Source organism: Convolutriloba macropyga, chromosome 6, assembly GCF_964194025.1.
Source record: "Convolutriloba macropyga chromosome 6, txConMacr16.3, whole genome shotgun sequence".
Classification (NCBI taxonomy): domain Eukaryota; kingdom Metazoa; phylum Xenacoelomorpha; order Acoela; family Convolutidae; genus Convolutriloba; species Convolutriloba macropyga.
The window spans coordinates 13,479,373-13,623,551 of NC_134473.1; the positions used below are offsets into that span (position 1 = coordinate 13,479,373).

The 144,179-nt window shown below is 36.8% G+C and overlaps 4 protein-coding genes across 7 annotated transcripts in view; 3 read left to right on the plus strand and 1 right to left on the minus strand.

Annotated features, from left to right (window-relative positions):
* The first annotated feature begins 27,960 nt into the window (after positions 1-27,960).
* On the plus strand, positions 27,961-68,212 carry LOC142341493 (E3 ubiquitin-protein ligase TRAF7-like). Its single transcript, XM_075392462.1, has 7 exons — positions 27,961-28,639; positions 28,773-29,104; positions 33,753-34,055; positions 34,390-34,545; positions 34,692-34,928; positions 67,102-67,284; positions 67,882-68,212. Exons 1-7 carry the CDS (start codon positions 28,012-28,014, stop codon positions 68,062-68,064), a joined length of 2,022 nt encoding a protein of 673 aa, XP_075248577.1. The 5' UTR covers positions 27,961-28,011; the 3' UTR covers positions 68,065-68,212.
* On the minus strand, positions 42,028-58,931 carry LOC142341494 (uncharacterized). 4 transcript variants are annotated; one of them, XM_075392467.1, is made up of 4 exons: positions 58,691-58,929; positions 58,182-58,498; positions 57,672-57,865; positions 42,028-42,960 (listed from the first exon to the last, which is right to left on the minus strand). In XM_075392467.1, the coding sequence occupies exons 2-4, from the start codon at positions 58,453-58,455 to the stop codon at positions 42,574-42,576; spliced, it is 855 nt and encodes a 284-aa protein (XP_075248582.1). In that variant the 5' UTR covers positions 58,456-58,498; positions 58,691-58,929; the 3' UTR covers positions 42,028-42,573. The 4 variants fall into 4 exon arrangements, with proteins under 4 accessions (XP_075248582.1, XP_075248580.1, XP_075248578.1 ...); XM_075392465.1 differs by lacking the exon at positions 42,028-42,960 and adding an exon at positions 55,727-56,494 and having other exon boundaries at positions 58,182-58,490; positions 58,766-58,931; XM_075392463.1 differs by lacking the exon at positions 42,028-42,960 and adding an exon at positions 55,727-56,494 and having other exon boundaries at positions 58,691-58,931.
* Positions 68,213-80,527: 12,315 nt separating the features above from the next.
* Positions 80,528-103,613, plus strand: LOC142340800 (uncharacterized). Its single transcript, XM_075391521.1, has 5 exons — positions 80,528-80,552; positions 87,048-87,223; positions 90,016-90,143; positions 94,485-94,858; positions 103,554-103,613. The coding sequence occupies exons 1-4, from the start codon at positions 80,548-80,550 to the stop codon at positions 94,770-94,772; spliced, it is 597 nt and encodes a 198-aa protein (XP_075247636.1). The 5' UTR covers positions 80,528-80,547; the 3' UTR covers positions 94,773-94,858; positions 103,554-103,613.
* Positions 103,614-131,976: 28,363 nt separating this feature from the next.
* The window catches only part of LOC142340801 (uncharacterized), a 36,758-nt gene continuing 24,555 nt past the window's right edge, over positions 131,977-144,179 (plus strand). The window contains exons 1-2 of the mRNA XM_075391522.1: positions 131,977-132,116; positions 132,184-132,548. Of these exons, the coding sequence (XP_075247637.1) occupies positions 132,021-132,116; positions 132,184-132,548 (461 nt within the window). The 5' untranslated portion in view covers positions 131,977-132,020. The remainder of the gene's footprint in view (positions 132,117-132,183; positions 132,549-144,179) is intronic.

The following is a 144,179-nucleotide window of genomic DNA, read 5'->3' on the forward strand; positions in this document are numbered from 1 at the left end:
TATCAGGCGTTCTACCATGCTTGATTCTCGGCGGTCGTGGGTGGGGGAGAATATTAGTTTTATATTTTTTTTGCAGAAGATTTCAAATGCTCTAGATTTAAATGTCAGTGCTTGATCACAGCGGATGCTACGTGGTATTCCAAGAAACTTGCAGTATTGGTTGAGAAACTCTATTGCTATTTGTGTGTCGCAGTTTGTGTGTACTACTGCTGATGGATATCGGGAGAACCTATCTACCGCGGCTAGGATATAGTGTTCGTTATTATTATTTTTCATGTCTAATATCGGTCCAGCGAAGTCTAATTGTAGTTGTTCGTTGGGTTCGCTTAGCTTAGGTAGTTCCCCTAGTCCTGATTCAGGTATTATTGGTTTCAAATTCTTACCTTGGTCCAGGCATTGTTTGCAGTTTTCCGCCCTAAGGACGATAGTTCGATGTATCTGGGGAAACCAGATAAGATTCGCCCATCTGATCATTTCCACTTGGCCCGGGTGGGTTCGGTGTACTGCATTAATGACCAAAATCTGCAGCTGATATGGTATAACTAATTTGTCATCGTATATAAGGCATCCCGATCGGGCCACTGATAAATCATTTCGCAAATTATAATAATACTTGGAGACCAGCTTTAGTTCTTCCCAATTGTGGAATTTTACCAAGCGAATGATTGCCTGTAGGTTTCTGTCCTTTAGTGTGGCCTCGGCCAGAAATCTTTCGCCGAATACACGGGATAAGTTCAGTCGGTAGTTGGGGGGGTTTCGTTTTCAAATTCGAATAAGGGTGTGTGCTTTGTTTCGTCTATTGGCTCTCGGCCTTGTCCGATGTTAGAGAATGTGGGGATTGTTTCCGTTTGGGTGGTTACCGAAATGGGGGTTTTGGAGGTGGAAGGGTTGTCTGAATTGTGTAAAGGCATTGTTCTTTTGTTGGGTTTCCTAGCGCGTTTAACGATTTTTCTGTCGAAGGTGGTAAGATTAGGGTTGTTTCTCGTAACTACGTTTTTTTTTGAAGCGGGGATTTGAGTAATAGTTGTGGGGGTTACTTGGTGGGGATATCTTCTGACTGTTCGATGAATTGGATTGTTTTAAGTTGTATAAATTGGAGGAATTTTCAATGTTGTTAAGATTTTGAATGTTCTTGTGAGAGAAATTTTGATTTTTGAAAGTTGGATTTAATAGCGAGAAAGAGTGCAACTGATTGTGAAGAGAGAAATTGCAGAAAGCGTTCGCTTTTTTTGTACGCGTTGGCTATTGTTTATTACGTCATGTGATTTGTGTGTTTGTCCGAATGGAGCGTTTTGATTGGTTGAAATATTGTGTTTTCTTTCTTCGTTTAATAATGTGATAGTAAATTCTCTGATTCTATTAATGACAAAGAGTTCATCATCTGGGCTTATTGGGGGGGGGGGGGCTTTTGGTGTGGGTTTCTGCTTAAGTAGTCGGTGAAACCCATATCTTTCCCTGGTAGATGTTTGATTGTAAAAGTGTAGGGTAATAGTTTGTCTACCCAGCGTATTAGTCTGCTTTGTCGTGATTTATTGGCACGATTGGGTTTTAGTGCTGAAAGTAGTGCAGTATGATCTGTGATAAGTTCGAATTCTGATCCTAGTAAATAGTATTTGAAGTGATTTGTCGCCCATACTACGGATAATAATTCTAATTCATTCGTACTGTATTTTATTTCTGCTTCGTTAAGAAACCGGCTAGCATAAGCGATGGGGAACCAACCTTCTGGGTATTGTTGTTCTAGTACTGCCCCGAGTCCTGTGTGGCTTGCATCGCATTTTAGGCGTGTATTCCGTTGTCTATCAAAATGTTTTTTTTTTCTGTAATTTTTGATATCTCCGCTTTTATTTTGTCTACGGCTGTGGTATGTGAGTCTTCCCAGCGTATTTTGTTGTTTGTCATGTTCTCTTTTTTCAATAGGGGCCTTATAGGATTGAGCAGGTTGGCTAGGTTGTGAATAAATTTTATGAGTTGGTGTATTGAGCCCATAAGGGAGCGTAATTGTTTAAGTGTGTTTGGAGGTTTTAAGTTCAGTATCGAGTCAGTCTTTTTTACGGTTGGGGATATTCCTGATTGGGAAATTTTGTACCCTAGCCAAATGATTGAAGATTTTTCGAATTTGCATTTTTCTAATTTGATAGCTAAATGTTCTTTGTCGAGTCTTGATAGGACTTTGTATATGTCTAATTCGTGGTCGTGGGGGGGCGCCCTTTGTTATGATAAGTATGTCGTCTAAGAAATTAAATTTATTATCGATGTTTTCGAGGGTTTTGTCCAAAGTTTTTTGGAAGGTTGCGGTCATATCACTGAGGCCGTAAAATCCGTTTATGAATTGGGATATTCCCGTTGATTTGCCCCCGAGGATATTGAAATTGCAATGTTTTCTAATTTCGGGATGTAGTGGGATTTGACTATATGCGTATTTAAGGTCTATTTTTGAGAATAGGAAGTTGCCTTGTTCGTTTTTGTTGTCAGAGATGTTTTTGGCAACTGAGTCCTTAGGTTGTCGATGGATTGCATTTGGTATTTGTTTTTATCAATTACGTCGTTTAGTAATTTTGAATCTGGTGCTAGTTTGATTGATTGATCGTGTTTCACTGTTATCACTACTGGACTTATAAAGACTTGGTCGGAGCATTTTTCTTGTTTTATTATTTGATTTGTATCAACTAAATGTTGTATTTCTTTGTCGACTTTATCCGTGAGATGTAATGGGACTCTCCGGCCTTTGTGTTGGTACGGGTAAATGTTTTGTGTTAGTGTAGATTTGGCAATGTGATTTTTGGATTTTCCCAAGCGGGAACATAGGTGGGGAAATTTGTTTATGATTTTGATTTGTAATGTGTTGTCCAAATTAATATTGTTAATGTGTGTACCTTTGTTTTGGGATATTGTGAACCCAAGTTTCCCCATGACGTATCTCCCCAATAGGTTTACAGTGTTTGCATCAACGACTAGTATTTCGTTGTTCGTTGCTTCTCGGTGTCCCGAACGGAAGTTCATCTGGATTATTCATGTGATTGGTATCTCGATGTTGTTGAAGAATCGGTATTGTGTTTGGCATCCGGTCGGGTGTTTCCTTTTGGCAGATTTGCAGTGTTGGAGTATTCTCTCCGCTTCAGTTTTTGCAGACAAAGCTTCTTGGACTGCCTGTATCTGCTAGCCAGTCAATTTCGGTTGTATCCCAGGAAGTCTTGATCCAGATTTCGTCTGTGATTCTTGGGGATAATTTGTGTGTTTGGGCACTGTGAAATGATTTCGGGTTTATCAGGTTGACTGTGTTCCAACTGTCGAATACTTCCTGAATATAGAATGTATTTTCCAGATCGACTGTTTCCTCCATGGTGTCCGATTGGGTATCCTGGATTTGGGTTGGGCTTGGTTGTTGTTCCTGTGAGTGTCTGATGTTTCGTACTCGTCGTGCTTGTGGGATGTTTTGTTGGGACATGCTTGGTTGGTGTTATATTTGTTCGGTTTGACACAATAGTTTTGCCGAGCGGCACACTGCGCTGTAATGTCCAACTTTTTTGCAAAGATTGCACTGGACTTTTTTAGTGGGGCAAATTTGTAAGTGTTCGGGCGAGAATTGTACTCCGCAGCGTCGGCAGGGGTTTGGGATACTGTTGAAGCGTTGTGTTTGGATGTTCCGTGTGGGTAGTCGTGGTCTGGGGACGAATGAAGGCATTCTTGTGTTGGGTGTTATGTTGGAGATTTTTCGAACGTATGGGGGGATAACGGTTTAGTTGGGAGGCTATTGCTTTTTGGTTGTCTTTGCCTTGCTCACGACTGAGTGCAAATTGTAGAACTTGTTGGGCAGTTCGCGTTTCCATGAGTAATTCTCGTTGGCTGTCCGTGTTTGTCATGAAAGCTATAAAGATGTCTTTTATGAGATCTTCTTCTGCAGACCCTAGACGGCACTTTGCGCCTAGGGCTTTGAGGCGACAGTGGAAACTTTCTAGTTTTTCATTCTGCTTTTGCTTGCAAGTGAAGAGGAGGAAACGATCATAGGTGATGTTGCGGGGTTGTGTTAAGGAAAGAGCGAGTTCGTGAACAAGCTTGAACACTGTTATTCGTTCATTAGATCCGTTGGCCTTCGGTTCCCAGGCTGAGGTAGATGAGGCTCCTTACTTTTAGGTCCGCCTCATCCCAAGGTATACCGTCCACAATTGGGGCTTTGAATGCGATCTGTTTGCAATCATTGTCCCAGTCTACCTTTCGCTTGTTGTTCCTTAAGTCTCTTTCTCTGTGTTGTGCCTGAGCTTCGTTTTCCGTTGGGGGTTCGTAGGTCGGTTCTGTGGGATAGATGAGGTCTTTTATGTCTGGTTTATGTTTTAATAGGGAGTCAACGTTTAACGAATTTTTGGCTATTATAGCCAATTTGAGTGTTGCTGCCCATGTGGACCATTCTACTGGGGGTTCCATACCGCTTTGCCAGAAGAAGGGGATGCCCACTGGGGATCGTGCTATAGGTACAGCTGCTGACTGCGCCATGTTGTGTGCACTAAGTTCCTTTGTGCAGAATATCGACTTGCTAGGCTCACGACAGTAAAAAGGCTAGCGCAATAAGATTGAACTTTCTCGATCACTTCTTACTTTCTCTCTTTTAGACACCATCTCCGATCGGAGTATGCGAATGATGGCTGGTACAACCAGCTAACATGTGAACAAAGCGTTTAAAATATTTACAACTACGAACGATGATATATAATAACAAATGGAGTTTTATACGAGTTTATATTAATACATTTAATTTCTTGGTTGCAGAGTGAGTTGGCGGCTCACCACAATTATTATTATTATTATTATTATTATTATTATTATTATTATTATTATTATTATTATTATTATTATTATTATTATTTTTATAATTATTATTATTATTATTCCTATTATTATTATTAGAATAATCATTATTATTACTATTATTATTATTATTATTATTATTATTATTATTTTTATTATTACTATTATTATTATTATTATTATTATTATTATTATTATCATTATTATTATTATTATTATTATTATTATTATTATTATTATTATTATTATTATTATTATTATTATTATTATTATTATTACTATTATTATTATTATTATTATTATTATTATTATTATTATTATTATTATTATTATTATTATTATTATTATTATTATTATTATTATTATTATTATTATTATTATTATTATTATTATTATTATTATTACTATTATTATTATTATTATTATTATTATTATTATTATTATTATTATTATTATCATTATTATTATTATTATTACTGTTGTGTGCACAAAATTCCTTTGTGCAGAATATCGACTTGCTAGGCTCACGACAGTAAAAAGGCTAGCGCAATAAGATTGAACTTTCTCGATCACTTCTTACTTTCTCTCTTTTAGACACCATCTCCGATCGGAGTATGCGAATGATGGCTGGTACAACAAGCTAACATGTGAACAAAGCGTTTAATATATTTACAACTACGAACGATGATATATAATAACAAATGGAGTTTTATACGAGTTTATATTAAAACATTTAATTTCTTGGTTGCAGAGTGAGTTGGCGGCTCACCACAATTATTATTATTATTATTATTATTATTATTATTATTATTATTATTATTATTATTATTATTATTATTATTATTTTTATTATTATTATTATTACTATTATTATTATTAGAATAATCATTATTATTACTATTATTATTATTATTATTATTATTATTATTATTATTATTATTATTATTATTATTATTATTATTATTATTATTATTATTACTATTTTTATTATTACTATTATTATTATTATTAATATTATTATTATTATTATTATTATTATTATTATTATTACTATTATTATTATTATTATTATTATTATTATTATTATTATTTTTATTATTATTATTTTTATTATTATTATTACTATTATTATTATTTTTATTATTATTACTATTATTATTATTATTATTATTATTTTCATTATTATTATTATTATTATTATTATTATTATTATTATTATTTTTATTTTTATTAATATTATTATTATTATTATTATTATTTTATTATTATTACTATTATTATTAGTATTATTATTATAGGTTTAAGCACCATTTAAAATCTCAACAGTGCAGGAAAATTAAAACAGATCAGTTGAGTTTTCGCCTGAATGTAATTTCAGATGGTATAAATTTTAGCTCAAAAGAGAGTATATTCCACTCAACAGCGACGGCATGCGAAAACGAACGTCTTCCAAATTTAGAGCGAAATTTGGGAACAATTAAATTATCAAAAATTTTGAGACCTTGTAACCATCGTGTTTCCTTTCATTAAATCTGATAAGAATAAAGGGAGTTTGCCAGGTTGATGAACAAAGCGATGCACATACAACAGGATTTTTAACACAATGCGTTGCCTAAATGGCAACCAGTGTATCTGCTTCAGGTCAGACGAGGTTGGTGTTGAAAGTAACAATCGAAAAATCAAACGCGAAGCATAGTTCATTATTCGCGGAAATTTTGCTAACAAAAATTTGGCAGACCGTAATAAAGCAAATTACAGTAGCCAACACGTGGTAACACTAAAACTCCAATTAACACAATTGGGACTAATGTTTTAACTTGATCTCGAATTGACCACACTTTACGGAGATGAAATGAATTTGAACAAAGAACGTTTATCTGTCGTTGCAGAGAAAGTTGACAGTCAATATAACTATAAAGAGTTTTTACCTGTTCATTGTAGTCACCATATTCTGGCAGACGTAAAAATCCATGTTTAACAATTTTAAGTTTCCGAATAATCATATAATGTTATACGCATTTCACCAACGTTGAATCGAGGTCAAAATATTATCAAACGTGCATTGACTGAGTGTCACACCGAATACAAAATAAAGAACGGTATCATCTGCATGGAAATGATAGTTTATTTCAAATTGTTTAAGCTTATCTTCTAAAGTCACCACGTAACAGGAAATAAGTATAGGACCAAGAGCCAACCTTTTTAGAACTCCACTCTGAAGTTTAACATCACCAGAGAGACATCAATTTATGATAACTTTGCTAACGATCTGAGAGATAATTTTTAACAAACAGTAACACAACAGATTGTAAACAAATCCTTTTGGCTAATATCTCAAATAAAAACTGATGGTCAATTATATCAAACGCTGCGAACAAGTCTAACCCAAAATAGCTCACGGAACGCGACTCGCCCAGATAACAATGAATTCATTAAGGACTTTCAGTAAAGCCATTTTCGTTGAATGCGAGCAACGAAAAATACTCTGATACCTGCTCCTTGATTATTAGATTCCAGATAAAAATTAATTTCCTCCAAAACAACTCGTTCAACGCCTTTTGATAGGAATCTTGTCACAGGGTGATAACAGGATAGCAATTCAGGATCAAAATTAGACTTCTGTATGAGTGGCCTCATGACGCCATGTTTGAATTGATTTGGAAAGTATCTTGTCTGGAGAGTTAAATTAATTAATGCAATGGAGTAATCCGGAGAGTTTGTCAAATCCACTTAGCATAACATAGTTGGTATTACATCACTCGGTGCCGTACTGTTCGAAATTTTCTGTAGAAGTAACCTCAAATTGATCAGTGTAAAAACTTGAAATGTGTCCAGTGTAGTTGTTTGTGAATTGTTCAATTTCAAAGCGTTTGCTAGAGGTATTAAAACCAATACGTTTCTATTTTTTTACAAAGAAAGCATTAAACTTCTTTGCCAGGCATTCAGGCTGCCCTAGTGGCTGTGGCAGGACAACATTATTTTTTCTGAGATTAGCGGCAGCATAGAATACCTAACAGGTTTATTTTCACTAGCGACACATTTGTCGAGGTATTCAATTTTCTTTTTGGTAAATAGCTCACAATTCTCCAGAACTGAATAAAGAATCCGGATTTTGTCCTGGGAATTTCGATACTTTCGATAAATTTTTTGTGAGCAGGCACAGAAACTTTTTGTTGCAAACCAAATTCATCCAAAAAGAAATCCAATTTCTACAGGAATCATTGGATAGCAGCATAGAAATAATGATATAGCCTACAATGAGAAATTTTTTGAATAACAGCGCTTTCTCCTTATAAAGAAACTGGAAAAAGACAAGAGCACTAACTCACTTATAAAGACAAGAGCATTGTTATTTGTTCGTCTGTATATAAAAACCAAAAGATACACTGACCTGCCCAGCGTAAACTCAAAAAAACCACATCCGCATTTGTTAAACACTTGTTTGAAAGTTTATCGACACGTTCCATCATAGAAAACCGCTAATGCTCCGTCATTTCTTTCTTTTCTGTTCGCAATCAAGTAAAAATATCTATTTGGGCAACACTGCTGTGGAAAAAACTCACCATTTGTTAACTTTGATCCAAGTTTCTGTTGAAACTAAGATTAAAATCTTTAGCTTTAGTAAGATTTCTTATTTGCGAGGTCTTGTTGCGAAACGATCTTGCATTATGTAAACAAACATTTACAAGGTCACAGAAAAATTTAAATTTATATAGACATGTATCAAAGGATGCAAGCCACTCCCTCGCTCTTCGGTTGAAATAAATTCATGAAAATGAAACGTCCTCTAGGCAGAAATTGGGAGATTCAACTTGATCATTATCGAATTTGAAAACACAGTGGAAAGATTTCAGAAGGGGGATAAGAAAGAAAAACATGAAAATCGCAAACCAGGTAGCGGAGTTTTGTCCTCGAAATCAAGCATTGCACGCACGAGGTCGCATTCCTAAATTGCCAAACGCTGTCATGAGGAATCAAAATGTAGAAGTGAACGAGGACTCGCCGGTTTTTTGACCATCCCCACGACAAATGCATCGTCCACAGCTCTTCAACAAGTCTCATCTGCAAAAACTGATGCAACTACAGATAAAAGATCCAGTTGTAGAACCAGACAAAGTCCCAATTATTATAGTTTTGGACTCTTTAATCACCGCCCCACCAAACGTCCACACAGAGCAGGTGAAGCCAAAAGTTTTCGACCCCAAAATATCTCTGTTATTGAAACTGTCCAATCAACAGCAGAACAAGTCCCAGAAGAGACAAACATCTCATCTGTAATTGGAAATGAATCTCTTCGCGACCTGCGACTGAGGTCTTTGGCCAAATACAGGAGCCCGACTCCTAAAAAAGATACAAATTCATTGACCGTCTACGAGGTGGAAATGAATACAAATATAGAATAGATCTTTTCAAAAGGACAAATCTAACAATATATCTTAAAAAATATCACTAGCTATGGTAACCAGTATATATATTTTTATTACGTATTTAACCGGCGATCACGTATTAATATTGTAAAAATCATTAAATTAAACCTTTTTGTTAAAATTAAACAATTATTTAAAAAAATTGTTTCAATGTACAATTTCTATTGAAGTTCAAGTAATATGCGATACTTCACCGTCTTTAATCAATTTAGTGCTGTAAATCTTCAAACGATGCAAAAAATTACTTCCTATCTATTTGCCTTTCATTACTTTATTTTATTCAGATCGTACTGCATGTTTCCTGCTCGTTAGTTGTCTCCTCTTCATAGATTTTCACATCGCTTCGTATGACCAGAAATTTCTGTTCATTCTAGCTATTTTGCTGACAACCACTTTAGTTTCAAAATCTTGTCTTTTCAGTTCAAATTCAGTTCTAAAAATCTCTTTTGATTTTGCTCCGAAAAACTGGGCTCAAAATAAATTAAACTTTTCTCCTGTTGAAATCCAAGACTGATTTTGAAAGCGTATCATCGGGCTGCACAGCCGACATTAAAATAATAAATTACGACTGATCCAAAGGATAGAATATAATAAAACACCGTTGTACTGTGTTGAACAGCAACAATTTCTAAAAATCCTTCAATAGGAAAACCCAGTAGACCGATATTACCACCAAACGAAAGCATGAACCGTAAATACTTGTTAAATTTGACTTTATTGTTTTAAAAATGTCAATGATATCTTGATAATCTCATTATCAAGTATATCTTTTTAAATTTGAGGCAAACAATTAGGATCTTTTACAAAAAATTTAACTTAAAAGTAGGCGGTTTACTATAAAGTTTTGCTATTTGGAAGATTAACTTTGTCAATGAGTGTGTACAGCGTGCCATGTTAGAGCACCAAGCGACAAAATTTGTGTTTCAGGAAGTTTTTAGGCAACAAAACTAAATCGACAAAAAAAAGAAAAAAGTATTTGGTTGGAAAAGAAGTATTAGCATGACAAAGAAAATTAGGTACAATTAACAAAATCCTTCTCTTTCCATTCTCCATAAGTTTATTGATGAAAATTAACTTTTTATGGTGAAAACAACCCACTTCAGAAAAAAACAAATAGATCCAATTAACATTTGTCTTCTTTCTTCAATTCTATATAACTCCTCAATAAGAGAAACGCATTCACTCGTTATGTATTCCCAGTTATTAGCTTTGTATCTTGACTCTAGAAGGTCAAAAAGTCTTGTCTCAATGTTTTCAAAAGCTTTCAACTCAAAGCAGATAGATTACTTGTTGGCACCAATAGTCTTAGTTACAAAAATGCTCTGTTAAAGTTGTGACTACTATAATTATCACTTTAGCAAGAACATTATGTGATACTTCTATTTGCCAAAGTATTGCATGCTAGCGTCGACATAAACAAAAGGGACTATATCACAATCGTGGACGTGGTTTGCACTGGTGCCCAATCAACACGAAACTTCAGATGTTAGTTTTGGACTGGAAAATTGCGAATATGATATCTGGACAAAAGCAATTCAACTAGCAATTTTCAAATTTTACCTACTCTTTGACAAACAAAGGCTTCTACACCTCTAGCAGGAACATTTCAATTTGAAGTATGATGAGATTGAGTCCTCTATATGAAGAATTTTTTTTGGATGTTCAAACTGCAATGAAGTGAATAAACTGAGCTTGATGAACTTAGACACAACCTGACAAATCTATGTAACGTTTTTATCCACCGGATGGACCTGTTGTTTGTCCAGAAGCCTTATTATATATTATTCCGAAATATGTTGACTTTAACCAACCTGTCATGGCAAGTCTATACAAGGAGCAATCATTAGTATCATTTTAAATTTGATTTCACGCTACAGCCCAAGTTCCAACAATTTGTCCTTAATTTTTTTTGTTAGCTCAATTGACAATTCGTTGAACAAATTAATCAGATTAAACAATAAAAGGTTTTCCTAAAAACTTCTGAAGTTTGAAAAGAAGTTTAAAAGAATTCAGAAGTTCGGCTACTTCTTAGATCATCGCTAGAACTCTGTCAAGGCTTGACTGGTTCGCCTACTAAAAACATTTTTCTGTTCAAGTTTTTAATTTTCGGCCATCCGCAGAAAGTATCCGGTTAACTTATTTTTTGAAAAACTACAAAGTTTATTGAATTTTCGAAATTTACAATTATATGAAAAAAAGAACACTGAATTCAATCCATTATTGGTGTGCAAAAACAATTAAGTAGATTGCGCAAAAAAATGGCAGTGAAAAGTATCAATAATAATAGCAATGTTATTACTGAAAAAAAAAATTATTTATTCGAATTGGAACCCAAGAAAAGTTAGTTTTTAAACCTTACATGTTTCCAAGAAAAACAATCCAATAACTGCATGCAAGGGTCTCCTTTAAATTCTTCAAAATTACGATTCTTCAAAAAGATTTGTTTCTTGATTTTTTTTTATTTTTGTTTTTTCTTAAGAGACAAGGTAAAAAATTCCAGTCCTGTAAAGCTTTTCTAACGAATGAATTTTCTAGTTTTAAGCTCTTGAATTTATAGCATCAGTACCCGAGTCCAGTTCTTTCATTTTTGTTAATTTTCCAGGTTTTAAGTTCACGGCCCCTGCTTTTATCAAATGCTGGCAGTTGGTTGGTTTTAATCTTCCAGATGTAATTAATTCGCTTTAATTTCAAAAAATAATGCATAGGTAGAATTTTATGCTTTAGTTTCAGATCTCTAGATGAATCAAACTTTTTCCTAAAGAAGCTAGCCTTAACTGCCCAAGTAAGTTATCTGCCCAGTGTTAGAAGAAGATTTTGGTTGATAGACTGAATGATTTCTGCTGGATAATGTATGTGACTCAACATAATGCGCTGAAAATGAGTTTTTTCATATTGTCGGGAATTGTTCTTCTTATTGTATAAATAGTCTTAATACCGGCAGCCATTTTTTAGTATATGTTTTATTTCTTCTTGGAAAGTTAATAATCTATCAATGTGGAGTACTTATCCTAAGTATTTCATCGCCTCTTTTTCATCAATGACTACATTGTCAACAACCATTTGTGTATTGGCAGTTCGTTTTGCTAAAGACTATGAACTGTGTTTTAGAGGCATCGAGACTTAACTCATTTGATTGGAAAAAGGTAATTAACTTTTTTGTTTCCATTTCTAAAATTTTTTTGCCATCTTCGATTGAGGTATTGGATGTGAGAACGATTGTGTCATCTGCATATTGAATAAGCTCTGTTTCGTTGTCAAGGTATTTTTGCATGTCATTTATGTATAAATTGAACAGCAGTGGACCAAGGACCGTTCCTTGAGGAACCCCTCTTGTGAGTTCAACCGGATCCGATAGAATGTTTCGTATTTTTACCTGCTGCTCGCGATGAGACAGAAAACTTTTGATTAATAGCCTAGACAATGTATTAAAACCTAACATACCTAATTTTTCATCAGGAATTTTGTGGTTTATAGAGTCAAAAGCCTTGGATAAATCCAGTAGGGCAGCAGATACCTATTTTTTTTTATCAGTTTCTGATCGTATAATCTCAGTACAGTACGTGATTGCATCTGTGGTTGAAAATCTTTTTCTAAATCCATATTGCGTTTTTGTGATCAGCTTTTCACTCCATAAGTAATCTACAATTTGGTCACTGAGAAGAGTTTCAAAAATTTTTTTGATTTACATGGTGTGATTGAAATTGATCTATAGTTGTCTGGATCCTCTGTGTCTACTTTTTTGAAAATTGGTATTACAATGGCTTTCTTTAAATATCTTGGAAAACTTAGTTCTTTGATGGATTGATTTATTATTAACGACAGATATGGAACACGTTCCGACCCTGCTTCTTTAAGTGCCCGTGCTGGTATCCATGAAGGGCGTTGTTGTTTACTTACCTTGAGATGACGTAAGGCGTCGTGACATTCCTTATCTGTGACAAAAAGGAAACGGAATATTCGTTTTGAAGGGTTGTTTTTCTCTCTAAGGCCCCTGTAAACTTTTGGTCCTTTGTATTGGTCAAGTTGAGAAAATTGAGAATTAAGAAGGTTTGCCATTTTTATAATCTCCGTTATGTAGTCTCCGAAAACGTTTCTCAAACATTTAATGTCCGTTTGCGTTTTTCTCTGATTCCGTATTTCATTTATCAGTTGCCACTTTTGCCTGCCCAGTGTTAGAACAAGATTTTGGTTGATAGACTGAATGATTGTTTCTGAATAATGTATGTGACTCAACATAATGCTCTGAGAATGAGTTTTTTCATATTGTCTGGAATTGTTCTTCTTATTGTATAAATAGTCTTAATACCGGCAGCCATTTTTTAGTATGTGTTTTGCTTCATCTTGGAAAGTTAATAATCTATCACAGTGGAGTACTTATCCTTAGTATTTGATCGCCTCTTTTTCATCAATGACTACATTGTCAACAACCATTTGTGTATTGGCAGTTCGTTTTGTTTTGCTAAAGACTATGAACTCTGTTTTAGAGGCATTGATACTTAACTCATTTGATTGGAAAAAGGTAATTAACTTTTTTGTTTCCATTTCTAAATTTTTTTTTGCCATCATCGATTGAGGTATTGGATGTGAGAACGATTGTGTCATCTGCATATTGAATAAGCTCTGTTTCGTTGTCAAGGTATTTATGCATGTCATTTATGTATAAATTGAACAGCAGTGGACCAAGGACCGTTCCTTGAGGAACCCCTCTTGTGAGTTCAACCGGATCCGATAGAATGTTTCGTGTTTTTACCTGCTGCTCGCGATGAGACAGAAAACTTTTGATTAATAGCCTAGACAATGTATTAAAACCTAACATATCTAATTTTTCATCAGGAATTTTGTGGTTTAAAGAGTCAAAAGCCTTGGATAAATCCAATAGGGCAGCAGATACCTAATTATTTTTATCAGTTTCTGATCGTATAAACTCAGTACAGTACGTGATTTCATTTGTGGTTGAAAATCTTTTTCTAAATCCATATTGCGTTTTTGTGATCAGCTTTTCACTCCATAAGTAATCTACAATTTGGTCACTGAGAAGTGTTTCAAAAATTTTTTGATATACATGGTGTGATTGAAATTGATCTATAGTTGTCTGGATCCTCTGTGTCTCCTTTTTCGAAAAGTGGTATTACAACGGCTTTCTTTAACGATTTTGGAAAACTTAGTTCTTTGATGGATTGACTTATTATTAACGACAGATATGGAACACCTTCCGACGCTGCTTCTTTAAGTGCCCGTGCTGGTATCCATGAAGGGCGTTGTTGTTTACTTACCTTGAGATGACGTAAGGCGTCGTGACATTCCTTATCTGTGACAAAAAGGAAACGGAATATTCGTTTTGAAGGGTTGTTTTTCTCTCTAAGGCCCCTGTAAACTTTTGGTCCTTTGTATTGGTCAAGTTGAGAAAATTGAGAATTAAGAAGGTTTGCCATTTTTATAATCTCCGTTATGTAGTCTCCGAAAACGTTTCTCAAACATTTAATGTCCGTTTGCGTTTTTCTCTGATTCCGTATTTCATTTATCAGTTGCCACTTTTGCCTGTCCGTTGCCGCAGCTTCAATGAGATCTGCTTAAAATTTGTTGAAATCCTTTATTTCTGATTTTAAAACATCTTGCTTTAGTTTTAAAAATGTTTTGTAGTTTTCGTCGGTTCAAAATTTGTCTCTGGAAATATTAAGAGACTCAGTTTTTCTAGTTTATCAGCCATTTCTCAGCCAACTGAAAACTATTTTTATTTTTTCGAATATAGCATTTTTTGAGAGGCGCATGGTGATTTAGTACTTGCGCCAGAAGATAATCAAAAATTTCAACCAATTGAGATGGGTTCAAGTTGTTTTTATATAAAAGTGACCAATTTAAGTCCATTACAGTTTTTTAGTGGCTTGATTTTTTTTTATAGTTTCTCTTGTCATGAATATATTTATTCAATCGGGGTTGTTTTCTTTCTGCATAGCAGATAAAAATTCCTAAAACACCAGAATGGTCACTTTTTAGGTTAGTATCACAAGCGAAAACTTTTTCGAATAAGCTGGTTTCACATATGAGATAATCAATTAAGGTTTGAGTTTTTGATTCGTTGGAGATTCTTGTGTGTTATTTGTTTTTCAGAACCTGTAGTCCATAAGGTGTAGTTACTGTACACAGTTTTTCTCGTTCTCCCTTTTTAAAAAATCAATGTTGAAATCGCCTGTCACAATTATCTGCTTATTTTCAGTGGTAGCATAGTCATGGTTTAAAACTAATTCATTTAAAAATAAGCTAGATTGTTTTTTATTCGGGCAGTAAGAAATATTTAGTAATACTTGTTTTTTATTTGCGATGGTGAGATTTATCCAGATCGATTCAAACTGTGGGCTAAATTTGTTTAGATCATGCCTTATTTTTGGCGACAGATGTTTTGGAAATAGTGCCATAACTCCTCCCCCCTTTTCTTATCGTCAGGCATCGTTGCTAACCTGTCGTTGCGCAAACATACATAATCGTCTAAGAGAGGATTGCAGAAATTTTCCTCCTAAAATTTCGTTAACCAGGTCTCCGTGAAGCAAAAAAATACAGTTGGTATATACTATCATCTCTTTCTAAAGTTTTTTTAGAGATGCTCTGGTAATTCAAGCAAAGAAGTTTCAATTTTTTTGCGCCTTTTGAAGTATATTTTGGGCCTGAGTTTGAGAAAAAAACTGGCCCTGGGTTTGTTTCAATGTCGTCAGATCAAAGGAGATTGAATAATATGAAAAGAAAAGAAGTAAAATTCAGAGTAATTAAAAAAGTTGCAGTTAGTTTTACTGTTAAAGTAAACTTAAAAGAGAGGCCCTTGCATACAGTTTTTTTATAACACAATTTTTTTGAATTCTCTTTCTCTATTGACGCGGGAAAGTTTGAGGTCAATAGAAAAAAGAGGGCCAAAAACTTTTGTTGGGCTAGTTACAGCGTAAGTATGATCACAAGAAATTGTTATAACTACGCTTCCGTAAACACTGTTTTCAATTCCATAGTGTCATCAATAGTTGTAGTAGTTACGGGCAGTCAATAGTTGTAGTAGTTACGGGCAGTAGTTGTAGTAGTTACGGGCAGAAATAAAGAGCAAAAATAACGAGAAACCAACGGGTGCAACGTTTGCAATTGCCAATTATGAAGACATCACTGTTACGCAAAATCGTCTCTTATAAAATTATACATCAAAGGAATAAAACCCTTTTGGCTGGAAACTGACACCTCATAGACTTGTCTTTTGGAAAAATAATTTAATTTCATCGAATTTGAGATTTTAATTGGTGCGTAAAAATATGCACTTATTAAACTCGTTATTTTTATTGTTATAATCCACGCACAACAAACGTAATATCTTTCCCCTAGTAAGGTCAAAGTTCCCACAACCATAAGATAATAATCTGATCATTAAATTAGTAAGATGTCACATAAAAAATAAATTTCCCCAAAAATATATAAACAGGTCTTATATGATTTCGGTCCAACTTTTAACTTTCAAACAGGTCGTATCACACCAACCAAAGATTTTTGTAGTAATCTTGGCCATCTTTTACTGTTGCTAGATCATGTAACTCACTATTTTCTGAGCATGTTTCTGACCATTAGCATGAGTCGGAATGATGGCGATTTGAAACTGATTTTGAAACATTTTAAAGACCGTTAGTAAACCGTGAGAAGTACAGTTTACTAACGGGGAGGGGGGAGGGGGTGCACAAACGGAAAAGATCCCGGCCTCTTTGTACAACTTCTTTAGTAGAACAACAGGTTGACGAATAAGTCAAAAAGGAAAGAACGGATAACAAAGATCTACACGCAATTCTTTAGGAAGGAATTTATGGAGAGCGACCCATGCAGGAGGAAAGATTGCTGATTATGTACTAAGTGTAACACATCGGAGCTACTATTTGGCTACCTTTTAAACGAATGCGTCAATATAAGGACGACTGGAGCGTTTCCCTTTGTCCCCCTTCTTGTTGCATATTAATCTGCAATCGAAGTTCTCGCGCCCTATTTTATGTAATGAAATACTGTGTTATGCCATGTGCTATGAAAAAGGGTTGCATAACTTCTTTCGTCCCTCTTTTTTGGCAAGACCGCAACAGAGATGTGCAAAACACTGAACACTATGTTCAAAGCAGTCAAGCGGAACAGGAAGCTACGCAAAGCCTGGAAAATAGCAGCTGTTTAGCCCACCCACAAGAAGGGTGAAAGGAAACTTGTCGAAAACTACAGACCAGTGTCGTTGCTTAACATTGAAAGCAAGATATTTGAGAAATGCATCTACGAAGAACTGTCCGCGCACTTCACCAAGTTTCTTTCCTCGAAACAACACGTACAATGTTTGCTTATAAGATCGATTTGACAATAGTGAATTCACAAACTTTGGTTTCAGCGGTAATTTAACATGGAAACATATGAACAAAAGTTAGAAATCAAATCATGCAAAAGTCAAATTAAGAAATGTTGTAAGATTGAAGCTTGAGCTTCAACACTCCGCGACGAGAGGAGGGCGCGCTTTAAAATTAGGGCTAAACCTGAATACTCTGGTAATAATTTAAAAACTATTATAAAATACATTGAGTTTGTGACTTGTAATCTCTTTCGTAAGTGTTGATCTTCTCTTTGCATTGTAAGCTGTGTTGTTTGTAAGGCAATCTTGTGAGCTGCTGGTTACTTGATTTGGAATGGATCGGTTTGATCTATTTGGCTTCTAATGTTGATCTGAGTTGCAATTCGCCATCTCGTTCGCGGTGGCTTGACAGCTAAAAGTTAATTGGACTGTTTTGACAAAATGCGCTATCCTCCCACACAACGAGAGAAAAGGGTTAACAATATTATTGAATGTTGGATGACTGGTTGTCAGGAGACGAATAAGTGAAACATTTGGTCATAATGCTAATAAAGTTTGGAATTATGTTGGGTTTGTTGCTACGCTCCTTGAGTTGATCAGTTCTTCTTCATATTTGACTCTTGACAGTCTTACTACAGGGCGAGTTAGTGTACCTGTTGCGGTGTGAATGTCAAATGATCTTGGTGTTCCGTCGGCTCCGTAATGACATTTTGTTATCCGTCCGAGGGACCAAATACCTCTTGGCGTGAATTCGTTCAGACTCCAGACTAAATCGCCCTTTTCGAGTTGTTTCGACTGTTTTCTCTATTTAGCTCTGCTTATTAGGTCTGATGTGTACTCTCTTTGAAGTCTTTCCCGGAAGTGGTCCAAAAGCGTTTGAGTATAGTTGAAATCTTTCTTCCTGATAGTTTTCAATTTCGCTGTGAGGGGGGGCTAAGGCTAGATGTGGTCGTCTAAGAATGAAGTGGTTGGGTGTTAGGGCTTCTTCGTCGTTGTTATCAGAAGAAACGTAAGTTATGGGGCGGGAGTTTAGGATGCCTTCCGTTTCTGTCACAATTGTTTGGAAAGTTTCCGCCTTCAGTTGCTGACTTCCTAAGATTATTAGAAGAGTTCTCTTCGCTGTTTGAATTATTCTTTCCCATACACCTCCGAAGTGTGGATCAAGTGGTAAATTCATTTTCTAAACTATGTTTTGCTGCGATAATTGTTGAGCAATATAGGAGTTGTCAATGCTGATGTTTTCCAAATTCATTACTTTTTTCGATGCTGTAAAATTTGTTCCGTTGTCGGAGAAAATTTTTTTTGGATATCCTCTCCTTGATACAAAACGTCTAACTGCAAGTAAACAACTGTCGCTGTCTAGACTATGGCGAACTTCCAAGTGCACTGCACGGGTTACTAAACACGTGAAAAAGCAGATGTACTGTTTTTCAAGCTTGCGAGAATTATCCTCAATATATCAATATAGAAAGGTCCAAAGTAATCTAATCCTACATTTATGAATGAGTATTGTTCTTCGGCGTCAGCAAAGCGAAAGGGCGGAAGATCAGACATCATTGGTGTAATATTCTGAGCTCTCTATCGGCGGCATATGAAACATGTCCGGCTGAGTCTTCTCAGGAACCTTCGAAGACCAATGATTAAAAACGTCTGTTGCAGTTGCGCTCTGATAACGCTAGTAGTATGAGCGTCTTGAACAATTAACTGAGTGACATGGTGTTTGATGTCCAGTATTACAGGGTATTTTTGATTCCAAGGTAATGGCGCATGTCTCAGCCTTCCTTTGGCTCGCAAAACTCCATCCAAAACTCCAAAAAATCGATTGAATTGAAGAACTGCATCCCTTGGTTGCAGTTGCTGTTCAATTTGCTTTCGATTAATTGCTTTTCTAAAAGTGTTTTGTTGTGAAATCTTTATCAGGTAATTTTGAGCTTCATTCTGACTGTTTAGTGTATCTCTTCTCCGCAAAATGTTTGTTGCTTTGTACACTGTTGTTGTCCGTCTGAGCAATCGTTTCCAATATGAAAATAATGTTGGTTCTATGACAGGGTTCAAACACTTAGGTGATACTAAATTTGTCGTTGTTAAAAACTTTGTTTGATAAAAGTTCCAGTGTTCAGGGTCCTGAAAGAGAAATTTTGGTCCTTGTAGCCACTTCTCTTCGAGCTCTCTTGGTATCAAACCTCTGGTTCCATGGTCGGCAGTGTTGAATTTTCCGGGTATATGTTTCCATTCCTGCGCTTTAGAATGCTCCAAAATTTTCTTGACACGGTTAGCTACGAAAACTTTTTGCCGTTTGTCTGAGATTATCCATCCTAATATTGCAGTACTATCCGTCCAGAAGTGAACTGAGGAAAAATTTAATGTCATTTCTGTGACCACAAAAGTAACTAGTTCGGTTCCCATTGTGGCTGCCTCCAATTGAAATTTAGGTATACTTGTGTGCTTTATGGGGGCTACTCGGGATTTGCTAATGACATAGTTCACAATGACATTCCCTTCAGTAGTTGTAGACCTCATAAAAATAAACGCTGAAGTTGCTATATTTGAGTTTGCTATAGTTGCTTTTTTTAAGACATGAAGTTGTTGACTGGTTGTTGGTACTGTTACAAGGCATTTCTTAGTTGTAATATCTGGTATGCTGTTGAATTCGCAAAACCATTTCTGCAGGTCACTATGAAATTCGGCTGGTACTTCTTCGTCCCATTTCTTGCGTTGTTTATTAACTGCCTGAAGAAGACTTCGAATGCGTATCGCAAATGGCGTTATCATCCCCAAGGGATCGAAAAGCGAAGCTGTTATTGACAAGAGTTGTCTTTGTTGTAATCGTTCAATTTTGATGTCTAAAATGGGTTTCCTAAATATGAAGGTGTTGTTTTTGACATCCCACTTCTGTCTCAAAACTCGTTGCGTTAATTCTGTATCTCTTTCAGTGTTGTCAATTAAAGGAAAACTCGATTCGTTGCTGAAGAATTTCGTTAGGTTGAACCCTCTTTTTTAATGTTTCTTTGATGCATGTTGTCTGTTCGATTGCTTCTTCTGTTGTCTGGAAACTCTGTAAAAAGGTCGTCCATGTAAAAATTATTCAATATTGATTGACTGGCTTCGGATGATACGTGGTGATTATCGATGGCGAAGTACATAGATAGCACACGAAGGCGAGCAAGTTGCACCAAATATGAGTCGCTTGTATTTGTATATTGTTTCGGTGTTGTTTTTGTACCATAGAAACCTTAATGCGTCTTGATCTTCTTTCCTTACTGCTATCTGCATAAACATGGCTTCTATATCACCTGTAACTGCTATGGCAAACTGTCGAAAGCGCAGTAGGAGTCCAACTAAACAGCAGAGAAGATCTGGTCCAGTTAGAAGCGCTTTATTCAATGAATGTCCTTTGTAAATAGATGCTGCGTTTGTTACACGACGAAATTTTTTCTTCTGTTTGTGCTATACTGGATGATGAGGAGGATACCACAATTCATTGCATGTTGGGGAAGGTCCTCGGTTTGTCTCCTCAACGTAACCTTTTACAATGTCGTTCTGAAATAAGCTGTTGTAGTTGTCGACTAACTGTCTGTCTTCATTGAGGCGCTTTTCCAATGATCGTAGTTGGGCTTTTGCTAGAAAGTAATTGTTAGGCAATTGTATGTTTTGTTTCCAGGGCAGTCCAATCTCATACATCTCTCCGTTATATTTTACTGTATCCTCCAAAATTTGTAGGGCTTTCTTGTCTTCTTGGTTTATTGTATTAGGTGAAGCTTTTGTTGTGCTTGTTCCTTCACATGTCCACAATCAATGAAGCATGTCTTCGTCCAATATCGTCTCTTTTGATTTAACCCTATTGAACAAGATTAAATTACGATTGCATTTGTTCTTCTCTGTAAGTTGTCTATACTTGTTTGGGAATGGTCCTGTTATTGTCCATCCTAATTGTGTGAGAACTCTGTACGGTGTTCCCGATGGTTCTATTGTGTACTTGAGTGGAACTGTTGCTGTATGAGCATCGGTTCCTATCAGAATACCTATTCTATTGTCTCTGATTTGAGGAAAATTGATACCGCTTAAACGACCGAAATCCTTACAAACGCTGTTGAGCATCTGAATTGGCAACGTCGGCATTTGAAAGTCTGTGGTAGAAGTCGCAAACACTAGTAAGTTAATGATAGGTCTACTGCTGTCGATGGCTCTGATTCCAATAAAAGTTTCTGTTGTTTCTATCGTGTGTTCTTGGTATAGTGATGCTACGGGGATTGTAACAGATTTCCTATCACTAATTCCTAAAGCATCTGCAATTGTTCTGGTAATTTGCGTATTGTCACTCCCACTGTTAAGGAGAGCGTTAGTTTCAATGGAGACTGTTTCCGAAAACACTGTTATAGGTATAGCTTGGAGCTGAACATGTGGGCGGATCCAACTGCTCGGCTGATTATTACTGCAAGTTTAGTTCTGGTGTCGGCTATTGCTGCCTGAGAAACTTTTCGAATTTTGGTCTGTTGAGTGCTGATATTGTTGGTTAAAGTTTACCAAAGTTGGCTGCTGTTGCTGCAAATTGGATGTATTGGCACTTGATGTGATTGTCCGTAATAGAAGTTTATGTCTGTTGTAGCTGTTATTATTGTTGTAATTACCATTTGCGTTATTGTTGTTGTTGCTGTTGATGCTGTTGTTGTAGTTGTTGTTGTTGTTGTTTTTGTTGCTGCTGTTGTACCAGCTACTGATGCGTTGCCATTTTTGTCTAGTTTGGTGATTGTAGTTGGGGTTAGTGCTGCTCAAACTTTTGTTCCACGAAGATTTGTTGTTTGTGAAATAGAACTGGTTTCTGTTCAAGTTATCTCCATTGTGTCGATATTCAGATGTTGATTGTTTTTGTCCTTGATTACTAGGCTGTTTTGTATTGAAATTGTTACGGTGTATTGTTGAGTGATGAAAACCGTTACAATTGTCTATCTGGCATCTGTATTTACTGTTGCAATGTCCTTTTGGATGTTCAGAAAACAATTAGGGCGTAAGTGCAGTTGTCGCACTGTCTGCTGTCTGTCTTATAATTTTTCACTTAAAATTTTTTTGACATTTTCCTAAATTGTGGCTTTGTGAACAAAGCGGACAAATCTTTCTATCGTTGGTCCTTTGTTCAGATTTTCCACGTTGGTGTGTTCTCTCTTAGAATCAATTATGAGTGTGTGGCATATCTTCTCACGCTTCGGCATAATTGTCTATCCAATCTTTGAAGTGAATCAAATTTGGGTTAACAAGTTCTTTGTGGATGATATTTTTGTTCCACTTTATTATCATTGCAGGAGATAGTTTTTCTTTGGCTACTCTGAGAACGGCGGATGATTGCAGGTCCGGCGTAAACTCGTGAAGAAAAAAAGTTTGTACTAAATGTCTGAGAAAAGCTGCAAATGAAATGAAGCTGTCTGGGTTGTCTGTAGAAGGCTTGGGCCAGCGTTCCAGTTTGTCAAGATATGCTGCAACAACAGTTTGTGGTCTTCCAAATCTTCTCTTGAGTTCGGTTATTGCATCGTTGTAAAATTCTCCATTATAGGACTATCAAAAACGCTTTCCTTTGCGCAATCAGTGAGAGCGTTTCGCAGATAGGTGATTTTCTGTGTATCCGAAGTGGAGACATTATCATGTATTTTTGATTTGAAATAACAATACCACTCGTGCCATTTGAGGGGGTCTCCATTGTATGTCTTCAGTTGTGTCTTTGGCAAACTGATGTTTATGTGCGGGTTTCTCTGATTTGGTGTAAAATGCAGATTGTTAAAATGTTCGTTGTTTGAACTGTTAGTGTGATTTTCAGGTGGTTGTGTAGCAGATTCGAAGTGAACTGTTGGTTGTCTGACAATTGAGCTGTCTTCGTATCTCTCCATACTGTTCTCTCTGATTTCGTGTATTGCATGACACTGGTTGCGGCAAGACCTTGTTTGGTATTTCCATGTCAGATGTGTCTACTGATACCGTTGGACGGCTGCAGGATGTCTGTGTTAATATGGTATTCTCATCGTAACTAGGTTGATTTCGATTCTCGGGTGAGAAAATGTTCCTATCCCTTATTTGTTTTTTGTTTATTCGAAGCAAGAGTTTGTGAATTTGTTAGGCAGTTCTCCTGTCGTGTTCTTTGTTGGTGAGTTGTGTTTCCCCCAATAATTTGTAGTTTGAATGCTTGATTCTTTGAAGAAACCTTTGCACGCGAATCGTTTCGTTGGTTTGTGCCTTCATTGCTTTCACTGTCACTGTTGTCACAGCTGTCCTCTGAGGGCCAATTGGTAATACTTTTTTGTGCTACGAGCGCTTTTGGATTTCTGAGTTGTTTATCTGGAAGCTGATGGCTTTTAAATTTTGCTGAGTTATTTACTGTTGATGTTGTTTGGGGGTTCTGATTGTTTTTGTTGGATTTCACAAACTGAAGTGTTTCGGTAGATTGATTATACCAATTCGTTCCAATGCGCTCGTTATTTTGATTGCTCTGGGTGTGCTCGGAAAGTTCAGGTTGTCTTTTGTTTCCTTCGTTTGAATCTTTAGGTACACTATTGGAGGTCTGTTCAACAAATGTTCGAGAAGACCCCTGTTGTAAACTGTTCTGGTCCCAATCTATTCGTTGATTTCTAATTCCTGTGCTGTTGTTTGCTGTGTTTTCTACAGTTTGTCCAACCTTACGCTTGCAAGATTTATTCGACACAACTGCATCTCTGCCGTTTTTTCGCTGACTGTCAGGTGAAGAACTGTCGGTTTCATTTCGAAAATTCAATTATTGATATCTATCAATGCTGAGTCCGATTTCGATTGAGACAGAACAACTGGTATTGTTTCGTTCGGTCAATGTCGGGCATGAGTCTTGTGGCTGTAATATAGATATTACATTGCGCAGACTTCTATCTGATGATGATTCTCTCGAGTTGTTAGAGGAATTATGTTTGTTGCGTAGGTTGTATCTCTTTGTGATTTTGGGCTGCAATTTCGTTGTGCCTTGTGTATCTGTTTGATATGAAGGCGCATACAGTGTTGCTTTTGTAATAGGATTGTCTCCTGAAGCATCAACTGTGTCCATCTTTGATTTAGACAGACCGTTTATAATTTTCTTGCATTTCAGCAATGTCGTTGTGCGTTCACCTGAGCGTTCGACCTGAGAGTGTGGTGTTCTTGTTAGTTGTAAAGATATACTCGGATATATCATCCAGACGCTTGTCCAAGCATGTGATATGTTCCAGAAGGTTGTCATACGTGAGTTGAAGAACGTCAAAGTCATCGATCTGATACTGTTCCTCAAGAAAGTTTACTGCTGAGCCCCACTCAACCTCACGTCTCATGGTTTGTTGGATCAACGTCTCTTTCCTTTTATTTGTATTTGGTGCCATTTGTTCGTGTCTATCTGCTGTTCGGAATTGTTCAGGTTATTCTTGCTTAGTGTTTAATTAGTTTGCAGTTTTCAACAGTTTCAGTTGCTGAGCAAATTTAAAAAGCACTATCAAAGAGAGCCCCTCTATTGTTGCTCGCAAGAGTATTCAGTGTTATTTGAGGTTGGTAAAACAGCTGCTCTTTCTACTTCCGTTGTGTAATTTTTGTTTAGTTTTCTCCAATCTGTATGCAGCGTAATGGGTGTGAGTTCTTTTAATTGTCATCCTGTTTGCTGATAAAGGACTATTTTTACTTTTTTCGAAAGAAAATTCCTTTGTTAAGGTGATATGTTAAAGGAGCAACAATTATCTCGGACCCGAGTGTGCTTTTATGGTGTGGTGATATTAGTGAAAATATGGTCTGAGTTTTCTTATCCTAAACTTGGTTGGGTCTGTTGGACTTTGCATATAGTCAGAGAACGTCAATTTTTTTAAGGAAAATTAATGTCAAAAAAAATTTATACCGACCTTTGATACGTTGGGTTGCTACTTGACGTTTAAATCTTCTCTGCAACGATCAACCTAATTCCGAAGCTCTGTCTACTCTTTAACGTGCCCTCTGATGTAGAAAGTGTTTGACTGTAATTATCGTGTTCTTTCTTGCTTTACATTTGGTAGAGATTGAAAATTCCGAAACTTCGACATCTATCTACAAAAAAACAAATTTTTTTGTGTTGTTATTTTCTTTATGTGTGTGTACGTGATTGAACACTATCTACTTCAAAGCAAAGAACGATGTACTCGCATCTACAGCTATTAAACTGTTTTCTAAAAAAAGGCAGTGGTTTTTTTGCAATATGTTGTGATGCTGTTTAGGCCTATTTGCACAATAAAACTTTTTCAATGATAACAAAGACGCGTGGACAAAGTCTTTTTGTTCATAAATATGATATAAGGTATATAAATATATATAGGTAAATAGGCTTATATAGATATAGATTACTTCGGATTGAGACCCTTTTACTTTTCTTACTTCGTTCATTGTTAGAAAGATAGAACTTAGAAAAAAATTAGTTGCTAGCAAACAATGTTTCACTTGTCATTCTTAATCCATTTGCCTTCTCCTTTCGAACTTGTATTTGGTTATGATATTTCTGCATTTTTTCTGTTCTCCTTCCTTTTTGTGAATTTTGATTGCTTCCTCTCTTTCTTATTCGGTGATGGGTTGTAGTTGTAATTCTAAATTGTTCTGAAATAAAGAAAACATTGAGTTATGTGAATACAGAAATTCGGTATTGAAAAGAATTCAAAGGTACTCCCTGTGTTTACGTCAATGTTTTTTTTTTCAATGGCTTTAATTTTACTTTTATGTCAGAAATTTTAGTTACAATTCGTTGTTTCGGGGTCACCAATGTTGACCAATTGCTTATAAGATCGATTTGACAATAATGAACTCACAGATTTTGGTTTCAGCGGTAAATTAGCATGGAAACATAAGAACTAAAGTTAGAAATCAAATCTTGCAAAAGTCAAATTAAGAAATTTTGAAATATTGAGGCTTGAGCTTCATCAACACGGGTTTGTACCACAGAGATCAGTGTACACCAACATGCTGCTATTCGTGAAGAAAATACACGAAGCGCTGGACAAAAACGTGCTGAGTGAAATTGTCGTATTCTATACTGATTTTGCGAAGGCATTCGATCGTGTACCCCACTACGAACTTCGATTAAATGCAGGGCAAATTGGCATTGGAGGTTGTCTCCTTGAAGTCTTATATGACTATCTCAACGGACGAGAACAATTTGTCCGAGTGGACAACATCAAATCGAAACCTTTACCACTGACAAGTGGGGTCCCACAGGGATCACTGCTCGGGCCGATCTTATTTTGCATATACATCAACGACCTGCCAGATGCCCTCAGATTTGGCGAACCCTTTGTTCGCGGATGACCTAAAAATACTCCACACTGGAACACCGGCAGACCATGTACAGAGTAACTTCGGCGCACTGGAAGACTGGGCCACCCGAAACAAAATGGGTCCAGCTATTGAAAAATGCGCCAAAGTTCTCTTCAAAGGACCAGAAAGCTGCTTCTACCTGTGTGGAAGTCTCCTCTAAACCTCAGCTGGTTTAATGGACTTAGGGATTCGGATACAATCCGATTTGACTTGGAAAATCTACTCAGAAGAAAGAATAAAGAAAACTAACCGAGTCTTCTATTCCCTGAGAAGAAATGTAGCCTTTAAAGTTGATATGCGCATCAAACTGGGACTTTACAAATCGATGATCTGCCAGTTCTAATGTACGGATCCTCGTGCTGTTACTTAAACCGAGGAGATATGCGAAACTTGGAACGGTTTCAACGAAAGGTTGTGTCTTGGATAACAAATAGCAACAACCGTTGTTGTTCGAGTTACATCGAACAACAACGGTTGTTAAATCTACTACCCTTGACAATGTACTATCAGCTCAATGATCTACTACTATCAAGTCTTCAACAAATTCAACCGACAAATACAAAACAGCCGGTGCTGCCGGGAATCAGACCAATGAGAAGAGACGATTACTTTGACTTAACGAAAAAACGACTCGAAAAATCTCGCGGTGAATTCTTTCGCACCCAAAGGATAGCCAACAGACTTCATCACAGCATTGACTTCGGAAATCAACACGGCCTAAAACACAGAATTCTAAAGCAAATTTGGAATGATATCATGATGCGGTACAAACCAGAAAACGTCTGCACGTGGCAGATCTGTTGTGACTGTCAACACTGCAGAGAGACATGGACTAATTTTCTATAACTGTTTTGATCGGGAGAAATCCCCTCTGTAAAGAAAATCCCCAACAACAACAATAACATGATGAGAGACAATAACGGAAATTACCCAGCTACTGTTTTCAGTAGCAAAATCCCGTTGGGGAACCAGGAATCAGAAGCAAAATCCCGTTGGGGAACCAGGAATTCTCAACAGAAACCACATTTTTTTATACATATCTTTGATCTCTATTTTTCTTATGAACTTCGGGTAAAATGTCAGATTCATAATTTTTCATTTATGAGTAATGTTTGGTTATAGTTTTTATGACAGTGTGGGATGATTCGAAGAATCAGCTCAGCTAACAGTGTCCCGGAGCCCATAAATATTTCTTCAAGCAGTCAGCGTCAAACAATGGCTTTTCTATTGTCAGATCATCCCTTGGTAGATGAAATTCCATCCGATGCCCCAAGAAATTCCCAACGAGTACCAGCTACGAGCAGCTCAAATCATTCTCGGAACCCCAGTATTACTACCCAAAATCATTCAATATCATCAGGCCTTAATGTATATCTGGAGTCTAATCTATCAAATAGCAGCGGGGATCTTGAAAATGGCGGAAATATTAAGAATTCGAGTCCCTCAAATGTCTCTGTACCAAGCTACATGTCGACAAGCCCCCAATTAAACAGTTTAATAGATCTGCCTTGCGTTTTTCTCCGTCCTCCTAGTGATCAACTAGTCTGCGCATTATGTTCTAAAGTGTTTTTTGATCCTGTAATCTCACAATGTGGGCACACATTTTGCAGGAGATGCATAGAAGATAGTTGTGAAACTCTATCATGCCCCAATGATGGCAGTACACTGGCGGTCGTGACAAGCAATTTGGCAGTTAGTGAGCAAGTATCAGAGCTGGAAATCCATTGTCGCTATGGATTGACCGAGTCAGAAGTCGTCGATCCCGATGGTAAGTTTTTCAAAATAGAATGAGACCTATTTCTACCTGGATCATTAACGGAGAATCTCAAATTTTCTTCAGCAATCAGTTAAAATTTTTTGCTAGCTGTATTTTAATTTTAGCAGCTTCACTGTTGTTTCAGGCTGCAAGGAAGTAATTAAGCTTCGCAACCGACTGAGCCATGAGAGGAACTGCGAGTTCGAGATGGTTCCCTGCACTAACAACCCCAATTGTCCACGTATCCGTAAAATGAACCTCGATGCACATCTGGCTCAGTGCCTGAACAGACAATGTCCAAACTCTGTATACACCTGCAGTTTTGTTGGTACACTTGACATGATTCACCATCATCTCGAGACTGAATGCAAATTCCAACCCCTCAAGGATTACCTTGCGCAAAACTGCAAAGAAACCGAACAAATCCGGGAAATTATACAAGAGAAAGATAACGAGATATGTTCTCTAAAATCAGAAGTAAGTTTTCTAGACTGGTCTTGTACCTTTTACAGGCCATCTTATTCTGGAGGCGGATCAGTGAATTGTCAATGTCGCTTTATTTAAAAATACCGAACAATTCGCTACCTTATTGTTGTGGCAAATTATATCATCCAAAGAAGCGACGTTTGCGTTGAGAATAAGAAACGAGGCTGTTGCTTGGTTAATTGCTCTCAAACGGAGTTTGTAGCAATTATATTAGTCCTGTCGGTCTTTAATGCGAGTTTTCGCTTGACCGATTTTTCGTCTGACCCATTTAACTTTTCGTCCTCAAACGGGATGAACAGGTAGCGCCCAGCGGGCATTAAATGCTCTTAGAGCCTTTCAGCCCACTACTCTCCAAGTATGCTATTCGCAGACAATTTTTAGAGACATACTTATGGTGTGAAGGGCGGTTCTCGGAGGTTGAAGACCCCCTCCCATGAGCCCCAACAGCGATAGCCGGGGCTATTCTCGGCCTTCTCTTGATTTTTACAATTAAAAAAATTCGAATTGTATTGGGGCGATGTCTTTTTGCGACTCGACGAGGAGTATTGGTGGAGCGTCTTTTTTATCGATAATTTTGAGTGTATTTAAAACAGGATGTAAAAGTCAACGCCGCACGTGAAAACTAGGCGTTTAGGTCAAAAGGCTGAACGAATGGAAGAGCAGAGAGAAGAGAGCTATTTTGAGTTCTTGCTGCGTTTCTGAAAGAAAGCGAGAAAAGTAGACGTGAAAAAAATTTTGCTCAGCGGTTTCGCGCGATTTGTTTTTACTTCATTTTTTGGGATAAAGTGGTTGTTCTAAACCACATTTACTAGTAATTGTTTGCTTGGGAGTTTTTTAGACCATCATAAATTCGATTTTTATATGCAATCTTAAGCAATTGTTGTGATGTCGCCGCTTCGGACGCTTTTTTAGCGGTTTTTGAAGTTCCTTGTCCGTGGTAATATTTTTGCTTGAAATTAGTATTCCTCTGGGTTTCCATGCCCGTTTTTGTTTTTATCACCTGAAGTCTGTTTCGGTTGCAGAAAAAGTCTAAATTTTACCAATTTTTTCCATAATTTTTCTGTTTTTTGCTTAATTACTGATTTTTCCGTCTTTCAGAATTTTTTTCAATTTCAGTTGTTTAATTAGGGTTGATTTTAGGGTTATTGTTTCTAAGTGAAAACAATTAAAGGTTTGGTAGCACATTTTTTTGAAATAAATTTAAAAAATCTGCAGTTCGTTTCTTTTGTTTGAAGTGATTTCCAGTGCGTTTGGGTGTCGTGTGTTTGTTCAGCTAAATAGCAGGCAGAAACTGCTTCTTAAAGGCTTTTAAAATATCTGTTGAGACTCTACAGTTCTAAGTGAATATTATTTAAAATTTTTTCGAATTTGTCCTTTATTTGTTTTATTGCTTTTTTTTCGAGATGTATCACTGGTTTCGTTTTTTTAATATCCTCCCTCATTTTTGCAGCCTGTTTTTTAGGCGACCTATTCTTTGTTTCATCGTAGAAAACTTTTTTCGCTTTACCTTAGATCAGAGCTTGTTCAACATTGTGTTTTCTCTGTCCAAAAAGCAAAAGTTGCTCAGAAAGATAATCTAGAATCAACAGAGTTAATATTGGGAATCCAAATCAGAAACTGGATCAACCCATAGAACTTAATTTTAGATGGCCGCTTTATTATTATTAACTTTAGTTAATATCTAATGCTGATTGGCATTTATATTAGTCTCTATATCCGCTCATCAGTAAACAGGACTTTGTCTAACTACAGAATGAAATCAACATAGTTTGCACTTTAAAATATTTTTGTACAAAAGAAATTTCGTTTTTTCTTTTCGATGCCAATCAGTTTATGGCAACCAATGGCGGTGATTTTCCAGCAATTTTCCAGGTATGTTTTCCAACATATGAATTTTTATCGAACAGGAATTTAGTATATTAGACAATCTGCTATCAAAAGTTCTAATTGGAATCGCAACTATTCTTGGAAAATTGCCACAAATGTTTTCACATTTCTTTTCCTTTCAAATTTGCTTCTGTTTTTTTTTATTGGAGTGGTATAATGACGTAAATAGTTTTCATAGTTTATTTATTAGTTGGCTGAGTCATGAGTTGAGTTGGAGTCGATTCCAGAGTATGTCGACTATGTTTTTTAAAAGATCTGTGCACACATTTTCATGAATTTTGAAGTCAAATTGAAGCGATGATTTTGGTCACGCCGAAATAGGAAGTGGAGCGAAACAGCTAGTGGGTTTGCAGCGTGAACTTTTTTCATTCTAATTTTGAAGTAGAGAGAAAACGATGTATGAACAAAAATGTGCTTTCTCGCTAGTGGCTTTTTTTTGTTCGTGCGGCATTTTCAATTTTTTACTGTGCCATTTTTACTGTTTTTGCGATTGTTTTGGTCAATTAAATTTCTTCTGAATTGTAGGTCAGGACTTGTTCTCGTTTCTTTTCTTTCGTCAAGATTTTTGTTACCACCATATGACGTCACAATCACTTAAAATCAGCTTTTTGTTTATTCGTTCATGGAACTTCAACTGAATTGCGTGCATGACGTCATTTTTCGATGTTATTGGAGCGAATTTTTTCATTGGCTTCATCAAGTTTTTGGTCACGCGTGATTTGCCTCAAAAATGACTGACTCAGAAGCTGACTTTTCCTTACATAAATACAAAGAGCTAATGTCAAGTGAGCGCGTGTCACTCTAAGTGCAGGTTGTTTGAGAGCACCTAATAGAAGCAGTAATAACTCAAACAGATTCGTAATCAAATAACATCACGGCTTTTCATAAATTTTTTTTGGTCTGTTTCTTACCATCTTTTTGAGACTGCAGAACTACGAAGCTATTGTGGCTATTTTCTGGCAATCTGACAGCTTTGTTTTTGTATAATTACATCTCTTACTTATCGGTGGCAGTTCTCTTAAAAAATTGTTATCGTATAGAAGCTATATATTCTCGAGGAATGAAAGAAAGCACGGAATTTATGCTTCATTGATGTTGTTTTACAACATAATAAAAACAAACAACAGTGTTCAAATGCGTGCAAAAATTATCAAAATTAATATATTGTCGCTGGAAACTGAATTCGGTCATTTCGAGCCGCAACACTCATCACTGCACGTGTCGACTGCGAGATTAAATGTTTTATAGAAAAAATCGGTTTTAACCTGAAACCTTTTTTCTTTGCTTTGACTGAGTAGTTGCGACAATAATTGCGTCTTTCTGCAGATTTTTTTCTCTTAACCTGTAGTTTCATGGTTAGATAACAACTGTTAAAATACGCAGACAATTTCTTATTGAAAACTTTCCAAAAATGATTGTCAGTGTATGGTCAAAGAATAGTGTAACAAAGAATAGTGTCAAAGAATAGTGTATGGTCAAAGAATAGTGTATATTTTTTCTGTAGGCATTTTGAGTGATCAATTTTTAGCGACGGAAACAAGATAAAACTGAAGATTACAGAGAAAATTAAAGCTAGCAATAACAAGTTCAAGCTATTGCAGCTCATTTTCAGCCAAAGTAATTCTGAACAGCTAAATTATGCTTACTGAGCTGCATGTGCTGATATAAAGGAAAGTTTTCATATTGTATCATAACTTTCAATTGATGAAATTTTTCATTTTTTAAAAAAATTAATCGACACTGACTATTTATCAACAACTTTCATGAAAGACTCCTTTAAATTTTACTCCCATAAAAATGATAGCATAGTATGACTCCGTTTGGCCTCAAAAACAACTGTGATTGGTCCGAACTGATCTCAGAGCCTCTTGATAGCACTGAGAGCGAAGGTGCTGATTACTCACAGGCAAGAGCAGCCGAAGAAATCAACGTCAACGGTTGCGCGCAGTGGATGAAAACTTGAACAAACCATGTCACATTTTTCTAACAAATATGGCTGCTCCATCTATGGTGTAGGAGAGAACAGTGGTTTCAGCCTGCTAACCTTAAAATGCTACAATTTGTTTTTTTTTTAAATCGAGTGCCAATTGTTGAAATGCGGATAGATGCTAAAGAATATTAGAGCAAATGAGCCCATGGTGCAGACTACACCGCATATTAAGCCTCCACTGCCGAGAAGGAAGATCCACCCGTATTTACCACAAAGTAGTCAAGACATTATTCGATCTCAAAATTGGACAGAAATTCACCCGTTACGGATCTACAACTATTGAAGTGGCTTGCCTAAACATCAAGGCTAAGAAACTATGCGAACCACGCTTCAGCAGACTTTTTGGCTTAATGTTAATTCACGCCGCATCTGGCCTTTTAAACAATCGCCTATATCCTTAATTATCAGGAATTAGTCGAGAAACTAAGACAGGATAATGAATGCCATATAGTTTGATAAGACAGCTGGAATCATCTTGTTCGCGTTCCTTTGCAGCTGTTTTCTTTCTAGAGCTTTGAGGCGGGCTTCTGAATTTCCAAACACAGCAGAAAAGATAGGAGAGGCAGAAGAACCGAGCGGATTTATGTGTATTTGATTGCAGCTCCCGTGAAATTATAGCCCCCATTATAATATATTTACCATGATTTGGGGGTGGGGGTATAGGCTATCTGGCTGGGGGTGTATAATGGGAAAGACTTGTTTGATGTCTGAATTTGTTATAAATTTTTAATGATATAATTTATTGTAATATAAATTGCCCAGGTGAGTAAGCTGAACGATTCATTGCGCCGACTTGAGACAAGATGCGGTAGCAAAGTGAAGTCCCTGGAGGAAAACCACCTTGGATCCATTCAACAGATCAACGAACTTCGCAGAAACATGAAATCACTGAATGATGAAGTGACCCTGATCAACGCCAAGCTCTCAACTGGGGTTCTGGGACCCTACGATCCTCATCATCAGTACAAGTGCCGTGGTACCTTTGTGGGTCATCAGTCCGACATTTGGTGTCTCATAACATGTGGCGACATCCTAATCACTGGGTCATCCGACAAAACCATCAAGGTCAGCCTGGGTCAAAGTCCATTTATGCTTAAATATCATTGGAGATCCAGCCCATTTTGTGTCAATATTTGTAAATAAGTTTATGGTATTTGATGGTATTCATAGAACTAATTTTGTGGTTTTCAAGATTTAATGTTGATAGTTAGGTTAGATGTTTTGATCGAAAGCTGGCAGTGATAACGGAAGGTGGTCAGATCATAAGTGCAAACTCAAAATGATTAAATTTAATCATAATTAATTGTTTTTTCGTTGTTATAAGTTGATTTGAACTGCTTGAAGCGTTTGGGATTGAAGGGCTTGTATTGCTAAAGATAGCAGGTATGTTGCTTTGCAGGTGTGGGACAAATGTTCTTCATTCAAGTGTCTGCAGAGTCTAGAAGGCCATACGAGTCAAGTGTTGTCTCTTCACAGTTGTGGAAAATTCCTCTACAGTGGGTCAGCCGATGGGCTCATAATCATTTGGGATTTGGATACCTTCGAACAGCTTAAGGTATCTTCACTCAAGTAGTCCAAAATATTAAATTTGTGTTTTATCAGGTGTTTCTTTCGTTTTTCACGTAACAGCCGCACGTTCTTTGTACCGTAACTAGAAAAACCTCGAGATGGTTAAACTGTCTCTGATCTTCAATTATTTAGGTTCTCTACTCCTCCGAATATGGAATTGGCGCCATTGCAACTGGAAATGGCATGTTATTTGTGGGGAGTCAGAACTTCATAGGAGTGTACAACTTCAGTGATCCTTGGGAGACTCGAACCAAGATCAGCATGCCTCCAATAACTGCGCAGTGGGTGAAGGCTCTCAAGACAAATGAGAAACACCTGTTCTGTGGAACAAGTGGGCAGATCAAAGTTTACGATTTAACAAAGGAAGAGGTATTGTCAATGGAAGATATCCTTAAACCAAGATTGCTTTTAATCAGTTGAAAAATTTGGGCTCTACTCGTTTTTGACGTGTTGAATTTTGAATCTGGTAGATGTGTCTGCTTTGCGAAAGGTGTGGTTCATAAAATTAAGATCAATTTGTTCTTTTCAAGCCTCACTATAGAGGCTATTATTCTTTTTTTCCAAAAAGTGAAAAGCAATTGAGTCGTAGGTGTCTTTTCTCCGGTGGTCCGAAATTAAGTGTTAGTTAAAGCTAACAGTTAGCAAATGTATAATTGTTAGCCTTTGAGTACATGATTTGCGTAAGGAAGTGAATTTTTCAATTGAAGTTGATCAGAGTTTTAAGCCAGAGGAAAGTTTTTCTGATGCAACATTTCCGAAGACAAATTCCGGGCGTTTGTATTTGCGTTTTTCAAGAAAAGAGACCACACTAATAGGTTGAATACCACGAAAATAGCTTTGCCACTACATCCTTTATGCGCAGGTTTTTTAGATTCAAATTCTTAGGCACCGCTTTTCTAGTCCTCATTACAGTTGCTATACCCCGAAGTTTGGACTTTATACTGTTTTCCTATAACTCGCGACTAAGCATAGCTATATTTAAGTTTTATCATCTCTATAATTGCTCTCAAACAAAGTTCCCGGCAAATCTCTTAGATCAGTTGGTATTTTTTATCACGACAACTTGTTCGCCTGACCAACAAATTATTGTGAACTTTGATCGGGTATTCATCGAGCTTTACTAGCTTCCAAGTATGAAATTCACCGAAACTGCTGATGAGAAAATTTCATGTGAAGGAGTCTGCTGAGTTTTCACCCCCCCCCCCACTACGCCTCCCTACTCGCTCCAACATTCCTATTCATTCTCCAACGCAGGCACCCTCTGAACTCTAATGTAGTGGTGGTAGTAGGAAATGATTTTGGAAAGTTAGTTTCAGGAGGCGTCAGTCCATTCTTTGTACAAATGGCTGTAGTTTAATACAAGTTACGATTTCCACATGAGCATAATATTCTCCATGTATACGATTCAAGTTTCTTGTAGTGTCTGTGGAAAATTCAATGTACATCTTTGTTAGTATTCGTTTTGTTATTGCTATTTCGGTTCCTATTCCAGAAATTTTTATCGGTTTTTCTTAACCAGTTTCTTTTAATTCCAGCTGCTGATTCTGACGCGTGATTCCTTCTTTTTCTCGGGGCAGCTTGATACCCGATGTATCCATTAAGCTTAATTGAGAATCTCGCTTTTTGAGAACAATTTGTGTCTAGGAGGTAGAATGATCTTCAAGCTTTCGATGTCTTACGGGATCAGTTTTCCCTCTCATGAAATATTTTGGCCTACCGATATTATTATTCACATTTAGTATTTTGCTTTACCGATGATAAGTGATATTTGATTAATTTCGCTCTAAATTTTTATCTTTCAGACTACATGTTCTGGTTTTCTCGTTTTGCAAAATAAGCTTAATCATTCGCGTATCCCTAGAATGGTCTGTCTTTGAGAGCTTCAGGCAAGTCTTTCACGTAGACAAGGAACATTAAAGGTCCCAATATGGAACCTTGTGGGACGTCACGTGATGTTTGCTTCTGATTTTGCGTTTAGCTTGTTCAGGTATAGAAATAACTGGAATACAGCTGATCGTTTCTGTCAAAAATCATGTTGGGTCTCTCTCTCTCTCTCTCTCTCTCTCTCTCTCTCTCTTCTCTCTCTCTCTCTCTCTCTCTCTCTCTCTCTCTCTCTAAGACTTTCTCGATATTTGCAAGTAGGCTTACTGGACGGTATTGCCCAATGTCAGCTTTGTATCTTTCTTTGTGCATAGGGTTGACTTGCACTTAGCTTCGACTGATTCGTAAAAATGCCCTTGTTGTTGCAAGTTTGGAAAATTATGACCGACGATTTTGAAAGCGAAGGAAGGTTCATTATGATCTTGATTATGTCATCTGGTTTGCAGGCCCTTTTCATCTCAACTTCGAGCTTTCATCGGGTAGTCCTTCGCTTTTGAAGACTTTTTATTCGAAATTAGGTCATTAAGTACCGCGGTTTTTTGATCTTCTGCAATTTCTTTTTTCATCAAATACGAGAGATTTTGCCGTTTTCTTACTTCCTCATCTGTGTCCTTAAGTTTTTCATTTGATGAGAGGTACTTTGAGTGACCCATGGTGGAAATGATGCTCTGTGTTTTGTGACGCGCGGCACATGACTTTCAGTAACTTTCAGTCGTATCACTGTTTGGCTAAGTGATCTACATTACTCTAACATTATGGCTGGAATGGATTTTGCTAGATGTTTCGAGTAATTGGTTTCCAGTCAGTTTTGTTGTATGCAAACAGAACCTTTTCCTCTGGCATATTAAAACGAAATTTTTGTTGTGAGTCTTGTTAGGATGGTGAACAGAAATCTTCTTGTTGTTCGTTGAGTATTTCTCTTCGAGCTCGTAATCGATTGAGGACGAATGGACGACTACGTATTCTATGTATTCTGAGTTGAAACACATTCAAAATCTTTTTCTTTTGGTAGTGAATAACCTGTTGAAGCTTTGTGATTTCCATTTGATTACAAATTGAGATTACAACTCATTGACGAGGCTAGTTAAGAGAGAGTTCAAGGAATAGATCCTTGAATTTTGGTGGTTTAGTGAGTAAGCGCTGTTTTGGGGTGGGTTTAAGAAACAACTGAATAAAATATTGGCTCTTGCTGTTTTGATCTTAAGGGCCAAGCATTCGGCATTTGTTTTCAGTCTGATTTTGTTATGAGAAAGTTCTCTTCTTATGAGGAAGTTCGCTTTGTGTTGTTGTTTCTGGATGTTCTGTCAACCCTATGGATAGTGTATCCAGGTAGGAAGATAGCGTCGCCAGGAATATCTTGTGTGAGCCATGTTTCGGTAGGGCTTATAGAATCAAATTTTGAGACAAACAAGGCGCTGGAGGGGGTCAAACGTCGATTTATATCTAAAATACTAACCTCGAAGGATAACATTTTCATTTTCGTGATATTTAATCTTCCTTTGAGACATCTTCGGTCTCTGTCTAGCCATTTGTTTCCTTCCTCTTTGAAACTTTAGATTCGTGATTCATGGGGTTTTGGCTGCTGATCCGATCGATATACGTACGTATCTTTCATGGTCTGGTTTTCTTGCCTTTATTCTCCGGGATTCGGTGTTTATTCAGGGAGAATCGTTTTTGATAGCTCGAGTTTTCGGGCTGATAAGAGTATTAGTCGCTTGTTATTATCATTTGCTACTTTAATTAATAGTGATCTCGTTTTCGTTTCATCGTAGGATCCAACCCATTTCAGATCGGTAATGAGACAGTCGAATTGAAGAATGTCATCATCGATTGAACATCGGTCATATCGTGCTCCAGCCTTTCCTTGGAGTTAGCCATTTTCAGTTCTGGCATGCCCTTTAAGTCGGATGTCGTGTGATTGCAGTTTTTGTTCTAAGTTTAAATTTGGGATTCTCCGTTAACTGAAGTCTTTACATTTCGTTTCCGATTGTCGATATTTTTGCCTAATGTTTGTCAATTTTGTAGCATTGAGGTTAGGTTATTACCTTTTCTCGTCGAAGCTTTTCATTCATTCCTGAACTAATATGCATTAACTGCAACTCTACTGGGATGATCTTTGGTGTTGGCAATCCTGTAAACTACTTTATCTTTCTGGTTGCTGCGTATGCGGTCGTTGTAGAAGCTCTACCGATTTCCATCAGTCCAAATATAGCTTTTTTAGGATACGAGGTACGCTGCTTTCACGTGCATTGTGGCGTTTCAGCCAAAGCAGTTAAATACACCCACTGGTGTTTGCATTTTGGGAAAATTTTGAGGGTTGATACTTGGTTACACTGAACTCTTTACTGTAGCGATTCCAAGTTTCGTCAGTAGGTGATCTTCAGATTCACTAACAGATAATCAGAAATTTCAACAGAAAAAAAAACGTGCGATTCCGAGTTTTCCTTAGGGAAAATTCAGAAAACTCCGAGAGGCAAAGCCAAGAACGATGCCGAGTTTCCTGAGAGGAAATTCCGGATTCACTTACAGAAACAACAGCTTCTCTAGGGAGAAGCCTTTCTGATGATTCCGAGTTTTCTCTCTGAAGAAGTTTTCTCTGAGTATCTTTCAAAAAAGCATCCCAAAATCCGATAGACTACTACTACTAATAGTACCACTTAATTGCGGCGCCTCCTCTGGTTGTTGTTTTGTTGCTGAGGTGTTCGCGGCTGCTTCGTCGACTATCGATGCGTTCTGTCGACTATCGTGTTTTTCTTTTTCGATCGTTTGTTTTTTGGCTTTCTGCAAATTTTGGGCGTTCCCGGTCACTGTTTGCGAGTGCGCGTAATTTTACGGAGAGATCAGTGGTGCCCTCTCGACGCATGTGCACTATGGCTTCAATTTGGCCTCTGTTGTAATGTTTGCGTACGTGACACTAGTTGATTTTGTGGGGAGGGATGCTCTAATTTTTTATCGTGTCAAATGACTAATTGCTTTAGGTTAAGATGCGCAAACCTGAGTTTTTGGACAGTCTTACGGGTTCTGTAGTTCAATGACAGTGTAGGCATTGCAATGTAGAATCTCTTTGAATTTCTTTCTGTCTTTTGTATGATTCTGGTTTAATATCAAATGAGTCAACTTGCTCCGACCAGGTGGGTCCATAGCAATTAAAGTCATTTGAAACTATTTTTTTTGTGTAAGCGTCACGACGTACAGAGGAAATTTACGGTGTCGTTTTGGAGACATGAATTTATGATGTAGGGGGAGTTTGGCCTACCCAGTTAGTCGTTGTTTTCTAATTTGTAATTTGTTTTCAGTAATGAAGTGCGAAGGGGGGTGCCATAGAAAAAAATATCAATAGCTGCGAGGCTGTAAGCTGAGAGAAGCTAACTATTTTTCTATACTGTTTGTTTCGTTTTCGTTTGTCAGCTGCCTGATTCTTCATGCCTGAAAAAGCTCAGAATTTTTGACCTCTTCACTTCGCGCTCCTTTATGGCTTTTGTGTGCGTGACGTCATTTGTTATACATTTTAGATGAATTTCGCAATTAGTTTTTCGTTCATATGCAAACTGAGGTCACGCGAGGTAAACCTAAACTCTAGGATCATGTCCGTTTGTGCCCCCGTGCGTTAGCGTTATGCTCCTCACAGTTACAGAGCACGTTTCAGTACGTAGTAGTAAATCATTGTTAAAATATAGCACGTGTGTTTTGGGGATGCAATTAATATGCACCACTAAGCTGGGGAGGGGGCACAGATGGGAAATATCCAAACTCCGAAAGTTCATAATAGAGTAAGAATAATGCTTTGAATATGAAATGAGCTATTGGAAATTTTAGATAAAAAATGGGTTTTTCTCATTATAGCCTCCGATGAAATTATAGCCTCTCATTATGTAATTTTTTTCATGATGGGGGTGTATTGGGAAAGAAAAAAATCGCTACAGACAACTTGATCCAAATCTGTTCATTATTTGTTGCCTTCTATATTCCCTGGCACGTAGGCCTGCAAAGTTGGCGTTTTGCAGGCTATTTCATTCGCATCATTTACTGCAAATTAATGGTTTTGTATTACAGCCCTTTCTGGTTGCAATTAACCTTGGAGCTGCGGCACCTCAGCTTGGGTGTGTAACTTTTTACCATAGGAGCTCGTACTTTTTGGATAGTTAAGGGCTACTACTACTAATGCTACCACTTTATTGCGCCGCCTCCTCTGGTTGGTTTTTCGTTGCTGAGGCATTCGCGGCTGCTTTATCGACTATCGATGCAGTCTGTCGACTATCGTGTTTTTCCGATCGTTTGTTTTTTTGACTTTCTGCAATTTTTGGGCGTTCCGGGTCACTTTGTTTGCGAGTGCGCGTAATTTTACGGAGAGATCAGTGGTGACCTCACGACGCATGTGCATTGTGGCTTCAATTTGGCCTCTGTTGTAATGTTTGCGTACGTGACACTAGTTGATTTTGTGGGGAGGGATGCTCTTATTTTTTATCGTGCCAAATGACTAAACGCTTTCGGTTAAGACGCGCGAAACTGTTTTTCAAGAGTTTCTGGACAGTCTGACGGGTTCTGTAATTCAATGAGAGTGTAGGCATTGCAATGCAGAATCTCTTTGAATCTCTTTCTGTCTTTTGTATGATTCTGGTTTAATATCAAATGAGTCAACTTGCTCCGTTCAGGTGGGTCCATAGCAAATAAAGTAATTTGAAACTATTTTTTTGTGTTAGCGTCACGGCGTATAGAGGAAATCCACGGTGGCGTTGCCACTTTTTGGTCCATCCTTACTTTTCCTGCCCTCTTCCAGTAGGATAGATTCCCTCATCTTAAACAAGCTGCTAGTGAATTTGGTTAATTGCTCTCAAACGAAGTTTGTAGCAATTTTATTAGTGGTCTTTTCGCTAGCCCGATTTTTCGTCTTACCCTCTGACTCGTCGTCCTCAAAAACAATAAGCAGGTAACGCCAGGAGGGCATTAAGTTCTACTAGGTACTTTCGGCTTTTTCGACTCTAATTTCTTCACCTTAACTGTTTTGGAGACATGAATTTATGATGTAAGGGGAGTTTGGCCTACCCAGTTAGTCGTTACGTTTTCTAATTTTTAATTTGTGTTCAGTAATTTCTGAAAGAAGTGCGAAAGGGGATACCATAGAAAAAAATATCAATAGGTGCGAGGCTGTAAGCTGAGAGAAGCTAACTATTTTTCTATACTGTTTGTTTTGTTTTCGTTTGTCAGCTGCCTTATTTTTCATGCCTGAAAAAGCTCAGAGAATTTTTGACCTCTTCACTTCGCGCTCCTTTATGGCTTTTGCGTGCGTGACGTCATTTGTTATACCTTTTAGATGAATTTCGCAATTAGTTTTTCGTTCATATGCAAACTAAGGTCACGCGAGATAACCCTAAACTCCAGGATCATGTCGGTTTGTGCCCCCCGTGCGTTAGCGTTATGCTCCTCACAGTTACAGAGCACTTTTCAGTACGTAGTAGTAAATCATTGTGAAAATATAGCACGTGTGTTTTGGGTATGCATTTAATACGCACCCACTAAGCTGGGGAGGGGGGCACAGATGGAAGAGATCCAAACTCCGAAAATGCATAATAGAGTAAGAATAATGCTTTGAGTATGAAATGAGCTATTGGAAATTTTAGAAAAAATTAGGTTCTTTCCCATTATAGCCTCCCATGAAATTATAGCCTCTCATTATGTAATATTTATCATGATGGGGGGTATATTGGGAAAGAAAAAAAATTGTTACAGACAACTTGATCCAAATTTGTTCCCTTCTATATTCCCTGGCACGTAGGCCTCCGAGGTTGGCATTTTGCAGGCTATATCATTCGCATCATTTACTGCAAATTAATGGTTTTGTATTATAGCTCTTTCTGGTTGCAATTAGACCTTGGAGCTGCAGCCCCTCAGCTTGGGCATGTAACTTTTTTACCGCAGGGGCTCGTACTTTTTACCTCGTTAATTGCTATATAACACAATTTGTAAACGAGGGGAGGATGCGGAATAGACACCTAAAACTCTAAAACAACATAGATCAGAAAGAACTAAGATTTTTCTGATTGTTTATTTCGGACAGCAAAGTAAAGGTGTTTACTAGTTTTCATTCTGGCTAGTCATTTTTTTCGCTATTCCAGCAGATTTCCATTTAACAGTATCAAACGATGGGTGACGGCATCTTCAATTGGCCTTTATATGCTAACGCTGTATCGTCTTCTATCAAAATAACATGAGGATCTTTTGGTAGGAAGTCCTCGTCGTCTCTACGTTCGGCATGGACACATTTCTCCATCTTTGGCAATTTCGAAAACCCGTATTTTTGGCTTGCATGCTGTTGTAGATTCAAACTATACAAATTGCTCAAACAGGCCCCTGTATTTGGTAAGCTTTGAGCCTTGTTTAAATTTCCAATATGAACTGTTGTTTCTTGTGCAGTCGAATGTTCCTCGAATTTGAGCCCATCACTATTCGAATTATTGTGCGTCGAATTGTTCTGGGCTTTCGTGTTCTCTCCCGCTTTAGTCTTGCATTTGCGCCTCTCATTCTAAAACATATGTGGGAGTTGCACACAATACCTGAAGTTAGCTGCAGCTTCAATCAACATATTTGCAGCTCTTCTCTGTAATCTCTTGGCCAAATTTTTAAATGTGCGGATCTTTTAAATTCTTTTAAATTCCTTTAACGACAATACCCCTTCACCCTCCAAAGCCCTGCACGAAATAATAGCCCCCACTCCCATTATCGTATGTTTACTATGCCTGCAGGGGCTTTACGTTATATGACAACTAAGCTGTGGACTGTATTGGGAAACACCCCCAAAAGCTGCTTGAACGGCTGTTATGGAACACGTTTCATTGTTGGGTCTTTCCCATTATAACCCCACTCCCCGTTATGGTATATTTACCGGGTCTTAGTGGTCAGATAATCTATAGCCCCCCATCATGATAAATTATACCATAATGGGGGCTATAATTTCATGGGGGGCTATAATGGGAAAGACCCTATTTACCATGATAGGGGGTGGGGGTATAGGTTATCTGATCACTAAACTAGGGAGGGCGTCTATAATATGGAGAGACCCACGTGGTTTCGATAAGCACGTGGAAATTCTCCCATCAAGTGCAGGGGAAAGGAGGCACAAGTTAAAATGATCCCAACTCGCAGTTGTGAAAAATGCAAAATGACAGTCGTTAAAAGCGAACAACCCTCCTCCCCCTCCCCGCCTGAAATTCCGTGCTACTGCCTAATATGTGAGTGCATGTTAAAATGGTACGTGTCCCTGACCTTTTTCCTTACCTGTGTGGACATAATAAAAAGGATGCATATTGGGTTAAGCAGAATAGATTGCAGAGAAGAGCCATGCTTATGTTTACCAGCGTTTGTAGGATGAAGACAATAATTACAATTGCAAATGCGAAACAGGACATGATCGGAACCAACAGTCCCATCACCACAAAAGGAACTAAGCAGAACGCCATCAGTACAATAAAAGCCATATCTGCAAAATGCCAAATCACTTTACCAATTTTAAGGGTAGTTTGGAAACTTAGCTTCTTAGAGCTAAATGTGTGCAAAGTCACGTGCTAATTTCCTGATTTTAAGTAACTTTTAAAGTGCTTCCTTTGACATAAAGTCAACATGCAGTTGAAACGGATGATATTCTTACATGTTTGACTCCTGTTTGAAGGTATAACACCCGACTTAGCTTTTTCTGCCATGACAGTTGTTTGTAACCAATTTGGTATGAGTGAATGATATCTTTTCGTGGATCTTTTCCGTTTGTGCCTCCCAGTACGTTATGCGTCCCCCAGTTACAGAGCACTGCCATTACATAGTAAATCACTGTAAAAATAGTGGGTCTGGGGGATGCAAATAATATGCGCCCACTAAGCTGGGGGGGGGGGGGGGGGCACAAACGGAAAATATCCCTTTTCGTTAATGTCATAACTTGAGAACTAGCATATTATCAAGCCTTGAGTCGTACATACTTTGTTAGAATGGATGGATCTTTTCCTTTTGCCCCCCCCCCCCCCCCCCCAGCTTAGTGGGCGCATATTAAAAATGAGTGTAGAGAGAGAAAGAAAAAGAAAGAAAGCGAGAGAGAGAGAGAGAGAGAGAGAGAGAAAGAGAGAGAGGGGGGAGAGAGAGAGAGAGAGAGAGAGAGAGAGAGGAGAGCGAGAGCGAGAGCGAGAGAGAGAGAGAGAGAGACAGAGAGAAAAGTGGTTTTATTCATAGCAGTTTTTGAAAACTAAGCGGGAAACGTGGGTGTGAAAGTTTTGGGTTTTCCCATTAGAGCCCCCTCCCAGCTTAGTGGTCGGATAACCTAGAGTCCCCGAATAATAGTAGATATACCATAAGGGGGGGGGCTGTAATTTCTTGGGAGTTATAACGGGAAAAACCCAAAAAGTTTTTGCTATAAGCCAGCAATTTTTTTCTGATCATGTGCGGCTTATTCAGAGCAGTTTGATAGTTTTAACTCTTTTTCTCCCCTGAAATAGTTTTCATCAACTGTTAAAACCTGTTATTCTATAGGAAGTTTTTTGACCAGCGAAAACGAATCGGATCTTTTCCGTTTTTGCCCCCCCCCCCCCCAGTACGTTATGTCCCTCCCCCCAATTACACAGCACGTGTCATTACATAGTAAATCATTATGTAAAAATATGGCACGTGCGTCGGGGGGGGGGGGGGGCGTGGCAATTAATATGCGTCTTCTGAGATGCGGGGCACAAACGGAAAAGATCCAAAAAATCTTGTTCTATTAATGCCTTTTTGAGCTATTTGTCATTTTGCTGTAAAACAAACAATCAAATTCATTATTTATATTTAGTTGGTTGCAAGATTTTCTGTTCCATTATCGAATGCTGGAATTTTCCAATCGCAGTCATTTTTTTATGGAACGGGCCAAGTTTGTTTCAAGAAGCATGCTTTCTGAACAAGAACCCTGCAATATATGAATCAATCATATCGCTATTAGACCCCTGCATTTTTTTTGCTTCCCTCATATATCCCCTCCACATATTACACGGTGTTAGTGTGTGCAACATTAGTCAGATCCACAAGACTTTCTGAATGTTATACATCTTAAAACACTCACGTGCACCTTTTAAAATGCCGAAAGTTTGAAGTGCCAGAAGTCAAAATGCCAGAAATTGCTACTTAGCGAGAAGTTGAATTTCGTTGACTTTCGTCATTTTATAATGTGCGCGTTTCGTGTTTTAAGCATGGTTAAGTGACTCTGCAGAAGTCACTTCGAAATTCTGACTTAATAACTCGAAGCGCTTCACGGTTATCGATAAACGCCAGAAATTCTCAGTGATTTCAAGCAGAGTCACTTAACCATTACTTCATTGTTGTAAGATGAATGCTTGTCTAGAACTTATTATCCAGACTATGAATCCCAAATTATGGTTTATCCTGGCTCAATTTAATTATTGATGCACTTCATTAGTGTATCAGATTTACTATTTTCAACTTTTACAACGAATGCTTTTTTCGTTTCACAATGGGGATCTTTTCCGTTGTGTCCCCCAGTACGATATGCGCCCCCAGTTATAGAGCACGTGCCATTACATAGTAAATCATTATGTAAAAATATGGCACGTGCGTCTGGGTGTGCAAATAGTATACGCCCACTAAGTTGGGGGGGGGGGCACAAACGGAAAAGATATGACATTTTCCCTCATATACCCAATTTTTGGGTCTACTTTGTCCCCTGTTTTGTTTAGGGTTGGAGGGGAGGCTCTCATATATTTCAACCGTGCAGTCCTTCCTACCGATTTATTTCAAATTTTCAATCATGAGGCATGTGCAAACCTCCCTTCTATTCATCTTCTGAGTCCACAGTTTTTTTCTTTGACATTTTCAGCTGTTTTTTGCAATAGTTTTTTGTGGCAACATCAATGCTCCATGCGTATTCGAGCATCAGGATTTTGTGGAGTACCATTCGAGATTCAGAAAGCCTGGTTCCTGTTCTACTACTATAATCCACTCGGCATCCCCTTTTTTACATTGCCATCTGTCCTGTCGAGCTAGTTGGTCTTATGGGCTGCTTCAAGGCATCTCACGACCGCTAGGGCAATGTTTCACTGGGGGGAATAGTCTCTCGGAATAGAGCTGTTTCACACTTATGATGAGCTTCCATGCAAAGGCTTGACCAATTATGATGGCAAGCCTTCGTGGATTTTGAAACTGAACTGTCAGCTAACTGCGGCTCGCCTACATTGATTTCTGACATCGGATATAATTGTAACAAGGATGCTCGTTAATTTGCGTTCGCACATGTCGTCCCGACCCGAGCTCATCTACACTTTTGACTTAATTATCAACCAAGTGAAGAGATAATAAAAATAGATGTTTGAATTTAAAAACGTTTAAAAACCTTACTGCTTATTGAATTACATAATGCCATGCCTCGTTACAGCTCTGACGAGGTCTTTCATTGAAAAAACTACGAGAAAAAAACAACAAAAGAAGCAAAAACAAAAATTCCACGGCAAAAACTAAATTTGAACGCACCTAGTAACAACGCCAAACTGCAATAGTATAAAACCTTAATTGCACAAATTTACTTTGTTCATTCTTTACAGCAGATGACAATTTTCCTTAATGAGACTAGGTAACAAATTCGACAAAAGGAAATAATAAGGCGAAATTGAAAAATCAATCATTATTTTTTAAACCAAATAATTTCTAAAGTCTTAAAAATCATTAGCTTCTAACTGAATAATTCTTAATAAATTTACTAAACTTTCACTATGAAACCAAAAGGACCTGTCGTTGGTTAGATTAATCCATAGGAATGGACTAGAGAAGCAGAAAAACACAAAAAATTAAACAATTTGCGAAAACACAAATTATTTAAGCCATTAAAATCATTAGCTTCTATCTGAATGCTATGTATTCTTCCTTCCATTTTCATTCAAACTAATTCAATTAAAATTTTACTGAAAGATTAAGTAACTGCATTTGGGCCAGATTTGAAAATCATTGGCTTCTGTTATTACGCGAATGTGCTAAAAGAAGAGAAGAAACACAAGTACACCACTACAACTTTATCTAAACGCATATGGTCCACAAACAAAACATCAGTTACGACATGATAGTACTGGACATTTAAATTATTCGAATACAAGAAATTGAATGAGACCTCAATGATGAGAATAAGCTGCAAGTTGACGAAAAAAAAACAAAAAAACTGAAAAATTTAAAAAATTGAAAAGGTATATCAAACTTTGAGACTAATCGCTGTAAAATGACTGCCTCGGGTAACATCAATCCTTGAATACTCAATTACAAGATTTGAGATCAGTCAGCATTTTACGCCTACCTAAAGATTTAGAAAAAATAGCAAAAACCGCTAATTCAAAAAAATGAGCGAAAATGGTCGAAGAAATTTAAAAAAAACTTTTCGGTATTGACTTTGCTATCATCCATTAATTTTTGTGACTTCAAAATATCAATAAATATGAACAAATACATTAAAACCACGAAATTTCTGAGAAAAACTTTAGTATCAACGCCAACAAACTCAATTGCTCTCAATGTAGGCTAATAAATACACAATGTTATGCCTCGATGTGACAACAAGGATTTTTGTCATTCATAAGTCTTCAATAGGACAATAAAATAAGACAATTGACTATGAAAATAACAACAAATACAGGTAAAATCCAAAACATTAGTAGAACAGTTCGAGAATAAAGCGTCGAAGCCATTTAAACCATTAGCTTTCCTTTGAAAATTTTATCTGTGATCCATTGAACGTCCTTTCTAAGCAAATTGGAACTAACACTAATAGGATAATATGATGAGATTTAAGAAGAACCAAAAACGTATCCAAGAACTTAAGTCCAAAAAGTTTATGAAACCTCGCGCATCGAACTTACCAAACCAATAGTTAGAAGATGAAGCCGCAAATAAGATTATATTTGTTGAAGTAGGTAAGAAGAAGTTCCGGCAATTACTGAGACGTTCATACAGTTCACGAAGATAAATTTACGATTGGTTAATATTCAGAAAATTTTTTCGAAAAATTATTTTTGAAGTCTTAACAGCTATTAAATTCAATAGCTTTCAACAGAAGTCAGCAAATACACTGTCGTGACTCGATAGAGAAACAAAGATGTTTTTCATGCATGGGTAATCAATAAGACATCACGATAGGTCTGATGACTATGAGAACAAAAACATACAGAAACCAATACTTCATTAGAAAAGTGCGAGAAAAAAGTGTGGCAGCCCTTTAAACCATATCCTTTTATCTGAAATTTTTATCTATGATCCATCCCTTTAAAGTCTTCTCAAAGCCAAAACCAACAGGAACCAAAAATACAAAATTATTCAAAAATTTTTTTTTGAAAGCTTGTGGCATCGAAGCCATAAAACCAGGAGTTAGAAAAAAACGGTTACCAAAATAGTTTAGATTGCTGAAGAAAAAAGGAAGGAGGTGTGGTCATTACTGAGAATTTCTTAAAAATCATGAAACTAAGTTTATAATTGGTTATTGTTAATTTTTTTTGAAAACTTATTTTTAACGTCTTAACAGACAATAAGTTCAATAGCTTTCATTAGAAGTCAATAAATAAGCTCAGTCATGACTCGATAGAAGGACAAAGATATTTGTCATGCATGGGTAATCAGTAAGATATCACAATAAGTCTTATGACTATGAACACAACAAATACAGGCAAAAACCAAAAAATCAGTAGAAAAGTGCGAGAAGAGTGTCGAAGCCATTTAAACCGTCAACTTTTCTCTGAAAATGCTTTGTCTATGATCTATTGAACGTCTTCCGAAAACCAACGGGAGCTATCCAATTTAGGATGATGTGATAAAATTTCAAAGATTCAAAAATACGAAAATTTGCAAAAATTTTGAAATTGTTTTTGAAATCTTGTGGCATCGATGTCATAAAACCAATAGTTAGAAGATAAAACCGCTAAACAGGTTTTTTTGGCTGCATTAGAAAGGAAGGGGGTCCTGTAAGTTTTGAGGCTGACTTACAATTCGCAAAAGTAATTTATGATTGGTTAATGTTTAAAAAAATTTCGAAAAATTTTATATAGTCTTAACAGCCATTAGCTGTCCAATGGAAGCACTAGATATGTTCATCTAATGCTCATCACGGAACATATTGCACTTTTAACCAAAAAACATGAGCAATCCCTTTGAAACGATCTTTTCTGGTTCATCGGGCTTCATTTGACTGTAAAGGAGTTTTGTCATTAACGGATACTCAATATGAAAAGTGACTTGTCTCTAGGTGACTTAAAAAACTAAAAAAAGAAAAGTTTCATAAAAAAGAGCACTCAAATATAATTCGATTTTTTTATAGTGAACTTCCCTATGAGACCAAAACTACTCTTTTACTCGCCTTTGGTCTTTTAGGAACACAAAATTGGTTCATTGTTGCGTGAAATGTAATTTTGAATGAAAAATTTTTAAGATAGGATCATAATTTGAGGAAAAATTCCACTAAAAGTGAACGAAATCATACCAAATATCACGTGTTAATTCAAAACTTTAATCCTCGATAACTCCTCGGAAAATACGAAATTCAAAAAAATCTTTTTTATTTCAAAATCTAGGCTGGACGAGCTTTTTAATGATACCACTCACATTTCGCTACGATGAATATATCGATCGGCCAAAATTGACTGAACAAAAAAAACCCATTTGAGTATATAGTTCCTTCGCTTACAAGTGGGGTCGGAACAACAACTGGTAATAAAATTTCAAATGGGGGGCTAAATGTTACATGCCAACTAAGCTATAATGGAATGACCCGTCTTTGTAAGCTATTTTTCGCTTGATCAATGTTTCATCTGACCCTTTTGCCTTTTCGTCCAATGAAACGGTTAGCGACCGGAGGGCATCGAGTAGCCGAGCAGCTCTCGAAGAGCTTTACGCCCACGTAGTCTCTAAGTATGCGATTGGCCGAAACTTTTTAAAGAAGTTTCCATTGTCTAAAGAGTGGTTCCTTATCTTAAAAGTTTGACCCCCTCAACCAACCCGGCACTTTCTCCAACAGTCTTCCCGTCCACCTTCTTCTAGCCTGCGATCTGAACCTCACTCGTCAGGTCCTACCCCCACTCAACTTGACCCCTATGCTAGCATGCCTCAGACCCAGCTGGCTACTACCGAAGTCAAGGTTTTAACTTACCTTTGCGCGTCGTTACTTATTTATGGGATCTATTCCGCTTATACCCCCAGCTTAGTAGGTGCATAGTTTTTGCACCCCCAGACCCACGTGCAATATTTTTGCATAATAATTTACAATGTACTGTTACATGCTCTGTAACTGGGGCGCATAACGTACTGGGGGGGGGGGGGGCACAAACGTAAAAGATCCTAGTTACGGCTGGGTTCCGAAAGTTTTCCGATTGAAGTAGTTTTTTTGAGTTTTTTATTACCTTTTCTATTGATAATAATTGAGTTGTTTTCTATAACGAAATTTGATTAAATGTTGAGAAAGTTTTTTTTTGCTTTTTTGTTTTTCGCTGTTTTTGTTTTTTGCTTTTCAAAATAATTTTTTTGGTGTTTAACTATTTATCATTCGTTTATTAGTGGTACCGTTTTTAATTTTTTTTTCATTTCTGAGTTTTTCTTGTTTAGTGGGTTGCTTTCGCAGTCTCTGATAAAACTGAGGCGTGTTACAAAATTTTCCGCGAAAAAAACTTTGGCATCTTACAATTTGCAGAAATTTTGTTTAAAAATGTAATAAGAGGTTTTGGAATTATTTGTTCATTTTTTCTCAATGTTCCCCGGATTTCGATCACAAATAGTTTTAAAGGATCTTTTGAGAATAAGCGCTTTGTAGTCTTCCAGAGATGTTTATTTTTGTTTTTTTTTTGGTTCACGTTTTTCGTTTTACATAAGCCACAACGTCCGCTTTTGACTCCTTGCGTACCTCACTCGCTGTTTCAAACAAATAGATTTGAAATTCTTTCACTCATTTAATTACGCAAAGTAGAGAATACAATACGGTCAAGGTCAAACGAGAACAATCGGAGTAAACTGGGTAAGCCCAATTATAAATGTCAGCTTCTTGAACTTGTTTTTGTATGTCTTGATTACCATCTCTAATGCTTAGTGGTGTTGATAAGACGTCCTTGATAATAAACCTGCATCGTCTCTTGCAAAACAGGATTATGGCTAACTACGGAATGAGATCAAAATAGTTCGCACTTTGAAAGTAGCAGCCGTTTGAAAAATCAACGGCGGCTATTTTTTGGCAATATGTTGGCTATGTTTCAATAATTAACTAAAGCTTTTTCGACCTGACCAGCTCACCAATTGAGCCTTACGAGCCAAACTAACAGACTATTTTTTTTTATTTTGGAGAAAAATGAAACTGTTAGCATTCAAATTTTAGATACTTTTGGTATCAGCGAGTTGAATAGCAAATTTTTCTGATTAAAAATGCAAGAAGGAGCAGAAAACTTGGTCTCTCAGAAAACTTTCACATAAAATAGAAAGAAGAGGCAGAAAAAAAGAAAAAACTTGAAATTATAAATTAAAAAAACTCAGAGGTTTGTTTTAGTTCTAAGTGCTCACGTGTTAAGAATCAAAATGTAAAACTGGAACCTATCCAAAAAATACTTTTGCAAGATCAAATTTGTTTTTATTCCGCATTTGAACTGGAAATCCACACATAACTCAATGCGATTATTTTCTGTAGCAAAAGCTGTAATTATGCTAAATTTCTTGACGGTTATATCTTCCAAAGTATTTATTGCTGCTAACATCTACACATTGGCCAACGTGCAAGCTTTGAAAGCTTCGATTGCTCTTATAAGTTGAAGAACTTATTAGTTGAAAGACTTTTTCAGAAGTTGAAAGAAATTGAACGAAAATTATAGCTAATTTGGGAAAATATTTTTTAAATCTTCAACACCAATTCAATTTTGTCACAATCTGCAGTACTACTTTTTGTAGACTGGCAGTACCTTAGTTAGACATGTAAGTGACGAAAGGTAACAGGGAGAAAATGTTTGAAGTTTTGAAAATCTTGCTAATTTCTTGAAGCTGATGTCCTCAAAACCAACTTGGTGCTTCTTAAATGAGTTCTTCAACTCACGCGCAAGGTTTCCGAACGTTTCAGTGAACCCTCAAATTTAAAAAAACTCGAAATGTGACAAATGTCAATAAACCTAATACCAGTACATACAAGTATAATACAGACCTAAAGAATTTTTGCTTGCTCTAGAACTCAATAAGCTTGACGACCAACGTCAACTTGAGCCATTTAATAAAAGGAACTCCAAAACGGCTCAAGAACTCAAGTGACCTTTTCACCTTGAATTTAGGTCTTCCCAACAGTGTTAGCACAGTTTATACTTGAAAGACCACTAAAGCCAGCTTCGGGCCTCTAATGAAGCGTAAGTTTGTAGGACTTTACTTGTCGCATTTTGAAAGCAACGTCTTTGGAAAAACGGTGTTGATTTCTTAAAAAAGGAAATCCAGACATTTTAATTGCCCTTGAACGAAGTTCGTAGCAATTATTGTAAACGTGTTGATTTTTTATGCAAATTCATTGCTTGACCGTTTTTGCGCTTTTCTTCTAGAACATTCTTTGACAAGTGACTTTTTCACGCTTTCGTTCTTCATTTTTGAGTGGCCTCTATTGCTCTCACTCCGAAGTAAAGCTTGTTGCTGATATAAACTCGGTTGCAGCATAGCAACAATAAGGGACAAATAGCCCAGTTGGAGGTGCATATGGTGATTAAGCGGGAGGTCAATTGTTCGAATCACGGTGGGGTGTTTTACCACCCGCCTGTCGTTCGAGAGCAATTCTTCCGACATTAGTCGGTTTATGTTATGAATTGTAAATAGGCGAAAAGCTCTCGGAAACGAACTTGAGATGGTGGTTTTGTTATGTTGATATTTTTGTCCAACTACGACATAGCACATGATAGATATTACAGTGAAAGAATTCATGCCCAGACAACGGCGGAGAAACGAGTCTGGAAAGCGATACAAAATATAAATATTCATTTCACCTACAAGCTGAGTAAGCCCAAGGATTATTTCTGAAAACTGTAATAACGTTTCTGTTGAAATCAGGGACTATGTCACCGAACGCTCAAAAAAGAACCAAATGAGCGTTGAAATCTAATCTATAACAAATAATGATCAATTTATTCACGTTGGAACTCGTATCAAACTGTCTGGTTTTAGAGACAAAGTCTAACTTATGGTCCTAGAATACTAAATTTAGACATAACCTGCTAACATCAGAATCTTTAAGCCTAAGGCTTCACCTGTTTGTACCATTTTTCAGGTCGAAAAGTTCTAATCAAATGGTCGGTCGAAAAAACTATCAGACAAAAACTTGATCGTACAAAAAATTGCATTAAAAAAGACCAGCAGGACTAATATAGTTGCTACAAACTTCGTTTGAGACCAAGAAAAAAACATAACCGACTAACGTCGGGCGAATTGCTCTCAAACGAATGGCGAGCGGTTGGCGTCGTCAGTAGATAGCCACAGTTTTTTGAGGCTAGCTTCCAGATTTCTCATTAAAAATGTTCAAAACTAATTTTTTGTCTATGGAGATATTTTAAGTAACCCATCTGCAAGACTTGAAAAGCTTCGCTGGCCAGTAATGATCGTTAAACTCAGAAAAGGACGAAAATATTCGAAAATTTTGAAAACAATTGCAAATTTTTAAAAATCTTGCTAGAATTCAAGATATTAAAATCTTCAAAACCATTTCATTTTCTCAAGAGACTATCCAGTATTTCTTTTTCAAGCTTTAATTAGTTTCTCTGGCTCGTAAAGATCCATAAACTTGGAACATGATAACAATTTTCCAAAAATTTGAAAAAAAATTTTACAAAAAATTGCTCAAGTTGAAGTCAATAAAATATTTATTACCATTCCATTAACTCTAGAAACTATGCGGCAGCTGATCATCACACCTTGGATCCTGGTGCCGCCGAAAAAAATGATATAAATTTCAAAAGATTCAAAAACTTGTAAAATTTGCAAATGTTTTTAAAAATTGCTGATATTAAAAATGTTCAAAACTAATTTTTTGTCTATGGAGTTATTTTAAGTAACCCATCTGCAAGACTTGAAAAGCTTCGCTGGCCAGCAATGATCGTTAAACTCAGAAAAGGACGAAAATATTCGAAAATTTTGAAAACAATTGCAAATTTTTAAAAATCTTGCTAGAATTCAAGATATTAAAATCTTCAAAACCATTTCATTTTCTCAAGAGACTATCCAGTATTCCTTTTTCAAGCTTTAATTAGTTTCTCTGGCTCGTAAAGATCCATAAACTTGGAACATGATAATAATTTTCCAAAAATTTGAAAAAAAATTTTACAAAAAATTGCTTAAGTTGAAGTCAATAAAATATTTATTACCATTCCATTAACTCTAGAAACTATGCGGCAGCTGATCATCACACCTTGGATCCTGGTGCCACCGAAAAAAATGATATAAATTTCAAAAAGATTCAAAAACTTGTAAAATTTGCAAATGTTTTTAAAAATTGCTTATATTAAAATCTAGAAAAACATTCCATTACATCTAGAAGCTATGCAGTAACCTATAATCAAACCCTAGAGGAGGTTTTGTGGCTCTTGAGGCTGGAGAAACCTAAAAAATGACAAAAAAAAATCACAAAACTAGAAAAATTCAAGTGGCATAAAAAAACTGCTAAAATTTGTGATAGTAGAAATTAAAAACTAATCCGTGACCAAAAAACATTTTCCAGTAACTTCTTATCAAGCCCTAACGAAGATTTTTTTAAGGCTGAAAGACCTGAATAATGACAATAAATGTCAAAAAAATTGCAAGTTTTTTAAAAAAAATGCTAAAATTCGTGGTGTTGAAATCTTGAAAAACCTTTCATTACATTTCGCAACTATAGAGTAACCTATTGTCAAACCCTAGAGGAGGTTCCTCGGCTCTTGGGGTTGGATAAACCTAGAAACCGACGAAAATTTTCAGAAACCTTGAAAAAATGCAAGTGGGTGGGAAACAGTGGGTTGGGGGGCAACAGCGCGGTTGGGGGGGGGGGTTGGGGTAATAGCGGGGAGGGGGTCAACAGTGGTGGTGTCTTCAACCTCTATGAACCGCCCTTCACACCATAAGTATAAGTCTTCAAAACACTTTGAGCTGAAACATAGCTGAAAAGCTCTGAGAGCACTTAATGCCGGCTGGGCGCTACCTGTTTATCCCGTTTTTGAGGACGAAAAGTCAAAAGCGTCATAAGAAAAATCGGCAAAGCAAAAAATCATAAAAAAATACCAAGAGGACTAATATAATTGCTACAAACTTCGTTTGAGAGTAATTAAGTCCTGAAAAGTAGCTGTCATTACTATTGCTAACAGTAAACAATTATGATCATTATTATTCATTAGCTTACATTTCTTTCATGATTGCTGTTTTATTACTTTTATGATGATATTCATAACTTTTGTGCACGGCAATTATGGTTTCTGAGTCTTTGAAATTTTGGTTTTTGATTTTGAAAGTGAAGTCGGGCACAGCCTTCAAGTAGCATTCTGCATTGTCAAATCTAATGAGAAGGCTTTGCTTTAAGGGTTTCGATATCTTTATATATTGATGTTTCAGTATGCTTGTTCTATTCGAATTGTAGGCAGCTCACTGCAATGCTGTTTTTCGTCTTGTCTTTTCCCTTCTGTTGACCATCTCAGCGGGCGCGTTTTTGCTTTCCCTGTTTCACAGATTGTGAATACATTTCCATCTCCGACTTTTACAGCCTTGCTGGTAAAACTGTCGCGAAGGTTTTTCCTGTAGTTTGCTTTATTGGTAGCTGACTCTTTAGATTTTGTCGACTCATTGACGAGTTGAATTTTTTTAGTTTTACGCCCCTTATTGCGAATGACTACCGTGTCATTTTTTTCCCGAGAGAATGATAAATTGCTCGAGTAGTTATTGTTCATAGCATTTGTTTTGGTGTTGCATTGCACGTCGTTCGATTCAAATTCAGATTCATAGTCGCGATCCGAGTGTCCGATTCTCTCGGTTTCGTCATCGGTAGTGCTTAAATATGATTGGCTACTGTTGTCATCTGAGTCATCGCCATCAGGGTTGTTATTGAACTGAAATTATTAGGTAAAGTTTGTAAAATATTGTGGGAAAACTGAACATTCGAGCTTTGGACCCTTTATGGGATCTATTGTTTCGGCCACAGTGTTTTTTTCTGCCCCTTAACAAATTATGTGCTGTTATTGGCAGAACAAATCCCTTTTCCGATAGTTTTGGTAGCAATTAATGGGGCGTAACTCAGTAAGCCGCTGGGGACAGTGTTTTTTCGACACTCCAATTCTGATAGCGTGATAAAATGACCGAACCTTTCGAAAATGGAGTCCTTCCCATTATAGCCCCCTCCTCCCCCCCATGAAATTATAGCCCCCATTATGGTAAAAATTAATGGGGGGGCTATATGTTATCTGACCACTAAGCTGGGGGGGGGGGGCTATAATGGATCATTACATAATAAATCATTATGTAAAAATATGGCACGTGCGTCTGATGGGTCCAAATAATATGCGCCCACTAAGCTTGGGGGGGGGGGGCACAAACGGAAAGATCCTCGTAGACTGACAAAGTTTTGAGACAGGGTGGAATTTTAATTGTTTAGTCTGTGGCACCAAACGTAGCCCCGTTTTTCCCAGTGCCCTGCCTGTTGTGTTGTCCCTTCACGTTACATGCTCATTAAACCCATTGTAATGAGAAAAAATCGGATCTTTTCCGTTCGTCCCCCCCCCCCAGAACGTTATGCGCCCCCGGTTACAGAGCACTTGCCATTACATAGTAAATCATTATGTAAAAATATGGCACGTGCGTCTGGGGATGCAAATAATATGCGCTCACTAAGCTGGGGGGGGGGGGGGGGGGGGGGGGGGAAAGATCCAAAAAATCATTTTGTTCTTGATCTCTCGCTGCGTTGAGCTACAGTTAAGCTGTTTATTACGTTGATTTCTTGACTGTTTTTGTATATTTTCGTCTTCAGTTATTCCGGAAACATTTCCTTAACTTTCGCATGTACAAAAAGGTTACCACACGTGTGATACATCAAGTGTGCCATGGACGACTCCAAAATTTACTGATAAAGTTTTGGTCAGGACTTACAATGTTGGATCTTTCCCATTATAGCCCCCCCCCCCCCCCCCACCCCACCCCACCTACTGGTCTGATAACCTATAGCCCCCATCATGGTAAATAACGCATAATAGGGGGCTATAATGAGAAAGACCCTCAATATTTATTACTCACCATGTAAGAGCACCAAAAGACCAGCCCAACAATGCTGAGTGAGAAAATGAGAGAGGCAGCCATGACAATAATGAGGAAGTAGGTCAGTCCAAACTGCTCCAGCATATCAGTCATGAGTTGAGAGACACCACTTAGCGCAAACACATTCGAGTAGTCAAATGCCCCTCCCATAAAACTAGCAGCTGCACCTACATCTGGATAGACAATTCCGGTTAATTACATACGGAACAGAACCGCAAATGTAAATTCATAGTTTAAATCATGCCTATCCGCCAGTTTCATTTTGAGCACCAAGTATGTTTTGACTATGATGGCAGGCGCGGGCTAGAATCTAAATCCTTCTCCAATACCAAGAAATATCATAAAGATGTAAAGAAAGGGTTTCAATCTACCCTAACGTATCGGAATCAGTGATTAGTTGTGGACTGTTAAAGCAAAAATCATTAGCTGTCAGTTATAAAAACGCATTATGAAAAATGATGTAAAACAAATAGGGTATTTAAATGTTACCTTTGTATGGATTTCGCCATCGGAATAGATGGCCTTCATCCTCCAGCGAACTGTTGCCTCTATAATTAAGCATTGTCTGGTTGTTGAGGGCTGAGGATATATTTCCACCTGTTAAAATTGTCATCATCAATCGCAGCAATTGATCACGCGAGCTCAACTGTTTTTGTGGCAATTTTCTGTAAGTAAACGTAGGTAAAAATATGTGACTTTTCGTGTTGATTGTAGGTAACGTGGCGTTAATAAGCAAACTTGAGTTAGCGGACACGTTCATCATCCTTCCTTTTCTTTATATAGTTCTATTGTTTACCCCTTAAATACTCATTCAAAAGGCGGTTGCCATCTTGGATCTTTTCCGTTTGTAACCCACCCCCCCCCACCCCCCAGTTACGTTATGCGCCCCTCAGTTACAGAGCACGTGCCATTACATAGTAAATCATTATGTATAAATATGGCACGTGCGTCCTGGAGGGTGCAAATAATATGCACCCAGTAAGCTGGGGGGCACAAACGGAAAAGATCAGCCTTCTTTCTGCTGATTTTTTTCCATTGTTTGTGATTAGGGCCACGTGTCAAAATAATCAGACCGCTAATCTGCGTTTTCAATTAGCATATTTCTATGCGATAAGTAATGGTTAAGTGACTGTGCTTGAAGTCCTGAGAACTTCTGAAGTTTATCGAGAACCGCGAAGCGGTTCGAGATATTAAGTCAAAATTTTGATGTGACTCCTGCAGAGTCACTTAGCCATGCACATTTTAAAATGACAAAAGTCTGCACTGCCAGAAATTTGAATGCCAGAAGTTGTTACTTAGCCAGAAGTTGATTCCGTTGACTTTCATCATTTTAAAACGTGCGCGTTTCGTGTTGTAAGCATTGTTACGTGACTCTGCAGAAGTCGCTTCGAAATTCTGACTTAATATCTCGAACGGCTTCGCTGTTATCGATAAACGCCAGAAGTTCTCAGTGACTTCAAGCAGAGTCACTTAACCATTACTTCATTGTTGTAAGATGAATGGGGTCTTTCATCCCCCCAGCTTAGTGGTCAGATAACCTATAGCCCCCCAATCATGGTAATTATACCATAATGGGGGGCTGTAATTTCATTGGGGAGCTATAATGGGAAAGACCCGATGAATGCTTGTCTGGAACTTAATATTCACACTATGAATCCGAAATTATGGCTTATCCTGGCTCCATTTAATTATTGATGCACTGCATTAGCGTATCAGATTTACTATTTTCAAATTTCACAACGAATGGTTTTTTCGTTTCACAATGAGGATCTTTTGCGTTGTGTCCCCCAGTACGTTATGCGCCCCCAGTTATAGAGCACGTGCCATTACATAGTAAATGACATGTAAAAATATGGCACGTGCGTCTGGGTGTGCAAATAATATAAGCCCACTAACCTGGGGGGCTCAAACGGAAAAGATCTGACATTTTCCTTCATATACCCAAATTTTTGGGTCTACTTCGGCCACTGTTTTGTTTATGTATGGAGAGGAGGCTCTCATATATTTCAACCGTGCAGTCCTTCCTACCCATTTTTTTTAAATTGTCAATCATGAGCCATGTGCAAACTTTTTTGCTATAAGCTAGCAATTTTTTTCTGATCACGTGCGGCTTATTTAGAGCAGTTTGATAGTTTTAACTCGTTTTTCCACCGAAATAGTTTTCATCAACTATTAAAACCTGTTATTCTATAGGAAACCTTTTGACCAGCGAAAACAAATCGGATGTTTTCCGTTTGTGCCCCCCAGTACGTTATGCGCCCCCCAGTTACACAGCACGTGCCATTACATAGTAATCATTATGTAAAAATATGGCACGTGCGTCTGGGGGGAGGGGTGGCAAATAATATGCGCTCTCTTAGCTGCGGGGCACAAACGGAAAAGATCCAAAAAAATTTGTTCCATTGATGCAATTTTGAGCTATTCCTGTCATTTTGCTGTAAAACAAACAATCAAATTCATTATTCATATTCAGTTGGTTGCAAGATTTTTTGTTCCATTATCGAATGCTGGAATTTTCCAATCGCAGTCACTTTTTTATGGAACGGGCCAAGTTTGTTTCGAGAAACATGCTTTCTGAAAAAGAACTCTGCAATAAATGAATCAATCATATCGCTATTAGACCCCTGTATTTTTTTTGCTTCCCTCCTCATATATCCCCTCCACATATTCAACGCTGTTAGTGTATGCAAGAGCAGTCAGATCCGCAAGATTTTCTGAATGTTATACGATTTAAAACACTCACGTGCACTTTTTAAAATGCAGAAAGTCTGCAGTGCCAGAAGTCAAAATACCAGAAGTTGCTACTTAGCGAGGAGTTGAATTTTGTTGACTTTCGTCATTTTAAAACGTGCGCGTTTCGTGTTTTAAGCGGGGTTAAGTGACTCTGCAAAAGTCACTTCAAAATTCTGACTTAATATCTCGAACCGCTGCGCGGTTCTCAATAAACGCAAGAACTTCGCAGTAACTTCAAGCAGAGTCACGTAAACATTACTCAAAACACGAAACACGCCCATTTTAAGTCGACGAAAATCAACGGAAATCAACTTCTGGCTAAGTAGCAACTTCTGGCATTTTAACTTTTGGCACTGCAGACTTTCGGCATTTTAAAATGTGCACGTGAGTGTTTTAACAAGTATGTGTTAAAACTTTCACGTGCACATTTTAAAATGCCGAAAGTCTGCGGTGCCAGAATTTCCTACTTAGCCAGAATTTCGTCATTTTAAAGCGTGCGCGTTTCGTGTTTTAAGTACTTTAACAAAACAGTAGATAGCTCTAAAGTTGCTCCAATTACTTTACCGTCCTCTAAAAAGAGTTTTATCACGCAATTCCCTTCGCTATTTTGTTGATTTTTTTGTTTAATATTTCTGATCTAAGTACGCTTATTCACTTCGCTTTTTTGTTGTTTATTTTTTGTTTGATAGTTTTGATCTAAATACGCTTATTTATGATTGTAATTCAAGACTTCGATTGGTTTCTGGTATTCGACCAATTTTTGGGCAAAATTTGTGTCTTTCCCATTATAGCCCCCCCCCCAGCTTAGTGGTCAAATAAGGTATAACCCCATCAAGGTTAATATGCAATAATGAGGGCTATAAGGGGAAAGGCGCCAAAATTTTTTTGCCTGATCGTTTTTGGGCTTTGCTCTAGAACATTTTTTCGATTTCACTTCTCGGGTGACTTTTTCATGCTTGACTTTATCATACGTAATCTAAATTGCTCTTATTCACAATACTATGTCTGTTTCTAATATAAAAGCCTTTGTAAGTCTAAAGATACAAGGCCCTGATGACTGCGTTGTTAATGCGTCTGTCTAAAACGCCGGAGGTCCTGGGTGCGAGATTCTCCTAGTTGGATCTCCGAGTTTCTGAACCCAAAAAAAGTTATTAAGGCTACAGCACTATCTGAATTAATTTATCCCGACTGTCTTTTGACAGCAGTTTGTCCGAATTTAGTGGGTTTATGTTGCAAATTGCTCACCATTTGATTCTTTTCCGTTGATGAGATTTTGAAATCAGTTTCCGTTGAACTGCTTAGTTTTAAAAATTCTGTGTTTAGCTGAGCAGTTTTCATCTGTTTAATACGCAGTGATTTCTCAACAAGCTATTTTCTATTAAACAGGTGAAAACTGCTCTGCTAAACAGAGAATTTTAAAAACCAAGCAGTTCAACATAAGCAGATTTCAAAATCTCATCAAAGGAAAAGAATATAGTGAGCAATTTGCAACATAAACCCACCAAGGTCGGTTTGGCGCTACCCACTACTTTTGATGCTTATTAATTAGTGCCGGGCTCGGTTTGATTGGAGGAAAATTTTGTGTCACTTTGTGATCTATGGTGTTATACAAGTGGCGTCTATGGAAAAACGCTGCAGGCATAATCTACCCACCTTTATACTCCTAGTTTGCTAGAGCTTGAAACTTTGCGACCTGAAGTGCTTAGTGCCCTGACACGAGGGTGCGTGCGCCTTGTTTTGGGTACAAGCAATTTAAACATTGATTTGGCGCCTGAAGTTGAGCATGTTATCTATAGCATGTGCTGCTTCACGTGTGTTTTTACCAAATAGCTCTGAATAGTTGGCTAATTAAGAGCCGCGAAGCGATAGTGCTATTATTATTATTGGGGACATCGTTGTTTTTTTTTTTAATTCGTCGTCTCCATCGATGATTCTTGCGACCTGAATTCTTGGAATTGACCTTCAATTTCAGTGACTTCTGCTGCTTTGCGTGACTTAACTCACTCAAAAAATTGACTTCCGAAATCACTTAATGAACTTTAAATTTTATGAACAGTTACTAGTTGAAGATCAATAGTGTGCATCCAAGTAGTGCCAAACGTGTATTCCCTAATCCTTGAGTATTAGAGTCTTGAGTTTTTGATTTCAAATATTAATTTTGAAAAAAAATCTATATTAGGACTTTTTCCTTATAGAGCGTATGTGTCTCATAAAAATGACAGTCCGAATCTAACCCAAAACTCTAGTGGGATCTTTTCCGTTTGTGCCCCCCAGCTTAGTGGGCGCATATTATTTGCACCCCCCAGACGCACGTGCAATATTTTTACATAATGATTTACTATGTAATGGCACGTGCTCTGTAACTGGGGGGCTCATAACGTACTGGGGGGGGGGGGGCACAAACGGAAAAGATCCCTCTAGTGGTTTATTAAAGGACTGGTGGTCAATCTGTATCTTATTTCATTAGTTGTGTCAATTCCATGGAAGGCCACAAGCGTCTATCGCGGCTATTTTCCGGCAATCTTCCGGCTATGTTTCAGTTCGACCTGCCCTGTATTTTAACCGCTTAATCATTTTTAACCTGAGTTCTCTAACAGTTGTATAACAAATACAATAAATGCGCCCGAGGAGTAATTAACAAATATCAGATGAGTATTCACAGTGACTTGCCTCCTTTAACTTAGACCACTTTTTGGACCTCCGTTACCCCCCTCCCCATCTTAGTGAATGCTTAGTGGACATATCTGCACCTCCCCAAGATCACGTACCATATTTATACTATAGTTTAAATTAAATTTGCAATTATGTAATGGTGCGTGTTTGTAACGGGGGTGGATAACGTACTGGGGGGCTCAAACTAGAACTTCCGTTTTCTCTGCCTCCATTCTTAAATGAGTAAAATGAATGCAATGAAGTAAACAGTTGCGTACATTATTAATTTCTCTCGAACGAAGCAATTATTTTAAAAGTGTTGGCTCAACCGTTTTGACTTGACTTTAAAGAACTTAGTTACCCAACCCAAGCAGGCTACAATTGATTCGAGCTCCCACTGGTCGTCGTTCGAGAGCAATTCTTCCGACGTTAGTCGGTTGTTTAAACTGTTGTAAAAGCAGAGTTGATTTAAAACATGACCACGACCTCTTTTTTAACACTTGCTGCTATATGGGGTAAGCTAATTAACTACTCTGTGGAGTAGGTTATACAATTGTTGTATCGCAACGAGAGTTATTAAAGTATTACCACACGGTTGTTTTCGCCCCCCTGGTTGTTATTCAACCACTTGGCTTCGACTTGGGAGTTCGATGGCGATAACGATTGTATGGTAACTTCCATTAAGCAACTCTCGTTGAGATAAAACAGTTGCATGAACTATTGATAAAATAACTTATTAGTGCCCGCTTTGTACTTCAGAAATTTGTATCAACATTTTCTTTGGGATTAGACTAATTTCTTCAGCCATTGTTGCTATATAAAATTTGGCGGAAATAGATAGTGTAATCAGCGAAAAAGAATTAATGTCATTGTAGCTTAATGCCATTGTAAGTTTGTTTGGCATCATGGAGTTCTCGGGTTCGAATCGTTATCACTAATAAAACATTATAAGGTTACACATCCTTTTAAATTAGTTTGCCCCGTCTGCGGTTCGAGAGCAATCATCCGACGTTAATCGATTCATGTTTCTGTAATGATTATTAATTTCTTCAGCCATTGTTGCTATATAAAGAGTGGCGGAAAAAGATAGTGTAATCAGGTATCGTGTGGTTTAAATTATGCCACTGTTGTAATAGCAACAAAAGCTGATTTGGAAACATTGCCACACATTTTTATCGCACACTCGAAGTTATTCAACAACTCGGCTTTGCCCCGAAGATTGATAACTTCACGATAGCGATGACAACCGTGTATTAGTATTAATCAGCGTTTGTTGTTGGAATCGACAAGTTATAAAACTCCGAAGTGAAACCGAGTTGGGATCTTTTCTGTTTTTGCCCCCCCCCCCCCCCCCCCCCCCACGTCCATTTGCACCCCCCACTTACGCATGTTATAGCATATTGTTTGGATTTTATACAATTACATACAATTATGCACAAACGGCATTTACAATTTAATTATGCAGCGAAGTTCTGAAATTAAGACGTATACGGTAATTGAACTTTGCTTATAATGTAAGCAGACAAAGAATAATGCGTCATTTTTACTATTTTTGCGCTTATATTCCATAGGATTGGCTTTATGACACTATTTTTTTGATAACCGGAAACAAAAATCCATCCAATCTTGTGCTGGTGCCGGCACGTTATTGTGCCTAAATTGAAGGATCTCTAAGGACAAAAAAGTACATATTTGGGGGGTGCAAACAGCCTGGTTATATAGGACTGGGGGGCAAAAACAGAAAAGATCCCCGAGTTGTCGGATAACTTCGAGAGTGCTATAACTGCTGTGTAATAATGGTTCTACAGAAACTTTTGTTGCGAGTACGTCTACTACGCGTACTATGCATAGATTGAGCCACTTTATAGCTTACATTAGACTCCTTTCCGCTTTTATTCTCAGCTCTCTTTTATAGCAACCGAGGCGACATAATAGTGGAGGTTTTAAATCGTCGGATGTTCTCTGTTTGTGCCCCTAGCTCAGTGTTTCGTCTTATTTGCTAACCCCTGCTTCGACAGCATAGTGCTGTTTTGCATAATTATTTGCTTTGTAATAGCACGTGCTTTGGAACTGGGGTTGCAAAACATACTGGAGGCAGAAACGGAAATGATATATTGTCTAATCATAACGCACTTAGCCACTTGTGAGCCAAAAAGAATTAACGGCATTGTGTTTTAGTGCCATTGTAAGTTTGATTGGCATCATGGAGTTCTTGGGTTCGAATCGTTGTCTTTAGTAAAACATTTCTAGGTTACACAGCCTTTTAAATTAGTTTGCCCCGCCTGCGGTTCGAGAGCAATCGTCCGACGTTAATTGATTTATGTTTAATAGCCGCCCTCATCTTCTCAGCCGGCTATTATAGCGCTCCTTTTTTTTACTTCGTCGAACTTTTTTCGCTTTACCATTTTGCCGCTTTTTCAGCAGTTTGCGTGAAATCTTGTTGACTTCTCTAGGCTAGTTTCTCTCTTCTCTCATTCTGCTAAAAGTGAATTTGATCATCAGTTGCTCAGCAAAGCAATTCAAAATGAACAGAGTCAGAATAAAAAATTGAAGTTCGAAATAGAAACGGGATAAACCCATAAAGCCCAATTTTAGATGACCGCTATTTGAACGTCTTTCCTATAAGTCTTAGTTACAATCTCCTATGCTTATTGGTATTGACCTCTCTCTAAGAAACAGAAGTATGTTCAACTACGAAATGCCATCAAAATAAATCGGACTTAATAACGTTTTTGTACAAAAATCTTTCGATATCTTCTATTCTTTCAATCCCAATCATGCTTATTGGAATCAACGGCGGCTATTTTCCGGCAATCTGCCGGGTATGTTTCTGTAATGATTATTAATTGCTTTCGAACAAAGTTTGTTGCAATTATATCAGTTCTTTTTGTAATTTGCGGTTTTACCAACTTTTCCCCCCATAGTTGTTTTCCGTTGAGTATTTGACTTTTCGTCCCCAAAAACGGGATAAACATGTTCAGTCTGGAAGGCATTAATTCGCTGAGCAATTTTCTTAGAGCTTTAGTTGTATAAGTGTACAAATCACCAAAGCTGCTGAGACCTTAAATCATGATTTAAAAGGCAGTTTGGCGTTTCAAGAAACCTCACTCCTTGTAATTTTTTGTAGTTCATTATCTTCTAAAAAGGCAAACCCCTTTACGTCGAGCAGATCGCATTCGTATGAATCTATCAGAAATATGTATCATGAAGAGGGCTGTATAGGAGGGTTTTTCCTGCTTTGTTTCCTCATCCCTTGTTTTTCTCTTCTATTTCACTGAGATAGAGAGGTTATTGGCTGTCTTGATTGTTACTTTTGAGATGATTGAAAGTTGCTTGAGTTGTCGTCCTTCAGGACTTGTGCTGTTGCGATCTTCATCTTTCTTTTTGCAGTCTGTGACGTCACGTCACGCTCCGTTGAAACCATGTTTGATTCATTCATAATTTTTGCGTCGAAATGATGGCTTCACATTTTTCTCTCTTATTGGAGTGAATTTTTGGCTCGTCCGTATTAATAGTTATTTTTGTGACTTACTTTACTCTCAAATTGACATTTCTTCTCTCAAATCGACTTTTACTAACTTTAATGAGATGAGTTGGTCAAACAAAGATATCTCACTCTTATAGAAGGTGTACTTGGGGCAGCTGAGCAGTGCACTAGCCTAAAGTAGTTGAAGACATCACAAAATTAGAAAAATTTAATTTTTTCCGTTAGTTTGTCAGCTCTTAATCTTTTAGCGGTATTTTAGACTACAGTTCTACAAAGATGTAGCAGTTGTTTTCCTAGCAAGCAGTACGCCATATTTTTGTAATTTTACAGTAATGTTAACGCAAATAACGCACTCTGACTGTAAACCTATTGTAGTCTGATCTTGTTTGCTTCTTCGAAACTCAGCAAGTTTTGATTGACTGGGGTCCCTATAAGTCACCTAAAATAGGTCAAGAAACTAAGACACTCTCGCAAGCAGAGTTTTGGGCGAGCGATGTTTTTCACCACTAGTGCCCTCAATACTGTTCTGTACTACAGGTTCCCTGTGTGCGCACACTGAGTACTCAATTTGGCTACATCTACAGTCTGGATCTGTCGAGTGAGTTGCTAGTGGCTGGCTGTCAGAATGGCAAAGTGCTTATCTATGATCCGACAACCTTCGAGGCCAAGGGTACTCTAGAAGGACACGTATCAACTGTGCACTCAGTCGCCATTCTGCAGGTCAGTTTGTGTCAGCTTGAATGTTACGACTGAACAATTGACTACAATAAGCTCGGTGATGTGGTCTTACACTTTGATCTGTGTGGTTCCGTACATACTCATTGTACACTCATAAGAAATTGCCTAACGACTTAGTAACATTCTAAAATTGTTAAGTAATCTTAAATTGTTAAGTAACATTTTAAAATTGATATTCTACATATCTAACAAGCAAAATTATCCTTATAATCATTACTAAAGGAGCTTTGTTATCCTCCAATGGCATTTTAGATATTACCATACATGTTTGTTATATTTACATATTTTGCAATTTGATCTGATACAGCTAGTTTCAATCACATTTCAGACTAGAAAGATAAGTCCTTTTAGTGAGTCGATGAGATCTATTTGGATCAAACTGATTTTTTGAATATAAGTTTAGCTTTTCCTATTAAATTTGCAGAAGTGTAGTTTCCTTAATTTTAATAGGAACTCAGTTGAGATTCTTAGGCGTATTTGCTTTACTCGCAGATTCCATCTAGCGCGATCGAAAATGCTTAGACCAGAAATTGGCGAGTGGCATCTTGTTCAAGGTAATATGTCGCCATCAATATTTAGGTGCCTGGAAACACTCGTGTATTCAGTGCCTCCCAGGACAGGAGTATCAGAGTGTGGTCTCTGGAGAGGATGATTTGTGTCCAGAATCTCATCAGACACATTGGGGCCGTTACTTGTATCACCGTATCCAGGGGTCTTATCTTCTCTGGCTCCTGTGACGCATCCGTCAAAGTTTGGCAGTAATTGTACCAGCTGCAAATGAAGCATACAGTGAAATGAGCACATGGAGCTCAAATAACTTTATCAAATTTATCTTTTGAAAGCAATTCAGAACTTTAGAACTGTTTCATACCCCCCCCCCCCCCCACCGTGAATATTGTAATCCCATTTGTACTCCTTTAACATTAATGCTTGTTTTTTAACCTGATAATGGTTTTGATATCCTGATAAGAGTTGGGATTAACCACACAATCAATACAAACCATTGGAAATGTGTCAATAATAGATGGTTATATTCCTTAGTCCATCGGGGGAAGGGGGTACTTTTTATACGAAATTTCAAAATCTGTTCTGATACTTATATAACATAATTAATAGCCGCACAGCGATAGCTGGGGCTATTATTGGCCTTCTCTTGGTTTTTTTTTTATTTCGTCGTCATGATTTTTGTTACGACCATATGACGTCACAGCCACTTTTTGTTCATTCGTTTATGCAATTTCAACTGAATTGCATGTGTGACGTCATTTTTCGCTCTTAGTGGAGCGAGTTTTTTTGTTCATGCGCGTGATTAAATTTTTGGTCACACTTGACTTACCTCACTCTCAAAAATGACTTCCTCACTTTGAAATTGACTTTTATTTACTTTAATTCAAAGAGATAAGGTCAAATGGGTGTGTGTCACTCTAAATGAAGGTTATTTGAGATCAGCTAATAGAGGCAGCAATAACTTATACAGATTTTTAATCAAAATATAACAGATCAGCCTTCAATGAAAAGACGAATTTTTTTGGTCTGTCTTTTTTACTGTTTTTTTAAACTGCCGGTCTACAAATCTATTGCGGCTATTTTCTGGCAATCTGCCAGCTATGTTTATTTATGTATAAATAATTCTATCTTTGCCGCATATTTTTGTTATTGAAGGTAGCAATATTTTTAAAGTAAAACATACGAAGGAAAGTGACTAATTGTTTTGGTTGACCAGAAATTTTAAGAACGGTAACAGCTATTTGAGAAACCTGGTGTTGTTTAAGAGTTTTAAGAAAGTTAGCTGAGCCTAGTAACCAGTGGAAGCAAAATAAAGTGATTGAAATTTTTAGTCAACCTTCTGAAATTTAATACGGAAAACTTATCCTCTTCTGAGTAGTTTTGTAGTTATTTCCACATTGAACAATTGTCAGTTGTTATCGACTGTTAAATTGAAATTTTAGAAATAAATTGGATGCAATCATCTATATTCTGTTGATTATTTGCTTTTAATTGTTCATTATTTCATTGTTTTATGTGGTTTCCTTGAATTTTATCTTTGTCTGCAAGTAGTGTTTAACTATTTCACCCGAAAATTTATTTTGGAAATTTTCGAAAAATTTATTTTGGTTAGTTAATGCATTCTTGAATTCAAATTGTTTTGATTGGTTTTTAGCTTGCGTTTTCAGATATTGCAAACAATGTTGTAACAAGTTAGGGTTTAGAAAGCAGAATGTAACCTTGACATCAAAATCTGAAAAATTTTGAAAGTAGTCATAATTTACCTAATTTATAATTATATAAATTATATAGCAGTCATTCCAAATCTTCCCAGCGTGAATTATATCCCAGCAGTCACCCCGAATGTACTTTATGCGCCGGGTTACTTCATACTTGTCTGAAGAGTGCAAGGAACTGAGGAGCGCAATAAAGATGGAAAGACACAGCAGCGCTTTAAGTTTAACGGTAGCAAGCTTAATCATGGACCATGCGAGAGTGGTGATCCCTTTATGCGCTGATTGCATTGGTATAAAGGAGTAAAAATCGCCATTAGCAATTATCTGTTTTGAGATTTAAATTGCTCTCAGACGTTGTTTGTAGCAATTATTCTGAACTTCACAAATAAATTAGCACCCCCTTAAATTATAAAGTAAAAATTCAATTTTTGACATATTACTCCATCTTGCAGTCAAATCTCCGAAAATTTTTTTACACCATTGATCCCCCACACTAGCGATCTTGCCTACGCACCGGAAACTTTCCAGATACCCAAATGTAAAGTTGACAAACGCCATCTGATTGTGACATTTTTTAGTTGGATGGATTTCGTCAACTTTACAATGGGGTAGCTGGTAAGTTACGGTTGCGTATTATGTGAATTTCATGAGAAGGTGAGACCAGTATGCAGGGGATTTTGAAATTTGATTGCAAGTTGGATAACATTTGCGCCAATAATTAAAATTTTACTTGTAAAAATACGAAATGCTAACTTACTTTTGGCGTTGTAACATTTAGGACCGGTATGTCTTGAAAACAACTTTCCTGCCAGCTGCGCAACTGGCCGGATTTAACCAGAAAAAGATGAAGGCCAGATTTAACCATAAACTCAAACATTTGAAACAGGAACGAGAGACATTTTTTTAGACAAATCTCAAACGAACAAATTTACGAAGGAGTAATGAGAAAAACGGAAATCTTATGATGATGACCTGAAGTTCGCTGAAAAAATTCCCCATATTCATAAAAAAGACGGTCTTTTACTTGCTCTTTTAAAAAATCTTTTAATTGTTCTGGAACGAAGTTTGAAGCATTTATTGTAACCGTGGTGCTCTTTTCATTTGTAAAAGTTTTGCCCGACTGTTTCTCAAGTGGCGGCAGTTCACTGCGAAAAGTCAAATACAAAGTTCGACAAAATTGGGGTGTTTGTTTTCACATTAAATTTTAGTGGTTTTGGTGGTATATAAAAGCCTCTAATGACGTCATTTGAAGCCCCCGATTAGTTAATTAAATTACAACCCCTCTGCTCCCTGATCGAAGCCATTTGCAATAGATTTGAACTCCCATTAGATGTTTGAGATCCACTCTTCTTATGTTAGTTGGTACTATTCATTTTCGAACTATCAGCTAAGGTAAATGCGCAATTGGCTGATTTATTGATTTAGAAAACTGATCATCTCTTACAATGAACCTTCATTTTACTTACAAAAATTGGATCTATTCTGCTTCGCCCCCCCCCCCCCCCCCCCCACGGTGTTTTTTATGACCCCCAGTTACCAATTCCATGTTCTTATATAGCACGCTACTATGTAAAAAAAAATAGCACGTGCGTCTGGGGGTCATAAAAAATTATGTTCACTAAGCTGGGGGGGGGGGGGGGGAACAGAATTAATCACAAAAGGAACAGAAGGCGATCACATAAGCGTATTAGCCGAGTTGTTAAAATTTCTGTCAAGCACTAGGGAGGTTGGAGTCAGAGCAATTTCTCCAACGTTATTCAGTTTGATGACCAAAAGCTGCAGGAAAATGTTAAACAACAGTAATATATTGTAGTACACAAATTAAAAAATCAAATTCTTCCACCAGCTATTTTCAGCAATTAGTTTGTTTCGAACAGAACATTAGGATTAAAAATTTTAAAAAAATTTAAAACTCAAACTCTGTGTGAAGTTGAGGTTTTAGTTTGAAAATAACCGAAGGTTAGAAAATAAAATTGCTGTAATTTGATTTTTGTTAGGGGGTCTATTCAGGTGCAACTACTGTGAAAATGGAACAGTACTGGATTCGAACCAGCATCTCTTACTTGCAAGCCTAGTGTGCTACCCAATTACACCAACTGGTCTTAAGCACTCGAACTTGGGAATCTCTTATAACCCGTTCTCACGTTCTTTCTTGTTCCTCAAGGCTTCATTTCTCTAGCCAAGTATACGTTGAACAAGTAGAGCTTCTTGTCAAGCTATGTCAAGCTTATCTTATGCACAATTTACATTAGGTTGTTCTCTTTCAACCTTCTAACACTCCCCCTTAAATTGCGCATCCTCTCTTTCACAGTTTCTAACTATATTGTCTCTCTTTTGCGGTTAAGCTCAGAGACTAGGGTCTGGGCCCATAACCTGTTAGGGGGTCTATTCAGGTGCAACTACTGTGAAAATCGACCAGTAGTGGATTCGAACCAGCATCTCTTACTTGCAAGCCTAGTGTGCTACCCAATTACACCAACTGGTCTTAAGCTTTCGAACTTGGGCATCTCTTATAACCCGTTCTCACGTTCTTTCTTGTTCCTCAAGGCTTCATTTCTCTAGCCAAGTATACGTTGAACAAGTAGAGCTTCTTGTCAAGCTATGTCAAGCTTATCTTATGCACAATTTACATTAGGTTGTTCTCTTTCAGTCTTCTAACACTCCCCTGTTAGAATATCGATCAAACTATAGTCTTAAACTTAGTGAGAATTAGAAAGAAAGTTTGACTTACCAGATTAGAAAGACAAGCAATATGACTTCGATCAAAGAAATTATATAAATGAATCGTCAAGAAATGTTGCTTAGAATCAATATTCGGTTCAAATTGGTGAATCTAGATAACTATTATTAGAGTTAGATTAAGTGATGTAAAATCTTCCCAGCATGTATTAAATGATGATGATATCTCCGGAAGTGTGAATGAATTCTTAGAAAAGTGCAAATGCATTCCATTTATGGTTCCCTTTGCGACTGATTTGCAGAAGCAAACCATATTGGGTAACCCTTGCGACCCCCACTATAAATCACGGTGCTAAGATTAGTTTTGTATCTTGTCTTTTTCACACTGATAATGGGTATATATACAGCTGATTTTTGAGTCCTTTTTCACCCCCAAATTCAAATCACCATCTTGATCTAATAATCAGATCTCTCCTGTAAATCTCTAAATTCTTCTGTAAAATATCATTTTTTATTCTCTCATTTTTTGAGAAATTAATTTTTTTACTTAGTTAAAAACGCTTTTTATTCTGCTTGCGAAAGTCCATGACCCAACAGGTTATGGGCCCAGCAATTTTCTAGGTCATAAAATTAATTTCCAAAACAAAACTAATTTGTTGCTGACAGTCATAATCCTTTTCTGCTTAGTACCTTTTCTTTTCACAACTGTTTTGCCTGCTAAAACTTCAATGGATCAACAGACAGTGAAGCTGCTGACCTACACAGGAAAGGCATAGGACTTTCCAATCTGGAGCACAAGATTTGTGGCGATGATGCAGACGAAGGGACTCTACAAATCACTACTGGGGGCAAAGGAGCAACCCAATGAGCCTGCGCTACTGGCCAATGGGGCAACCAATGATGAGAAGAAGAACCACAAGGTGCTGAAGGATGCATATGAGAGGGAAGTTGCAGACATCAAGGAGAAACGGAACAATGTGTGGTGCCATTTGGCACTGACTCTAGATGCAACAATCCTCATGCTGATGAGACATGACTTTGTGGGGGATGACGGCATTGGAGATGGAGCAAAGGCTTGGAAGCTTTTGCAAGAGAGATTTCTGAGTGTGGAGACGCCGAAAGTGGTGACTTTAGTGGCACAGCTTGCTCGACTGCAGCTCGAGGATTCTGAGGATTTGGACAGCTTCTTCATCAGAGAACAGGAGTTGCTCAAAAGGCTACAAAAAGCAGGGGAAGCAGTCTCAGAGACCCTCTTCAACGCCTTGGTCCTCAATGGTCTGCCAATGAGGTATGAAAATTTCGTTATACAGGAAAGCTTCAACCCGGCAACGAACTTCACAGAGTTGAGGAAAAGGCTGCAGAACATTCATGAGAGCACGGTGCAGAGACACAAGGGACAAAGTGGTTCAGTGGCACTGGCAGTGAAGCGTGACTTCAAGAAGGGACCCAAGAAAGGAAACTGCTTTGTGTGTGGGATCCCCGGACACTTTGCCAAGGACTGCAGGAAGAAGGAGACAGCACAATGCAGCAAGTGTGGTGAGAAGGGTCACCTAGACAGAGCATGCAAGAGACAAAGAGATGGAGGCAAACATGAGTCAGTGGCAATGGGTCAAACATTGGCTACACCAGACGAGGAATGCTGGGCAGCTCTTACCCAGTGGAAGACAGCAGGCATGCTAGTGGACAGTGGTTGTACAGATTACATAGTGACGAACATCGATGCGTTCCTGGACTTTGTGCCCATTCAATCAGTGGTCAGAAATCCCAACGGAGAGGCTTCCAGAGTGGTGGGCAGAGTTTGTGTGAGGATCAGCATACCCTCAAACAAAGGGGAACTCCAATGCGAACTCAAAAATGTTCTCTGTGTGCCGGACTATTCTTCAAACCTCCTATCAGTCTCAAGATGCACGGAGTGGGGACATAGCTTCACTTTCGAGAGAGGAAACAGCTGCATGCAACTCCAGAAGGGAACTCGGGTAAAACTAACACAAGAAAATAATTTGTTTTACTTACCCTGCAGCGTTCTAGAATTCAATCTGAGTTCCAACAGCGTGAAACTTGACAGTGCAAGGAAGTGGCACAGACGATTGGGTCATTTGAATCAAGCGGATGTGGTCAGGAATGCACCAGAGACAGTGGGGGGACTCGATGATGTATGCAATGTGTGTGCATTGGCCAAGATCACAAAGACTCCAGTACCAACAGTGGCAGAGACCCAAGCAGAAGAGAAGCTGGAGAGGGTGTTCACAGACGTGATGGGACCTTTCAGAGTAGAGTCACTGTCAGGGTTCCGGTTCTGCATAGTGTTTGCAGACCAGTACACGAAGTTTGTTTGTGGACTTGCTTAAGGCAAAGAGTGAAGCACTGGCCAGCCTGAAGAAATTTGTTCTCAGTGTGGGGACGCCCAAGAAGCTGAGGCAAGACAATACGAAGGAGTTTCTCTCAGAGCAGTTCAAGACGTACTGCTTAGATGCAGGCATTCTACTGGAAAAGACCATACCAGAGACGCCACAACAGAATGGGTTAGCTGAGAGGTGCAACAGGACACTGCTGGAGATGGCAAGATGTTTGCTCATTGACTCAGGACTTCCCAAGGTGATGTGGGGAGCAGCAATTCTTCACGCAGCAAGGATCAAAAACTTGGTTGTGAGACGAGGAGAAGAAAAATGCCCAGCAGAGCTGATGAGAGGTATAAAACTTGAGCTTCCAATTAGTAAATTATCTATTTTTGGTTGCACAGTCTTCATGAGGAAGAGGGACAGAGAAGTCAGCAAACTTGAACCCAAGGCACTGGAAGAAAAGTTTGTGGGTTACACTGAAGGAGAAAACGGATACCTGGTGTACATACACAACACACGCAAGGTGATGGCAGTTCGAGATGTGATCATCAAGGAGTCTGAAGTGGGCTCAATCCCTGACAACAAAGAAAGGGCTGACCTACAAGATGATGGGTCGGAACTGGGAATCTGGCACCCAGATGATGGTCATCAAGATGATGACAACAGAGAACGACAGGACACATCTACTGCAATAAAGGAGTAGTGGCATGACGCAGGGAGCGTGAATACTCAAGAAACAACACTGAGACCAGAGGCCTCAGATGTTGGAGAAACAGCACTAGATGTAGGATCTACTGCAACAAGAGGGAGTTACAGAGACTCAGAGTCACTGGAAGACAGTGACACAGAAGACTTCTCACAGTTAGAGACAGTTGGCTTCAATGAAGATGCACTGGAACACGCGGACAGAGCAGAGCCCAGACGAGGGACACGAGCAAGGAATGTTCCGCAATTTTTGGAGAAGTCAGGACCCATCTTGCTGTGACTGAGGGCGACTATGTGGAACCCAAAACAGTCTATGAAGCCAAGCAAAGTGATGATTGGGACCAGTGGCACCGGGAAATGAACGACGAGGTCAAGGCACTCCAAGACAACGAGACTTGGAACCTAGTGAGACCACCCACAGACAGGGACGTCATACCGGGCAAATGGGTCTACAAAGTGAAATTGGGACCCAGTGGTCAAGTGGACAAATACAAAGCGCGCTATGTGGCGAAAGGCTTCAAACAAGTGGAAGGACTGGACTACTTTGAGACTTTTGCGCCTACCTGTGAGCCAGAGACATTCAGGATTCTACTTCAGCTATCAGCGAAGCAGGGCTATGTGATGCACCAATTTGATGTCAAGACTGCTTTCCTGCACTCACCAATCGAGGAAGAAGTGTATCTGGAACAGCCACAGGAGTTTGTAAAACGCGGATCAGATCGGGAGCAGTTAGTATGTCGACTAAATAAATCAATTTATGGTTTGAAACAGGCTGCTAACAACTGGTACAAAGAGCTGGCAAACTTCCTACTGAGACAGGGGTTCACCAGAAGCAGGAACGATCACTGCTTGTTCGCAAGATCAGAGGCAGAGGATCACACCTTCATCTTGGTCTTGGTTGACGACATCATAGTAGCATCAAGAAGTATGACAGTGGTCTCTGATGTCAAGAAGGCACTAGAAGCAACCTTTCTCATGGAAGACAGAGGGAGACTACACTGGTTTCTGGGTCTAAGAATCAGACGAGAAGACGGCAAAGTCACAGTCGACCAAGAACGCTACATAGAAACAATGCTTGAGTGGTTTCAAATGGATCAATGCAAACCCTCAAGAACTCCAGCTGATTTGAATTTGAAACTTCAGACAGCACAGAACGGAGACGAAGAAGTGGACCAGAGGATCTACAGAAGCTTGGTTGGATCATTTCTGTATCTGGCCAGACAGACGAGGCCAGACATCATGTTCACAGTCAACATTCTGTCCAGACACATGAATGCACCTACCAATCAACACTGGATGTGCGGAAAACGACTTCTGCGATATCTTCAAGGTTCAAAAGGTTTAAAACTTACTTACACAAAAGAGGCTAGTTATGATTTAGTGGGGGAAAGTGATGCAGACTGGTCTGGAGACGTGAACAACAGAAAATCAACAACGGGCTTTTATTTCAAGCTCAACGGACGTGGCGCAGCACTCAGCTGGGGTGTCAAGAAGCAGGCCACAGTTGCTCTTTCTTCATCAGAAGCAGAATATCAGGGCATGGCAGCAGCAGTTCACGAAGCACTCTACCTGAAACAACTTTTAGAGGATTTTGGCATCCAACAGAAACGTCCAATAGCAATTGGAGAGGACAACCAAAGTTGTATCAGACTTTGCCAAAACCCAGTCATGCACAAGAGGAGCAAGCACATCGAGACAAAGTTCCAATTCATTCGTGACAAGACTGAAGATGGGACTATTTCAATTCATTACGTCCCTACAGACAAAATGTCAGCGGACATCTTCACAAAGTCCTTACCCGTTTCGAAAGTGGAAACATTCAGAGCAGTTTTGATGGGAGCAGACTCTACGCAATCAGCTCAAGTCTGAGTGGGGGTGTTAGAATATCGATCAAACTATAGTCTTAAACTTAGTGAGAATCGGAAAGAAAGTTTGACTTACCAGATTAGAAAGACAAGCAATATGACTTCGATCAAAGAAATTATATAAATGAATCGTCAAGAAATGGTGCTGAGAATCAATATTCGGTTCAAATTGGTGAATCTAGATAACTATTATTAGATTTAGATTAAGTGATGTAAAATCTTCCCAGCATGTTTTGAATGATGATGAGATCTCCGGAAGTGTGAATGATTTCTTATAAAAGTGCAAATGCATTCCATTTATGGTTCCCTTTGCGACTGATTTGCAGAAGCAAACCATATTGGGTAACCCTTGCGACCCCCACTATAAATCATGGTGCTAAGATTAGTTTTGTATCTTGACTTTTTCACACTGATAATGGGTATATATACAGCTGATTTTTGAGTCCTTTTTCATCCCCAAATTGAAATCACCATCTTGATCTAATAATCAGATCTGTCCTGTAAATCTCTAAATTCTTCTGTAAAATATCATTTTGTTATTCTCTCATTTTTTGAGAAATTAATTCTTTTACTTAGTTAAAAACGCCTTTTATTCCGCTTGCGAAAGTCCATAACCCAACAATTTTCTTTTCTGTATAATTAGTGGTCAAAAGAACGTAGACTTAAACAAATGTGACTTGAAACAATATCTAAATCTAAAAATGTGTCTCTAAAACGGTTTACATTCAAAATGTATGTAAAATGGGAGTTCATATTTTGGAAATATTTGAGTAAGAGACAATGATAATTATTGCAATTGTTCTTCCTTTTTTGTGATTGAGTTGCGAGTGAAAAAAAACTTGCCTAAATATGAGTTACTCATTTTAAATATTTTTACTCAAGTCGTGATTGAATAGAATAACTAAAATTTTTGTATCATTTGATTTTCTAAATCATTTTTGATTGAATATTGAAATTGGTTCCACATTTAACAGAAGTTTCATCAAGAAGCTGAGCAAAAATGACAGAAATACTTAATGTTGAAATTAAGAACGCAAAACAACAATTGTATTTTGAATAAAAAAAATTGTTCAAAAAAAAATCAAAAGACTTAACACGCCCTGTTCAAACACAAAATCTTTAATTGTGTAATTTTGTCTTCCATCCGCTTTTTGATGAATGGTTTTAACATTTGGCCAAAGTCGAGAGTCAAGGAAAATTTATTTTGGCGTAGCTGACTGAGAAGAAACTAACTGAAATATACAGGACAATATATGTAACCAAAAATATATGGGGACTTGTTTCATTCTTTTTTCTAAACAATTGTATAGGATCGCTTTTTGTTAGATAATTGTTTGCTTGTGTTAAACTTGTTTGGTTATTGTTATTTTTAAGCTTAATCATCAAATGTATTATCAAAATCTGTTTCAAATCAGATCAAAAGGAACTAAAAAATTTTCAATTGTGATAACCGTTTTCCCTAATTTTAGCAAATTATTATTTTTTTGATAGCTTCCTATACATCCTTTCTTACCATATGTTTGTTGACAGCACAAACGAACCTAACAATAATGTTTTCCTGATGGCAATTCAAAAATTGCGCAACGTTAATGCCCAACATTAGTTATGGAAAATGATGACTGCGCAAAGACACAATTTTTTTTCAAATACAGATTGGATAAAATGAAATTAAGAGTTAAAAATTGAAGATTACTTTTTGCGATGAATTTTTACCTAAAATTGTAGTTGAACAAAATTTATTTTTTGAGTTTGCGTTTCAGTTTTTTTGCTTATAAAAAGCAGTTTCACACAATTTTGAGTTTTCGTCAATGCTAACTCTCAGAATTGCAATTATCAAATTATATTGATAAGCGCACAACTAGACAATTATGGAACATTCATTAAAGAATCGTAAACATAAACCATTAAAATTCTGGCATTTTAATCGAAAATGATTGATTCATTTTTTCAACCAGAATAAAAACTATTCACATATTTTATTTCGGATATTTTGAATAAAATTGCTTAAGTTTACTTTTCAAATAAGATGTGATTAATTATACACAAAACGATACGTCATGGGTATAGAAAGTTATGTTTTTTTTTAAATTCATGCTGTCTTTAACTTTTTCGAGTGTCATGAAAATTATAAAAAAGAAAGCCGAGTGAAATCGATGGTTTTCATCCACTATGCGTAAACAAAAGAATGAAAATTAAGGTTGCTTGCTCCCTTGCCTAAATTTTCCTCAATTTTTGTAAATGTTTATGAACACAACAAATTTGTCCACATGTTGAAAACTTTGGTTGCCCAATTTAGTTTTCATGCGTTTTTTCCATGCAACTTGTTTCCATACAACCAAGGCATCAGGTTAGTTTACACATTTCTTATTGCTATGACATGACCCTACTTTCTAACTGCCATTAATAGTCAACTTTTTTAATACAGCAGTGTATTGATGCTATTGACAAAAATTACCTTTAGCGAAAAGAACTCAAAATTAACTGTTTTACAACTTTCGACCTTGTTAATTTTGTCATAGGAGTGTTGCCAAGTTGTTTACTAAACAATCAAACCAGAATTAGTTCCAGAAAAGCAACCAGAACAACTAAAATTTGTTTGTTTGAGACATCAGTCTTATATGTCATTTAAATCACACCTTTCAGTAGCAAAATTACCTTGAGTGTTTCATTCTAGCTTAAGTTAAATCGTTTGTTGAAATGTTTATGTGGATTTTTGTGATCGCCTGCAAGTGAAACCGAATGCTCCTTTATTTTAGGATAAGTTAATAAACCACATACATTTTTTAAGATAAAAATAGAGATTCTTAATGATTAGGTAAATATGAGCAGAAGACCTAAAGGAAACCCAAAGTTGCTGAAAATCTTGTGTGGGTGGCAGAAAGATGCCAGACCACGAAGCATGAAGGAAAAATAATTACTAAAATTTTTTTAACGACCTTGGCGAGTGGCCAAGGTCGTTAAAGCCCACCGCCGTCTTCTAGTGAACTTCTAGTGTCAGATAGCTCCTACTCGACTATGCTTTCACAATAATCTGCCATTCATCTATATCATTAAATTTCTGTTCTAAACAGTTTTTCTCGTCTCCAGATCGGGTCTCCAAATCGTATCAGAAATCGGCGATAAAAATTCTTATTATAAAATTTTTACGTTATATAGAAAAATAAAAATGTCAGGAGCTTACCAATGTTGAGCATGATAAACTTTCCCTAAAAAGTTAAACTTTTTATTGCGACAAAGATGTTCATAGTAAAATCTAGAATTTTATTGTGCGAAGTCACATATCAAAAAACGATGAGCTATTCAGGAGCATTCACCGCAGTCATTGGCATCTACTCTGTGGGCAGTTCAGAAGACCCAGATAATATTAGCTGGTCATCGCTTGTCTTTATAATCCCAGATCAATATGGACCAGATATGAACAGCAGATGCTTTCGCATGAGGTATTGGGATCTATTCTGTTTTGCCACCCCCTCCCCCCAGCTTAGTGTGCTTATATCTCTTACGCCCCCCCCCCCCTGCCGCACGTGCTTTTTTCTACATAATAACTATATAACAGCATACCATTTGCAACTTGGCGTAAAAACACGGGAGGGGGGGCGTAAAAACACGGCGGGGGGAGGGAGGGAGGGGGCGTAAAAACACTGGGGGGGGGCAGAATAGATCCAGGTATTGATTTCTACCTGGCTGTTGTTTCGAAACAACCCTATGTGTGATGCCGGGACACCCAAACTTGGAAGTGACTTAGTCACTTCTATTCATTAACTTACTCTGAAACAGGGTATATAAGTTTTTACGCAATTTATTTTTTAAACGTTTTCTCAGCAAAAACGTTGTAAACATTCTGGCGCATGAAGATAACGAATTAGTGTATCATTACAAATTAGTAGCTATAGAGTGTTTGGCGAGATGTTGCTAGGACAAGCTAGGAGACTTCAGCTATCGTCATGTTGCTTCTAATACTACTGTACTCATTGAATCAGCAAGGAAATTGTCATCTTGGCTTTGGGATTGCCTTTTCCATTTTTTCAGTTTTTGGGAATTTTTTTATAAAAGAAAATTTACAATTATGAAATCTTGGTTCATAAACGATCATTGTTATTATGAATAGTTCAGCCCGAATCACCAATGGAATCACACTCGCTTCCTTCTTGAAAAAAGTTGTTTGAGGTAATACTTTCAGCACCTGCATTCAAATTTTCCTCGCCAATAAAATACAACTCGTATGATAGAGCATAATATTGTGAGTTCCCCCTCATGGGGTCAGTCGTCAAAAACTTATCAGTATAGATTGTCCCCGCTCATGGGAGACACACTTCTCAAAACCGACTCGCCTCTTAACTGCTGGGATAAGGTTTCAAAGATTTGCTCGCGTTTCATTTGTGTCTACAATCTCGCTTGCAAGGAGCATGATCACGGACCCCCGAACTGCTGTAGCAGACACTGATTGAGATAACCTACTGAAAACTAACGCCAACCCTGCCAGTTGAAAACTTCTGTTATCAGCCAGAGTAGCGATTCCTTTGAGGGTTTTACGAACTGTCTCTGAAAGTCCCCAAAACGACTCAAAAGCCAGAGGGATGAATTGAAATCCAACTTTAAAACATTTCTGAGAGTACTGTTCGTACTTCCTTTCCTCGGTAGCTGACAGGGCGGAACCACTCTTCTCCGACGCATTTATAATAAAGCTTGACTGCAAGGGAGAAGTGAAAATAACGTCCAAAGCGGCTGGTTGACCGGAATTTCATACAGGTAAGAGAATGTCGCGCAATCTGGAGTTATTGTCGGGCAGTGAGTTCTTGTGTTCACAGATGGGAGATAAAAGAGCTCCCGAGCATTTTGATATAATTTTTTCTCATATGCGACCATGACGAGAGATCATATCACCACGACCATGGCATGACACGACATGACTGCCCATTACATCTAGAGTCCGGGAATCCCAAAAGGGACATTTTCTCTCGTTCTCAAGTAATTTAACATTCAGTCGGTTTTTAAGAGCCAAATGAAACGCATTGAGAGATAAGTGGGATAACCAAAAATGGAGTGGGTGCTGCGAATAACCAGGCACTAAAACTGCGGTAGAGAAGGAGATTTTAAACGAGCTTTTTCTCTAATGGAATTTTGCTTTGCTAAGAAGTTGTTTTAAGCTGAGTTATGAAATTCCTCCCAAGTTTTTTTAAAGGGGTGTTGCGCAATTTTGCCTAATTCTTCAATTGCCTTTACATATGAGATGTCTTTAGATGGATCATGGCCTACAAGAACAGGCAATTGAAGAACGGACCCAACGTATGCAGCCTGAACCTGAAATGCTGATCGTCTTATTCCTACAAAGGTTTTTGTTGATTGGGGGCTTGCTTGGTATTTGACCTCACAACTCCCAGGATTCCTCCAAAGGTTGCACCCTGAACCAAATCGAATTATTTTTCGTTCGAAGGAGAATTTTATCGCAAAGAGTCGACCAGTTTGGGGGCACCCAGGCAAAAACGCAAAATACCACGGGCAGATTGTGGATCGGTCACATATGCTAAATTGCCTAGAGGTCGGGTAATTTGCTTTCAACTTCATCAATGAAAAACCAGATGGCCAGTGAAAACAAAAGTTGACCCAGTGGATCGCCTGTTGCACTCCTGACTGACTGTCAACAGTCGAGCTATTGACGAACAAATCACTATGCTTCAAGTAACAAAACAATGCTAAGGACATTATACTAGGCATCGAAAATTTTGTTCAGCCGAGGAAATGACTTCACTGATTTAAATGAGTTTCTGAAATCAATTTGGAGTATGCTTCCACTTTTTCGCTTCACTTTTCGAAGGTTACTTTTGTGGCATGCATTGTGCTCTCGGCTCCTCCCCTAACTGCAACTTGGAAAAAATTTGAAAAAAATTTGTTTTTTAATCGAAGAGTTTGAGTTAAAGTTAGCTGGCTCCCTTTTTCACAAAAATGGATCTAATTAATCCTTCAAAAAATTTCCGCTCCTTGTTCTATTGATTTTGCACAACCTTATGGTATGATATCAAAATTTTGCATAACAAGTAAGAGAACTCAAGAAGCAAATACAACGAGAAGTTCCAAATACTTGAAAAGGAACAATACGGCTTGTGCTAAAGGTTCTCGGTGCTCATTTCTTCAGAAGCAACATTTATTTGCTAAAACATGAGCATTAAAACAATGGCTGGTTCGAAAACATTTTGATAAGTACCATAGCCCTAAACAAGGAAAAATGAAAACTTTTTTTCAAAAAAAAACATTAAAATAATTGCTATACAAGTTATACTATTTGCCATTAAATTTTCTGATCCTTAAATGTTCAGAACAATTTTTTTTTGCCAAGATCAGCAAAATAACTAAATTGAAAGCGACAAACGTTTTCGAACCCTTTTTTCTCCTGCGAAAATCCACATAATATCCCTGCTGCGGAAATTTTTAAAAACTTAAGAAAACCGGAAAGTTTTACTTTGTTTATGTTGTACGTATAAGATATACAATGCTGCGCCGCACTTTGAAGAAATAAGAGTGATCACAGTCTTCAAAGTTATATATATCAGTACAAGTCTTGAGTTAGATTTCAAGGAGTTGAACAAATTAGCAACCTGGTCATCAGTCTCAGTTAAAGAGTTGCCTTCGGTAACAAAATTATACGAAAATTCAGAACTTGAAAAACTTGTTATAGTTTTTTTAAGAACTGGCGTTGTCAACGCCACAAAATTCAATAACATTATCCCCGACAAACGGTCACACAAAAAGACTTTAAATAACTCACACGAATTCTCTTGAAAAGCAATGAGGGACAAACCACCGAAAAGACAACCGATGCGAATTTCCGCAAAATTTGAAGTCTTCTACGGTCTTTGAAAAAAACGCCATTGTTTGTTTAACAAAATTTGGGTTGGTATAAAGTTAAACTTTAAAGATTGGAACAATAAACATAACCGACTAACGTCAGGCGAATTGCTCTCAAACGACCGGCGAGCGGTCGGCTCCGTCAGTACCTGGCCACTGTTTAGTGAGGTTAGCTTTAGCTTGATTGAAGGGGCCTGAGATTAGAGTAATAGACGATGACATCATGCCACATAACAGCCGCTGAAGTGCGGCATCAACAAAAGAGTTAAGAAGAGAGAGAGAGAGAGAGAGAGAGAGAGAGAGCGAGATTAAATATGAGTGAGAAAGAGAAGGAAAGAAACGCCAGCCAACACAAAGAGAGACAGAGAGCTAGGAATTTTTTCCATGATGTTTTCTAGCTTTGTTAGTAACTAAATCATATAGAAAAAAACTGAAAGCGCAAAATTCAAAAAAAAAGTTTCCACAATTCGCAGTAAAGAAAATGTTCAAAAACAGTTTTTGTCTCTGGATTTTTGTCAAGTAACCCATCTGCAAGACTTAAAAAGCTTCGTTGGCCAGTAATGATCGTTAAACTCAGAAAAGAACGAAAATATTCAAATATTTTGAAAACAATTGAAAATTTTATTAAAATATCTTGCTAAAATTCAAGATATTAAAATCTTCAAAAGCATTTCATTTTCTCAAGAGACCATCCAGTATTCCAATTTCAAGCTTTAAATAGTTTCTCTGGCTCATAAAAATATGATAATATGATTTGTAACATGATAACTTGTAACATGATATTAATTTTCCAAGAATTTTAAAAAAAAATATTACAAATCTTGCTAAAGTTGGCGTCAAGAAAATATTGATAACCATTCCATTTTCTCAAGAGACTATTCAGTATCCTCATTTCAAGTCTTTAACAATCTCACTGGCTCATAAGTATCCATACACTTGGAATATGATAACAATTTTTCAAAAACTTTTCAAACTAAATTTCATCAACAAATTGCAACTCGAGTCATTAAAATAATTATATTCATTCAATTAACTCTAGAAAACAAGCAACAGCTTACTATCAAACCTCGAAGGAGGTTTTTTGGCTCTTGAGGCTGGAAAAACCTTTAAAAAATTTAAAAAAAAGGATGATTGTCAAAAATTTTTCAAAAAAATGCTCGTTAAAAGTGATAATCTTCAAAAAGACTCCATTGCATTTAGCAACTATACAATAACATATTATCAAACTCGAGATGAGGTTCCTTGGCTGTTGAGTCTCGATAAACCTATGGAATGATAAAAAAATTTCAAAAAGTTTCAAAAAATTGCAAATTTTATTGAAAAAATTGTTAAATTTGTAATATTAAAAAGTTGAAAACTTTTTTATGGCAAATTAAAAGTTTTCAGTAACCTATCATCAAGGCCTAGAGGACGTTTCTTGGTTCCTGAGGCTGGAAAACTTAGATAATGACAATAATTTTCGAAAAATTTGAAAAAAAAATTTAAGTTTTATCAAACAATTGCTAAAATTTGTGATGCTAAATGTTGAAAACCATTCCAATACCACTAAAAACTAAGCAGCAAACCCTATTATTAAACCCTTAAGGAGGTTTTCAGAACCCTGAGGCTGAAAAACCATAAATAATGACAATAAATGTTAATTTTTTTGAAAAAATGCAATTGCTGTCAAAAAAAATGTTAAAGTTCGTGATGTTAAAATCTTGAAAAAGTCCATTACGCATAGAAACTATACAGTAACCTATTATCAAACCCCATAGGAGGCTCCTTGGCTCTTGAGATTGGATAAACCAAAAAAACGACAAAAATTTTCAAAAAACTTAAAAATTTTGCAACTTTTGTCAAAAAAAAATGCAACAATTCGCGATGTTGAAACCACTCTATTACCACTAGAAATTATGCCGTAACCAATTATCAAACCATCGAGTGGGTTTTTTGACATTTAATGCTGATAAAACTCAAAAAATGACAAAAATTTTCAAAAAGCTTGAGAAAATTCTGATAATTTGTATAAATTTGCGTGTTTTAGCGAGCGGTTGTTCGTCAGGGGGGGGGGGGGGGGATTCACTGGGGTGGTGATGAGGGTGGCAACAGTCGGGTGTGGTGTCAACAGTGCGTTGGGGGGCAAATTTGGGGGGGGGGTTCAACAGTGGGGGGGTCTTCAACCTCTCAGAACCGCTCTTCACACCATAAGTATAAGTCTCCAAAACAGTTTGGGCTAAAACAGAGCTGAAAGGCTCTAAGAGCAGTTAATGCCCGCTGGGCGCTACCTGTTTATCCCGTTTTTGAGGACGAAAATTCAAAATCGTCAGACGAAAAATCGGTGAAGCGAAAAATCGCATAAAAAACATAGCCGGTAGAATACCGGAAACGACTCGAGTCGTCGGGCAAAATAATCTCTACACTATTTTGGACGCGGGGGTTAGGTATGTTGGGGTTGAGGGGGTAGGTACGTTTGGGGGGGGGGGGGGGGTAGGTACGTTTTTTTTTGGGGGGGGGTTGGTACGTGGGGGGTAGGTACGTGGGGGGGGGGGGTAAATTTTTTGGGGGCGGGGCGGGGTAGGTAGTTAAATCGGATCAAATTTTCTCAAATTGACCTCTTCACCTTGAATTACAGGCTGTTACCAATTGCTATACATTACAAACTAAGCTATTGTTAAAGTCCAATGTTCGAAAACAGAAGACAACAATCAAAAACGGATGTAAAAGCTCGAAAACAAAGAAGTCAAAATTCAAGTCATGAACAAACTTGCTTTCTGCTAAAAAAAAACCTGTAGAATCTCAATACTCCTCTTCGAGTCGTAAAAAGACCGACAGGACTATTATAATTGCTACAAACTTCATTTGAGAGCAATTAATAATAATAATACAATGAAATGTGGGGAACTAAAGCAAGCTTGCTTACAACCATTTTGAACAGAACTAAAGAACAGCGTTCTTTGCGGTGAACTTCATATTTCAGTGATCATGGATTAGGTACAATTTTAAACTACTATATTTTATCAGATTAATATTAATCGTTAGACATGATTTGTAGCGATTGCTTCTGATCAAAAATCTACTTTACAGTTTATGTTTTTTGGTATTTTTGGCAGGAAGATGTTTTGTATGTACGGGTACTTGACAGAAAGAGATGAAGATCCTAGTGGGGAGGGAACCAGTGACAGACATCGTCCAAATTGGGATTCTAGGTATGACCTGGTATTCGAACGAATGATTGAGAGGTCATACAAAGAGATTAACTTCTTCTCCATGGACGAAGGCGAACGAGGTACAGGTTTATAACATACAACAACCCATACCTAGTTTACCTTAATACCTAGATTTAACCGTGTTGCCATGCACAATGTTAATTCACTATTCAATCAGACTAAGCACAGTCGTTGTTCTGTACAAATCTTGGTGGGAAACCTTCTTGCTAATTTTTTTTCCATTAAATATGTCGGTCTACAAAATCTTAATATTCTGACTTATTCTGAATTAGTGTTGGTCAAAATATAAAGAAAATAAATTCACGCGTAATTTATAGATTCTCTAGATATAGACCTTGACATATGAAAAGAATGTAAAAATCTAAGTAGTGTCAATAATGACTATGAGTACACAGTCCAGCATGAGAGTTAAAGTCCCACTAAAATCTTTTAGCTAATTAACATCAGTAATTTAAATGAATTGATCACACTGATCAGATAGTTAAGGTCGATAACGGTCTTCCCGGGTTGACCACCTAAGCCTTTCTTTTCAAAACCAGGGTTGCAACTCGGGATATAGTTACTCTGTAACTTACCTCTGTCCCTCGGCTTCCTCTCCAGGAGTCTTTCCCCATGCATTTATAATATGAGCACGTGTTGCCATCTTGTGCAGGCGAGAGGATCTCTCATCTAGTTTAGAAGACATTACTATTATCCGCCTATTAATTTCTATTTCGGTTTCAGTAATTATTAACCAATTATTTATCTAATCAATGTTTGTCTTTTAGTCAACCAGTGGTTTTGTACCAGTGTGGCATGTATTAAACAATTATGTGGAAGAATACACAAAATGATCTCTGCTTGATTTGCTGTCATTGGTCAAGAGCTATTCACTTTATCAAGCACAGTATACACATTGTTTGATTGTATGTTTGAATAAATTTAGACAGCTTTCCATATAAAACATCGTATACTACAGTTAAACACAATTTCCTTAAGGGGACTGACATGTTCAATCAGTTGGACCCCTTTGGTTCTGATCAAAGACATCAGACTCTAGATCTGTCTGTGATCAGAATGCTGCTTTTTGTTGCTTCTTGACATCAGAGCTGACATCTCTCTGAAAAAAACAGAAAATCAAAAAAATTTCCGCTCGAAATGGTCTCTGATCAGACTAATGTGCACTTGAATCCAACTCTGATCAGACCATTCCCATCCCGAAGTGACTTCTGATCATACCATCCCCAGACCAAAGTGACCTCTGATCAGACCATTCCCATCCTGAAGTGACTTCTGATCATACCATCCCCAGACCAAAGTGACCTCTGATCAGACCATTCCCATCCTGAAGTGACTTCTGATCATACCATCCCCAGACCAAAGTGACATCTGATCATACCATCCCCAGACCGAAGTGACCTCTGATCATACCATCCCCAGACCGAAGTGACCTCTGATCATACTATTGTGCGCTGGAACCAAATCCCAGACCCTGTAATTTTGGTCTGGGAACATACCGTGTGCGTTGGACTTGGTCTGATCAGAGGTCACTTCCGGATGGCACCTCAACCTGGGTTGTTTAAAATAATTGTTTTAAAGGCAGTTGATTGTACATTATTCAAATTGGTCTTTCGAGTTAAGTTCTGAACAGACTTTCGTTTGCGTATGATCAGTTAATGGTGCCTTTAATTTGACTGCTGATCAGATTTTAGTTCCCTTCTGATTAAGCCTTTATGTTGATTGTTTACTCTCCCGCCTGAAAACAACATTTCAAGAACAAAAAATTTCCATCAATTTGGTGTGCTTTTACTTCATTGATTAGTGAGTGTCCCAAACCCCTTTTTATGTTAACCATATATTTTGGTGAAGCTGATGTTGGGTGTATATTAGACTAACGCTTTTGCGTGGTAACGATAGATGAGAAACAGTAATCTATTTACATGCTAGATCATCAATCTTAAGATCAGAGTTTTTTGCACGCTGCGAAGGTCACATCTGAAAGGCAATAAGACTCCTAACCAGCAGTCAATTGAAAAGCTTGATTCAACGATTATAAGAGCACGGAAATCTGGTCAGAATTGTTCTCGAATGGAAAATTTAAATAATTACCTAAGTAAATTAATACACGCCACATCATGCAAGTACAGTAGTAAAAAAATAGCCGAGATAATCTGTTAAATTTTCTATGTATAATATTTCTTTGGAGAAATATATTCATTCAACCATTCAAAATAGAGTATTCATTTCAAGTTCTTCAATTTCATATACTGTATGGGAATTAAAATCGAGAAGTACAAAATTTTTTTGAGTGTTTTAAAGAAGTTCAGAGATAATTTTCCCCTGAACTTCTTATTATGTTTTTTTTTCGCTTGATGTAATTGCGTTATTTTTTTTTGCTACTGTACTTGCATGATATGGCGTGCTCTAATTTACCTTAGGTCATTGTTTAAATTTTCCATTCGAGAACAGTTCTGACAGATTGGATAAAATTTGTTTTAAGAGGTCAATTTTAGTCTGGACGGTCTAGATCGGACCTAAGATGAGATCTGAGAGGTCAGAAGAGGTCCATTAACTTTGCGTACTGTATTCGGTCAAATGGAAGTTTCTCGATTCATGTTTTGCTTATGACTCGACCCAAATTTATCGATCGGACAGAGTTTTGGGATATTACTGGGTCAAGCTAAAGTCCTGGGTTTGAGTTCCAGAAACTGAAGTCCAAGTCAGGCTAAAGTCAATTTGCGCTTTTACATTTGTCAGGGTCAGGGTCTTAACCTGGGGGGGGGGGGGGGGGGGGTGGCAAAAAAAAGATATCTTTGTACAGTCTGATGAAACATTTTGGTATTGAAAACTAAGTCATGCAAATCTGCTTCAGGTGGCTGTTGTGACTTCCAAACCCGCATGTACGCAGACTATGGCCGAGAGAGTGCTATGTCCCCAATGGAATACTTTGCACGTCTCTTTGACTTCTCCAGTGGCGAAAAACGTCTCAACTATCTAAGTGTAAGCTAATGTTAACTTGAGAGTTGAGAGCTGTTTCTTTTATTCCTCAGAGATCAAGGTCATCTTAATATTTAAAAACAGTTGACATCTTTAATACAAATTATTAGTATCAATTATTTGGTTCGTTGAAGCCAAACGCTTCTACATTTTTTCAACCTAAGAAAAAGGAGGTCAGTGATGCGATCTTTTCATATTATTGATCAAATTTCTTGATCTCAGTATATTTTGTTAAAGTTGTTGAAATTTTCCAATCATTTTATAAAGGCGTTATTCATTGTTCTGTGTAATCTTGACAACTTGCTCAAATCTTTGATGTGCATTGATCTATAGATACTGATTAATCAGCCCACGATCCTAGGAGCCATTAACTATCCTAATATATTCCATAGTTCATTGCCCGGTAATTAAGAGTACTCTCTGGTTGCACTATTTAGTTTAATGCCCTCATTCAAGTCAACAAGTGAACGCGTTTCGGTGACATATTGGGTAAACCTTATGAGAGGGAGAAATCTTTCAGTGGAGCGTTTTTCTTAAAATTAAAAGAAATCTTTTTTCTTTTTATTTGTTAAAGAGAAAAGTTTTCAACAAAACTTCTCTTCTACTTTCTTGCTCAAATGCTCAACCAAACAAAAACATAATTGCATGGCACTGAAATTTCAATTCAAAATATAGTCCTCAACGATGGCTGAACAAGAAAACAACTACTTTGACGGAAACTGCACAAATGTTTTTACCAATGCCTTTCAATGGTACGGGTGATATACCAGCATACATATAAATTTTGTCAGTATTTTATAGAATTGTCTTTTAAAACCTTCTAATGCAAATGAAAGAAAGGTGGGTGGATGGGAAACAGCTATACGTTGATGAAAGACATCCAATATTACCTGTGCAATTTGCTTGAGAACAGTATTTAAAATCTTTGAATTTTTCTATTAAGCACTTAGGAAACTCCAAGCAAATCCTTAAAACGTGCTGAGTTCTTGGAAGATATAAAATTCTCACAGAGAAAGCACATCTTGACCACTTTGAGGAATTTTGAGGACATATTGCATTGAAAGTTTTCTTGACTACATAATTAATCAAAGAGTGTCGACGGGAACTCAGAAAACAAAAAATGGTTTTTTGGGTGCTGCTTTGAAAACAGACATATAAATGAACGGATTGTACAATTTAGTGATTGGATAAACTATATCAATTAAACGAATTGATTTGATGAGGGAAATCATTATTATTAAAAGTCAACTGAATTTTAGCTCTTAGAAAAACTCAGTCAAATAAATAGAACCAACCAATCAACAACAGCCTTAGCTTTCTTTTCTTTGGCTGGGTTCCTTTCCCAAACAATCTTATAAATCTCATATTGAAAAAAATTAAAAGCTCTAACCTTAGGGATCAAGTTTTCAAATAAAAAAGTTGTTTTAATGCAAGCATATTTCGTGTGCCGCAGTAGTTCTGACGTTTTTCTCACCAAAATGACGAACAGTACCCTTTATCGTCTCTAACCTTGAAGTTCTCGTAAGTTCTCGTACTGATTTAATAGATTCGGTTTTCAGGGAATTGTAAAAAATATAAGGAAAACAAATAGTCTCACATTTAAACAAAGCATAGGAAGTCCCATTTCAGAACAATTCAGTTTCGATTCTGAGTGATTTGAAACTTTCCACAACTGACTTAAAGATAAAATTTGATTGTGCCAAACAAAATTTGTGAAATTTGAGAAAATATTGAACAGGGACAAAAAAGTGGTTCGCAGAAAGAAAAGCAAAACTTTCAATCAAAACAAGAAAGCTTAGATAACCACAACAAACCTAAAAAACAGTTACAATTGAATTCGGTGAGGCTTAGCTATCAAATATAATCAGAAAAGAAGTAAACAAATTAGTAGATGAGCAAATTTTTCCTCAAAAACAATTTTAATCTGAAAGAAACTTACTTTGAATAACTTTTATTGATAAAAATGCGACCAACGGGAACCACGCAAGTTCCATTAGTTGTATTCAATTCCCACTAATTGAATTAGTTGAATTAGTTCCATTAGTTGAATACAATTTCCATACAATTGCTCGCATTACATTTTGAATAACTATATTGAACGTTATTAAAGTAGTAAAAGTAGTAAAAGCTGAAACTCAGGTCCAGATTTCAATACTTAAAACAGATAAAATTGAAATAATGTCAGTGCATGCCATTTTGGTAAGCAATGCATAGAATTCGGTGGTTCTTTAATATCTTAAGTGTTGGAAAAAATCAACGCAGTCCTCTGCGTTTCTCTTCGCCTATTGTTTTTCTTTGAGAATGTGCTGAGTTGCGATGAGATATTTTCCTGTTCCGACCAAGCTGTAAAAAAAACAATTTGTCTTTCACAAATATAGCGTGGAACAATTTTTCACTACTACTTGATAAACGGTGAAAAAAGTCACTGCTAAGTTAAATAGTTTCATACACAAAATGAGCATAAAATAAAGAGAAAACGTAGGGCTGATTGGGTTAAAACTAATTGCTTCAACGCTTAAAATGGCATTTTAAAAAAGTCTTTGCAATAAGCAATCGAGATGCCAGATTCTTGCAGCAAAAATAATGTATGTTTATCTCAATGCTTACAAGATGTTTTGCCGAATATTTGGCAAAATCGAAAACTTTCCACATTTTTTCCTTGATGGCTGAATTCCTTTTTCCTTGCACTTAAATGGGTAATTTTTGTGCGACAGGCAACTCCTCGCACGCCGTCTTGCTTGACAACAAATTCAACCACGAAATTTATAAAATAGTTTTTAAGCCGCTTAGTTTACTTACATTCTGTTTTTTTGAATAAACTAAATGTTCTCGAAAATAATTTTCCCTAACAATAATGAAACTGGAAACTGCCAAGCAGAAAATTTTTTGTGTCCGACGGGAAAAGTATGAATCAGAGCTGAATCATAGTACTTCTCAGTCTGTATCATTTTTATTGCCGACTCGAATGTGTTACTCATTCTGAGCAGTGAAAAACTCGGAACAAAAATTGGAGAGAAAAGGGGGAAGTCCAGCCTCTTTTAGAAAAAAATGAACGTTCTACAACAAATCATTCTTCATTTTAAACAAAGTTTGAATAAAAATCAAACGAAAAGGCTCAAGTTTTGCATTAAAAAATATATCTTTACTCCTTGAACGCAGTTTAAGTGACTTAGTCAATTTTCTAGCTAGTCATGTTTGTAGCAGCAACTTTTCAAAGTGGTAAATTTTCCAGTCAGACCTTTTCGAAAGTTCTGAAGAAGATCGGGTCTCAGGAGAGTTGACCTGTTCGCAGCATCTGCGACAAGAAGGGGACATTTCAAGAATACTTCTTAAGCATTTTTGTGGTTGGAACGCAAGATGCAAAACGAAAGGGTTTTGATAAAAATTAGATATAGAATACTGATATGAAAGTGTAAAATATCGTCGAGGGGGAGGATTTGCGTGTTCCATTTAAAAGGGTAGAGTAGTTGGGTCGTGAATAGGGGCTGGGGTTGGAGTTGAGGTCTGGGGGGGGGGGGGGGTGTCAGCGAAACAAGCTGAATGGGATTGGGGCTTGGTGGAGGGAGAAGGAGGGGAGGGAGAACGATCGGAGGGGTGACAGGGCAGGGTTAACTCAAAATAATTAATTTCATCTAACAGGAATGTAAAAAATTTAACCTAAAGTACACCATAACTAAAGCACCTCTTAAGAGAAAATCAGAAACATCTGAAACAGAACACGTTTCTACCATCGAAAGGTATTTTAAACGTGATTTAGTCGCGTTTAAGTGATTTTTCACTGGCACAACGCTCAAATAACCCGTTGTTCAGTGCAAACAACTCTTTATAGTTATTTGCAAACAAGTCTTTTTCATAAAGTCGAGGTCTCGACTGCGGGCTATTTGAAAAATTTGGGGGATTTTACGCCATTTTGAGATCTGTTTTTTGTTCACTCGTGTTCTACTGACAGAAGTGTTTCAATCACAGCAAATGAGCCCTCCCGGCTTAGTGCATAATTTATTTCCATCCACTCAACAATGGTTAGAAAAAACTTAAGAACCTATTGCTCTAGAAAGGGGCTTTGCATTTAAAATTGTTACCAACTATAGTTACTATTGATAACTTTCGAAGCCCATGTGTTGTTTCAAACCATTACCAGTTCCGGCTTCCAGAACGAAGTGACCTCTGATCTGACTTTTTTATACTAATGTCTGTTGCTAGATAAACACAACTTTCATGGTAAAAAGTTACTTGATCATAGTAAAAATAGAAACTGAGAAATCCTGTGATTCAGCGCTGAGTTACTATATTACTGTGATCCAGGCATCTGCAAGACTTCAAAATTGAGTCTTCTTTGTGTATTAGGTTAGGTACGATGAATGTTTGGGTAACGTGGTGACGGCTGTTGGTTTTGGAGTGGGTAAACTCAAGTACATAGCCGAGGACACCCGAGTGAGACGACACGACATCCACCGACTTGCAGTCTACAGACCCATCACATCTGTCGTTGCATACTCGGATTTCATCATGACCAGTGATAGGATAGAAACGGGTCTCACTTTCGAGTTGTTCAAACGAAGGGTGTTATGTACGGAACAGCCCTGGATTTGTGCCAAATACGGTCCAAGAACAGCTTGGCCATTTGACTTTTGATTCAAAATTGACATCGAAAACAAAAAATGATTGCACAGATCAATCAGAAACAAAGATAAAACTTTGCCTTTCATGCCTGTCACTAAGTTAATACACCCGAATGAAAACATTATCCTGTTGTGGTGACTGACTTGAAACTGCGCCTTTTCCTCCCTGGGGAGTATAATAATCTATGATTGACATGTTTCTCGTCTGTGTTCTTTACAAGCGTCTACTGATACCGAAAGAAACCTTTCGCTTGCTTTTCAACCGGGCCGAGGATTTTACCCAAAAATAACGGGAGAAAAGAGTGTAGAGAGTGTAAAAATAATATTTTTACAGCGTTAAAGCCCCGCTTATTAAGGGTGGACATGTTATTTAAAGAGGTAATTTTAAGGTTTAAAGGTGGAATAAGAGTGAATAAACTTATTTTTACACATTTTGGACACCATTACAACTTCCTTTTACACTCTTTTGATTACACCACTAAAACTAATTAATAATTGATCTCAAACGAAGTTTGTAGCAATTATATTAGTCCTGTCGGTCTTTTCGTTATGCGATTTTTCGCTTGACCAATTTTTCGTCTGACGCTTTTGACTTTTCGTCCTCAAAAACGGGATAAACAGGTAGCACCCAGCGGGCATTAAGTGGTCTTCGAGTCTTTCAGCTCTATTTCAGCTCAAATTGTTTTGGAGACTTATACTTATGATGTGAAGGGCGAATCGTAGAGGTTGAAGACACCCCCACTGTTGACCCCCCCTATTGCCCCCCACCGCGCTGTTGCCCCACGCCCTGTTGCACCCCCCCCCCCCATCAGACTCCCCGGTGCAGCCCCCCCCCCCCCCGGTGGCTTGCTACGGACAAACAGCAGCTCTTTAAAAAACGCAAATTTATACAAATTTTTACAATTTTTTTTCAATCTTTTTGAAAATGCTTGTATTTGTTTTTGAGTTTTATCAGCCCTGGGTGTCAGGGAACATCTTCTAAGGTTTCATAGAAGGTTACTGCATAGTTTCTAGTGGTAGTGGAATGGTTTCAACTTTTTAACATTATAGCATATTTTTGACATAACGTGCAATTGACATTTAAATTTATAATTCACGTCTTTCCAGACGCAAGGTCCACAAAACCTCCTTAAGGGTATGAAAATAACTTTCTGAAAAATTTATATTGGCAATGGAATAGTTTTCAACTTTTTAATATCATAAATTTAGGATGTTCCAATTTGATGGATCTTTATTAGCCAATGAAACTATTTAAAACTTGAAAAAAGGAAACCCAAAAGTCTCTTGAGAAAATAAAAAGGTTTCAAAAATGAAGATTTTAATATCTTTAAATTTAGCAAAATTTCGTTTTAGTAAAAACTTGTGATTGCTTTCAAAATTTTTGAATATTTTTGTCTTTTTCTGAGTTTAATGATCATTACTGGCCAATGAAAAATTTTAAGTCTGTCAGATGGCTACTTGGCAGATCTGCAGAGACAAAAAATGGTTATGAAAATTTTTTCACTGCAAAATCTGGAAACTTTTCTTTAAAATTTTGCAACATTTTGCAAATTTTTAAAATATCAGTTTTTTTTCAACTTGATTTATTTACTAACAAGGCTAGCATCAAAGCTAATCTCACTAAAACATGGCTAGCTACTGACGAAGCCAAACGCTGACCGGTCGTTTGAGAGCACTTCGCCCGAAGTTAATCGGTTATGTTTACACTCTTTTGATTACACCATTAAAACTTATTATTACATTCTTTTTTACGCTCTTTTTCTATCATTTACACCAGTAAATTACACTTTAAAACGAAACTCCAGGCGTATTACAGGCGTAAAATGGAACTAAAGGCGTACTGAAGGACGAGCACTGATTGAAGAAATATATATAAAAAAGAAAAAGTCTCTAGTTGAATTTTTAATCAACTTTTCGAGATCTTTCCAGTTTGCTTTGCAATGCCGTGGTTGTAACAATATTGCAAACAATACAGAAAAATAGTGTCATCGGGAATTGCAATTTTTTTACAGCTTGACCCAGGAAGCTTGCACCCAAAGAAGGTAAAAAATTGTCTATTAGTGGACTACAAAACAGTGTAATTGTAGTGTACTTCTACGAGTATAATTTCTAGAAGATTGTAGTGTACTCTTAAGAGTGTACTCTTGGAGTTACACTCTTCCTCTCTTCTCCCTACAAAAAATTCGACTAAAGAGTAATCTTAAGTAACTTTGTAGAGTTTATATACATAAGAGTGTAGTAAAGAGTGTAAAGAGTGGAGTAAAGAGTTAAAGAGTGTAAAAAGTGTAATATCCTCAAAAATACACTCTTACATCCGGTCTCGGCACAGGCGTTATGAGAAAGTAGCAGCGATTAGGAGACCAAATTGAAGGATTAAATATTAGTTTCTATAGTCTACTTTTATAATGTAATAGGATACAATCTTGAAGACCAGCTGTGAAAGTGAGAAAAAATTAGCACCAGTGGACGGTTGCTAATGATGTCACACCTGATAGTTTGTATAATAAATGAAATGGCTATTCCCATGTCTCATTAGGCTATGCAAATTTTTATGTGCAAAAACGAACGGCAGTTTAATAACACATAATACTGTAATCAAAAAAATTGTTTCACGGGGGGCAGGGGTAGTTCTAATGATTTTATGAAGCGTAGTGTTCCATAGTTTCTGAAGTTTAGTGGTTTTGTTAGCTATAAAGTGATTTGTTAGTTCATTGCTAGGTGAGGCCAAAACACATACTGTATCGTTTTTAGAATAGAAGAGAATAGTTATTTCAATTAGGGGATATTGGACAACATTTCAAATAATTATATCCAAATACAATCTAAATAGGACACAAAATGAGCATAACTACTCTTGAATTATGTGCCCATATATGAAAAATAGTAACAAAACCAAAAAAAAAGATGTCCTTTTGCTCAAAAATTTTAAATTTTACCAATACAGGATAAAAACAGCCTTCTTATCTTTAATGTAAAGCTAACTGATTTTTATTATATGTGCTTTCATTTGCTGATAACTAAGGCTCTGAAAGTTTGTGGGTAATAAATTCAGTTTTTCAGCCAATTATACGTTTTTTCAACAAGTTAGGTAATGACTTTTTCTGTATAAAAGTGGTGGGGAAATCGTGCTCTTAAACTGCATCTCGTTTGTTTCTTAATGACTGCCAAACTTTGCAAAGTTATATTAAATTTCAGCGGAGATTCGGATCTTAATTGTTTGAAACTTCTTTAACAAGTTCAATCATGTAAAGTCTGTATGCAGGATAAATCTATTAGTGTAAGACCGATTTCTATTTTTCCTGAAAAAAAACTGCTTGAAATATTTTTTTTAGGAATCTATCATTTTATTCTAAATAATTTTGGCTATGTTTCCATAGACTAAAGAACCATAAGTTAAGATCGATTTGGCAAAAAATTTAGAAAAGATTAGATGACCTTTTCTTGGATAAAAAATGTTGTACCCTTGATCACGGAAATGTTAACTTTTTATATCAATGTAGATTCCAAAATACTTTCTTGATGTTTTGTAATTCAGAGCATTATCCTTGGGTTTTAACTTTTTTGTAGGTTTCCCAAAATTGGTGCCTTTGCATTTGTCCTAATAAATTGTGGCCCAGATTAGAGCCCTGTGGTACGCCACAAACTGTTTGTTTTTCTGTCGTTCTTTTTGCGACTTGCAATTGCTAACTGGGTGCGCCCAATTAAATAACTTTTTAACACCGTTAAAATTGCACCGTTAAAATTTATATATACCATTAAAAATGAAAAAATGTACTTGTAGTTTTAGTAACAACTCATCATAGTCTTTTGTATGGAAAGCTTTGCTTAAGACATTAAAACTTGCCCACTTAGCTTTTTGTTAGCAATTACGGTTCTGCTATCAGGGTAACGGTTTGCACACATGACATTTAAGGCCTAAAGACAAACTGTTTATTAGCTAGCAAACTGATTTTTACTTAAAATTTGAACAACCTCATCAGTGAGATCAGTAAGACCAGTAAATGGATATGTCTGTAATTACCAGGATCACTTTCCCTACTTTTCATATCAGTGTAGTACTTTGGCTATTTTTAACGAATCTTGGAAAATTACGCACCAGCAAACAACTATTTATGGCTTTTGCAAGATGGAATTCATTAATGGGAGAGCAACACTTCAAACTTTGATTTGATATTCTATCATGACAAGTATTTTCCTTGTTTTTCAGTTTCCTCTAGATATTTTTAACCTCTGATTTATATGTTTGATGATAAGCCATCGTTTATTTAATATTTTAGATATCATAGCTGTTTTTTTGTTATGAAATTCGTCCGATAATTGTGGAATAATTGAATCATAGTAAAAGTTGAAGTCAGCAAGATTTGGTAAATCGATGATTTTGTCCTTTCTTCTGCGAGTTTTTTGTGTCCTGTAAACTGTTTTTGGGTTTAATTTTTTGCCTAGTTTTTTGAAATTATTGTCTCTTTTTTTGTCAATTTGGTTACCTTTTTTGTAATTGTTTATAGTTAGTATTAATTTCAATATTAAGCTCTGCCATCTATTTTTGAAACATTTTGTTTCCCTTTACAATTGCCTTTCTGATTTTATTTGTTATCAAACTTGCATATTTAGGAGTATCAAGCGTAGCGAAAGCCTTTTCCGGCGCAAATTTGTTCAATTTTTCATTTTTTCTTAATATCTTTTTTCTGATTTTATCATTAGCATATAAATTCTCTGGAACTTTTGTGTTATTCTGTTCTGAGACAAAAACAAATTTCAGCGCTTTGTCTGATTTGGTTGTTTTCAAATTTTGCATGAGTACTGATGATTGAATGTTTCCAATGTTTGTGCTTTATACAATAATTTCAGCAGTTTATATAAAATGATTGCTTGTTGTGTTCGAAAGCGTTTCGGTTTTGATGTTTGTTTTTGGGATTATCAGTGCAGCTCTTTGAATTTTTGGAAATTTTTGTTGGAAACAATTTCTTTTACTGGGAAATCGAAAAATTTCAAAGATTATCATATTCTTTTCTATTTTTTTCTCTTTTCGAAGATTAAACTTCCCTCTTTTTGAAATTTCAAAAAAGCAGAACGCTTCCCAGTTTTGCTTTAAAACCAATCAACTTCAAGGACGGAGGTCTTTAAATTACACAGAAAGTAAGCAAATCTTCTTCTTTTTATCGAATTTCACTTGTAAAATCAACTTTTCAGTTTTGTGTTTGTATCTTGTGTTTTTCATTGAAGATTATCCGTAATGTCAAAAACTACTCAGCCTTCGATCCTCGCTTAGTATTTTTTCTCGGTTTTGATACTAATGCCTGATAATTTGGTAGTTCATTATCGTCAGGTTCTTCACTGTCTTTTATATCTTTTAACCGTGTCTCATTTAAAGCAATAACATCAGATTTTTATTCGAAAGTATCAAGGAAAATACTAAGTAAGGGTGATGGAATTTTAAAGACTGAATATTTAAACCCAAAGAAGTTTGATTTATGTTATTAGTGTGACGATCAGCGATTTATGCAGTTTATGACGAATTCTCTTCACTGCTCAAAAAACTTGAGAAGCTAAGTCATTCATCGTTCCAATTTGTACTCTTTTCAACGTTGGAGACACTTCCCAACGAATAAATTGATAATTTCTCAGTCAGGCAGCACATTTTTTTTAGTTTTTCAATTTGTTTTGTACTAGAATGTCTTTGAAAAATTCGTCGAGGTGATTCAAAAGCCGTCTGCGGAACTCTTTTTGATGGAATTTTTTTGAAATTTCATAATGTTTTACTACCGGCGTCTTTACTGTTTCCATACCCCATTCTATATCAGTATTTCCATAAGTTTCAACAAATAAATCAACTTGATGTCGACAGCTTACTGGATACCAAGTTGTATCGTTTTCTGAGAAGTTGACCACGTACTTGGTTTTTTTCGTGGTTGCGAGAAGATTTTTTTTATTTTATGCAATAATTATACATGTCTCTATCATTTTCCGCTAGATGCTTGTTTTTGTGAATGTTTGCCCCCAAACTGGATCAGGAAACAATTTTTTTACCATATCGAATAACTCTGATGGTTAGAAAAGAATTTAACGATTATTGGCTTTCTTTTAACTTTCTTAGGTACGTAATGGCTGGCCGCAATATCATGCGTTTTAGTTGAAGTTTTTACTGACCTGATTATTTCCACATTTTTGTAAACCGGGTGTTCGCCACCGTTCTCTACCCCCATGAAAGATGATTAACGTTCCATATTGGTACTTCTCTTTGCAAGCTCTTGCTTTTTGGTCCTGCTCCCTTCCTGATCCCTTCCTTAGTTGATCTCATCCTTTACGTAGTTGGTTGATTTCTTCCTTCTGGTCGTTATTTTCTTTCACGCAATCCAGAAATAATGAACGCTTTAAATTTGTATCGCTAAGATTGAGTTCATTTTCTATGCAGCGTCATAGTTAAAAGGAATCCAATTGATTTTTTTAACTTAATGCAGTGACAAAGAAGCGACTGTTTGCTAGCTTTTCAATTGCTTCTCTCTATTTGTATTGAGATCGTCAATCGCTTTTGTGGACGTCAATCACTTACACTCAAAAAAATCAAGTGAAACTAGGTGTCTCCAGAAACTTCACTTTAGAAATTTAGAACATGCTGCAAACTGGATGGAGAATTTTCGTTAAGTGAGAAGTGCGCTGAAATTCGTTGACTTTTGAAAAAAATGAAAACCCAACAATAATGCGCTCAAATGCGCTGAACTTCGTTGATTCTTTGCAGAAGTTGCGCAGAAAACCCCTCAGTTTTCAAAAAATTAGGTTGGCTGAGACTTGGACTCTGCGCATTTCCCGTAAAAACGTGAATTCTTAATGTGAGATCAATTTGCTAAGGAGCCAAGACAAGTAACAGAGCACAAGGTAAGAATAGGAAACTTAGCAACCTCTGCTGGGAAATAACCGTAAAAGCTCTTTTTTTCAATTAACAATCTTACAGTTAATAGATAACCTTCCTTATCATATATTCCAGATTTCTTTCCTAACCGTTTTTGAGCTTGGAGAGAGGATTAGCTGCAAACTAAAAGCAGAGAATGACGGATGACCGGACAACAATCGAAAGAACAACAGATCGAAAATAGAAAAATTGAGACAAGAGATCGAAAATTAATCTCCATTCTTATTGGTTATGTTGAGCATTATTTGAGCGCTGCAATAAAATAACCACATTATGGCAATACCTATCGAGGCACGGCCATGCCTTATCGGCCCGTAGAACTCGATATGGATCTATCACAACCGAGCAAAATATCACTATAGAACATGTTAAATGCTGTATAATAAATGGGCGCGCAATTCTGATTGGTCAATGCACAACTTTGATAATTTAATTTTCGATCTTTTGTCTCAAATTTGCTTCCGATCTGTTATTGTCTTCCGATCTATTGTCCTGGCACCGGAAGATAGGTTTCTGCTAGAAGATGGTATTTCTCAATGGCAGCCATTTGTATTTGATGTGGCAAGACACACAAACCTTCCATTAGAGAAATACATAAAAAAATACGTAGATATAGTAGAAAAAACGTGGTATGTATAATGATTTGCAATCTAATGTGCCCAATATTTCTGTAAGAAAAACCCCATGATGATGAAAAATTCATTTATGTTTTGTGTTAAGAACGGCAAACAGTAAATCAACGTTTGTTTTAGTTTTCCATCCGAATCTCTGCTTATCATCTACATTTTACCTAACAAGGTTACTCGTTCCTTCTAATAGTTTTAATTGTAATCACTTTTTTCTCAGCAGCGCTGAGAACCTTTCATAGATATCCCCCGATAGCGGTTGTTTCTATAATAGAACTGAGACATACCGATGAGTACAATTTCCACCTAGAGCTTGCCCTCTTTCCTAGAGAACTACTTTAGGTCGTGAAATCATTAGTGCTTTGGTTATTTGTGTTCCCAAGCTATACAGGCTGCTCTTTATAACTCCCAGGGATCAAAAGCCCGTTTTTGCAAATACAAGTTTTTTAAATTTTCAAATTAGCTTACGTCACCGTTTGACCCGGTTGTATTTTTGCGATTTACAGATCACTTCCGATTATAACATAACAAAACTCTCAAGTTTTTGGTACTCAAATATTCTTTCAACACGTCGTCTTTGCGCATTGCTTCACTCATATTTAACCAATAGAGAATAGGTCAATCAGAATTGACGACCACTTCTCAAATCACAAAGAATCAAAGGGGTGGAGTACCACAATGTGGATAACGAAGTGCCCTAAGCAGACCAAAATTTTGGAGGAGCATAGTTATCAAGAGCATAGACTTGATTCGCAACCTGCACGTGATGTTCCTGGGTGACTACTGCCAGCTCAAGTGGCGGTGGTTAGCTCAGCGGATAGTCTGAGGAAGACTCGAAACAAATTTCAAAAAGAAATCTCTGCCAGTGGTTGTGGTTAGGGACCAATTCAAAAATGGCTATCGCAGTCATGTATTACAAACTTCTAATGATAGAAATGTCTCCGATAAGCAAAAAGATGCCTTAATGGTTCAAAAGTCAACAATTAAACAAAAGTGAAATCGAGACAAGCAGATGAAAGTATCTGTTTAGTAGCAACTTTGATCGACTCCTATTAAAGACGTTTGTGAACTCCCATAAAATTGAATCTCACTGTTTCAAGGCAACTAACGCAAAATTATTGTGAATGAGATATGCGGGAGCGTGATGGTTGCTAAAATATCTGTCTGAAGGCTGATTAAGAGCGTAATATATAACTGTGTTCGTTCCCTGAGCACAGTTAATATCTGAACTGAAAAACATGTAATAAGAAACACTGTGTAGGAACCAGATATTATATACAATGTGAAAGTCACCTAAAAAACCACAGAATGTTGCAAATGGGGATGGCATTTTGGTGTGGACACATGCTCAGCATATGATCTGTTGCGAATCCAAACATTGGGGCTCCAAAGAGAAATGAAGCTCACGGTACACGACTCCTCAACAATGAACTTTTACGTTGAATGCACATTATCTTGGAACTACTTGTTCTGTCAGCAATTGTCGTCATCCCAAACTGACTTAAAACTGAAGCATCCGATATCACGCGACCGTTAGGGACACGGTAGCGAAGTCATGAAGTCATGTGCAATTAACGTGAAAGCACCTCTTCCGGCGCGTTTTGCTGAGAAAACTTTGCAGGTACTGATTGCGAGTCTTTTTAAATGCGATTTTCTTGAGTTAATTTGATCCTATTCTTTCTGATTTGATCCCATTGTCCTCTTGAACGCTGAACTACTTTCTTTTGTGATACGGATAGTTTTTCAGACCACACAGCTATGTCCTTCCAGATTTCTGATACTCTAAAATTAGCCAAAGATAGCTTTGGTTGTTCATGCTCTCAAATTTTTGGCCGAAAAATCCCTTTTACTCCGACAAGTGGTTGAATTTATTAAAATAATTGATTTTTTATACAATGAGGCGCAAACCTTGTATGCATCAATGTACCCCAGTTTCTCATTAATAAACGAGAGCGGAATCTAAAAAATGTAAAAACCTCTAAGTCTTGAGCTCAAAAGTAAGTAATTTGTATTCGAGCTGAGTTAAAGAAAATAGATGGAAAGAATCTCTCAGTTTAGAGGATTGATCTCTTAAATTTTCAGCACTGCTATCATATACTGCAATCCTTCAGGAGCGTAAAAGTGTACCCACAAATTATTTTCTGTTTTCGGACATTCGGAAGGGGTAAGTCTCGACTTTCTTGCTGGAACCTGATTCTGGGATTACCTTAGAAATAACACGTCAGAAAATGTAGAGAAATTGATGATGAATTGTGATGACAGCTATATGAGCGCTGACAAAACTCCAACTTTTACCTTGAAAAAAACTATTTGGTGCCAACTGCCGCAAAGTTTTTCAAAATTATAATTGGTTTTTGCGACTAGTCAAAAGTATAGCAGTCTTCAGCTTAGCAGGTTACAAAAATTAACGAAAAGTGAAAGCTTCAGAAGCAAAAAATTAGCGATAGTCACAAAAAAAGAGCAGCTGTGCTCATCAAAAGATCATTGTCAAATGTGGGGAAAATAGGAAAAAGGACAACTGGGAACAGGCCGCTGTGGCATAATGCTGTTCCGCTGGGATAACGCAGGAACTGCAATTTTTATAACTATCATTAAAATATCTCCATGTCAAATACTAAAAGTTATCGTCACACAAAAAATTATCAAAATTTCTGATTATTTTTGATTATTTTCATCCAGGGGTGAAAAATTCGTTCTGGCGCGGATTACATTGTTCTATAAGGCTTAGAAATAATGTTACAAAAATGTTGAAATGTTTAGAAAAAAATTGTGAAGTAAATTAACATATTGATGACTGCTGGATAGTTTATTTTGATGTAATGAAGGCGTTCGATTCTGCACTCAGTCTACTGTTCAGTAAATTGGAACCATTTTACTTTGACGATAAATTGTTGACTTAAATGCGTTCTTACTTTAACCGTCGAATGTAGATTGCCAAAGTGATTAAGGTTTTTTCTTTTCTTTCAATGGCTACGTCTGTTGTGCCACATAGAAGTGTCTTTAGACCCTTGCATTTTTTTTTATTTAGCTAAAAGACAAGCCCCAAGCTAATAATCAAAAAACATTTTGGAAGCTTTTATTTACTCTTTGAGGAGTCAAATAATGAATTTAATCTCAGCTACTACAACAATTAATTTTTCCTAGGGAATTTTAACATGCCTGTTTTTGACTGTAAACTATTGCCAAATTCCCAACAGTTCGAATCTAGTTTCTTGATTTAATGAACGATTATGGACCCAGTCAGTTTATTGATCGCAAGAGGCCTAATAGAGGGAACATTTAAGAATTGATCCTATGAAAGTTTGAATGACATTCTTTAGAAAAAACGATAGTGCTTCATACCATAAAGCCATAAAGCAAAAAATCTCTCAGTTTAGAAACTTGCCAAAGCTTGACCTAACAAATAGTCAGCACTGCTATCGTGTACTGCAACCCTTCAAGAGCCTAAGTTTGCCCAAAAACCATTTTCTGTTATTGGAAATTCGGAAGAGTTGAATTTCGACCACATGTTTGCTGGAAGATGATTCTGAGATGACATTAGAACTAAGATGTCAGAAAACGAAAAAACTTGTGAATTGTAATGACAGCTATATGAGCGCTGACAACAATCCACCTTTTATCTTGAAAAAACGCCTTGGTGCCAATTGCCGCAATGTTTTTCAATATTAAAATTGGACGTTGCGAATGGTCTTCAAAGGTTACACAAATTAACAAAAAGTGAAAGTCAAAAAATATAGCTAAAGTCAACAAAAATAGCAATTCTGCTCATCAAAAAGATTTGTCTCAAATGTGGGGAAAAAAAGGAAAAAGGACAACTTAGAAGAGGCCGCTGCGGCCTAATGCTGTTCCGCTGGGATTACGCAGGAACTACAGTTATTATAACTATCATTAAAATATCTCCTTGTCAAATACTAAAATTTATCGTCTCACTAAAAAATTAGTAAACCTTTTAGTTGTTTTTGAAAAAAAACTATATATTTTTACTTATCCAAGTTTGAAAATTTCATTCTGGCGCGGATTACACGGTTTTATGAGGCACAGAAACACTGCTACAAAATTGCTGAAAATTTTAGAAAACGTTTGCGAAGCAAAACAACATAACGTTGACTGCTGGGACTTATTATTCTAGAACTGATCGAAAGGTGAATGATATTTTTTTAAAAAGCAACGAAAGTGTTTCTTACCACAAAGCCATATCCTTTCAGATTTTTTATACTCTTAAATCAACCAATGATAACTTTGATTTTCAGTTTTTTTTGATTATTTATTTTTTGATAAGAATTTGTCTCATTTTACAATTTTGGCCGTAAGATGCTTGACAAGTGGCTAAAATAAATGAAGTAATTGATTTTTTACTCAATGAGGTGAAAACGTCGTATGCATCAATATACCCCATTCTCTCATTAAAAAACGAGAGATCTTTGATCGGAATCTAAAAAAAATAAACATAAGTCTTGAGCCCAAAAAGAGGTAATCTGAAGACGAGCTTAGTTAATGAATTTAGATGTAAAAAAATCACGCAGTTTAGAAGCTGGACCTCGCAAATAGTGTGCACTGCTATCGCATACTGCAATCGTTCAGGAGCGTAAAAATGTACCCACAAATGTTTTTTGTTTTGGAAAGTTCGGAATGGTTTGGTTTAGACCGCTTTTTTGCTGAAAAGTGATTCTGGGATGACACTGGAATTAAGACGTCAAAAATGAAAAAAAATGATAGTGGTTTGTAGTAAAAGCTCTATGAGCGCTGACATCATTCCAACCTCTATCTTGAAAAAAACCATTTGGTTCCGATTGCCGTGAAATTTTTAAACATGAAAACTGGCCGTTGTGACCGGTCAAATGTACAGCAGTCACCAACGGTTACACAAATTAACAAAAAGTAAAAGTCAAAAAAAGGTAGCTAAAGTCAACAAAAAAAGCAATTCTGCTGATCAAATATTTGTCTCAAATGTGGGGAAAAATACGAAAAAGGACTACTGAGAAGAGGCCGCTGTGGCCTAATGCTGTTCCGCTGGGATTACGCAGGAACCACAGTTATTATAACGATCATTAAATTATCTCCTTGTCAAAAACTAAAAATTATCGTCTCATTAAAAAATTATTAAAAGTTTTAGTTGTTTTTGAAACAAATACTATTTATTTTTACTTATCCAAGGGTAAAAAATTCATTCTGGCGTGGATTACACGGTTAGAAAACGTTTGCAAAGCAAAACAACATAACGTGGACTGCTGGGACTTATTATTCTAGAACTGATCGAAAAGTGAATGATATTCTTTAAAAAGAAACAATAGTGTTTCAAACCACAAAGCCATATCCTTTCAGATTTTTTATACTCTTAAATTAACCAATGATAACTTTGATTTTCAGGTTCTTTTTGATTATTTATTTTTTGATAAGAAGTTGTTTCATTTTACAATTTTGGCCGTAAGATGCTTTTCAAATCGACAAGTGGCTAAAATAAATGAAGTAATTGATTTTTTAATCAATTAGGTGAAAACGTCTTATGCATCAATATACCCCTTTCTCTCATTAAAAACGAGAGATCTTTGATCGGAATCTAAATAAAAATAAACATAAGTCTTGAGCCCAAAAAAAGGTAATCTGAAGACAAGCTTAGTTAATGAATTTAGATGTAAAAAAATTACTCAGTTCAGAAGCTTGACCTTGCAAATTGTCTGCACTGCTATCGCATACTGCAATCCTTCAGGAGCGTAAAAATGTACCTACAAATATTTTCTGTTTTGAAAAATTTGGAATGGTTAAGTTCAGACCGCTTCTTTGCTGAAACGTAATTCTGGGATGACACTAGAATTAAGACGTCAAAAAATGAAAAAAAAATTGATAGTGTTTTGTAGTGGAAGCTCTATGAGCGCTGACATCATTCCAACCTCTATCTTGAAAAAACTGTTTGGTTGCGATTGCCAAGAAATTTTTAAACATTAAAATTGGTCGTTGTGACCGGTCAAATGTATAGCAGTCTCCAACGGTTACACAAATTAACAAAAAGTAAAAGTCAAAAAAGGTAGCTAAAGTCAAATAATAACAAGACAAGCCCCAAGCTAACAATCAAAAAAACATTTTGAAATCTTTTATTTACTCTTTGAGGAGTCAAAAAATGAATTTAATCTCAGCTACTACAACGATTAATTTTTCGTAGGGAATTTTCACATGCTTGTTTTTGACTGTAAACTATTGCCAAATTCCCAACAGTTCGAATCGAGTTTCTTGATTTAATCAACGATTATGGACCCAGTCAGTTTATTGATCGCAAGAGGCCTAATAGAGGAAACATTTAAGAATTGATCCTATGAAAGTTTGAATGACATTCATTAGAAAAAAGCGATAGTGCTTCATACCATAAAGCCATTAAGCAAAAAATCTCTCAGTTTAGAAACTTGCCGAAGCTTGACCTAACAAATAGTCACCACTGCTATCGTGTACTGCAACCCATCAGGTGCCTAAGTTTGCCCAAAAACCATTTTCTGTTTTTGGAAATTCGAAAGAGTTGAGTTTCGATCACATGTTTGCTGGAAGATGATTCTGAGATGATATTAGAACTAAGATGTCAGAAAACGAAAAAAATTGTGACTTGTAATGACAGCTATATGAGCGCTGACAACAATCCACCTTTTATCTTGAAAAAACGCCTTGGTGCCAATTGCCGCAATGTTTTTCAATATTAAAATTGGACGTTGCGAATGGTCAAAGGTATAGCAGTCTTCAAAGGTTACACAAATTAACAAAAAGTGAAAGTCAAAAATTATAGCTAAAGTCAACAAAAATAGCAATTCTGCTCATCAAAAGATTTGTCTCAAATGTGGGGAAAAAAGGAAAAAGGACAACTGAGAAGAGGCCGCTGTGGCCTAATGCTGTTCCGCTGGGATTACGCAGGAACCACAGTTATTATGACTATCATTAAAATATCTCCCTGTCAAATACTAAAATTTATCGTCTCACTAAAAAATTAGTAAAACTTTTACTTGTTTTTGAAAAAAACTATATATTTTTACTTATCCAAGTTTGAAAATTTCATTCTGGCGCGGATTACACGGTTTTATGAGGCACAGAAACACTGCTACAAAATTGCTGAAAAATTTAGAAAACGTTTGCAAAGCAAAACAACGTAACGTTGACTGCTGGGACTTATTATTCTAGAACTGATCGAAAGGTGAATGATATTTTTTAAAAAGCAACGATAGTGTTTCATACCACAAAGCCATATCCTTTCAGATTTTTTTTGTACTCTTAAATCAACCAATGATAACTTTGATTTTCTTTTCCTTTTTGATTATTTATTTTTTGATAAGAAATTGTCTCATTTTACAATTTTGGCCGTAAGATGCTTTTCAAATCGACAAGTGGCTAAAATAAATGAAGTAATTGATTTTTTACTCAATGAGGTGAAAACATCGTATGCATCAATATACCCCATTCTCTCATTAAAAAACAAGAGGTCTTTGCGCAGAATCTAAAAAAAACAAAATTAAGTCTTGATCCCAAAAAGAGGTAACTGAATACGAGCTTAGTTAATGAATTTAGATGTAAAAAAATCACTCGGTTTAGAAGCTTCACATACTGCAATCTCTCAGGAGCGTAAAAACGTACCCACAAATGTTTTTTGTTTTGGGAAGTTCGGAATGGTTAAGTTTAGACCGCTTTTTTGCTGAAAAGTGATTCTGGGGTGACACTGGAATTAAGACGTCAAATATGAAAGAAAATGATAGTGGTTTGTAGTATAAGCTCTATGAGCGCTGACATCATTCCAACCTCTATCTTGAAAAAACTGTTTGGTTGCGATTGCCGTGAAATTTTTAAACATTAAAATTGGTCGTTATGACCGGTCAAATGTATAGCAGTCTCCAACGGTTACACAAATTAACAAAAAGTAAAAGTCAAAAAAGGTAGCTAAAGTCAAATAATAACGAGACAAGCCCCAAGCTAACAATCAAAAAAACATTTTGAAATCTTTTATTTACTCTTTGAGGATTCAAATAATGAATTTAATCTCAGCTACTACAACGATTAATTTTTCCTAGGGAATTTTAACATAACTGTTTTTGACTGTAAACTATTGCCAAATTCCCAACAGTTCAATTCGAGTTTCTTGATTTAATCAACGATTATGGACCCAGACAGTTTATTGATAGCAAGAGGCCTAATAGAGGAAACATTTAAGAATTGATCCTATGAAAGTTTGAATGACATTCTTTAGAAAAAAACGATAGTGCTTCATACCATAAAGCCATTAAGCAAAAAATCTCTCACTTTAGAAACTTGCCGAAGCTTGACCTAACAAATAGTCAGCACTGCTATCGTGTACTGCAACCCATCAGGTGCCTAAGTTTGCCCAAAAACCATTTTCTGTTTTTGGAAATTCGAAAGAGTTGAGTTTCGATCACATGTTTGCTGGAAGATGATTCTGAGATGACATTAGAACTAAGATGTCAGAAAACGAAAAAAATTGTGACTTGTAATGACAGCTATATGAGCGCTGACAACAATCCACCTTTATCTTGAAAAAACGCCTTGGTGCCAATTGCCGCAATGTTTTTCAATATTAAAATTGGACGTTGCGAATGGTCAAAGGTGTAGCAGTCTTCAAAGGTTACACAAATTAACAAAATGTGAAAGTCAAAAATTATAGCTAAAGTCAACAAAAATAGCAATTCTGCTCATCAAAAGATTTGTCTCAAATGTGGGGAAAAAAGGAAAAAAGACAACTGAGAAGAGGCCGCTGTGGCCTAATGCTGTTCCGCTGGGATTACGCAGGAACCACAGTTATTATAACTATCATTAAAATATCTCCTTGTCAAATACTAAAATTTATCGTCTCACTAAAAAATTAGTAAAACTTTTAGTTGTTTTTGAAAAAAAACTATACATTTTTACTTATCCAAGTTTGAAAATTTCATTCTGGCGCGGATCACACGGTTTTATGAGGCACAGAAACACTGCTACAAAATTGCTGAAAAATTTAGAAAACGTTTGCAAAGCAAAACAACGTAACGTTGACTGCTGGGACTTATTATTCTAGAACTGATCGAAAGGTGAATGATATTTTTTAAAAAGCAACGATAGTGTTTCATACCACACAGCCATATCCTTTCAGATTTTTTATACTCTTAAATCAACCAATGATAACTTTGATTTTCTTTTCCTTTTTGATTATTTATTTTTTGATAAGAAATTGTCTCATTTTACAATTTTGGCCGTAAGATGCTTTTCAATTCGACAAGTGGCTAAAATAAATGAAGTAATTGATTTTTTACTCAATGAGGTGAAAACGTCGTATGCATCAATATACCCCATTCTCTCATTAAAAAACAAGAGGTCTTTGCGCAGAATCTAAAAAAAAATAAGCCTTGATCCCAAAAAGAGGTAATCTGAATACGAGCTTAGTTAATGAATTTAGATGTAAAAAAATTACTCAGTTCAGAAGCTTGACCTTGCAAATTGTCTGCACTGCTATCGCATACTGCAATCCTTCAGGAGCGTAAAAATGTACCTACAAATATTTTCTGTTTTGAAAAATTTGGAATGGTTAAGTTCAGACCGCTTCTTTGCTGAAACGTGATTCTGGGATGACACTGGAATTAAGACATCAAATATGAAAGAAAATGATAGTGGTTTGTAGTATAAGCTCTATGAGCGCTGACATCATTCTAACCTCTATCTTGAAAAAACCATTTGGTTCCAATTGCCATGAAATTTTTAAACATGAAAATTGGTCGTTGTGACCGGTCAAATGTATAGCAGTCTCCAACGGTTATACATATTAACAAAAAGTAAAAGTCAAAAAAAGGTAGCTAAAGTCAACAAAAAAAGCAATTCGGCTGATCAAATATTTGTCTCAAATGTGGGGAAAAATAGGAAAAAGGACTACTGAGAAGAGGCCGCTGTGGCCTAATGCTGTTCCGCTGGGATTACGCAGGAACCACAGTTATTATAACGATCATTAAATTATCTCCTTGTCAAAAACTAAAAAATATCGTCTCATTAAAAAGTTATTGAAAGTTTTAGTTGTTTTTGAAAAAAATACTATTTATTTTTACTTATCCAAGGGTAAAAAATTCATTCAGGCGTGGATTACACGGTTAGAAAACGTTTGCAAAGCAAAACAACATAACGTTGACTGCTGGGACTTATTATTCTAGAACTGATCGAAAAGTGAATGATATTCTTTAAAAGGAAACAATAGTGTTTCATACCACAAAGCCATATCCTTTCAGATTTTTTATACTCTTAAATCAACCAATGATAACTTTGGTTTTCAGGTTCTTTTTGATCATTTATTTTTTGATAAGAAGTTGTTTCATTTTACAATTTTGGCCGTAAGATGCTTTTCAAATCGACAAGTGTCTAAAATAAATGAAGTAATTGATTTTTTACTCAATGAGGTGAAACCGTCGTATGCATCAATATACCCAATTCGAGAGATCTTTGCGCGAATCTAAAAAAAAACAAAAATAAGACTTGAGCCCAAAAAGAGGTATTCTGAAGACAAGCTTAGTTATTGAATTTAAATGTAAAAAAATCACTCAGTTTAGAAATTTGACCTCGCAAAAAGTCAGCACTGCTATCGTATACTGCAATCCTTCAGGAGCGTAAAATTGTACCCACAAATATTTTCTTTTTTGGGAAATTCGGAATGGTTAAGTTTAGACCGCTTTTTTGCTGAAACGTGACTCTGGGATGACACTAGAATTAAGACGTCAAAAAATGAAAAAAAATTGATAGTTGTTTGTAGTGAGAGCTCCATGAGCGCGGACATCATTCCATTCTTTATCTTGAACAAACCATTTGATTGCAATTACCGTGAAATTTTAAACAATAATTTGGTCATTGCGACCGGTCAAATATCTAGCAGTCTTCAAAGGTTACACGAATTAACAAAAAGTGAATGTTTCAGACGCTAAAAAGTATCTATAGTCACCAAAAAGAGCAATTCTGTTCATCAAAAAATCAGTCTCAAATGTGGGGAAAAGTAGGACAACAAAAGCTGACAACAATCCGCCTTTTATCTTGAAAAAACGCCTTGGTGCCAATTGCCGCAATGTTTTTCAATATTAAAATTGGACGTTGCGAATGGTCAAAGGTATAGCAGTCTTCAAAGTTTACACAAATTAACAAAAAGTGAAAGTCAAAAAATATAGCTAAAGTCAACAAAAATAGCAATTCTGCTCATCAAAAGATTTGTCTCAAATGTGGGGAAAAAAAGGATAAATGACAACTGAGAACATGCCGCTGTGGCCTAATGCTCTTCCGCTGCGATTACGCAGGAACCACAATTTTTTTACTATTATTAAACTAACTCCCTGTCGAATACTAAAAGATTTTGTCTCATTAAACAAGTGTTACAAGTCTCAGTTGTATTTGAAAACTTACTGTTTAATTTTAACTTAACCTTGACTGCTGTGCACTTTATTTTGATGTAAAGAAGGCGCGCAATTCTGCGCGCATTCTGCTGCTCAGAAAATTGGTATCTTTTGACTTTGACCATAAATTTTTGACTTTTATGCCTTCTTACCTTAACCATCGAACGTAGATTGTCAAGGTGAACAATGTTTTCTCCTCTCTTTCAATGGTTACGTCTGTTGTGCCTCATAGAAATGTCCTTAGACCCTTGCCTTTTTTTATTTAGCTAATCGACAAGCCCCAAGCTAATAATCAAAATAATGCTTTGAAAGCTTTTATTTACTGTTTGAGGAAACAGATAATGAATTTACTCTAAGATATTACGATAGATTTTCATAGGGAATTTTAACATGCTTGTTTTTGACAGTAAAATATTGCAAAATACCCAACAATTTGAATCTGGTTTCTTGATTTAATCAACGATTATGAACCAGTCAGTTTATTGATCGCAAGAGGCCTAATAGAGGGAACATTTAAGAATTGATCCTATGAAAGTTTGAATGACATTCTTTAGAAAAAAAAACGATAGTGCTTCATACCATAAAGCCATAAAGTTTCTCAGTTTAGAAACTTGCCGAAGCTTGACCTATCAAATAATCAGCACTGCTATCGTGTACTGCAACCCTTCAGGAGCCTAAGTTTGCCCAAAAACAATTTTTTGTTTTTGGAAATTCGGAAGAGTTGAATTTCGACCACATGTTTGCTGGAAGATGATTCTGAGATGACATTAGAACTAAGATGTCAGAAAACGAAAAAAATTGTGACTTGTAATGACAGCTATACGATCGCTGACAACAATCCACCTTTTATCTTGAAAAAACGCCTTGGTGCCAATTGCCGCAATGTTTTTCAATATTAAAAATGGACGTTGCGAATGGTCAAAGGTATAGCAGTCTTCAAAGGTTACACAAATTAACAAAAAGTGAAAGTCAAAAAAAGTAGCTAAAATCAAATAATAACAAGACAAGCCCCAAGCTAATAATCAAAAAAGCATTTTGAAAGCTTTTATTTACTCTTTGAGGAGTCAAATAATAAATTTAATCTCAGCTACTACAACGATTAATTTTTCCTAGGGAATTTTAACATGCCTGTTTTTGACTGTGAACTATTGCCAAATTCCCAACAGTTCGAATCGGGTTTCTTGATTTAATCAATGATTATGCATCCAGTCAGTTAATCGATCGCAAGAGGCCTAATAGATGTAATATTCTAGAGTTAATCTTATCGAAGTTTGAATGACATTTTTTGGAATTAAAAGATACTGCTTCATACCACAAAGCCATACCCTTTAACATTTTTGATGCTCTTAAATCGGCCAATGATGGCTTTGGTTTTCAGGTTCTTTTTGATCATTTATTTTTTGATAAGAAATTTTTTCATTTTGAAATTTTGGCCGTAAGATGCTTTTCAATTCGACAAGTGGCTAAAAACAATGAAGTAATTGATTTATTACTCAATGAGGTGAAAACGTCGTCTGCATCAATATACCCCATTCTCTCATTCAAAAACGAGAGATCTTTACGCGGAATCTAAAAAAAAAACAAAAATAAGTCTTGAGCCCAAAAAGAAGTAATCTGAAGACGAGCTCAGTTAAAGAATTTAGATGTAAAAAAATCACGCAGTTTAGAAGCTTGACCTTGCAAATAGTCTGCACTGCTATCGCATACTGCAATCCTTCAGGAGCGTAAAAATGTACCCACAAAATTTTCTTTTTTGGGAAATTCGGAATGGTTAAGTTTAGACCGCTTTTTTGCTGAAACGTGACTCTGGGATGACACTAGAATTAAGACGTCAAAAAATGAAAAAAATGGATAGTGGTTTGTTGGTTTGTAGTGAAAGCTCTATGAGCGCTGACATCATTCCAACCTCTATCTTGAAAAAACCATTTGGTTCCGATTGCCGTCAAAATTTTTAAACAATAAAATTGGTCGTTGTGACCGGTCAAATGTAGAGCAGTCTCCAACAGTAACACAAATTAACAAAAAGTAAAAGTCAAAAAAGGTAGCTAAAGTCAACAAAAAAGCAACTCTGCTCATCAAAATCTTGGTCTCAAATGTGGGGGAAAAGAGGAAAAAGGACAACTGAGAACAGGCTGCTGTGGCCTAATTCTGTTCCGCTGGGATTACACAGGAACCTCAATTAATATAACTCTCATTAAAATATCTCCTTGTCAAATACTAAAAGTTATCGTCTCACTAAAAAATTAATAAAGAGTAGAAACTTGACCTCACAAAAAAACAGCACTGCTATCGTATACTGCAATCCTTCAGGAGCTTAAATTTGCCCACAAACTAACTTCTGTTTGCGGAAAATCGGAAGGGTTAATTTTCAACCGCATGTTTGCTGGAACATGATTTTGAGATGACGTTAGAACTAAGATGTCAGAAAATGAAAAAAAAGATTATGACTTGTTATGGCAGCTCTATGAGCCGTGACAACATTCCATCCCTTATCTTGTAAGAAACCTATTGGTGCCGATTCCCGCAAAATTTTATAATAATAAAGTTGGTCGTTGCGAGTGGTCAAAGGTATAGCAGTCTTCAAAAGTTGCACAAAAAAACACAAAACAAAATTTTCAGACGCAAAACTATGGCTAGATTTACCAAAAAGAACAATTTTGCTCATGAAAAGATCAGTCTGAAATGTGGGGAAAAAGTAAAAAAGACAGCCGAGAACAGGCTGCTGTGATCTAATGCTGTTCCGCTGCGATTACGCAGGAACTACATTTTTTTTTACCATTTTTCAAATAACTCACTTTCAAATACTAAAAGCTTTTGTTTTTTTAAACAATTGTGATGATTCTCAGTTGTATTTGAAAAATTATTGTTTAATTCTATCATAACCTTGACTGCTTGGCAGTTGGTTTTGATGTAAAGAAGGCTTTCGATTCTGCGCACAGTTTATTGCTCAGTAAATTGGAGTCTTCTGATTTTGACGAGAAACTTTTCACTTTAATGCGTTCTTACCTTAACGATAGAACGTAGATTGTCAAAAAGAATCATGTTTTTTAATGGCTACGTCTGTTCTGCCTCATAGAAGCGTCTTTAGACCCTTGTTTTTCTTTATATTGCTAAACGACAAGCCCCATGCTAATAATCAAAATAAAGCTTGCTTTGAAAGCTTTTATATACCCTTTGAGGAGTCAGATAATGAATTTACTCTCAGCTACTACGATGGATTTTTATAGGGAATTTTAACATGCCTGTTTTTGAGTGTAAATCTTTTCTAACCTCACAACAATTTGATTCGAGTTTCTTGAATTAGTAAACGATTATGCACGCAGTCAGTTTTTTGATCGCGAGAGACGTATTATAGCGAACATTTTAGAATTGATCCTTTCGAACGGTGACTGACATTCTTTTGAAATAAACGATACTGTTTCGTACCACAAAACCATATCTTTTCAGATTTTTGATACTCTGAAATCAGCCATTGGATTTCAGGTTCTTTTCTGAACATTTTTTATGATAACTTGTCTTAATTTTACAATTTTTTTTACAAACTTTTCGGCCGCAAGGTACCTTTCAATTCCATAAGTGTTGAACGAAATGAAATGAATTTTTTTACTCAAATAAGCAGAAACGTCGTATGCATCAATATACTCCAATCTCTCATTGATAAAGGAATGACTTTTGCGCGGAACCTAAAAAGACAAAAGTCTAAAGTTCTTGAGCCCAAAATTAAGCAAATTGAGTAAGAGCTGAGTTTCTCAATTGAGTTGGACAGAGACTCTCAGTTTAGAAACTTGACCTCACAAATAGTCATCACTGGTATCGTATACTGCAATCCTTCATGGGCGTAAGAATTTGCCCACAAATTATTTTCTGTTTTCGGAAATTCGGGTGGGTTAAGTTAAGACTGCAGCTTTGCTGTAATTTATTTCTGGGGTGTTATTAGAATTAAGACGTCAGAAAATAAATAAAAAATGATGGTGACTTGTGATGGCAGCTCTATGAGCGCTGACAACTTTCCATCCTTTAGTTTGAAGGAATCTTTTTTGGTGCCGATTGCCGCAAAATTTTCCATATAAAAATTGGTCGTAGCGACAGGCCAAGGGTATAGAAGTCTTCAAAGGTTACTCAAATTAACAAAAATTAAGGTCAAAAAATTAGCAGTCTTCTTGTCTTGAGCGCAGGAGAAGTATTTTGAAAACGAGATGAGCTAAACAATTGAGTTGGCAAGTGTCTTTTAAAAAGCTTGATATCGAAAATAGTCAACACAGCTTTTGTATACAGCAATCCGTCAGGAGCGTAAAAATATACCCACAAAACAACCTCTGTGTTCAAAAAATTCGGAAGAGCCTATGTTTGACCGCTTTTTTGCTGGAGCAATGTTTTGAATGAACTTGAAATTACGAAGTAAGAAAACAAAAATTGTCGTTGAGTTGTAATGAACGCTCTATGGGTGCCGACAAATTTAAATTTTTACCCTTTATATTGAAAAAAAATATTCATTTTCGGGAGCCGATTGCTTCGGATTTCTCAATCGGTAGTTGCGAATGGCCAAAGGTTTGGAAATCTTCAATTGTTACACAAATTAACAAAAACAACTCCAAGTTGAATAATCAAGGTCAACGTCGCATGAGGACTTTATCATAATTTTCGTTTATATTTGAAAAATTATTGTCTGATTTTGTTTATCAGATTGAGAAAAATTCTTTCTGGAGCATATGTCACGGTTTTATGAGACAAAGAACTACTGTGTATGAGACAAAACATTTAAACACAGTTGTTTAAATGTTTTGAACAAATTTGCGGAGCAAATGAACATAATATTGACTGATGGAAGTTGGTTTTGATGTAAAGAAGGCATTGAAAGCTGTTGCGCTTAGTCTACCGCTCAAAAAATTGGAATCTTTTTGCTTTGACAATAAGTTTTTGACATTAACAAATTCTTACCTTAACAATCAAAAGTATATGGTCAAAGTGAATGATGATAATGTTTTTTCCTTTATTTCAAAAATTACTTTTGGTGTGCCTCATGTAATTGTCTTTAGATCCTTGCATTTTTTTTTCATTTTGCTAAACAACAAGCCGCAAGCTGTTAATGATAAAAACGCTTCGAAAGCTATTATTCACTTGTTGAGGAGTCAATGAAAAGTTACACTTATAGCTCCAACTATGCTTTTTTGTAATGACAACTCTATGTGCGCTGACAATATTCTATCCATTATCTTGAAAAAAAAGCTTTGGTGCCGATTGTCTCAGATTCTTTCGAAAAAAAGTCAACAATTAATACTAGCCTGTGGTAAGAGAGACTTCATTTATTGCAGGTACTAACTAAATTAGGCTCATGTGGAATAATAAAAGTTTTCGTCTCATTAGTATATTATTATAATTTTCCCGTATATTTGAAAAATGTTGAAGTTTTTTTATCCCAGTGTTGAAATTTCATTCCGGCGCGGATGAGGCGGTTCTATGGGACCCCGAACTACTGTGAAATAGATGCTGAAAAAGAACAATTCTGCTCATAAAAAGATCAGTCTGAAATGTGGGGAAAAAGGACCACTGAGAATAGGCCACTGTGATCTAATGCTGTTCCGCTGCAACTACGCAGGAACCACAATTTATTTACCACTTTTAAAATAACTCCCTTTCAAATACTTAAGGCTTTGTCGCATTAAACAATTGGTATGATTCTCAGTTGTATTTGAAAACCTACTGTTTAATTTTATCATAACCTTGACTGCTTGGCAGTTTGATTTGATGTAAAGAAGGTTTTTGATTCTGCGCACAGTCTATTGCTCAGATTCATCGCACAGTAAATCGGAGTTTTCTGACTCTGGGGAGAAATTTTTGACTTTAATGCATTCTTACCTTAACGATAGAACGTAGATTGTCAAAAAGAATAAAGTTTTTCCTCTCTTTCAATGGTTGCGTCTGTTGTACCTCATAGAAGTGTCTTGAGACCCCTTTTTTTCTTCATTTAGCTAAACGACAAGCCCCATGCTAATAATCAAAAAAACATTTTGAAAGCTTTTTTTTACTTTTTGAGGAGTCAAATGATGAATTTAATCTCAGCTACTACGATGGATTTTAACAGGGAATTTGAACATGCCTGTGTTTGACTGTAAAATTTTTCTAACTTCACAACAAATTGATTCGAGTTTCTTGAATTAGTAAACGATTATGCACCCAGTCAATTTTTTGAGAGCGAGAGGCGTAATAGAGGGAATATTTCAAAATTGATCCTTTCGAACGGTGAATGACATTCTTTTGAAATAAACGATACTGTTTCGTACCACAAAACCATATCCTTTCAGGTTTTTGATACTCTAAAATTAGCCAATGATAGCTTTAATTTTCAGGTTCTTTTCTGAACGTTTATTTTTTTGATAATGACTTGTCATCATTTTACAATTTTTTCTTTTTGACCGCAAGGTATCTTTCAGTTCCACAAATGTTTGAATGAAAAGATTTTTAACTCAAATAAGCACAAACGTCGTATGCATCAATATACTCCATTCTCTCATTAGTAAAGGAAAGACGTTTGCGCTGAAACTAAAAAACAACAAAAATCTGTAATTCTAGAGCCCAAAATGAAGCAACTTGAATTCGAGCTGAGTTGCTCAATTGAGTTGGAAAAAGACTCTCAGTTTAGAAGCCTGATCTCACAAATAGTCATTACTGGTATTGTATACTGCAATCCTTCATGAGCGTAAGAATGTGCCTACAAATTAATTTCTGTTTTTGAGAAATTCGGAAGGGTTAAGTTATGACTGCGGTTTTGCTGGAACGTGATTCTGGGATATTATTAGAATTAAGACGTCAGAAAAAATATGATGGTGACTTGTAATGACAGCTCTGTGAGCGCTGACAACATTCCATCCTTTAGCTTGAAGAAAACTCTTTGGTGGTTGCCGATTGCCGCAAAAGTTTTCATATGAAAATTGGTCGTTGCGACAGGCCAAAGGTATAGATGTCTTCAAAGGTTACTCAAATTAACAAAAAGTGAGGTCAAAAATTATCAGTCTTCCTGTTTTGAGCGCAGAAGAAGTGTTTTGAAAACGAGATGAGTTAATCAATTGAGTTGGCAAGTGTCTTTTAGTTAAAAAGCTTGATTTCAAAAATAGTCAACGCTGCTTTTGTATACAGCAATCCGTCAGGAGCGTAAAAATATACCCACAAAATAACCTCTGTGTTCAAAAAATTCGGAAGAGCTAATGTTTGACCGCTGTTTTCTTGAACAATTTTTTGAATGAACTTGAAATTTCGAAGTTAGAGAACAAAAAAATTATTGATGAGTTGTAATGAACGCCTTATGGGTGCTGACAAATTTAAATTTTCATTCTTTATTTTGAAAAAAATTTTCATTTTCTGGAGCCGATTGCTTTGGATTTTTTCAATCGATCGTTGCGAATGGCCCAAGTTTTGGAAGTCTTCAATTGTTACACAAATTAAGAAAAAGAACTCCAAGTTGAATAATCAAGGCTAACGTCTCATGAGGATTTTATCATAATTTTTGTTTATATTTGAAAAATTATTGTTTAATTTTAGTTATCGAATTGAGAAAAGTTCGTTCTGGAGGATGTGTCACGATTTTATGATACAAAGAAGTACTGTGACACAGTTGCTTAAATGTTTTGAATAAATTTGCGAAGCAAGTGAACAAAATATTGACTGATGGAAGTTGGTTTTGATGTAAAGAAGGCATTAAAAGCTGTTGCGCTTAGTCTACAGCTCAAAAAATTGGAATCTTTTTGCTTTGACAATAATTTTTCGACATAAATAAATTCTTACCTTAACACTCAAAACTAGATGGTCAAAATGAATAATGATAATGTTTTTTTTCTCTCTTTCAAAAGTTACTTTTGGTGTGCCTCATGTAAATGTCGTTAGATCCTTGCATTTTTTTTGCTAAACAACAAGCCGCAAGCTGTTAATGATAAAATCGCTTCAAAAGCTGTTATTCACTCGTTGAGGAGTCAATGTAAGATTACATTTACAGTTCCAATGATGCTTTTTTTAATGACAACTCTATATGCGCTGACAGTATTCTATCCCTTATCTTGAAAAAAAAGCTTTGGTGCCGATTGTCTGAGACTCTTTCAAAACAAACGTCAATAATTATTACTGGCCTATGGTATGAGAGAATTCATTTTTTAAAGAAACTAACAAAATTAGATCCATGTGGAATAATAAAAGTTTTCGTCTTATTAGTATATCATTATAATTTTCCCTTAAATTTGAAAACTGTTGAAGTTTTTTTTATCCCAGTGTTGAAATTTCATTTTGGCGCGGATGACGCGGTTCTATGAGACCTCGAACTACTGTGAAACAGATGCTTAAAAGTTTAGAAAAAGTTCGGAAATTAAACTAACAAATCATTGAATGCTGGGAATTTCATTTTGATGTAAAGAAAGCGTTCGATTCTGTTGAGCACATTCTATTGCTCAGGAAATTGCAGTATTTTGGCTTTGACGATATGTTTCTGACATCAATACTGTTTTTTAAAAAAACAAACAGATGTAGATGGTCAGAGTGAACTCTGTTTTTACTCTTTTTTAAAAATTATCTCTCGTGTTACTCATAGAAGTGTCTTGAGACCCTTGCATTTCTATATTCTGCTAAACGACAAGCCGCTAGTTATTTTTCACGATAACGTTTTTAAAGCAAAAAATTACTCTTTGAGATTTTCAATCAAAAATTTTACTCTCAACTCCAGCGATGCATATTTCTTGCAGAATTTTTACCATGGCGGGTACTGATTGTGGATTTCTGTGTTCCTGACAAAAATTGGAAAGCGAGTTTCTTGACTAATCATGGATTATGCAATCAATCAGTTTACTGTTCGCAAGACGCATCAAATCGGGAACGTTTCTGATTTGATCCTATCAAACGGTTAATAACTTTGTTTTGAAAAACAAGATAATTGTTCAGACCACACAACCATATCTTTTCAGATTTCTGATACTCTTAAATCAAACAAAGATAGCTTTGGTTGTTCACGCTCTCTTTTATTCCATTATTTTTTGATAAGATTTTTTCTTCTTTTTACATTTTTTTCACAAAGTTTTTGGCCGCAAGATACCTTTCAATTTGACAATCGATTGAATTTTTTGAATCAGTTGATTTTTTACTCAATGAGGCGCAAACGTCGTATGGATCAATGTGCCCCATTCTCTCATAAATAAGGGAGAAAAATTTGCGCGGAAACTAAAAAAGAAAGTCTCTTCAGCGCAGAATGAGGTAACATGAAAACGAGCCGAGTTTTTCAATTGATTTGAACAAATGCCTTCCAATTTAATACATTGATCTCGCAAATAGTCAACACTGAAATTTTTTATAATGCAATCCTTCAGGAGCATAAAAAAATTTAATTTCAGAAATTCGGAGGAGCTAAATTTCAGCTTCATTTCTGCTGAAACATTAATTATTTTTGGATGAACTTAGAATTACGACGTCAGAAGTTGCAAAAAATTTTGTGGGGGAGTTAAAATCACAGCACTATATGCGCTGACAACAACATTTCATCCATTATCTTGAAAAAGGTTTGGTGTCGATTGTCTCAGATTCTTTCAAAATGAAAATCAATTGTTGTTACTGATAAAAATTATGGAAATCTTCAATTGTTACAGAAACTAACAAAACTAGCTCCATGTTGAAGTCTAAAAGTTTTCCTGTAATTAGCATAATGTCATAATTTTTACGTGCAATTGACGAATTATTATTTTATTGTATTAGTCTAATTGTTTAAATTTCATTTTGGCGCGGATTTCAGCTTCTATGAGACATAGAATTACCGTGACACATATGCTGAAATCTGTAGAAAGAAATTGCGAAACAAATCAACATCACTTTGACTGCTGGGAAGTTCATTCTGATGTAAAGAAGGCGTTCAATTCTGTTGCGCACAGTGTAGTGCTCAGGAAATTGGAATTTGTTAATTTTCACGATGAGTTTTTTTACTTCAATGCTTTCTTACGTTAGCAATCAATTGTAGATATTCAAGTGAATAATGTGTTTATTCAATTAAAAAAAACGTCTCTTGTGAGCCTCGTGGGATTGTCCTCAGACCCTGGCATTACTTTATTTTGCTAAACGACAAGCCGCAAGCTTTTAATCATAGAACTCTTTGAAGGCTGTTATTGACTAAATGATTAGTCAAATAAAAAATACACTCTCAGCTCAAACGATGCATTTTTCTTGCGGAATTTTAACATCCCTGTTTTTCCTGGAATTTTTTTGCTAACTTGTGACATTCTGAAAGCGATAGAATCAACGTTTATGCACTTAGTTAGTTTATCGTTCGCAAGAAGCTTAAAAGGAGGAATGTTTTAGATATGATCCTATCGGACGCTGAATAACAATAAACGATTGTTTTTCCGACCAAATATTCATATTCATTCAGATTTTTGATACTTTCAATTTAAACAAAGCTTTTGTTTTTCACGTTCTTTGTATTCATGTAATTTTAAACAAGAATTTGTCTTCTTTTTGCCATTTTATTACAAATTGTTTCCCTCAAGTGGTTGAATTTACTGAATCAGTTGATTTCTTGCTCAATGATTCTTAAACTTCGCATTACATTCTTAGTTGCTACGATGCATCTTTTTTCGGGAATTTAAACAAAGCTGTTTTTGAATGGAAGCTTTTGCCAACTTCCCAACATTTTGAGAGTGAATAACTTGATTTACTCAAAAATTATGCAACCAATCAGTTTATCGAGACGCCTAGTACGGCAAATGTTTTCAATCTGATCCTATCGAACTGTGGATAATATTCTTTTGAAATAAACGATAGTATTTCAGACCACTAGGCCAAATCTTTTGAGATTTTTGATACCCTAAATCAACAAAAGGTTGCTTTGGTATTTCATTTGATGTAATTTTTAACATGAACTTGCCTTCTTTTTGCAATTTAATCACAAATTTTTGCCCTGAGGATATTAATTTTTTCAACAAGTGGTTGAATTTAATGAGCCAATTTGTTTTTTGTTGAATTAATTGCAATTGTTGTATAAGTCAGTGTGCCCATTTTTTTTATTCTCGTACAATGCCACCCATTAATACGGCAGAAACACTTGTGCCAAGAATAAAAAAATACCAATCTTTATGTCTTGAGTGCAGAAGGAAGTCAATTGGAAGAAAAACGAGTAACTCAATTGAGCTGCAAAAATGTCTTTCTGCAGAAAAGTTTGACGTCGCAAAGTTCAAAAGTATTATTCTATACTGAGATCCATCAGGAGCTCGAATACGTGCGCAAAAATAAACACATTTGAATCTCGTACATCTTATGCTGTATCGAAAACCAAATTTTTTAATGATTTTTTTCCTTCTATTTAGGAAAAAAGGACGGCGTAAGCTTTGACCTCAAATTTCGTTACCTATAGCTCCCAAAAAAGTTGATTATACCACAATGGAATTATTATAAAAAATCCGAATGTTTAATGGGAACTATGGACAACGAAAAAGCTAAACGGCAAACCGCTAGCTATTAATCAAGGTAACTTTTGGAACAATATTATTGATTGTGAGATTATCAATTCATTGATTGCGACATGCATAATAGGATAGTTGTTTTAGTTTTGATCCTATCAAACGTTGGTTAACGATTTTTTTTTAAACAGACTATATTTTTTAGAACACAAAACCATATCCTTTAAGATTTTTCATAATCTTGAATCTACCAAAGATAGATTTGGTTTTTCACGCTGTCTTCTGGTCATATAATTCTCGAAATGAACTTGTATTCTATTGCAATCTTTTTTTATTTTTTATTGCAATCTTTTGCCCTCAAAAAATTAATAAAGTCGACAAGTGGTTGAATTTAATGAACCAATTTATTTCTTGCTCAAGGAGGCACAGACGTCGTAAACTTCAGTGTGCCCAATTGTCTTACTCTTCTCGTTCAATGTCTCTCAATAATTAGGGAGAAACATTAAAGCGGAAACTAAAAACAAACAAATCTCGTTGTCTTTAGTGCTAACGAGCTAAGTAACTCAATTCTGTTGGACGAATATTGTTATAGCTTGATGTTGCAAATAGTCAACACTGCTATGGCACACTGAGATCTTTCAAGAGCTCAAGACATTAATCATAGCGACTCCTATCTATATTCTGATGATTTGAATATTTTAGTGACGAATAAGTCTTCAAATAAACAGATTGATTTGGATATTCGTTTACTCGTGGCCAAAAAAATTGGGCTCGAATTTCACCTCTCAGATGTTACCTTCTGATTTTTTTACACCAAATCCATTGATTTCTTTTTAAACAAGTTCCTCTTTGACAGCCATAATAGTCTTAAACTGGCAAAATTGAACACTGTTTCCAATTTATCTATGCGAAATGTACCAGCTAGATTCTCTTCTCATTGTAGGAAGCTATTTTATATCCTCTCAGCTATCAGTTCTCCTCTGCGGATCTTACTCATGGTGTTCATCGATAACTTCCCTGCAAAGACTGGAAAAATTCAAACAACGAGCTGCTCGCTGGATTGTGTACAACTCGTGTTAATCCGATGTCAATTCTCTAAAGTAACTGGGAATGTTACCAAATGAATACCAGGGAATACGTACAGACCTTTTTACTACTCAAAACAGTAATATTCATTAGAGATGCGTTTCAAAAGAAAGTTTGGTAATGTCTTTACCCGTCCAAAGAAGTTGAGATTATTTGTAGTCGAAAGAAACAAAAAAGTCAAATCTGATACGCAATTTGTAAGAGTGCAAATAGCTGCAACTTTTCCGGAACAAAATAGCGAGTTTCGAAATGAGACTACCTAACTTTTAAATAAAGGACCGTGTACACCATCCAGCAACGATGGATGTGCGTCGGAACATAAGGGATGATGAGTAGCACTTAGCCGGATGCTGCACTCCAAGCTGTTCCCCTCCAGACAGTGTATAGACGGCCCAGTCACAAAAATAACTAAAAAGTGGAGAGGAAAGCACCTATATATATATATATATATATATATATATATATATATATATATATATATATATATATATATATATAAGAGCACACATAAGGAACTGGTAAGGAAGGATTCAAACAAAAATAGGATTTAGAGGAATAAGCAAAAGAATAAAGTTAAGCAGCCAAAAACTCAGTGCAGCCCTCCCACCTCTACGACTGCATTAATCGAAGTCTTGCTGAGACCACGAAGCTTGAGGGCGCGACATCCCCTCAAGCAGAGAACGCAGCACCTCAAAAGTGCGAAGCTGATTTTTGTTCGGATGTAGCTTATAGTGTCGGCGTACGGCTCTCCGCGTTTTTCGTTGATCTTGGTTGCGAGTTGTTTCATAACGCGCGATGCTGATAGCTCAAAACCGCCCGAGCAAGCAAAAACCAGTGCGTTGAAACTGCTGTGTTCAGGTTTGCGGATTCACTCCTCGTACTTGTTTCGCTTGATGCTCTCGTGACATTTGTATGCATCTTTTATGGGCTTAGGGCAGCTCTTCGCATGAGGGATAAAATCTTCACATCGAAGAAAGTGCGATTAAAGCAGGAGCCCCACAGACCGTTTGCCTTGATGTCCAGTTGAGCGTCATCATCAGTAGTAGTGGAATTACTCGAGAAAACTTCTCCATCGAGCGACTGAAATTTTGGCTCTATCTGAACATCGTGGCAAACGTAACCTATCAGGTTTGCAAACATGTCTCTGATTTTGTTGTGTCGTAGGTGCCTATACCCGGCTTTGGCGCAATGTAGGGCATGGATGAGGCTAAATTTTTTCCCGCATGGGCATTTAGCTGGCGTGTTCTTCGCTTCCCAGGTGTAGCGAAGTGCTACTCCATCACGGAACTCAGTCTTCGTGAGGTCAAAAGCATGTTCTGATAACAAAAGCGCGTAAAGCCAGCTAGATGCTCCTTTCTCCGAGGGCAGCTGGATAGCAAACTTCATTTCTGGTAGATTGTTTTCGATTCTGGATTTTTTCGAGATGATTTCACGTTGCATGTCTGCCTTCTGTCTGACACTGATCTTGGTTTGTTCTAATTCACATCGTTGAATTTTGAATGAATCATTATTAAATGACAGAATGGACTTGAGACTTCAATTGATTGCTCAAGATTTTTATGAAGACCTTTCGGGGAGGGCGATGTTAAGCCCACCTATTCTGTGAGGGAGAGAAAAAAGTTTTCTTTCCTCATGGATTATTTTTTGCCGACGATATTCGGTATGACTCTGTTGAACCCCCTTCGTCAAACATGCATAGGCGTTCTGGGGAGAGGTGAGAGCAAAATGACCAAGTCTCTTCGACCTTTTTGTGTATTAAATTTCTGCATCTTTCAAGAAATTTTTACTGGCCTCAGAGCTAACGATAAATGATCGCAGGACTCGAGCGCCCGGCGCAATTTCCACATTTGTGCCTGCAAACTAATTTGACGCATGGCGCTTGCCTCCGGGCTGAATTATCAACTGACACTTTGGAGGATTGACAAGATATCCGTACTTAAGACCAAGCTGAATGAGTTTGTCGACGAGTGCCCTGATATCTTTTAACTTACCGCCGACGCTTTCATCATCAGCATACCATTTTTGTGTCACAGAGTCATTGTGAAGTCTTGATATTAGGGGTAGGGTTGCGATTTCAAACATTGCCAGCGAAAGGGGATCGCCTTGTGTCGTACCTTCCTGAGGCAGAATGGTCGATTTACCGATGTAGAGATGCGACGGACGGCTATAGGAACTTTGCAAGGCAACATGCAATGATGGGCATAAGGTTTTCACGATTTCTAATGCGGTTCGTCTATTGAGCATATTAAATGCGTTTTCGGCATCAATTAGTAGAATTTCTTCGTTTTCGGGATTATCACAACTGGCGAAGCAAGTGTATGATATGTTCTATGCCGCATTTTTGGCCCAGGCACAGCTGCATGTTTCCCCCGAGGGATGTTAGATCTTGCCTGATGCAGTCAACGATTATGCGTCCGTTGATGCGACGCATTACTTCACCAATACCAATAGGTCTCACACCTGGACATTTATGCAGAGCCACTAGTCGACAACCATTGTATGCAATCAAATCATCTGGTGGTATTATGAACGTGGCCAGCTTCTTAGCAAACTTGGCAACAAGCTTGCGCAGGTTCGTGGTGGTTTGTCCGAAAGCAGAAAGTAGTCTACGCCAGTCATCGGCATCGAGACTTGAAGGCCCGGCTCTGCCATGAGTCTTCATTGCATGCTTTTGGACAAGTCTAGCACTGATTTTGTCGAAAACAGCGGGGTGGTAGGGAAATGTGCGTGAATGTTGGCTCTGAAAGCAGTTGGACTCCGAGGGTTGCCCTCCAGGATGTTTGTCGCGTAAAACCTCGAGGACCGGTCTACCGTCTATGCGATTGGTTCGTGCGAGCACGCCGCCTTTATGCTCATCTAATTGAACGCCAATAGCTTTACTGATCTTACCACGAGACATGAAATTGTTGAACATCTTGAGGTCAGAGTATTGCTTTTTGTTCCTTGATTTCATTCACATTTGGATTGCCTTAGCTTCAAAGAACAGTTCTGAGAAGTTGCTGCTGTGGAATTGTTGTTGTTGTTGTTGTTGCTGGGGATTTACAGTTTTCACTGAGGGGATTTTTGTCCCAGTCGTCGTCTTAGAAAATTGTCCTATTATTTCTGCAGATCTGACAGTCACAGCATAGATGCCTGCTACAGATGTTATTTTCGTCTAATTGCTCGTTTACAAACTTCCACATGAAATTTAAAACTCGATTTTTAAGGCCTTTTTTCGTATTAATTTCAATGTATTTTTCTATTCGATTTGCTAGTCTGCATGTACGGAAAAAGAAATCATTTCTAGCCTTTTGAGTTCTGGTTTTCGGGAGCTTGAATAATTCATTTGTTCTCCCTTTTTCTGAATTTTGTTGCAGCATTGATAAAAAGCTATCGTCTTCTGTCAATTTCGATAAAAGTAGAATGTCATTTAGTTGAATGAACATTGGTAGTGGTAGTATGTTAAGAAGTCTCAGTTGATTTGGATACGGCATGACTTTTTGTCCAAGGATCCATTTGACTACATTCTTTTGAAATCTTACAAGCTGTTGTAGCTCACCTCGGTTCGGATTTGTGCATGCAGCGCCATATAAGAGTACTGGCAAAATTAGTGACTTGTAGAGTCCGAGCTTGATCTCTTGTCTTACTTGAAGAGCTATGTTTCGTCGAAGTAGGTAGAGTACTTTGTTCGCTTTTTTCAGTCGTTCTTCGATGTGTGTCTTCCACGTCAGGTCATGGGAAACATAGATGCCGAGATCTTTGACGACTTTGGAAGACTCTTTTTTAGTGCCCATAAGCTCCTAATTTTGTGTTTGACCTCTTATGCTCAGCTTTGCACATTTGTCCATGGCTAATTTCATTTTATTTTCGTTTACCCACTGTTCAACACCATTGAGATCGTTTTGAACTTGCCAAAACGTTTTCTTCACTGCAAGAATTTTTAGGTCATCCGCGAAGATAAATGGGTCAGAGAAAACTAACACATCAGGTAGGTCATTGATCATCAAGTAGGTTATGCAAAACAGGAGTGGTCCGAGAAGAGAACCTTGGACATGGAATGCACGCAGTCTACGCTTGATGGTCTTTTTGTTCGATTCATTGTCCGTGTTCTTTGTTCGGCTGAGAATTAAATGCGTAAGTATCATACAGACGGTCAGAGATTTATCGGATCTATCCGTGTTTACGGCAATCGGGGAGAGGACACTGTGAAGGGCTTCGGCGATCTGTTCCCCTGTCTTCGTCTTACTGAGCGTGAAGAACGAGGGCTTCCATGTGACGACCTCGCGGTATATTTCACGCACTGCTACCGCGTGATGAGGCTGGAACTTCTCCCAAAAATTATCCGATGGTGCGGCGACGGAACGTTCGGATCGTGCGATGTTGCAGGATCTATGAGTACAGTTTCCGGAACGGTCAAACCATTGTGTAGTACCGGCGCTGCAATTGCTGTTTCGGTGGCTGCAGTGACCCCAGAGCAGCTTTCGTAGCTGAAGTTTTCGGTCCACTCTTTCGCTGCGGCTAGGCCACTGCATTTCACATGAAAATATTTATAACACGTATGACACCAGACGCCTCCCCTACGTAGGGGGACCGTTGCAGAGTGGACAATGCGTTTGATCAGCCATCAGGCTACGGGCTAGGAGTGGGGAAGGCTGCACTGGGGGGACTAGATTAAGTTAATTACAGGAGAGTAATAGCAGCAACGATATTTAAAGTATTGAATGATGTTAAACAGAATAGTAGTGAAAACATGGGTTCCATGAAAGAAGTGCACGGTGTCTTTACAGAACAGGTTAGGTTCAAGAACATTCCTAAATGAGGGCGAAAAATGCTCTTGACCGTTACCTCAAAGAGAAACTTTTTTACTTTTATTTGGGCAATCCTTGTTATTTTGTTTATTGTACCTGTAAAATCGCCGTTTCTAAATATGTTTTTTTTTGTTTCCTCATTATTGCGTTGTGACTATTTCTTCTTCCTTAAACCGGGAATTGAGTCCTTTATTACCACTGCAACTAGTCATAGATGTTACAGTTTTCGCATCTGCAATAGATTCTCCATATTGGAATGCTGGCATAGTACATAGTTTGTGTTGATTAAAAAATCTAGCAATTGTTGATGTAAATAATTGTTAAATATTTTTATGTTTTGCAAAAAGATCGCTTCCAAGAATGTGAAAGAGCGATTTAAATGCTACTGATTTCTGCAGTTTTTAAATTCTAAAGTAAAAGTATTCATTTTTCAATATATATGAGTGAATGACCGAGGCTTCGTATCTTTATTATGAGTTGCATTGATAACTTCAAGTTCATTCGAAAATTAATTTTCTGTGGCGTCATTTTGAAACAAGTTACAACAAACTAGTCAGCAATACGTGGCAAATTTGGGTCTTTCCCATTAAAGCCCCCTAGCTTAGTGTTCAGATGACCTATAGCTCCCCCAATAATGGTAATTATATCAGAATTGGGGGGGGGGGGGGGGCTATAATAGGAAAGATCCGAAAGTTTAACAGCAACCAAGGTCAACGAAAAGGGGCCACAGTCACTGCGCCCGACGACACCGAAGAGCTACATCACTACTACTACTACTATTCTATCTTTCTCTAAATTAGGGGCAAGGAAGTCTATTTCGCAGCCGTTTTCGACAGCCTGTCGGCTATATTCAACTGTGATGCCAGGTGTCAGAATTTTGGGTCTTTCTCATTATCCCCCCCCCCCCCCAACTTAATGGTCATATAAGGTATACCCCATCATGATAATGATACCATAATGTGTATAATTTCACGGTATGAGAGCTGGTATTCGTCATCGGAAATGAATTGATCACTAGTCATTTTGGTATCCATCACTAGTCATTTTTAGAGTTTGTACTGACATGTTGTTCTCTGAAATCACTAGACGAATTGCTTTCGCCGCTTTGATGATAACGCTTCTTGCTTTGTTTGAAATCAATGCTGCAGACGACAAAGCGGTTAGCTTTAATCTTAGAGCTTCATTCATTGTTAATGTATCTAACGTCTGAATAGTAATAATTTTAGTCATCAAAGGGTTCTTCTGGTAGCTCCGGTTCGGTTTCAACGCAGGCCTCTACCTTGTCTCCTAAAAAAGACGGAACTGGCAAGAAGGACAAAGCCTCAAAAACTGATGACCAGAAACATCATAATACAGCTAAAGAATCTGGAAACGAGAAGAGCAGTACTGAGGGCAATGAAACACAAGCGACCAAATCGGAAGCTGATAATGATACTGAGAGCAACGGTAGTGATGGAAAGAACATCCAGCAGTATATTCAGACTTTAAAAGATACGCTGAGTGAAAACAAAAATGCCGTACAGATAACAATGTTCGTTTTGATTGGATTGACATCGCTTGTTGTCCTCTACTTCATTGTTAAAACAATGAGGTGAGTGAATTGAAATTCTGGCAATTAAATCAAATTCATGTTCTAAGAGTATTTATTTTAGGCGATTCAATCGTCTCCTCAAATCGATTTGTGCAATTTAAAGACAGTTTTATTGTTTTTAATTACAAATTATTTTTGGCAATTAGTAACCCACTGCAGTTATTTGCACCCTGTTGATATATTATGCAATTTATTGCTCAATCGGGTTTTAAGCCTTTCTGATTCGTCTTTTCGCAGAGAGAAACTAATGAAACCTAGGGCACTAAGTTGCTGAGCAGCTCGTAGAGCTTCCGAAACGGCTTTAGAACTTTTGAAATGTAACGATGTGCACCTTGCAGCGATTAACCTAGTGGGCCTTATAAAGTTCAATAGTAGTATAACGTGAGCAAGAGTGGGGGGGGGGGGTAAAAGGAAGTACCTATGTATTAACATTAGGTATAGCCTCCTACCCTCCAAATTCCAAAGATGTACCACACAGCATGATACCCAAGCTGTTCACACGAAGGGGATTAGCAAGATAATCTTTCAATAAAAATTTAGGATGACTCATTTACAGTTACGTACAACTTTTCAAAAATGTACCTCACAGCATGACACCCAAGCTGTTCACACGAGGGGGATTAGCAAGTCAATCCCTTAATATTAAATTAGTAAGGCTTACTCATTCCCATATTGCACTTTAATAGTGTAAATTTCAAAAATGCACCTCACAGCATGACACCAAGCTGTTCACACAAAGGGGGATTAGCTAGGTGATGTTTTAATATTAAAATAGATAGGATGACTCATTTACACTTATGTACAGCTCACGTGATTTTCAAAAATGTACCTCACAGTATGATACCCAAGCTCTTCACACTAAAGGGATTAGCAAGATAGTGTCTTAACAACAAACTAATAAGGTCATTTACCCACCCATTCCCATATTAACAAAAAAGTACAATTTTTTATTTTTGATTTTTACAGATTTTTTTTACAATTTTAACCAATTTTTTGTTTAAAATAGTGTTTCACTGTGTCGTTTTAAACTGAAGTTCCAATTTTCCGATTTCAGAAAAAGTTGTATTATTGTTTTGAAAATGTCTATTTCTTATTTTTTTTAGCCAATCACATAATCTGTCAGATCTGATTTTGGAATGTTGATGCTGAAAAACATTTACGATTCATTTTGTCTTTTTTCTTGGTTGAACTTAAGTAGCCTAAAAAAATGCAAAATACTCCAATTCTTCCTTCACTTCCTTCAACATCTTTTCTTTCTACTTTTCATTCAGATTTAGATTACGCTCCTATCACGGAAGCATCAATATTTAAAACGGTAGTAACCGATAACAATTTGGAATTATCTTTTGAGGTGGATTGCACTAGAGTAACAATTAAAACTCAGACAACTAGCTTGACACTTCCGAAGGATTTGTGGAGAACTTTAGAGGCAGCTAGACATTATAACCTCCACCTAGCCGAAGAAAAAGTCAACAATTCATTGCTTTCTCTCCAAACTTATTTTCAAACCATTGAAAGGATTCGAAAAGAACAAGGGTTTCACCCGTTGAAAGACAGCAAAGGAATTATGTTCCCGTACTCTCGTGACATAAATCACTACGGTGTTTGGTGGGTAGAAGACATGTTCTCCAAGCATGCTGACTCATTTTCTAAAAAACCAGAAGCCTTCAGTCTGCCCGATTTCAAAGACCTTATTCTTCCTCCGATCCAGGAAACTGACAATGAAGAGACTCAATCATCTCATCAAAATATTCCTTTCTCGAACTATAGGTGTTCTCCAATAGAATAGTGAGATAACTCGCTTTTATTGGATGCTAAATTCACCCTCACGTGACTAAATATAGAAAACTCATCTTTGGCATCACGTGATGTTACTAAAAATAGAAGTGACATAACTATTACGTCATGACGCACGCTCTATTTTCATTGGTTACGAATTATTTTATAACATCTCATTGGATACGAAGTTTATTTTTCGCTACTGTTCTCCTTCTTACTTAAATTTCATTGGTTCAAGATATCAAGCCCTTTCTTGAAGACAATTCATTGATTTGTTTCTTTCCACTCTCAATATTCAGTTACCCTTGTATACCCAACTTTTCTACTTCAAAAACTCATTTTTACTTACTGATGGATCAAAGCTCAGCCTCACCTAATTCCAAAAAACAATTCTCCTTTCCCATCCGCAAACGAAATTACAAGGCAAAACCAGTTGTTCCCTCTCCACAGTTTGATTACCACAATGGGAGCATGTTTTCTCTATTTAAAGACATGAACGATAAAAAAAGACAACACCGACTCAAAACCGAATGAGGAGCACGATGGAAGAAACAACTGTTGGTCCTTTCAAGAATACGGTAACCGGAAGTTTCAAATCAGCATCCCAGAGGAAACAATCAACACAAACTGTAACTGGACTCACTTGAAAGTATTTCGCGAAAATGTGGAAAGTGAATATGTTCTGCATCAATTTCTGATGCTATCGGCCAGAGAATTGAAGCTTGTTATTGAAAAGATACCTGAGATGATAAAAGAAGCACTACTGTTCGAACCTACTGTAGGTACTGCGAAGCTAGTGATTGACGAAACTGTGTTCCAACCAACTGATGTGGAGGAAAAAGCAAAATTTGATGTGTTCCGGGAGGTGAGTGAGACTGCTCGACGGAAGGTGTGTGTGACTAGAATATTTTTCCAAGATGATCCGAATCGATGTTATTTCACAATCAAGCTGTTCACACGAGGGACTGAAAAAGACAGTTTTAGAAGGAAATGCTTTCTTTCGGTCAGAATTGGCGAGATGGAGAAACTACACAGAATGAGCGATGAAATTATTTCAGTGCTGAACAAAGTCAAAAACCAAAAAAGATCGCAAAGTGCATAAAAGTAATTGTAAATTTTTTATATTGTATGTTGTGATGTTTGTATTTAATCACTTTTTAAAATTTAATGTTCCAGTACAGTTGCTTGATATGAACATTGTTGAAATTGTAGCGTTAGAGAAAGAAATCAGTAAACTTTTTGTTGGAAATACAAAACGCAAAAATTATTTTTTGGCTGTCTGTCGAAGCTTGGACAAAAGTGTAGATCTGGATAAAATCAACAGAGAAACTCCGTTTGGGGGACTAATAAGAGTTGGTGACTCAAAGTTAGAAAAACTTCTCAATTGGTCAAAAGTTTTTCGATTACATGCTAAATTTCATGATGCCGCAGGATACCTGAAAACAAATCTAAATATCGGCCCTGGATATTGTTATATTGTTCCATTTTTTAATTCTATATTGAATTTTTGTTTCTTGGGACATATGACAGGTCTTGCATATTGTTGTTTTTTGAAAATGTCACCACGATTCCAATTTATCAAAGTGTGAATCATTATTTCCTAAAGACGAACAAAAATCAGTTGCTCTCTAATGACAGATCATCTCAATCACGCATCTGACTTTATTTTTGATAATAACAATCAAGAAAGACCTCCTTGGAAAATCTGTGGTCGCACTTGCTCTCGAACAGCTTTTTTGTCAATATTTCAGTGCTTAGTTGTATTAGTACTGCTTCTGTTTTCAATTATTAATCTTATTTTTGCTAGAACTTGTGACGAACGAACAGTTTGGATTGCTATTCTTTCAAGTGCCGTTGGTTATATACTTCCTAATCCCAGAACATAAAATGAACAAAATCATTTCAACAAACGAACGAATTTTGATGTATCTTGTTGGTCCTTCCGGATCTGGAAAAACTGTTTTCATCAATGATATGCTACGAATGAAAACTTTTCAGCCATCATTTGATCGATATTTATACTTTTATAAGCACTTTCAGCCAATTTACGACACAATGATGCAATCAATTGCAGACATAGAATTCATTAAGGGAGTTGACTTTGATTTAATCGATAACTCACCCGCTGACGGTACTAAATATTTACTTATATTCGATGATTCATTAGACATTCTTTCCAAGTCGGAAAAATTCAACGGAATTGCGACAGCCGGTAGACATCGAAACCTAAATTGTGTATATATCAAGCATAATCTCTTCCACAAAAACAAAACTGGACGTGATGCCGAGCTGCAGACTACTCACATTGTTTTGTTCAAATCACCGAGAGATGTGCAGCAGATTGATATCTTGGGGAGACAGCTAGGACTCGGAAGACAACTAAAACAGTGGTATGATGATGCGACAGAAGAACCATATGGTCATCTTATGATTGATTTGAGACCATCTACACCTGATTTTTTGAGATACTGTTCAAATGTAACATCATTTCCCTCAGAATTCTTCGTACCGAACAGTCGTGCTCGTATTACTGATATTAATGATAAACGCACAGAACTATTATACTCTGAAGCTCTTTTGGAATCTCAGCAAGAAATTTCAACCAGCTTTCCTTCTAAATTGTCCTAAGGAGTTCATCAGATTTCTCTGTGAGTGTATTGTAAACTTGATTGAAGGAAACCTCACAGGAGTAAGAAAAAATCAGTTTGTTCGCTTCCAAAAACAACTTAGAAAGCTCACGTCAAAATCAACAACCCTCAATTGCAGAAGACTTATATTGGGCTCGAAAGCTGGAATAACAATATTAAATTACATATATCACCCTTGTATGAACAAATTTTCAAATTTCTTCAATGAGTGAGGTCAAAAAGTTTGTTCTTGTTCCAAAAGAACTGTGGGAGACCAGAAAAAGGAAATTACCGGAACCCTCCTGCAAGATCTATAAAAAGGAAAAAACTGTTTTTCCAGTTATCAAAAAAGCGAAAGAAGAAATTAGTTCCGAAAAAACCGAGCGTCCACCTAAAGAACTTAAGACAGATCTGGAATTTCACCATAAGAACAGTCCCGAGACATTGAAAACTTTGAAAGAAATTTACGAAAACAAACGGTTGAAAGTTTCTCTTTCCAATACAATTATTGTTGACAACGTTGACACTGGAGTTGATATAAAAACATTCCTTCATTCAATCAAATTGAAAAACGCTCCAGTTGATCCAAACTATTTCCTAATTCTTAAAGTTCTAAATCTGAGACCATATCTGGTTAAAAACAACATTTTGAGGACACAGTTCGGTTGGTATTAGTAGGGCACAATTTTCAAAAAGGATATAAGCCTCACTATACACATGAAATTTTCCTAATTCGAAAAATAAACACTTTGGCTCCTCTCCCGACTTACTTTGTTGTTGATCAGAAAGGAGAAAACATTGATGGAATCTTTTACGAGCAAGAATTAACAAAAGTTAAATAATCATTTTTCAATTAGTCGCGCTAGAAAATGGACGGTTACAATCTGCCTTATTTTAAAGGAGTTCCTCGTCAGAGAGGGCGTGGCTTTGGAGCCTTGGCTAGAACAGTCGCTAGAACAACTCCCCCAATTCTCCAGAAATACGTTTTACCTGCAGCAAAAAAAATTGGACGGGATGTAATCGAATCAGCCATTCCCGAAATTGGAGGTGTTTTATCAGGACAGACTTCAATTTCTCTGTGAGTGTATTGTAAACTTGATTGAAGGAAACCTCACAGGAGTAAGAAAAAATCAGTTTGTTCGCTTCCAAAAACAACTTAGAAAGCTCACGTCAAAATCAACAACCCTCAATTGCAGAAGACTTATATTGGGCTCGAAAGCTGGAATAACAATATTAAATTACATATATCACCCTTGTATGAACAAATTTTCAAATTTCTTCAATGAGTGAGGTCAAAAAGTTTGTTCTTGTTCCAAAAGAACTGTGGGAGACCAGAAAAAGGAAATTACCGGAACCCTCCTGCAAGATCTATAAAAAGGAAAAAACTGTTTTTCCAGTTATCAAAAAAGCGAAAGAAGAAATTAGTTCCGAAAAAACCGAGCGTCCACCTAAAGAACTTAAGACAGATCTGGAATTTCACCATAAGAACAGTCCCGAGACATTGAAAACTTTGAAAGAAATTTACGAAAACAAACGGTTGAAAGTTTCTCTTTCCAATACAATTATTGTTGACAACGTTGACACTGGAGTTGATATAAAAACATTCCTTCATTCAATCAAATTGAAAAACGCTCCAGTTGATCCAAACTATTTCCTAATTCTTAAAGTTCTAAATCTGAGACCATATCTGGTTAAAAACAACATTTTGAGGACACAGTTCGGTTGGTATTAGTAGGGCACAATTTTCAAAAAGGATATAAGCCTCACTATACACATGAAATTTTCCTAATTCGAAAAATAAACACTTTGGCTCCTCTCCCGACTTACTTTGTTGTTGATCAGAAAGGAGAAAACATTGATGGAATCTTTTACGAGCAAGAATTGTCAAAAGTTAAATAATCATTTTTCAATTAGTCGCGCTAGAAAATGGACGGTTACAATCTGCCTTATTTTAAAGGAGTTCCTCGTCAGAGAGGGCGTGGCTTTGGAGCCTTGGCTAGAACAGTCGCTAGAACAACTCCCCCAATTCTCCAGAAATACGTTTTACCTGCAGCAAAAAAAATTGGACGGGATGTAATCGAATCAGCCATTCCCGAAATTGGAGGTGTTTTATCAGGACAGACTTCAATTTCTCTGTGAGTGTATTGTAAACTTGATTTGTAGATATCAAGCCCTTTCTTGAAGACAATTCATTGATTTGTTTCTTTCCACTCTCAATATTCAGTTACCCTTGTATACCCAACTTTTCTACTTCAAAAACTCATTTTTACTTACTGATGGATCAAAGCTCAGCCTCACCTAATTCCAAAAAACAATTCTCCTTTCCCATCCGCAAACGAAATTACAAGGCAAAAGCAGTTGTTCCCTCTCCACAGTTTGATTACCACAATGGGAGCATGTTTTCTCTATTTAAAGACATGAACGATAAAAAAAGACAACACCGACTCAAAACCGAATGAGGAGCACGATGGAAGAAACAACTGTTGGTCCTTTCAAGAATACGGTAACCGGAAGTTTCAAATCAGCATCCCAGAGGAAACAATCAACACAAACTGTAACTGGACTCACTTGAAAGTATTTCGCGAAAATGTGGAAAGTGAATATGTTCTGCATCAATTTCTGATGCTATCGGCCAGAGAATTGAAGCTTGTTATTGAAAAGATACCTGAGATGATAAAAGAAGCACTACTGTTCGAACCTACTGTAGGTACTGCGAAGCTAGTGATTGACGAAACTGTGTTCCAACCAACTGATGTGGAGGAAAAAGCAAAATTTGATGTGTTCCGGGAGGTGAGTGAGACTGCTCGACGGAAGGTGTGTGTGACTAGAATATTTTTCCAAGATGATCCGAATCGATGTTATTTCACAATCAAGCTGTTCACACGAGGGACTGAAAAAGACAGTTTTAGAAGGAAATGCTTTCTTTCGGTCAGAATTGGCGAGATGGAGAAACTACACAGAATGAGCGATGAAATTATTTCAGTGCTGAACAAAGTCAAAAACCAAAAAAGATCGCAAAGTGCATAAAAGTAATTGTAAATTTTTTATATTGTATGTTGTGATGTTTGTATTTAATCACTTTTTAAAATTTAATGTTCCAGTACAGTTGCTTGATATGAACATTGTTGAAATTGTAGCGTTAGAGAAAGAAATCAGTAAACTTTTTGTTGGAAATACAAAACGCAAAAATTATTTTTTGGCTGTCTGTCGAAGCTTGGACAAAAGTGTAGATCTGGATAAAATCAACAGAGAAACTCCGTTTGGGGGACTAATAAGAGTTGGTGATTCAAAGTTAGAAAAACTTCTCAATTGGTCAAAAGTTTTTCGATTACATGCTAAATTTCATGATGCCGCAGGATACCTGAAAACAAATCTAAATATCGGCCCTGGATATTGTTATATTGTTCCATTTTTTAATTCTATATTGAATTTTTGTTTCTTGGGACATATGACAGGTCTTGCATATTGTTGTTTTTTGAAAATGTCACCACGATTCCAATTTATCAAAGTGTGAATCATTATTTCCTAAAGACGAACAAAAATCAGTTGCTCTCTAATGACAGATCATCTCAATCACGCATCTGACTTTATTTTTGATAATAACAATCAAGAAAGACCTCCTTGGAAAATCTGTGGTCGCACTTGCTCTCGAACAGCTTTTTTGTCAATATTTCAGTGCTTAGTTGTATTAGTACTGCTTCTGTTTTCAATTATTAATCTTATTTTTGCTAGAACTTGTGACGAACGAACAGTTTGGATTGCTATTCTTTCAAGTGCCGTTGGTTATATACTTCCTAATCCCAGAACATAAAATGAATAAAATCATTTCAACAAACGAACGAATTTTGATGTATCTTGTTGGTCCTTCCGGATCTGGAAAAACTGTTTTCATCAATGATATGCTACGAATGAAAACTTTTCAGCCATCATTTGATCGATATTTATACTTTTATAAGCACTTTCAGCCAATTTACGACACAATGATGCAATCAATTGCAGACATAGAATTCATTAAGGGAGTTGACTTTGATTTAATCGATAACTCACCCGCTGACGGTACTAAATATTTACTTATATTCGATGATTCATTAGACATTCTTTCCAAGTCGGAAAAATTCAACGGAATTGCGACAGCCGGTAGACATCGAAACCTAAATTGTGTATATATCAAGCATAATCTCTTCCACAAAAACAAAACTGGACGTGATGCCGAGCTGCAGACTACTCACATTGTTTTGTTCAAATCACCGAGAGATGTGCAGCAGATTGATATCTTGGGGAGACAGCTAGGACTCGGAAGACAACTAAAACAGTGGTATGATGATGCGACAGAAGAACCATATGGTCATCTTATGATTGATTTGAGACCATCTACACCTGATTTTTTGAGATACTGTTCAAATGTAACATCATTTCCCTCAGAATTCTTCGTACCGAACAGTCGTGCTCGTTTTACTGATATTAATGATAAACGCACAGAACTATTATACTCTGAAGCTCTTTTGGAATCTCAGCAAGAAATTTCAACCAGCTTTCCTTCTAAATTGTCCTAAAGAGTTCATCAGATTTCTCTGTGAGTGTATTGTAAACTTGATTGAAGGAAACCTCACAGGAGTAAGAAAAAATCAGTTTGTTCGCTTCCAAAAACAACTTAGAAAGCTCACGTCAAAATCAACAACCCTCAATTGCAGAAGACTTATATTGGGCTCGAAAGCTGGAATAACAATATTAAATTACATATATCACCCTTGTATGAACAAATTTTCAAATTTCTTCAATGAGTGAGGTCAAAAAGTTTGTTCTTGTTCCAAAAGAACTGTGGGAGACCAGAAAAAGGAAATTACCGGAACCCTCCTGCAAGATCTATAAAAAGGAAAAAACTGTTTTTCCAGTTATCAAAAAAGCGAAAGAAGAAATTAGTTCCGAAAAAACCGAGCGTCCACCTAAAGAACTTAAGACAGATCTGGAATTTCACCATAAGAACAGTCCCGAGACATTGAAAACTTTGAAAGAAATTTACGAAAACAAACGGTTGAAAGTTTCTCTTTCCAATACAATTATTGTTGACAACGTTGACACTGGAGTTGATATAAAAACATTCCTTCATTCAATCAAATTGAAAAACGCTCCAGTTGATCCAAACTATTTCCTAATTCTTAAAGTTCTAAATCTGAGACCATATCTGGTTAAAAACAACATTTTGAGGACACAGTTCGGTTGGTATTAGTAGGGCACAATTTTCAAAAAGGATATAAGCCTCACTATACACATGAAATTTTCCTAATTCGAAAAATAAACACTTTGGCTCCTCTCCCGACTTACTTTGTTGTTGATCAGAAAGGAGAAAACATTGATGGAATCTTTTACGAGCAAGAATTGTCAAAAGTTAAATAATCATTTTTCAATTAGTCGCGCTAGAAAATGGACGGTTACAATCTGCCTTATTTTAAAGGAGTTCCTCGTCAGAGAGGGCGTGGCTTTGGAGCCTTGGCTAGAACAGTCGCTAGAACAACTCCCCCAATTCTCCAGAAATACGTTTTAACTGCAGCAAAAAAAATTGGACGGGATGTAATCGAATCAGCCATTCCCGAAATTGGAGGTGTTTTATCAGGACAGACTTCAATTTCTCTGTGAGTGTATTGTAAACTTGATTGAAGGAAACCTCACAGGAGTAAGAAAAAATCAGTTTGTTCGCTTCCAAAAACAACTTAGAAAGCTCACGTCAAAATCAACAACCCTCAATTCCAGAAGACTTATATTGGGCTCGAAAGCTGGAATAACAATATTAAATTACATATATCACCCTTGTATGAACAAATTTTCAAATTTCTTCAATGAGTGAGGTCAAAAAGTTTGTTCTTGTTCCAAAAGAACTGTGGGAGACCAGAAAAAGGAAGTTACCGGAACCCTCCTGCAAGATCTATAAAAAGGAAAAAACTGTTTTTCCAGTTATCGAAAAAGCGAAAGAAGAAATTAGTTCCGAAAAAACCGAGCGTCCACCTAAAGAACTTAAGACAGATCTGGAATTTCACCATAAGAACAGTCCCGAGACATTGAAAACTTTGAAAGAAATTTACGAAAACAAACGGTTGAAAGTTTCTCTTTCCAATACAATTATTGTTGACAACGTTGACACTGGAGTTGATATAAAAACATTCCTTCATTCAATCAAATTGAAAAACGCTCCAGTTGATCCAAACTATTTCCTAATTCTTAAAGTTCTAAATCTGAGACCATATCTGGTTAAAAACAACATTTTGAGGACACAGTTCGGTTGGTATTAGTAGGGCACAATTTTCAAAAAGGATATAAGCCTCACTATACACATGAAATTTTCCTAATTCGAAAAATAAACACATTGGCTCCTCTCCCGACTTACTTTGTTGTTGATCAGAAAGGAGAAAACATTGATGGAATCTTTTACGAGCAAGAATTGTCAAAAGTTAAATAATCATTTTTCAATTAGTCGCGCTAGAAAATGGACGGTTACAATCTGCCTTATTTTAAAGGAGTTCCTCGTCAGAGAGGGCGTGGCTTTGGAGCCTTGGCTAGAACAGTCGCTAGAACAACTCCCCCAATTCTCCAGAAATACGTTTTACCTGCAGCAAAAAAAATTGGACGGGATGTAATCGAATCAGCCATTCCCGAAATTGGAGGTGTTTTATCAGGACAGACTTCAATTTCTCTGTGAGTGTATTGTAAACTTGATTGAAGGAAACCTCACAGGAGTAAGAAAAAATCAGTTTGTTCGCTTCCAAAAACAACTTAGAAAGCTCACGTCAAAATCAACAACCCTCAATTCCAGAAGACTTATATTGGGCTCGAAAGCTGGAATAACAATATTAAATTACATATATCACCCTTGTATGAACAAATTTTCAAATTTCTTCAATGAGTGAGGTCAAAAAGTTTGTTCTTGTTCCAAAAGAACTGTGGGAGACCAGAAAAAGGAAATTACCGGAACCCTCCTGCAAGATCTATAAAAAGGAAAAAACTGTTTTTCCAGTTATCGAAAAAGCGAAAGAAGAAATTAGTTCCGAAAAAACCGAGCGTCCACCTAAAGAACTTAAGACAGATCTGGAATTTCACCATAAGAACAGTCCCGAGACATTGAAAACTTTGAAAGAAATTTACGAAAACAAACGGTTGAAAGTTTCTCTTTCCAATACAATTATTGTTGACAACGTTGACACTGGAGTTGATATAAAAACATTCCTTCATTCAA

What these genes read in the sequence shown, in the direction of transcription:
- LOC142341493 (XM_075392462.1), top strand. Translation starts at nt 28,012, where the DNA reads ATGATTCGAAGAATCAGCTCAGCTAACAGTGTCCCGGAGCCCATAAAT. An exon ending in CATCCGACAAAACCATCAAG is followed by an intron (nt 34,056 to 34,389) that starts GTCAGCCTGGGT and finishes GTTGCTTTGCAG; the next exon opens with GTGTGGGACAAATGTTCTTC. An exon ending in ACGATTTAACAAAGGAAGAG is followed by an intron (nt 34,929 to 67,101) that starts GTATTGTCAATG and finishes TCTGTACTACAG; the next exon opens with GTTCCCTGTGTGCGCACACT.
- LOC142341494 (XM_075392465.1), bottom strand. Translation starts at nt 58,455, where the DNA reads ATGATGAACGTGTCCGCTAACTCAAGTTTGCTTATTAACGCCACGTTA. An exon ending in ATGGCGAAATCCATACAAAG is followed by an intron (nt 57,866 to 58,181) that starts GTAACATTTAAA and finishes TTGTCTATCCAG; the next exon opens with ATGTAGGTGCAGCTGCTAGT. An exon ending in TCTTTTGGTGCTCTTACATG is followed by an intron (nt 56,495 to 57,671) that starts GTGAGTAATAAA and finishes TAATAATTTCAG; the next exon opens with TTCAATAACAACCCTGATGG.
- LOC142340800 (XM_075391521.1), top strand. An exon ending in CATGGACGAAGGCGAACGAG is followed by an intron (nt 87,224 to 90,015) that starts GTACAGGTTTAT and finishes AATCTGCTTCAG; the next exon opens with GTGGCTGTTGTGACTTCCAA. An exon ending in AACGTCTCAACTATCTAAGT is followed by an intron (nt 90,144 to 94,484) that starts GTAAGCTAATGT and finishes TTTGTGTATTAG; the next exon opens with GTTAGGTACGATGAATGTTT.